This window comes from Mesoplodon mirus (assembly GCF_964341445.2).
Source record: "Mesoplodon mirus genome assembly, chromosome: 16".
Classification (NCBI taxonomy): Eukaryota; Metazoa; Chordata; class Mammalia; order Artiodactyla; family Ziphiidae; genus Mesoplodon; species Mesoplodon mirus.
Window position 1 is genome coordinate 32,477,124 of NC_138992.1, and position 144,179 is coordinate 32,621,302.

The 144,179-nt window shown below is 42.6% G+C and overlaps 1 protein-coding gene across 1 annotated transcript; it reads right to left on the minus strand.

Moving 5' to 3' along the window:
* Positions 1-12,157: 12,157 nt before the first annotated feature.
* On the minus strand, positions 12,158-49,485 carry ATP6V1C1 (ATPase H+ transporting V1 subunit C1). Its single transcript, XM_082601740.1, has 13 exons — positions 49,321-49,485; positions 34,885-35,055; positions 33,535-33,602; positions 28,342-28,427; positions 25,939-26,033; positions 24,303-24,394; positions 23,026-23,124; positions 21,064-21,132; positions 17,970-18,062; positions 17,789-17,882; positions 16,053-16,150; positions 14,721-14,847; positions 12,158-12,781 (listed from the first exon to the last, which is right to left on the minus strand). The coding sequence occupies exons 2-13, from the start codon at positions 35,014-35,016 to the stop codon at positions 12,686-12,688; spliced, it is 1,149 nt and encodes a 382-aa protein (XP_082457866.1). The 5' UTR covers positions 35,017-35,055; positions 49,321-49,485; the 3' UTR covers positions 12,158-12,685.
* Between the last annotated feature and the right edge of the window lie 94,694 nt (positions 49,486-144,179).

The following is a 144,179-nucleotide window of genomic DNA, read 5'->3' on the forward strand; positions in this document are numbered from 1 at the left end:
CTCCCCCCTCCCTCCTCCCCTCTGGCAACCACCTGTTTTCTGTATCTATGACTGTTTACATTTTGTTATGTTTTTTGATTCATTTTGTTATTTAGATTCCACATGTAAGTGAAATCATACAGAATTTATCTTTCTCTGACTTATTTCAGTTAGGTCCATCCACCTTATCACAAATAGCAACATTGCATTCTTTTTATGGCTGGGGTGAGGCCAACAACCTGTGGTCTAACAAGCCTCCATAATTGTGTGAGCCAATTCATTATAATAAATCTCTTCATAGAGTATCTATGTGAGTATCCTATTGGCTCTGTTTCTCTGGAGAATCCCCACTACTCCACTGCCTCACTGCATGATTTTACCATTCATCCGCCTTAGCTTCAGAGAGGATCTGAAATGGCTACTTATTATCATGAAGTTTCAGGCAAGTAAGCCTTTCAACTTGCAAACTGCAGTCCTTACAGGAGAATAAAGCAGGTTCATTGGAAAGGGGTACTGAAATGGAGAAAAAAGGAAGACAATAAAAAACAGAAGAATCGGGCTTCCCTGGTGGCGCAGTGGTTGAGAATCTGCCTGCTAATGCAGGGGATACGGGTTGGAGCCCTGGTCTGGGAGGATCCCACATGCCGCGGAGCAACTAGGCCCGTGAGCCACGACGACTGAGCCTGCGCATCTGGAGCTTGTGCTCCGCAACAAGAGAGGCCGTGATAGTGAGAGGCCTGCGCACCGCGATGAAGAGTGGCCCCCGCTTGCCACAACTAGAGAAAGCCCTTGCACAGAAACGAAGACCCAACACAGCAAAAAATAAATTAATTAATAAAGTCCTAAAAAAAAAAACCCAGAAGTATCACCAAGGTGAAACAATCAAAAGGGATCCAGAATGTTAAAAGATTGTGACCAAACAAAATAAGGCATGAAAGACAAGCAAAGGCATCAAAGAAGGGGAAAAAAAGGAAAAAAGGAGAAGTCTAATAAACGTTACTGTGCCCTTACAATTTCAATGTGGGATGTGAGGAGTTGTGGGGGACTGATTGAACAGGAGAGTTAACCTCCCCAGACAGGAGGAACTGAAGCTGTGTGCCTGAGCGTAAAGATAAGACATTTCCAAGTCACTTATTTCAGAAAAGAAATTCTGACGCGAGGGGCAAACAGCCCATTAAAATCTGTAAAGCTTTGTGGGAAACTTGACACCTCCTGTCAACCTGAGTACCTGCGTGGACAGGTCCCATTCCAGAACTAGCACCAGCACTTCTCGAGCGATCAAGTCACACACCCCAGTGGTCACACCTCTCCAAGGTCACAGTGCTGCTCCTGAAAGAGCGTTAGGAATTCGGTAACAGCTGAGCCAAATGAAGACCTTCACGGACTGAAGAGGCAGAGGCAACAGAGAAGTGAGAGTAGCAACGATCTATATGATAGATGTATCTAATAAATTAATGAGCGGTGATCATAGCTTCTTGTCTCCCAGCAAAAGGCCGTAACAGCTTGAAGCAAAAGGACAACCTTCCCCCGTCATGAATGTCGAAATGAGCCATACAGACATACTGGGGAAATGAGAAGAAAATCAGAGGGCCTCCCACCCCCCTCAAGACCCCTGTTGTCATCTATTGGCTATTGTCAAAGGGCTGCAGAGTGTGCTCCTTACGTATCAAATAGGATTTAAACTGCCAACTAATTTTATAAACAGGTGATGACTAGGATTTTGAAGAAATCAGGGCAGCTGTGAGAGACATTAGTCATAAAGTTTACAAATTACTAAATTCTGCCTGGACCTTCGTGGACTTTTGCAGGGGAGCGCCGAGTCTCTTTGCTGAGCACTCTTAAAGAGTGACGGGGTGGACAGCTTTGGGGTGCACAGTCTGGCATACTTGCTGGCATAGAATGTTCTCAATAAATGCACGCGCTGGATGAACCGAGGGCTGAAGATCTATGTTCCAAACACGACGTAAGAAATGGAGGTCACAAACACAAGAGTAAGAACACTGCTGGGAGATTCTTGAGAAATTTAAGTCACACCCCACAGCGGGTTCCCTCTGTTATTAGAACCAAATCTAAGTTCTCCACCATGGTCTGTAAGACCCTGCCTGGCTTACAATGGTGGACAGCCCCTCACTCGCTAAGCTCTTGGTCAGAAGCTGCACTGACCTTCTGCTACTCAAACCCTCTGCGCTAGTTCCCTGTAGGGGCCTTTGCACCTGCTGTTTCTTCAGCCTGGGATAGTCTTTCCCTAGTTCTTCGGGTGCCTGGCATCTTCTAGGGCAGGTCACCACCCCATCCAAAGCAGCTCTCCTCACCCCCTCCCAGCCCAGGTCACTATCACCTCACAAGGTCAGAGGTGAGAGATCATACTTGTTTATGATGGGTTTATTGCCTTTCCACCAGAGCAGGTCAGAGCAGGTCAGCTCCAGGCGGGGAGGGTCCTTCTTCTCATTCAACCTCTTTGCCCCAGCCATGTATTCACACCTAATAAACATTCCGCCCTCAAGGAACTTGTAATGGGTGCCCTCAGTGAATGGTTGCAGAGTGAATGAATGAACTAAGGATACTCTTATCCAGAGAAGTTGTCAGTGACTTATATACTAAACCAACAGAGAGTCAACAGATCAGTCAAGTCTCACACAGTCTATCTTCTCCTCAGAGACTGCTGGGAAGGAGTGCTGACTGTGGTCCTGACAACAGGTGATATTAGAGTTCCCTGAAACAGATGTGTGACAGCCCCAGAAATGGAGGGGGGGGGTCTGCTGCCTGCTGCAGCTAAGTGCAACTGGGATGATGAGTGGAACAAAGGAAAGCACAAAAGATAAAGACACTGACCTCAGAATAAATAGCAAGAGTACTGAGAGGAATAAAACCCTGAAGTGCAAAACTCCACATCTTTCATTAAGCGGAATTCAAAGTAAGTTTTTTAAACTACATTGATATAAACATTTGAGCAGACAATTCAAAGAATTTGTAGAAAATTTAAGAAATCCTGTCAGGTTTTTTAAATTGAGAAATAATACCTATATCAAAAAATGTACCCTTTTGAAATGTATAATTCAGTGGGGTTTGGTATATTCACCAAGCTGTGCAACCATCACCATTATCTAATCCAGAAAAGAAACCCGAACAAAGAAACCCTATACCCAATAGCAGACAGTCCCAAACCCCTCCCTAACCCTAAACCCTAACCCCTCCCTCTCCCTAGTCCTTGCCAACCATCAATCTTTCTGTACCTTTGGCTCTGCCTATTCCTGACATTTCATATGAATGGAATCATACAACATATGACCTTTTGTGTCTGCCTTCTTTCACTTAGCATAATGTTTTCAAGTTTCATCCATGTTATGGCTTTTTGTTCCTTTTTATGGCTGAGTAATATTCCATTGGGTGGATATACGACAATTTGTTTATCCACTCATCCATCATAAGTTGAGGGGCACTTGGGTTGTGTCCACTTTCTGGCTGTTATAAATAATGCTGCTATGGACCTTCGTGTACAGATTTTTGTGAGGATGTATGTTTTCAGTGCTCTGGGGATTGTACCTTGGAGTAGAATTGCCAGTCACATGATCCTGGTGGGTTTTTAATGGGGGAATTTGCTTCAAAATAGATGTAACAGGCTTCCCTGGTGGCGCAGTGGTTAAGAATCCGCCTGCCAATGCAGAGGACATGGGTTCGAGCCCTTATCTGGGAAGATCCCACGTGCCACAGAGCAACTAAGCCCATGTGTCACAACTACTGAGCCTGTGCTCTAGAGCTCACAAGGCACAACTACTGAGCCCGTGTGCCACAACTAGTGAGCCCGCGTGCCACAACTACTGAAGCCTGCACGCCTAGAGCCCATGCTCCGCAACAAGAGAAGCCACAATGAGAAGCCCACGCACTGCAACGAAGAGTAGGCCCCGTGCACCGCAACTAGAGAAAGCCCGCATGCAGCAACAAAGACCCAACACAGCCAAAAATAAATAAATAAAATAAATTTTAAAAAACATAAAAAAAGAGCAATGTACTTTAAAAATAAATAGATGTAGCTAAAGAGAAACTGGCTTCAATTCACATTAGAAGAAACAAAAAGGAAACAAACATCAAATATTATTTTTTTTAAAATAAAGGATAATACTGACAATAAAAAGAGCAGTTAACTTGTTGCCATGCGCCCTCCTCTGTGCCATGTATCTCGCTAGGAAATTGGTACATACCATGAGGTTTAATCCTCACACTAATCCTAGTGTTATAATTATCTCTCTTCTACAGATGAAGAAATGGGTTCAGACCCCAGGATGTCAGTCTCCCCAACATCACGCAAGAAGAGAGCACAGATCTGAACGTGGCAGGTGTGTCTGGCTCCGAGGGGCCAGCAGAGACAGCAGAACACTGGAACATTCCTCACCAGCAGCCGTGGTCTAAATTCCCCATCAAAGAGACTCCAGTCAAATTAAAAAACAAACACTAAATAATATTCTGCTTTTGGAAAACACGTAGAGGAGCTAAATTACAAAGAAGGAGAACATCCAATTTGCACAAAGGGACGTTATTCTGTGGGTATGTGAGCTCTTCAGATCTGTGAGCGGTGAGTGGACATTCCTCTGGCAGCGGTGCTCAGGTGGACTGAGGGTGAGCAGGGCTGGGGACAAGGCCAGTTAGGAGGCTGTCAAAGCAGGCTGGGGAAAGGGAGGGCTGGGAGTGGAGGAGGAAGAGGAACTTCGAGAATGCTGGAGTGCCTGGATGCAAAGGAGGGAGAGACAAGGAGCAGAGAGCAGAGGTGTGCGCACGAGGCTGGGGCAGGGAAGAGCTTGGCTCTGGGTGTCGCCGCTACCTCCTGCGGCCAGCGGTCCTGCCACTGGGCTCAAGAATGAGGCAAGCCAAGATCCTTGCCAACACATCACTGATGAAAACCACCCACGCACAGGGTGCCCTCCCGTTCGTACACAACTTGTCTCATTCCAAGGCTGCTCTGTAAAGTGCTAGACTTCTCGCTGGAGACCTGAACTGTTCACTATTTTATGAACCTCTTAAATTCCTAAAAGAGTCAACAGAGACAGAAAGTGTCATTCAAGAACATGTACTGATCGTCCCCTTGAAGTCTCCCTGCAGAGTGTGGCATGGCGACTGCCCTGCGCACAATGAACGCTAAGTGAGCACTGACAGAAGAAATTACTTTCCCATTAGAGCCGCACAGCTGTGTTTTCAATTCCGCTGATTCAATATTTCCCATCAGAAACAGCTTGTGGTGTTTCAATATTGCAACTGGTTTACCCTTGTGCACATAAAGGCACAAAGTATATGTAGTTGTCTTTTGTGATCAAAGAGAAAGCTGTCTGTGCAGCAATCTGAGGCCCATCAACAATGATTCAGAAAGCAATCCTTTCCCCTCCTGGGAAATTCAATCTGGCAATCAAAGTGAAAAGAAGCTAGGCTGGCTCTGCCAGTTAAGAAACAAGGAGAGCCAAAGGATATGCGGCATACTGGAAACTCAAGGGCAGAACAGTTCATGACTCCAATGTGTCCAACCGGACACGCGCTGTCCAGTGTGGTAACCACTAGCCACCTGTAGCTATCCACATTAATCAATGTTAAGTAAGATTAAAAATGCAACCCCTTACACCAGCCACATTTCAAGTGATCTATGGCCACATGTGGCAGAGGCTACACTGGGCGGCAGAGATACAGAATATCCATCACCATAGAAAAATCTCTCAGACAGTGCTGAGCCAGACCAGCCATGTGGTCAGATCTGAAAAAAACATGGCTCTATTCTGTACCCACTGACTGATATTATAGGTTGACTTTTCTGGACAGATATCCTTAAGTATGTTTTCAGACTTTGGATTTGACAGATCAGTAAAATACTTTTTCTCATTTGGGGTTGCCAAGTTAACATTTTGTCAAGTAAGGCTGCCACCAGATTACTAGCCTGTAAGGCCCATCACGGCACACATCATGCCTTTTTACTGCCCAGCATCATATCCCCTGTACCTAAAACAATGCCTGGTTCATAGTATGTGCTCAACAATTATTTGCTAGATAAGTGATTATACATGCACACACAGACAGACATACTTATTTTTTTCATTTTATTTTTGGTGAAAACTTTGTCACTGACTGGTACCAGTCACCTGAAAGGTGTTTGGGTTCTACAAACACACAACACACACACACACACACACACACACACACACACACGAGGCTGGATTAAGTTAATAAACACTTGTAACAAAATATTACGAATCACAATGGGCTTCTCTAAATTGTATATTTCATAACCAACCATGGGTGGAGTGAGGGGAAGAAACTGTTTGCTTTTCAAAGGCACCAGAGTGCCCTCTTGTGGTAAAAGAAAGTACCTGTGTGGTCACAATTTTTATTTTAAAAAACAAGTTACTGGGCATGCCACGGAGCAACTAAGCCCGTGCGCCACAACTAGTGAGCCTGCGCTCTAGAGCCCGTGAGCCACAACTAGTGAGCCCCCGTGCTCCGCAACAAGAGAAGCCACCACAATGAGAAGCCCCCGCACCGCAGGTAGAGAAAAGCCCGCGGAGCAACAAAGACCCAACACAGCCAAAAAAACAAAAAACAAAAACAAGTTACTGGGGCTTCCCTGGTGGCTCAGTGGTTGAGAGTCCGCCTGCCAATGCAGGGGACACGGGTTCGTTCCCTGGTCCAGGAAGATCCCACATGCCACGGAGTGGCTGGGCCTGTAAGCCATGGCTGCTGAGCCTGCGCGTCTGGAGCCTGTGCTCCGCAACGGGAGAGGCCACAACAGTGAGAGGCCCGCGTACCGCAAAAAGAAAAAAAAAAACACAAGTTACTTTACATTTCTAGTAACACATTAAAACCTGTATTGACCTGTAATTACTCTGAGAATCAGCCCAAGTATGTATGCCAATAGTTAACTGTAAAATCTGGCAAGTTGTGTTTGTGAAAAAGATAATTAAGAATGATTTATCACAGAACTATCCAACGGGGTCATCCACATACCTAGGAAATAGTGTCATAAGAACTGCTCTTTGGATTTTACATTCTGGAGTTTCTATTTATCCTCTGGTTTTAGAAAAACCCTACTTTCAAGTTCAAGGCAGTGTTGTACATACAGTTTATTCCTCTTTTGGTCTAACATCAACAATAGTCTTTGCTACATCCAACTTATTTTCCACTTTTATATTAATATCCTTTTTCTGTTGTTTCCTCATACAAACCATTCTTTAAAACTCTGTGTTGGACAAAGGATTAATCTCCAAAATATATAAACAGCTCATGCAGCTCAATATCAAAAAAAGAAACAACCCAATCAAAAAATGGGCAGAAGACCTAAATAGATATTTCTCCAAAGAAGACATACAGATTGCCAACAAACACATGAAAGAATGCTCAACATCACTAATCATTAGAGAAATGCAAATCAAAACTACAATGAGATATCATCTCACACCAGTCAGAATGGCCATCATCAAAAAATCTACAAACAATAAATGCTGGAGAGGGTGTGGAGAAAAGGGAACCCTCTTGCACTGTTGGTGGGAGTAAATTGATACAGCCACTACGGAGAACAGTACGGAAGTTCTTTAAAAAACTAAAAATAGAATTACCATTTGACCCAGCAATCCCACTACTGGGCATATACCCAGAGAAAACCATAATTCCAAAAGACACATGCATCCCAATGTTCATTGCAGCACTATTTACAATAGCCAGGTCATGGAAGCAACCTAAATGCCCATCGACAGATGAATGGATAAAGAAGATGTGGTACATATATACAATGGAATATTACTCAGCCATAAAAAGGAATGAAATTGGGTCATTTGTAGAGACATGGATGGACCTAGAGACTGTCATACAGAGTGAAGTAAGTCAGAAACAGAAAAACAAATACCATATATTAACACATATATGTGGAATCTAGAAAAACGGTATAGATGAACCGGTTTGCAAGGCAGAAATAGAGACACAGATGTAAGGAACAAACGTATGGACACCAAGGGAGGAAAGCGGGGGAGGGGTGGTGGTGGTGGGATGAACTGGGAGATTGGGATTGACGTGTATACACTAATATACATAAAACAGATAATAAAAACCTGAAGAAAAAAAACCAACTCTGTGTTATGGTTGTGCCTTTACACTTTATAGGCAGTGATAAATCACACCCAAAGTGGGTTTTCAATTAAAAGATAAAAATGTGACTTTGATCATTTTAGATGGCTTTTGCAAATTTCAACTTGATATTCTATGGCCTTGCAGGGGTAAAGGACACCTACATTGGTCAGTTCCAGCCAAGGCAGAACTTTCTGGTTCTACTGATCAATGATGTAGGATGCTTCTTTCGGTGACAGGGGAGGAAAAACTGACTTATCCATGGTGATCCTATTAAGTGTGGTCCGTGTGAAACAGAGAAGAATCACTATCTAAATAAGACCTCAAGATGCTCACAAATTCTAAGTCAGCAACCCCATATGGGGGCGGGAGGTAGGAAGAAGGATCTTTAAAAGGCAGTCTCAGATTGCAATTGGCTGACACTAGCATCTGAGCCTCCTGGGTGTTCTTATACAGTATTCCTCAGATGTACTCAAGAATGTAAACCACAGCTCTATACAGTTTAGCAATGAATTTGCATTTTTCTTAAATTCTGCAAGTAAAGAACTACTGTGGATATAATCAATTTCAATACTGAGCAACTGTCAGGAAATGTCCTGTTTGTGTTTGCTGACTGCCTTTTGCTTCAAGCAAACACAAACAGGACTTGTAAACTTTTTTCATCTTCCATTATTTTGACCATTCTTGGTATGAAGCGTGTTGTCCTATTTCTCCTCAGTTTCATTTTCTTCTCTAGCTAAACAATCCCAGGGGGTATTATCTACTGCTAATCACTTCCATGGTTTTATTCTGTTTCCTTTTTCTCTCACAGGTCATTGGGCTCGGATCTAAGAATATTCTAAGGATAATCCGCCAGTAAATAAAATAGTTCTGATGTGTCATATTCCTTTTAAAAAAAGCTAAAATTACATTCATATATTAATCTAAAGCTATTTATGCTAGAAAAATAAAGACCATAAATAAGTTTATATTACAGAAATGGGTAAACTTCAATTTAGAGACAAGAACTAAATTAGGAAAGTTTTCAACATGTTCCCATAATACTATTACAGACTTTCTAGGACAAACCATCTCTTACTGATGTTAACAGGAAACAATAACCACATTTTTTTCTAAAGGTCAGCAAGGTTTTCATTATAAGCTGTTTCATAATATTTGTGTATATGGTTTTTAACCTTGTGCATGTTACCTTAATTTCGTCTTTTTTTTTTAAGAGGCAGCCAAAAATGAAGGAGAATAAGTTCATATCTAGATCAATTTCTTTTATTTCCAACACTTGGGACTATTTAATTTTAATGTGAGAGCAAGGAAAAGTTTACATCTGCCGAGCGTTCGTTACATACAGAGTATTACTTTAAAGGTACTACTTGATATGTGCTCATTCAAAAAGCTGTATGGAGTGTGCTCTACCCAGAACACACAGTGCCTGTTTAAGAGCAACTCCAGCATGTAGGAAAATCTTCCAGGTTGAATAACGTAGTCTATAGAAACTAGCACAGAATACCTGGACACATCGTCACCGCTCACTAACAAAATGTTCTGGGCCAAACGCTGACACAATTCGGTATCTGATGACCCACACCCCATGCCTTTTCTACATCACTGTCTGTCTTGGACTAAGGTTAAGGAATGTGTTTGCCTCACTTGTTCAGCGCCTAGTAAAGATGGGAGGCACAACAGGAAGGAAAGAGCCCAGCAATCGGAAATCTCAGGTTCAAATTCTGACTCCAACTCAAAATTTGTGAGTTTTAATGAAGAAATCACTTAAACTTCTTTGACCCTAAGCCTCTCCTGGTACCACGGGGACTGCTGGTCCTCCCAGCACCAACACCACGGGGAAGGGAGGAGGTAATGGGTGTGAGAGCACCAGCAGAATGGTCTCTGTCAGACACTCGATAAATGTTTAATGACTCTCAGAGTTACCTGAGCTCCATCCTAGAGGAGAACCAGCAGACTCCTGAGCAAACAAAGCAAGGCAACAACAGGAGCAGGCCCTCCCAGAAATGACAGCTGCCATCAACACGGACTGCAGCTCAGAGACTCTCAAACTGCTTTAACGCTGCGCTACAGGCAGACTGTATTCCTTATCCCACCACACACACACACACACGCGCGCGCACACGCACGCACACACACATCACTACTTCTAACCTTCAGACTCCACAATGACTCATGCCTTGAAATTCCCAGGTTAAATACAAGTGGAAAAGGAGTTACTGGCCCTCTTCTAGGACTGTCCGCCCATGAATCAAGCTCTCCTCATGCACCACTCCAAGCACTGGATGGGCCGCTGGATACTCAACCCGACAGACTACGAGGTGGGCACTCTAGCTAACCCATTCTACCAAGGAGGGCGCGAGCGCTGAGACCACAGGGCTAACTGGTAGCAGAGCTGGGGTCTGGCTGCAGAGCTACTCACGCAGCTGCTCTGCGTCCCAGAGAGAAATGATAATCAAAGTCCCATAGTTCCAAACATATGCTGGAATTTTAAACCTGAGACAATCCCCACTTACTCCTATCACAATAATACTAAAGTCTAAGAAAAACCTTCAAGTCATCGTGTGGGCCTATCCATCTTTTAATCATCAAAACACATCCCCCCATGATAGAGATTATACCTGTTTTACAAACACTAAGACTCAAAGAACACTTGCAAAAGAAGACAGAACCAGAATTTGTTGACATCAAAACCAAAACTTTTCAGCTTCCTCTTATCCAAAGAAAAATTGAAAATAAAACTGCATTCCAATCACGTCTTGAACTGAGAATTCTGACGATAACTTGGCAGTTATGTCAAAACTTTATATATATATACCCTATGACCTACCAACCCTACTTCCAGGATCTTTCTTACAGAAATACTACTACGAATAAACAAAGACATGTATACAAGGATGCTTACCGCATCAGCGCTTGTAAGAGCAAAACCAAAAACAAGGTGAATATCTATCCAGTTAGCTACACTGTGACACAAATACATGATAGAAAACCACTGTAGCCAGTTAAAAGAATGAGGTAGCTCTAGACACACTGACAAGATACCCTGGCTATACTAGTAAGCAAAAAAAGCAAGTGACAGATATGTGTGATATGATCCTATTTTTATTTAAAAATAAACTGTGTGTGGATATATATGTCGTAGAGATACAGCAGAAGGCCTGAAAAACTATGTAACTTCCTTGCGAAGAAAAAACTTAGGGGGTAAGAGGGCTCGTCTCTCACGTTTTACTTCATATAAGTCTGGATTTGTTTGAAGTTAACAATTACTTTTGACATAACAGTATACAATTTTGAAATAAAACGGATTTGAGAGGCTAATTTTCTAGATGGAATACGGTAGTTTAGAAATGCCCTTAAAACGTAAATTTCTTTCTCCCATTTACAAGCCTGGGAGGGCACAGGAAAGGGAGCACTGAAACAAAATCCTCTTTTAAAAGTTCACTCAGGAATAAAGACACAGACCTACTTGAGAATGGACTTGAGGATATGGGGAGGGGGAAGGGTAAGCTGTGACAAAGCGAAAGAGAGGCATGGACATATATACACTACCAAACGTAAAATAGCTAGCTAGTGGGAAGCAGCAGCAGAGCACAGGGAGATCAGCTCGGTGACCGCCTGGAGGGGTGGGATGGGGAGGGTGGGAGGGAGGGAGACGCAGGAGGGAAGGGATGTGGGAACAGATGTATATGTATGACTGATTCACTTTGTTATAAAGCAGAAACTAATAAAATAAATAAATAAATAAATAAATAAATAAAATAAAAGTTCACTCAGGATGCTAATCTAAGTTTCATTTCAGAGATTTTGTAAGGTTAGCACTGCCTCTTTTCAGACTACATCAGAAATGACATCAATGTCAAGATGAAGGCAAAATTAACAATCTTAAAAAGGAAACATGTAAAATACTTAGACAAAACAAATGACTAAAACTGCAGAGTTCTACTACACTTTATTCAAAAATTGGCCCTACCTCCTAATTGAGAGACCTGAAAGTCTAGTGTCCAAATATAAGTACCCATCACGTGTTCAAAAATAATCTTCAAACTTGAACCGTAATCTTTGGAAGTTACACACACCACAATCCACCTTTGCACAGGTAATTTTATTCTCTCCTGTGGGTGTCAAGTGCTCACAGATTGTAATTTGAAACATTCAGAAAGCACATACCTGAATATTGTCACATTTCTTTACATCATGATTCAATAACTATTAAACAATTGTCTACTAAATACAGTGAACAAAATGGTATAACTGTTTACACCATTCCCTTGTACACAAGGCTTCTGTCACAACAGCAACAAATGGAATTAATGCATACCACAATATCGATGAAGTAAGACCTTCTTTTTAAATAAACTATTCTGTTTATAAATAAACTCTGATTTTTTTTTAGTACACATTTACAGACCTGATCAATAAAAAGAAACAAGACATATAGTTTCCTTTTAAAAACAAAATGTTGACAAATGGACCACTACAAGAGAACGCGAATAGGAAAGGGGGTGAGAAGCAAGCAAGGGGTAAGAGAGAGTTAAAAGTACAGCCATACTACAACCTATGTCTGTTAGCAAACACCGACACCGACATGAGGGCAGGGCTATCTGGGGGGCTCATTTTACTTGAATTCCAGCAAGTTGCAATCGATCTTGTAGTACACATAGGGGTAATATTCCTGTTGACTCAGGTTTAAGCCTGGAATATCCATAGGAGCCTATTGAAAAATCAGATGATTATTCAACTAAGTACTTAAAGAAATTAAACAAGAAAAAAAGTATTACCATTCATAGGCATACCTTGGAGATATTGCAGGTTCTGTTCCAGACCACCACAGTAAAGCGAGTGGTTTCCCAGTGCATATAAAAGTTATGTTTACACTATACTACAGTCTATTAAGTGTGCAACAGCATTACATCTTGAAAAACAATGTACATACACCTTAATTCAAAAATACTTTATTGCTAAAAAATGCAAATCATCATCTGACAATGCAGGGTTGCCACAAACCTTCAATTTGTAAATTGAAAAGTGCATTATCTGCAAAGTTCAATAAAGTGAAGCACAGCAAAACAAGGTATGCCTGTACCTTCTTAATGAACATCTACTCTGGGCTAAGTTTATACATTTTTTGCTAATTTAATCTGAGTTTGGCATTGCTAACTCCATTTTGCAAATGAGAAAACAATCTCTGAAAGACTGACTTGAGACCTCCCTGGTGGTCCAGTGGTAAAGAATCCACCTTACAATGCAGAGGATGCAGGTTCGATCCTTGGTCAGGGAACTAAGATCCCACATGCCACGGAGCAACTAAGCCCGTGTGTCACAACTACTGAGTGCAAGGGCCCTGGAGCCTTCGCGCCACAACTAGAGAAGAAAAAATGCGTGCGCCTCAACAAAAGATCCTGTATGCCTCAAGGAAGATCCCGCGTGCCACAACTAAGACCTGACGTGGCCAAAAATAAATTTTTTTTTTTTTTGCGGTATGTGGGCCTCTCACTGCTGCGGCCTCTCCCATTGCGGAGCACAGGCTCTGGACGCGCAGGCTCAGCGGCCATGGCTCACGGGCCCAGCCACTCCGAGGCATGTGGGATCTTCCCGGACCGGGGCACGAACCTGTGTCCCCTGCATCGGCAGGCGGACTCTCAACCACTGCGCCACCAGGGAAGCCCCAAAAATAAATTTTAAAAAATAAATAAATAATAAATAAATCTTTTAAAATAAATAAATAAATAAAGGCTGACCTGCCCTAGGAAACAGAGTGAGTAGTAAAGCCAGATTGAAGCACTCTCTGCCCTCAAAGCCTGTGTGTGTTTAACCATCACCCCACCATCCTTTCTTATGCATACTGTATAAAATTACTTCTTTAATCTCAGGCTTGGTGTACTGAGTTTAGGAGACACATGGCTTACAAAATGCTGGATAAAAATAAACCAAGTGTGATTTTTACAGATACCACTTATTACATATGCATGTTATAAGAATTTACTGGTAGGAAATTATGTATCAAACTGTTAGACTTCACATATTATCAACTCTACAAAATGCAGAGTCATTTCCCGCATTTTCTTCTATCAAAAAACCCTGATTTTTTTCATGGGTTCTAACTAATGCACATGTGAAATACTGCCATCCGAAACTAAAGAGAAAAAAAATCAGCAAGATATTTGAAATCAAAAAAGTCTATTACAGTTTTAAACAACAGCAACAACGAAAAGCACACATACTGTTTGCATCTTTCTGTTTAAAAAGAACACACAAACACATACCATTTTAGAGAAATGATAGTTCCCTTTAAAATGCTCATCTACTGACTCCACCACTTCTACCAAATAAAGTTGCAATAACTACTTATTTTCTTGCTCTCTGCAATTTATAACTTTTGTAAACAACTAGTATCACTGGTTGTTATTTCTGCAGCTATAAACATCGGATCCACAGCAAGATAACTGGCTTTTAGAAATACCAAGAAGCAACTAGTAAAATGGGGTAAACAAGGTAAATTATTTGCTAAGCTATCAGGTAAATTAATTACTAACAAACTGAGAATCTTAAAGCAACTTTCAAAAGGTTAAATAACCTCTTATCTTCTTCCAATAATTTTTTCTGAAATTCATCCAGTTCCTCTTCTACCAGGTTGTCTAATAAATACTTACATCAATAATAGCTGCTGCACTGCTATCTAGATGTTTATACAATTCATATAATACTTCTCTCAGTTTCTTCATTGTTTTCTTATTGGGCTGAAGGAGCATTGCTTGGAAGTTCACTGGCAAGCCATACCTTATACATAAGCAGAAATACAGGATGTAACACAAGCAAACATATGCAGAGATTTTCTTTTTAAAGCAAATACTCTCACATTCTTCTTTAATCACAGTTAATGGGGAAAGGGTACCTCACTTTAATGACCATGTTTACAAGTTCAACTAATATACACAGAAACTCAAACCTTCTCTGGTCCTCAATGACCATTAGAAATCTTTCTTTAGGATGAGAGCCAACTGTCTACTAGGAATTACTTTTAATTACTCTTCAATTTTTAAGGTAATCTATGAATACCCTCAGCAGACAGGGGTAATATGTAAACTTAGTACAGTGTCTCTAGGTATCTGCAGGGAATTGGCTCCAGGACCCCTGTGGATACCAAAATCCACGGATGCTCAAGTCCCTTAAATAAAATGGTGTAGTGTTGCATATAACCTACACATATCCTCCAGTATACTTTAAAATCATCTCTAGATTACTTATAATACAATGTAAATGCTATGTAATTAGTTGTAAGTAAAATGCAAATGCTACGTAAATCGTTGCTAGTGCTCAGTAAATTCAAGTTTTGCCTTTTGGAACTTTCTGGAGTTTCTTTTTCGAATATTTTCAATCTGCAGTTGGTTGAATCCATGGATTCGTAACCCAAGAACATGGAGGGCTTTCATGATAATAAACAACATGAGATTACTACCCACATCTACTATGAAAATTCAAAGAAATTTACAAATAGTGAGCACGACTGCAGATAAGCATTTTGAAATATTTCTAATATGAGCAACATGTACAGAGGATCACAAGATGATTGAGATTTTAAGTACCTCAAAATAAAAAAAATTTTAGGTTAACTGAAATGAGGACTTTAAATAAGGCAGCGTTAGGTATACCGCATACCAAACTGCATATAAAAATATTTGAATGATCTTCTTTTAAACAAACACTGGCTAATATTTCATAATCTACATTTAACTTAAGTACATAATAAGAAAAGAATCAGAGAGCACAGCAGCGTGATCTCTTCCTTCAAACCCGGTATTAAGGGACAAGACCAACATGCACGTAATAAGCAGTATGACACTGACAATCTCTCCCTCACGACTGGCCCTTTGGTTTCTCCAAATCAATTTCCTATTAGTAGACTGTATGTTTTAATAAAGAGGTCCAATGTAAAGGGATCTATAAATTCTTTAGTTCCAAGTTTCTCAATTAACTTCCTTTACCTCAAAACAGACTCAACAAAAACCCTCAACGCTTTTACATGAATCCACGCAATAAACGCCTCACTGAAATTCACTTTCAGCCACCGTACAAGTGGTCCCTAGAGAAAGAAAGAAAAAAAAAATCACCAAAAATTTGGTCCTGAAAATGGCAGTTAGAAATTAGATAAATCAAATATTTTTAAAGGAGCAACTATCCAGTAAGAATCTTTAGGAGCATTAAATCACATTATAATTCACTTTAAAAATGTTTCATTATTCTCATTATCTTGGATACTTTACCTTAAATTAGATGAAAAGATTAAGCCACTACTCTGTAACCTCAGTAGATACAAAAATCCATTGAATCTATTCACTACACAGAAAAAGGTATATATATATATATTTTTTTTTTTTTCTTTTTTTTGGCCGCACCACGTGGCTCGTGGGATCTTAGTTCCCTGACCAGGGATCGAACCCACGCCCCTTGCAGTAGAAGTGCAGAGTCCTAACCACTGGAGCACCAGGGAAATCCCAAAAAGGCCTATGTTTTAATGAAAGTTATTTAAAGTGACACAGAATATAGAAGTGTCCTTCTACAGGTTTGAAAACCAAAATATAAAAATCTAAATTTACTATCCAATACTCTTAAACATTTTATACATTTAAAATAGAATTCAATTACACACAACTTCTCAGGAATAACAAAAAATAGCTATGTAGTAAGTCATTTAATACCCCTAGGTGTTAGTTTTCTCATCTGTAAAATCAGGGGGTTGATCTAGATCCCTAAAACCTGTTCATCATGTTCTAAAATTTTAATGGTTCTATTAGGTAGTATATATTCTTTCTGAATTTAGTTATTCAATACTTCTAAATAAAAACACTTCTTTAAAGAAACAAATGACAAATAACTTATTACCACCTCTCCATACTTAAAAGACACACATGATCAGTTCAGCTAATAGTTATTTAGATAACATTACTAGGCTCATTTGGATGTAACAATCCATTTACGCAAAAAGGATAATACAACAAAGTGAAAGTCTTTGGTTAAAGTATCTGTTCTTTAAAAGGGATCTGGAACTCCCCAACAAGTTGGTTTTATTTGACATTACTTGGTTAGGGTTAGTTTTCTCCCAACTGAGATGCAATGGTTTATAAAGTACTTGGAAATAATTTTAAATGGAATATGCTTTTATTTCCTCTTGCATTACAAGAGAAATACATTTTCACTCATCATGTTTCCCCTTCCATACAAGCTTCAGTCTTCACAATAATCCTGCACTTGAGATGGCAAGAAAGTCAACACCATCTTTCACTCACAATTCCATCCCTGTTCTCCATTGTGCCTAGAACATACTAACTCACCAATGGTTTAAATACAAATTCCTCCAATAAAAGACTGCATGCAGCATTAAAAAAATCTGCCTCAAAAAATGAAATTTCTTACTGAAGAGAGAGAACTACTACTTAACTAAAATAACCCCTCACTATATGGGTATTAATCAAAACTCTGCATTTAAAATTAATTTCTGATATGGACTTAAGGGGGGTTAATTTTAAGATAATATATTTTAAGATAAGGATTCACAGATCTTAGCTTGCTTAGAGAAAACTTATTTTGATTATTTAGTAGAAAAAAAAGCTAGAATCAAAAGCAAAATCAGAAAAGTTTTGTTTTCCTTTAAATTAAAGAAAAGCAGTACCACTTTTTCTTCTGCTTAACACTGATAATACTAAGTATTAAAAACACATACAAATTGCTTTTTCTTGTCGGTAGAAAGCCTGTTCATTTCTTCTTTGTCTGCTTTCATCTCCTCTTCATTATACTGGAAGTCACGAACGATGAATCTAAATTGGGGGGCGGAAAAAACCAAAATTGTCCACACCATGTAGAGGTGATCTAACAAATTAAAAAATAAAAAATAATAATCTTACTTGTTTTCCCTGGCTTTGTGTCTGAAGTCATCAACTGCCTTCCTAAACAAGGTGACATTACACAGGTAACTGTCTTGGTCCTCTGAGAGAACACTAGAGAAAGAAAGACCAAGTCCATTTAAAGCTTTATACTTATTGCTCACATTCACATTGAGGGCAGAATTCAGAAACAGGAGGAAGAGGAGGAACAAACAGTGGGGTACGGCAGCCCTTCCCAAACCACTTCAGTGCTTTTCATCTGTACTGCCTCCACACTGAAGACACTCAGTGTGTATGATGTTTTTATTTACGGTGCCTTAACAGCCCCCTAGTGCATTTCTTCCTAACCAACAAAATTAAACATTAAATCAAGTAAAGCATCCAAACTCAAGAATCATGCTTTTCAATCTGTATCAGCACTAGGCCAGCCAGCCAAGGAAAAACTGTCCAGCACCTGGCTGGTTTCCAGAATCTCCTTACTTCCTTGCTAAACACCCTCTTCTCTTCTGGTGACTGAATTCTCTCTTCCTCTCTCCAGTCCAGCCCTGACCCATGAGTCCCGGCCCACCCCTTTTAACTTGTGCCCTCTCAAAACTATTATCCTGCGTTCTTGTTCCCAGTGCCCATGAGATCTAAAGCAAGGCAGCTACAAAGTGGACAGAACTCGATAAAAAACCTTTAATGATCCTCAGGTTTGCCAGAATTGACAGTAATGTGAACAGTAATGTGACAGTAATGTGAACTCTTTCTGAACAGTTTTTCCAACAGAAAGAAGCAGAACAGCAGCTCAGCCTCTCAGCTTCTTTGGCCTTTAACTCTGACTTGGCATTTATACACACCTCTGCACTTAACCACCCAATGATGGCAATATTTCACATGGTCCAACCTTTCAAGATTTATGTAGAATATTTTGCAAATAGCTAGGTTTTGTGTGTTTTTTAGGTGAAATTATTTCTTTCAGGTTTAAAGATGGTTTTTTTCAATCTATTCTTCTTCCTCAAAAGTCCACTTTCATCTTCACTGCTTCCAAGAGTAACCACTCAGGTATTGTGCCAAAAAGCAACAAGTGACAGTATTACTACTTATAATTCATTTTAAAATAAAGCACTTAGAACAATGACCAGCACATAGTAATCACTCAAAAATGTTAGTTACTATGATAAGTGAAGAATCCAACATCAAGTCATAGAGATCTTTCCTAAACAGAAGTACAAAATTCCAGACTAACCCACTACAACCTGTCTGCCCCACATGAACTAAGCATCCTCTTCAGGTGCTGGCTGAGCTACTGCATTGTTCTCAATGACTAAATTTAAATAACTTTTCAAGTCAATGATTCCAAAAGTCTTTAGACTGATAAATAGTTGAACAGATGTTTTCACTGAGTGAGGAAGGGCTGGGGACTCTCAAGGGGTCGGTGAGCACTCAGGGGTCATTCAGAAGACAGGTATTGCCTATACTGAACTGTTGGCATCTGAAATTTTTTTTCCTTTTAACTACTAAAGTGATTTTTCAAAAGATGTAAGTCTGAAGTAATATTTCTAAAGTCCTTCTTTCCAAATAAACCTGGGCCTACACACCACTCCCCTGGACTAGGCTCACACACCACAGGGTGGGAGGACATTCTGTGTGCACTGGGTCCTTGCTCTCCTCCTCTCCCTGCCCCCAAATGTAAAGACAACCTCTGTGACTTTTACAGTCTCCAGAGCACAAAGGTCTAAGAAGGTGTCATCTGTCAGGATAAACAGCTTCGGAGGAAAACCAGCATTAAGACACAACCTCAATCTTCAGTTTACCATCTGAAGGGCCAGTGTGAATGGGAAGTATTCCCCCCAAATGGGAAAAAAATTCACAATGAGCACAGGTTTGTGGTTTCATTCTCAAAAAATCAACATCTGTGAAACTACAATAATCATATTACCTTCTACTTTATTATCTTATCAAGCCTTAAAAGAACCTCATAATGTGTACAGGGAAGGTGCGATGCTCATTTTACAAAGAAAATGAGGCCCAGAGAAGTTAAAAGACTTACCGCAGGTCACATAGCAAGTTGGTAGCAGAACCAGCAATAGAACTCAGATCCCTGGGTCCAGGACTCTTTCCATTATACTAAGCTACCTCCCATATGACACAATGAAACTGGAAAAGAAAATATTTCATGGGCCTGGCCTTACTAACACCACTTCTTTACTACCTCCTAGACCTTTCTTTCACCATGCTGAGGGTATATATATATACACGCTGCGGGATATATATGTATACACAAAACAATTCTTTGGGGGTGCATATACACTGTACTTAATATTTTCTTGAAGAATATCTTGTGTAGAATGGCAGAATGCAGGAAAAAATGACATGCTATGTAGTGTCAAGAGTGCAGGACTTGGAGTTAAAAGACCTGAGTTTTAGCCCTAACTTTGCCACTGCACACTAATACAGCCATATATGCTTTAGGCAATGACTTAACTCTTCTGCGTTTTTATTTCTTCATCTATGAGAAAAAGTATAACTGCCAAAACTACTTCATGGAATTTCTGTACATATCAAATTAGACAGTGAATATTAATCCATAAGTTTAAAATTGCTTAATAAAAGTTTGTTTTTTTTTTAAAGGAAAGGACAGATTCAGTAGAATCTATGCTTACTGGAAAGTGATGGTAAATATTTGCAGATCAAAAGAGTACCCTAGTAGCCATTTTGGTACACTTCCTTTGCAAGATAAATGAGGAAATATAGACACATAGTAGGTATACAATAAATATTGAAGGAAGAATTTTGAGAGGGTAGCACATAGAAAAAGTACCACACCAGAGATCTGGGTTCTAGTTACAGCTCTGTCACTAATGAGATGTGTGACTCTGGGCAAACCACGTCACCTCTGTGGCCTCAAACTTCTACATCTATAAACATGAGTGGGTTGATCAGACTGTACAAAGACCCTTCCAGGTCTACAGTAGCTAGAGTTAATATAACTCACTTATTTTTAAAGTGAAAATGATGGCTCCAAAACTGTAAAATTTACCACAAAGGAAAGATAAAGATATTTCCTATTCCAACATCCAAACTACCAAAGGAATTCTATGAAAGAACAGGCTTTACAAAGACTACTACTTACTTGCTAGACCTTGGAACTACCATTTCAGCTAATGTTTCATACTGCTTAATCCAGTCATTGTGGTTTAACCTGCAGAAAAGATACAATTAAGTTACTGGAAGAGAAAAACAAGTCCTACCTTCCTGCCAAGCCCAGAAAGAGAAAAAATTATGAGACAAATAGGAAATCCAACTATAATAGGTATACCTCAAATCTATTTAACAACAACAAAAAAAAATCATGTTTTCTACAGAGAATGAATTTCAAATACACTGAGTGGTAAAGCAGGAAATACAGCTCACCATCTCTTATATCCAGTAACTATTGCAAAAGAGGCACATTCTAGAACTAAGTTTGGAAAGGAAGCAAAGCAAAATACAGATTCTAAATTACTTTCAAACTTCAGCGTTGATATACATTATTATCTCACTAAAAAAAGAAAAAAAGGAAAGAAAGAGAGAGAGAGAGAAGCCATGCTGAAATCACTAACATTTCTATTCAGTGGCCATTATGAAGAGCTGGGTAAAGCCACACTTACCAAAAGCACAGAGTACCAGGAAGTGCTGAGTAAACAAAGTGACACTAAACCAAGCTGCCACAGATCACCGTGCAACAACCTTTCTAGAGACCACTGGCTTTTGTGGGTGTGGCGAGAGATGATTATATATGCAGAAATAAAGAATTGTAGTATCTATAGCCAGGATAGTGAATAATCCATTATACAAGGTATCCTAGGTCCTATCCGAGGTTTCAAGTACAGTGCACAGAAAACTATGAAAACTTCTGGTCTTAAACACAAATTTTAAATAAAGGTTGCATGAGACAAATCTTTTATCTGGGCAAAGGTTATTTTCCTGCATAGTATAAAAACACAAAGACATAGAAATTTTTTAGAAATAGTGTTCTAGTATTCTGCAGTAAGGGGGAAAAAGCAGAAGTCAGGTAATACTGTAGACACTGAAATTCAATGGAGGTCCTTTCCCACCCCTTTCCAGGAGGCATCATTTTCTAATATTCCCAGTTTCCTAACCAGACAAAAATGGAGAGCACAGCAAAGAAAGATTTCATGAATAATGCTCTGAAGAGTCCCCAGATCTCCATCCCAGTTTGGATCCCCTGAAGATTCCCTGATAGTGAGATTTTAGTGTAAGTCAGAAGTGAAACCATTAACAGTGTCTCTTTCCCTCTCTCCCTCTCCCTTTCTCCCTCTCCCTCCCTCTCTCCCTCTCTCTCTCTCTCACACCCACACACACACACACACACACACACACAGTTCTCATCTTCCAAAGGTTTCATTTTACCAAGATTACCAAATATTAATTAAAACAGAAGGCCTAATCTAAAGGAGATTTCAAAGGACAGTCTAACCCAGCAAACTACGCCCATAACCTGTACACCTGTTTTTGTAAATAAAGTTCTGCTGACACACAGCCACGTCCATTCATGTACACACTGTGTGTGACCGCTTTCAGCTACAACCACAAAGTTGAAGTGGCAGAACTGAGTAGTTGTATCAGAGACCATATGCCTTGCAAAGGGTAAAATACTTACTACCTGGCCCTTTGCAGAAAAAATATGCCAAGCTTTTATCTAATCCATCCTTTGCTTCTTAGAGGGCTTAATTCATCCTAAACAATCATCAAATATTTTTCAGAAAAACAAACAGCTCCCTGTTTTGAAAAATCTAAGAACAATATTTCTTTTAAGTCCAATAATTTAGCATTATTTAATTTTTTAATGGGCCAGCTCTACTAAGCAAATTTTGATCTGGAATATCAATTTATAATTGACAGCTCTATTACCGGGTTATGAACTCAATTCTACTGCATGTGCCATATGAGTACATGTTGGTTGACAGAACAAATGACAAGGTGATACTCCCTTTACACTTGGGCTTATGGAAAACTTCAAATTACAATATCAGACGCTAATGTTTTTCTGGTATTTTAACAGGTAAAAACCTTCTGTAATAAAAAGACATACTTGGGAACCACGACCAGTAATGTGACGAGATACTCTGAGTCAAGAACAAAGTCATCCTTCTTCACAATTTCTGCTAGACTTCTAGTTAGCAAACTTCCTCTGAGGAATAAGAAAAAAATCATTAGGCTGATAATTATGTGCTTCCAGAACACAAGTAAAGAAACAGCAGGCTAATTATAGTCACATATACTATATATACATCTCAAGAGAGGGATTAGCCTGAGTTAACATTTTATTTTATAAGAAGTCAAAATTTAGCTGAATATTTCCCACACCCAAACCCGAAGAAATGTAAACATTTTATCAGAATTTGCCTCTAGCGTCTCTCTTTGTGTTTGCTTTAATTATTATAACTCAGCTCTTCTCTTGATTACATATATAGTATATTAACTGAGAAAGTATTATTCATTAGGTATCAATTAAAGTCTACCTCATCATAATTATGAAATCATATCATCTAAGCACAACCTTTGATTTCCCTCCCTCTCCCTGGGTATCAAGTTTGGCTAGTTAACCCAATAATCAACTCTTTTAACACAGTCTTCATTTGGTCTCCTAGTACATTTCACAGTGAAAATGACTTGCCCTGTTTGCACCTCTGACGGTATCCAGCCAACTTTCTCTCTGGGATATGACTGCGTAACTGGAAGAGTCAAGTGCTTAAAGCTACACCTGTAGTGGTCACATTACAGTGACATTCACCAAAACAAGAGCGGTCTACTTTAAGAGAACCTAATATGTAGAAGATCAGAACTTGGAAAACAGGAAGATTAAAGAATGAGTAGTACATTACAAAAGGATTCTTCTATAGAATTCTTTTAAGCAGCAGATCATTGCTATGTAATTAAACTATCGTTTGATTTAACACAATTAACTTTAGATAATTTTCAGTGAAAAACCAGATGGATAAAGGGATAAACCAGGACCCAACTCACAGGTATTATGTATGAAACGAGTATAATAAGTCAGCCTCACATCTGTTTTGACTAGCCTGAATTAGTGAGCTTTTCTCCATGAAGTGAAAAAAACACCATATTGATTATAGAAACAGCACAAAGTGGAACTTACTAACCCCTGACAATAGTTCATTCAGTGTATGATAGAGTGCGTCCCCAATTCTTTTTTTTTTGGCTGTGCCGTGAGGCACGCGGAATCTTAGTTCCCCGACCAGGATTGAACCTGCACCCCCTGCAGTGGAAGCACAGATTCTTAACTACTGGACCTCCAGGGAAGTCCCTCCCAATTTTTAATTATTTACATATACTTGACATGCTTACGCATTCTTTCGTTCCAAATTCTGAAGATTCCCTTTCAGGTTGTTATATGCGGATGCTCGAGATTTCAGGTCATTGTCAATCTGAGTCACTCCCTTTAAAGAGAAAAAGGGAAAATTTTCCTAAACCTGTCTCTACTAATACAATCAAAGTAGCTGTGCTTAAACTTTAAAAAACAAAACACCAGTAGTTCCTGATGTAAAAATACTCTATTATTTTAAAAGCATGGCTTTAAAGGTCATTAAAAAACAAACCTACTTCATTTTTAATAACTATGGTAATTGTCATATAATCTTTTCTATTAAAGATAATGTTTTAGTCTACATGTATTTTAATTATTGTTACTATATTACTTCTTAAACCATGTAAATGGAATCCAGGCCACTGGTTACAGAGATAACTAATTAAAAGGCTTTAAAATACAAGTTTCAAGGATTAATTTCCAAAGGAACTAAATCACATAGACTTTTGCTATTCACAACACCACTACTCTTCCACAAAATATTTTTGCGATAAAATTTAAATTATGTTTGAATTTATTTATAAATGTTACACAAGCTGATTTTTCAAAAAGATGATTAAAACTACTAACAACTTAGGGAGAAAACACAAAGCAGTAGATTTAACATTTGAGGAACTAATTTCAACTCAGCTCTACCATCACCAGCTGTGTGGCACTGGCGTAAACTACTTGACCTCTCTGAGCCTCTTTCCTCAACTATAATAGTATCAGGAAGAAGATGACTAAATCCTTGATAAGGATCAAAAGAAAACAAGGCTCATAGTAAGAGCACCACTTTATATTATCTGACTACTCATTTTCATTAAATTATATGATGACTTGAGTTAAAATCCTTGAGATGCTATTCATTTACATTTAACCATAGAGCACAACGTACAAATAAAGCCAGTGGGAGCCAAGGAAGTCTGTCCAGGTGATTTAAACCATACTTTTCGTCCTAGCCAGGTCACAGAAATGTTGTCAGACAATTAATAGGTCCTTGTCTACTGCCTCATTTTAGTTTCAGGTAAGACTTTTACATTTTTCTCTCAAGCTCAAGGACTTTGAAACATAAAAGGAGCTCTTAATTCAGTGAATTCATGGTGGGCTTTAACACCTGTGGGCTCCCTGAAACTGTACATAACATCATGTGGTACAAGAATACGGGCAATTTTTCTGGGTAGAGAATCAAAACTGAACATCAGAAGGGAAGGTGTCAGAGAACCCATAAAGTTTAATCTGAATCAGTACTGTACATAAACATACTTAAGTGACCATTATCATACATCTGAATGATTTATAAATCTCTAATCTATTCCAACTTCCTGTTCTATGTGATCTCAATTATGCTTCAAATTTATATAAATAACTATAAAATTTTAAAGTTACTTTTCTTATTCAAACATTCTTGATGCAACATTTAACTTAACTACCTAAATAAACTACACAATTTGGAAAATGTACACATGAAAGTGTTATCCTTTTTTGACACCTTTTTTTTTTAGTAAAATTGTGTAAGTCACATATAATTAAGCTGCCCTGTCAAAACCTAAATTAGTATTTAATAGCTAAATACTTATAAAATAAATAAAGCCACTATAAATCAATGTATCCTACCTGTATCATTTTTTATCTTACCTTGGCAATTATTTCAGAAATATTTTTCAGGGACTGCTTGATTGGATATTTAGCCATGTCCCATTGAAACCTTGTTATATAAGTAACCAAGTCAACTGAAATAAGGGAAGAAATTAATTACTGAGGAGAAACAATAGAATTTTTTATAGTTTGCTACAAAGTAATAGGTTTTAGTGCTGAAATTGGCATTAAGAAAATCAGTAAAGATGTCATCGTTTGTGAAGAGTCCTGGTTAAGTAAATGTGGAACTGTATTAAGTAACATGGATTAATCAAAATTTTTACCTTGTAATCTGACTGGATCTCTTCTCCTTACTCAAAATTTAATATATATTAAAATGTTCCTTTCTAATCTGATGACTTAATAAATGGAATATGTACATACCCATGATATGCCTCATATGTAGAAGAAACAGACACAAAAAGATTACGAATCTACTTCAGGAGATTCCCTGGTGGCACAGTGGTTAAGAATCCGCCTGCCAGTGCAGGGGACACGGGTTCGAGCCCTGGTCCAGGAAGATCCCACATGCCGCGGAGCCTGTGCTCTAGAGCCCACATGCCACAACTACTGAGCCCGCGTGCCTAGAGCCCGTGCTCTGCAACCAGAGAATCCACAGCAATGAGAAGCCCGTGCACCGCAATGAAGAGGAGCCCCCGCCTGCCGCAACTAGAGAAAGCCCGCGCACAGCAACAAAGACCCAACACAGCCAAAAATAAACAGAATAAAATAACTAAAAAAATAATATATTAAAAAAAAACCCTACTTCAAACTGTCTCAATAAGTAGAATTTGACAAAAGTATGTTCTTTCTTTGCAACTTACCCAAACAAACTGAAAATGAACTTGTCTGTTAAAACCTTGTGATGACTGTTTCTAGTAGTCTATATTTCAGTAATCTTCAAAACATGGACCTTTTCACTTTCAAATGACAAGAATAAGAAATGCAGGGCTTCCCTGGTGGCGCAGTGGTTGAGAGTCCGCCTGCCAATGCAGGGGACGCAGGTTCGTGCCCCGGTCCGGGAAGATCCCACATGCCGCGGAGCGGCTGGGCCCATGAGCCATGGCCGCTGAGCCTGCGCGTCCGGAGCCTGTGCTCCGCAACGGGAGAGGCCGCAGCGGTGAGAGGCCCGCGTACCACAAAAAAAAAAAAAAAAACTACAGTGACTGTTGAGAGTTTAGCCAAATCTCCATATTGCTGCCTCAGCATCCACCTCTGTGTGGCCAAGTGGCCTACAGGGGCCTCGAAGTTATACTAGACAACAGTCTGCAATCACAAGTAGATGTAAGCTCCTGACACGGTTTTCCTGACATGACCCTATGATAAGTGCTCTCCGCTGCTGCCCAGGGCCTCCCCTGCTAGTGTACCCTTTAGATAAGACCCCCCTCGCAGTTAACCGAAACCCTCCTTTTTGGTTTGAATCGACCAACCTGGACTTGGCTTGGGAACCCCAAAGCACTCCACCCACGGACCCTAATAAAGGCATGTGCCCCAGGTCCCTCCGCTCTCCCTCTGCCGGCACCGCCTTGACCTCCCTGCCTTGCCCCCCTCCTCCAGGACCTGTGAGTAATAAACTTCTCTATTTCTCTTTCCCTTGTGGTCTTTTGCTGAACCGTGGCTCACCAACCCATGACACCCCAGGGCTTTACTTAACAAACGTTAATTTAACCAAGTCACATCAGTGACCTTTATTTATCACAGTAGGCAATGTAGGACAGAAAGAAAGGAAAGGGTTGTTTCTTATTATAATGACATATCACTAAAGATCAGCCTAATTAAAAATGAAGCAACTGCTAAAATGATATTTCAGGAGAAAACAACAAATGCAAGTACAAATGACAATAGTGTGGTTGAAACCATCTTTATAAAGCCATTATTACATAGAGCAAACTCTACATAAATACTAGTTTCTAGCTATGGAGAGGTCGGTGGTAGACTATTCTATGGATACTAAAGAAATGTCACATTCAAATCTGAAGGGAGGAGGCATTACTCTGCAAGAAAATTAATAATTTTTATTGTAAGGCTTTAGCAGTTGGACGCTATTAAATACAAAAAGCTAGAGAAAACAAGTATTCAACTAGAACAATGCTGAGAGAGACCTAACTTGGAAACACAGTTGTTAATGGGAGTTGACAAATAGATTCTGGAAAGAACTAAGGTAAATCTTTATAATATTGCTTTTGGAAGGATCCGTACCATAAACTATATTATATATTATGTAGGATTGTCTTATGAGAGGCTGTGTTTCAGAGGAAAGAATGTAACTGGCAATATCACCAAATTCAGTAGTAATCATTCTATTTCATGGCTTTCTATTGCACTTAATATCCTTACCTATAAACCTTTTTTAAGTCATTCACTTTATAGAAATTAATTGCAAATCATGAAACATTAGCTTACCTCCATTGGCCAACAGATTCTCCTGAACTTTATCTTTACTATCCTCCAATACGTCAGCCATATACTGAGCCACTTTCTTAACCACCCTTGGGAGGAAAAAAAAAAAATCAACAATCACTTTCAGGAAAACAACCTAAATTCCATGCTATACAATGAACACATTACATAAAGACACGAATTTGACTCTATTTGTTCCAATTACACTATCTGTATAATACAGAACAAAAGGGTCCTAACTTCTAAAATAATGTTTTAAGGACAAAAAGCACCAAGATCTTACTATATACGTCAAACTCAACTGAGTAACTGTAGTTTTAAGGAGACCACATGCAATATGTTTACCAAGTCTGGAAAGAAAGTAGTGGAAAGCTAGCGAGAATAAGCTGAAAAACTGGGCAACAGATCTCACTGCACTGCAAAAACAAAGGGGGAAGCAGGAGCTTTCATTCACCAGTTATGTGCTTCCCCTTAGGACAAAAGGGATCCCAAAGGCAATAGAATACAAGCAATGTTAACAATGAAGAATGCGGTCCTACACTATTTATTCATTAACCATTTATTGAGCAACTACTATTTGAGAGAAACAATGCTAAAGGGGAAACCATGGTGTCAAAACTACTGAGGCACCTGCATATCACCTTGTCGATCCCTTCACTTTATAAATAAAGACATCCCCAGGTATAAAGAGAGTAAGTGACTTAGCCCCAAAACTCACAAAACCAGTTCCCAGCAGAGCTGTGACTAAAAACGTGGTGTCTTGACTCTGGAGTCTGGTGTTCTTTCCCCCATTCCTTGTCTGCCTCTGGGCCATGGGTGGGATACAAAAGTATACCAGACAAAAATCTAGCTTCCCATTTCTTAAAATCAAAATGCAGAGATACCAAAAAAACCGGATGATTAAATACAAAGCCATCTGTGGTGAGCGCCAGCTGAGATGACCAGGCTACAGACAGAAATGCATAAAGGAAAAAGACTTCACTTCCAGCTACTGTAATCAAAAAAGCATAACGGATCAGGAGCAGGGCAATGAAGGACAGGAATGGTTTTGAAAGGCTGATTAGGTGGGAAGAATGTATATTCTTGCCACAGGGCATCATATGAGTCAAGATCCAGAGAGATAAGAAAAGCAACGAATGATGAGGGGTCCAGACTGCCGGGAGTGTCGTGCTCAGGAGAAAGGAGGTTGTGCTAGGACGGCCGGCTGGGGCCAGACTGCAGGTAGATTGCCTCTGATGTCAGCCTTTAGGGAGAGGTGTAATAGTCAAAACAGGACTTTGGACAATTTCTCCAATGACTTTGTGCTCAACAGCCGGGAGTGTAAACTGGAAGACAAATTAAGAATCTCCTGCAACATGAACCAATAAGGGACAGAAAAAAGCAACAGAGGCCAAAATGTGAATGACAATCCTATGCGGAATGACCTCAAACCTAAGAAAGTGGAACAAATTCAGAAAAAAATGATGTAAGCCGTAAGTCTTCAACATGTTTAACTTGGGATTTGTCCATACACTTGGCTGTGTCTCCAAAATTCACCCATTCCTTCAAAGAAGACAAACCATTACTCCTATATAAGTTGACGAGCATCTTGTAAACAGAACCATATGCTATGAACATTCAAAAATGTGCAGTTCACAACATTGTAAATCAACTATACTTCAATTTTTTTAAAAAATGTGCATGTTTACCACAGAAATGGTTCAGAGTGTAGAACTGCCTGGTGTCAAATTTACCAACTTAACATCGCATAACTCAGACCTTGATAATCTCCCTATGCATCTCTACAGGAGTATCCATGACACATGGTCATCTTAAAAAAAAACTGCTCTAATGATTAGATTACTGAAAAAGTATAAACTATAATTTACTCTACCACAATGTTCAGAGTTTAAAAACTGGAACACTCAGTCATTAAGCTAGCATCTGTCAATTCTACCTAGGTCTAACAACCATATGATTTTTAAATTCCTCATATCTTTCAGGAAGACTGATGAAGCCAAGATTGAGTAACAGTGCAGAAAAGAATAGCTGACAAACTGCATAGGCAACTTGCAATGCTTCTGACCAAATGAACTGCATTTGCCCTAAATACTTACTTCCCTAAAAAATGTGCACAAACCTTAAAGTATACTCAGGACATCCCACTGATGATTTAAGGAAAGATCTAGAGAGCTACTGAGGTGATTAATAAGGATCCAAGTAAGTGTTAATAATTATATTCTCAGGAACCTCCCTTCTCACTGTCCTCTTCGTTGTCATGACCTAACATTGCAATGAGGCTGGTGGTACTGCAGAAAGGACAATCACCTCAGCAGGGGCAACCACGAAAAGTTTACTTAATTAAAAACCTATAATCAAGAAACCAAGAGACAAAAAACTGACTGTAAGAACTGAGACTATCATCAAAAATTATTTTCACATTTGCTCTACTGAATGCCTGGAATTATTAACCCTAAAAGCAGTTTGTTACTTTTGCTTTCATCCTCTCTTTTCCATTTTTATTGCCTAGTGTCTGCCCTTAGCTGACGTTTTCAATATCTCTTGCATAATCTACTGTAAAAGTGGCCCCCAACTGGCCTTTTGCCTCAGGAGTACATCTTTAGGTCTATTTATTTACTTACCACATGTTGTTATGTCAAAAGATCTCTCTGCAACACCTCAGCCTCTACTACCAGAGTACTGCATTATGGTGGTTCTATCAATTCAGAAAAGCATAACAGCATAAACAAGAAAAACCTTCTACACAGATTTTGAGAATAAGTTCCCCTCTATTCAGGTCTGTTCCCTTAAAGCTTTAATCAGATGTACATTTCTAAGATTCTCCAAAATTCTGGTTTTTTACAAATTATACCTATTTACCTAAGCCCTAAGTATTTAGAAAGCTCTGTATGTCAAGAGTCAAAGGGATTGTAGACTGAGTCTGTCAATTAATCAAAATTCAGAAAGTTATTAAGGATCCCATACCCATCATCTTCAGCTAAAATACACAGTAACTGAATTTCAAGTGACTAAACCTGTAGCCTAGAAAAATCTTTTAATGTAACTGAATTTTGAAGACAAAAGCATCACCAAATAAATCTTCAAATAAATGGCATAACAGCCCATGTTCATGAATCAAAGACTTAATATGTCAGGATGGCAATACTGCCCAAATTATCTACAGATTCTACACAATCCCCATCAAAATTCCAGCTGACTTTTAGCAGATATTTGACATGGTGTTCCTAAAATTCAAATGGAAATGAAAGGAACCAAACAGCCAAAATAATCTTGAAAAAGACAAAGTTAAATTGGAGAGCTCACATTTCCTAATTTCAAAACTTACTACAAAGCTGCAGTAAAGAGGGCAATGTGGTACTGGCATAAGGACAGGAATATGGAATACAAATGAGAGTCCAGAAATAAACCCTTACATTTACGTTCCATGAATTTTTGCAAGGGTGTCAGGACAGTTCAATGGAGAGAGAATAGTCTTTTCAACAAATGGACAACTGGATATCCACATGCAAAAGAATGAAGATGGACTTCTCCCTCACACCATATACAAAATTCACTCAAAATGGATCAAAGACCTAAATGTAAAAACTAAAACTATAAAACTCTTAAAGAAAATACAGACATAAAACTGTGTGACCTTGGATTAGGCAATGTCTTCTTCCATACAACCTCAAAAACACAAGCAACAACAAAAAAGAGATAAATTGGACATTAAAATTAAATGTTTTGTGCTTCAAAGGACACTATCTAGAAAGTGAAGACGACCAACAGAATGGGAGAAAATATTTGCAAGTCATATCTGATAAGACAGTTGTATCTAGAATATATAAAGAACTCTTACAAGTCAATAATCAAATGACCAATAAGCCAATTAAAAAACAGGCAAAGGATCCAAACAGACATTTCTCCAAAGAAGAAACACAAATGGCTAACAAACACATGAAAAGACGCTTAACACATTATTAGCTATCAGGGAAATGCAAATCAAAAACACAATGAAATTCTCTTTAATATCCACTAGGATGGCTATAATCAAAAAGATGGAGCTTCCCTGGTGGCGCAGTGGTTGAGAGTCCGCCTGCCGAGGCAGGGGACGTGGGTTCGTGCCCCGGTCCGGGAGGATCCCACATGCCGCAGAGCAGCTGGGCCCGTGAGCCACGGCCGCTGAGCCTGCGCGTCCGGAGCCTGTGCTCCACAACGGGAGAGGTCACAACAGTGAGAGGCCCGCATACCGCAAACAAAAACAAAAACAAAAACAAAACAAAACAAAAAAACCCAAAAAGATGGATAGTAACAAGTATTATCAACAATGTGGAGAAATTAGAACCTTCGTACACTGCTGGTGAGACTGTAAAATGGTACAACCGGAAAACAGTCTGGCAGTTCTTCAAAATGTTAAAAGTACAGTTACATTGACCTAGCAATTCCACTCCTAGGTACATACCCAAGAGAAATGAAAACACATGAGCTCACAAATACTTGTACACAAATATTCATAGGTAGCATTATTCATATGAGCCAAAAAATGGAAACAACCTTAATATCCATCAACTGATGGATTACCAAAATGCAGTATATCCACACAATGTAATATTATTTGGTAATAAAAAGAAATTAAATGTTGATACATGCTACAACACGGATGAACCTTGAAAACATTATACTAAGGAAAAGAAGCCAGTCACAAGAGACCACATATTGTATGATTCCTTTTATATGAAATGTCCACAAAAAGCAAATGTATAGTGTCAGAGAGTAGGTTAGTGGGCAGTGGGGGTGAGGGAGTAACTACTAATGGAAACAGGATGTTTATGATAGTGGCAGGGTACTATGTACTACATGTACTATATACATTTCTGCTAGGCAGAAGTACTAAAATTGATTGTAGTGATGGCTGCACAACTCTGTGAATATATGAAAAATCACTGAATTGTACACTTGAAGTAGGCGAACTGCCTAGCATGTAAATTATATCTCAAAAAAAATATTAAAAGGAGTCACCGTTTTCACACATCAAACAGGTGTATTTTATTGTACGTTAATTGTATCTTCATAAAGTTGATTTACAAAGAAAAAAAAAGTCATTGTTTTCTAAAAACATTCCAATAAGCAGAATACACATGTGATAATAAACCCAATGCCCAGGTAGCCTAATAGCGACTCTCATTTTGCTCTAGCCTATGCATATAAATACATTACCCTTCTACAAATGCATCCAGTTTAGCCAGTTCATCCGACAAACCAACCAAGACGTCCAGTGTGCCAACCTAGAAGGGAAAAACAACATTTCATTACTGAGATTTCATCCTGTTTTTTTTTTAAACAAGGTAATACAACATCTTGATTTGAAGGGCCTGCAAATCTTAAGTTCTCCATATTTTATTTCATAATATGCAAGTGTGGTTAAAAAATGTTTGCTAGACACTGCAAGGCTATTTATATGTACAAGATAATCCTCTAATTCATGGGCACAACCATCACTTAGATGTGAAGATTCCACAATAGCAGGCCTGTGCCTCTGCTGGTCCTGCCCAGTGGCAGTGGATCATTTGAAGTCATGGTTTACAAGAGCAGCTCTTGAACAGGGGTCCAGAGCTGTGCATCAGAGTGTCTGTAACTGAAATTGTGGGTTTTTTTAAAGGAAACTTTATGATTATTATTATTTTTGGCCATGCCACATGGCACACAGGATTTTGGTTCCCTGACCAGGGACTGAACCCGTGCCCCTGCAGTGAAAGCACACAGTCCTAACCACTGGACCACCAGGGAATTCCCTGTAATTGAATTTGTACTCAAAACTGTGTACGTGTAAATGAGCATGTTTTGGAAGAAATGTAAACAGTCTATATCAGTGTATCAAAGGAATCCGTAAGTCCCAAAATACTAAGAACCAGTGGCTTTAAGTATTTCTTAAATGAGTGTTGTATGTAACTGCCTCATTTGGTTAACCAGAAAAATATAATTAAGTATCATGATCTTTTCCATTCTTTACAAAAGTTCAGTCAACCAATTACTGGCAGCCTGCTTCACTTGGAGGCTGCTAGATTACTGATGTTTAATAAATGTTAAGTAGATAAACTAGATTAAATAACTAGGATAGATTTGCCAAGTATAATTAAAGAGGTGCAATGGTAAAACATTTGCAACATCAGTGAGTATTACATGAATTTAATAACAGAAAAATGGATTCACTGTGATATTTAAGAATACATAGTCCCAAGATTTTTCACTTCTAAAAATCATATTTAAGTAATACATCGAGTATTTTCATAAGATTTCTCATTAAAATTTAAATTATAATTTAGAAAAGCACAAAAGTTTAGGAAAAATGTTATTTTGTTTTGGTAGTTTCCTTCAAGAGATCTCAATTTCCTTATTATCTAAAATTTAAAGATGAGAAAGAACAAGATAAGTTTTAAATTATGCCAATCCCTAGAGATGAGAGAGTTTTCTTTTGAAGGAACCTGGATATCTCATTTCTACCAAAAGGTAAGCAGAGACAACTGTCCTCTCCTTCATGATGAACCATTTTGCACAGCACAGTTTTACCTTTAAGTCAGGAATGTTGAACTTTGAAGTAACTGCAAGATTGTTGTTCTTCGTAGTTGCCGCATGCAATTTCTCCCATGTTTGCTGACATGTTTTCTCCCCAGGAGCTGATATAAGCCAGAACTCAGTCATGTTGGTTACCAGATATTTCTTCCAAAATCAAGAGAGACTCTGAAATGTAAAACAAACCAAACCAGAAGTACATTTAATATCACTTGTTTCTAAATTATTTCAGAGTGATAAGCATAGCCTGTTGCAAAACTATCAATAATTCAACACTGGCATACAATCCTAAGCAAAGTCAAATCTACTTACCTAGATGTAAATCCATATAAATGGTAAATGGTGATTTATTTATGATACTAGGAAAAAGAAATGATAAAGACCTAATACATGAAGTACATAATTTTTTTAAATTACAAAACATCCTAAAATGGGAATTAGTCAAGAAGTGAGACTACCCAAAATATCAGCCACCAATAGTTTCATTCCACAAAAGAAGGTGGGAGAGTCACAAATTTATACATTTATCTTAAATTTTTTAAACATAAAGCCAAAATAGGAAGTAAAAAAACACGCATAACTCTTACCTTTGAAAAAGAATTGAATCAATGCATTTGAACAGTAGCCACCAAATAAATTTGCCACACCTGGCTTAGCAAATCCTACAAGGTCAGCCAAATTGGTGGTTAATTTTCATCCATATTCAAGCTAAGGGAATCTCCTCAATCCCTAGTGTATACTTAGTGGCCATCAAACGCTTACAAATTTGCAAATAAAAAAAAACTTGCCAATCAACCCTGTAAAACAGTCTCCTATTTAAAATATGACTTGGGGCGGGGAGGGATGCATAACACAACACTATTGGATCTGAATTAAGAGGCTGTGGATCTCCCTTTCCAGAGTTCCATTAAGACACAACCAACCCTCTTCCACAATCTTTCTCCCTCTCCCCTTTTCCCTCTCTCCCTGACACACACACACACGCGCGCGCGCATAAACACGCATGCCCACACATACACGCACGCGCACGTGCAGAGAAAAAGAAAGTCCAAAACCAAATCTACTCAGAATCTAAGTAGGTAAAGCACACAAACACAGAAGAACTCATAATATAATAGTGTCGTTATTTCTACTTTAATATGCTTTCATTAGAACCACCATAAACTTTCTACTACCACTGCTTGTTTAACCTTTCCTGAAATTTGGAGTCTTAGGTAGAAGATAACGATATTACAAAGTTGTCCTGATAATCAATCAAATAATGAATGTGAAAGAACTTTGCAAATTTAAATTTCCTTTAAAATGTAAAGTATTATAGTTAATCGCAATGGACTTTCATAATTTCAAAAGGCAACTGAAATTAAAGTAATCCTAACGGGCCTCCCTGGTGGCGCAGTGGTTAAGAATCCGCCTGCCAATGCAGGATACACGGGTGCGAGCCCTGGTCCGGGAAGATCTCACATGCCATGGAGCAACTAAGCCTGTGGGCCACAACTACTGAGCCTGCACTCTAGAGCCCACAAGCCACAGCTACTGAGCCCACGTGCCACAACTACTGAAGCCCGTGCTCCTAGAGCCCATGCTCCGCAACAAGAGAAGCCACTGCAATGAGAAGCCCGCACACCACAACGAAGAATAGCCCCCGCTCGTCACTAGAGAAAAGCCCGCGCGTAGCACTGAAGACCCGACGCAGCCAAAAATAAATAAATAAATAAATAATCTCTAAAAAAATGTTTAAAAATAAATAAAGTAATCCTACCAGGTCATTACACAATTGTAGGTGACCTGAACATATGTGCCATTCAATATTCTTATTTCTTTCTAACTTCCATTTCAAGAGCATCTACCACATACTAGGTACTGCTCTAAATGTTTTGTATGTTATTATTTCAGTTAATCTTCCTAACACCTCTACGAGATACGTATCATCCTCCCCACTTATAGATTTTTGTGTGTGTGTGGTACGCGGGCCTCTCACTGCTGTGGCCTCTCCCGTTGCGGAGCACAGGCTCCGGACGCGTAGGCTCAGCGGCAATGGCTCACGGGCCTAGCCACTCCGCGGCATGTGGGATCTTCCCAGACCGGGTCACAAACCCCTGTCCCCTGCATCAGCAGGCAGACTCTCAACCACTGCGCCACCAGGGAAGCCCTAGATTTTTTTAAAAATAAATTTATTTGTTTATTTATTTATTTTTGGCTGCATTGGGTCTTCCTTGCTGCACGCGGGCTTTCTCTAGTTGCAGCGAGCGGGCTTCTCACTGCGGTGGCTTCTCTTGTTGCAGAGCATGAGCTCTAGGTGTGTGGGCTTCAGTAGCTGTGGCACACGGTCTCAGTAGCTGTGGTGCACGGGCTTAGTTGCTCCGCGGCATGTGGGACCTTCCCAGACCAGGGCTCGAACCCGTGTCCCCTGTATTGGCAGGTGGATTCTTAACCAGTGCATCACCAGGGAAGTCTCCACTTACAGATTTAAAAACATACTCAGAAGGGTTAAACTGGTGAAAATACAGATGGTGGTATTAAATGAATCTGAAGAATTGTACTCTAAGATGATTTTTTCCAACATTCCTAAAAAGGCTGCGCTAAGAGCTGCACTCTCTCAAATGGCCAACAAACTAAACACAGGATTAATACTGATGGTAAGCCCAGACAAAGCACTCAGCCTGGCCAGAAAAACAGTATCTGATGACCTGCAGATCACCTCCTCTCCCTGCAAAATGGCAGGTGACAGAATCAATTGTTAAGGTCTTCCTTATGATACTGTTAAATTATCTAAACTGCAGCTTCTTCAAAGACTGTAACCATATGAGCTATTACAGTAGATGTCACTATCATACCACTCAAGAGTTCTAGAAAATCTTTTCCAGCCAGCAGGTTTCCAAAGGATTTCAAGAAATATAGAAAGAGGACCATATTTCCTCATTTATAAATACCTGCCTGACTCTACTGAGCTTTCATCAGGATCAAATGAAATAATGTCATGGTAATTCTAAACAAAACTAGAGTCCCATCCTGCCTCTAAAGGCTGTTCCCAGTGTCCCAACTAGGAAATATCTTGTTTACTTACTATCTTGTAAATGCCATTATTATGCATTTATCACACTATTCTGCTTCATTTTTTTCATAACATCTTTTCCTCTCCACCTGACTGGGGAATCCTGAAGGGCCAGAATCATACCTTCTTTTCTGATGCTCTAAAAACCCAGCATATACAATTCCTGCCAACAGCAGGGACTTTATGAATAAATAAGAGACTTTATGAATAGGCCCTTGCTTGTTTTATGAATAAATGAAATATAACAATGACTCTGAACCAATCAAAAAGTCTGATTAGAGAAAAAAAATAAGGGCCAAGAAAAATATTTAAATGTTTTTAAAGCTTTTAAAAAAATTTAGTCTTTCAGAAAACAAATCCTAACCTTAGAGTAGTATATAAATTAAAAATCAGTAAAGCTGCAGATTAGTAAGCCTTTGTGTTTCGTTATTTTACAGGTGAATATAGAAATATAAAAGAGAGGGATTGAGAAAGAACCTGTTGGTACTTTTGGCAAAGCCATGGCCTCAATTCTTCTATCCTCTAGTCAAAGCAAACTATATAAGAGGAATCTGATGGGAAAGACAATGACTTAAGTTATCTAAGGATAAATGTAAGAACTGCCTATGAGAAGAGCATCAATAAGTCTTCGGCAAAATCCCTGTTTTTTTGTCCATTGTTATCCTGTCACTTAAACAAGTCACATAAAAAAATTTCTCTTTGAAATTGAAGTACAATTTACGTTCAGTTCCAAAAAAACCCTATCTTTGCAGATGAACATATCTGGGGGGGGAGGTCAAAAAATGAAATCCCTGTTGCTAAACACATTTCCCTTTCTGAGCTACACAGACAGTCAAAACTGGTGTCCACTGGTTAACATCTCACCAAACGTCTGGACACCTCCACTTCCGCTGACTGCTTCAACTGACTTGTATTTTTTTTTTTTTTGCGCGGGCCTCTCACCGTCGCGGCCTCTCCCGTTGCGGAGCACAGGCTCTGGACGCGCAGGCTCAGTGGCCATGGCTCACGGGCCCAGCCTCTCCGCGGCATGTGGGATCTTCCCGGACCGGGGCACGAACCCGCGTCCCCTGCATTGGCAGGCGGATTCCCAACCACTGCGCCACCAGGGAAGCCCAACTGACTTGTTTTTATGCCTAATTATTTCCCTTTGTTTCATCTTGTATATTGGAAGTCAGGCAAAAATATAGGCAAATCATATGTTAAGCAAAAGAGAAAATGATTTAAAAGGCATTCCTCAAGACTCAGATCAAGGTTTAAGTCCCTCTGTTATATGTGTGTATACAGTTGCTCTCTTTTTTTTTTTTTTTGCGGTACGCGGGCCTCTCTCTGCTGTGGCCTCTCCCGTTGCGGAGCGCAGGCTCCGGATGCGCAGGCTCAGCGGCCATGGCTCACAGGCCCAGCCGCTCTGCAGCATGTGGGATCTTCCTGGACCGGGGCATGAACCCGTGTCCCCTGCATCGGCAGGTGGACTCTCAACCACTGCGCCACCAGGGAAGCCCTACAGTTGCTCTCTTGATGATCTTATTTATACTCAAGGCAATTCCAGTCTAGATCCTGAACACTATTCCAAATTGTGTCTCCAGCCTAGGCTCCTCTGCTGTATCTAGAGCTGTACCCAACAAGTCTCCACAGCTGACTACAAGACATCTCCATCTGGATGTCTCCAAAAAAACCCAACATTTCTAGTCAAACTCCTAATGGCTTCCCCCAAACCTGGTCCTACTCCAGTGTTCCCTGAGTTAGCATAGTTATTACCCCTGCAACATTAGACAACTATCAATAGAATTGTCAAATGTCATCAAGATAGCAGCCAATACTTATTGTGTACTTCCTATCTACCAGCACCAGTCAAAACACTTTACATGGATTAACTCATGTGGTATATCGCATGGATAGTAGTTACAAATGAAGAAACCAAGGCACAGAAAATGCCTCATACATTATATGAAATATCTATTACAATATGTATCATGTCATATATCATATGAGTGCATATATTACATGCTAAGGATGAATGTATTATATGCTCTCACAGCACCTTTTAAGTATTTCCCTGAGCAACATTTTTTATTGATGTCTTTCTACCAAATAAACTGTGCATTAGAGTAGGTGGAAACCATGATAGCTTTTGCTCACAACCGTACTCTCAGTACCTGGTACAGAGGCTGGTATGTAGAACCTCAAAAAGTATTTGTTGAATATTCTTGAATGAATAAGTAACTGTGAAGATTAAGTAAGATAATAAAGTTAAAACACCTGGCTTATAATTGGTTCGCTCCCTTCACTTCCTCCATATTTTTTTAAGTCAATTTCATTGAAATATAATTTATATACAATAAAATACACCTATTACAAGAGTACAGTTTGATGAGTTTTTGACAAACATACACACCTGTATAACCACCACCAAAATCAAGATTAAGAACATTTCTGTCTTCCCAAAGCCTTCCCTCACACCAAGGCCCAGTCAACCCCTACCCTACTGCTGGCCCTGGGCAGATGCCAATCTGCTTTCTGTCACGCTATAGATTCATTTGGCCCGATCTAGAATTTCATTGTAAATGGAAGTGCACACTACGTACTCTTTTGTATCTGGCTTCTTTTGCTCAGCATGTCTGTAATATTTGTCGATGGCCTGTGTATCAGTAGCAGTTCATTCTGTTTTATTGCTTAGTGTTCCATGACATGAATGTACAATGGTTTACTTATCCATTCACCTGTTGATAGACATTTGGATGGTTACTGGTTTGGGGCCATTAACAAAAAAGGTGCTATGAATATTCCTCTACAAAGCTTTTGTGAAAATACACATTCATTTCTCTTGGATAACCATCTAGAAGTGGAATTTCTGAGTTGAATGATTAGCATATATTTAACTTTGTAAGAAGCCACCGAACTGTTTTCCAAAGTAGATGTAATATTTTATATTCTCATTAGCAAGATACACAGTTCCAGTTGTTTCACATGCCCACCAACACTTAGTGCTGTCAGCCTTTTTATTTTCAGCCATTCCAGGGGGTTGCAGGGGAATCTCACATTTCCACAATGACTACAAAGTTCAGGATCTTTTCATGTTCTTATCAACCATTTGTATATCTTCTTTTGTGAAGTTTCTATTCAAATCTTTCGTGAAATTTCTATTCAAATCTTGTGCCCAATTTTTTAAAAAGCTGCATTGATCTGAGTTGTAGGAATTTTTTGTATGATCCTGATACAATTTGAGAGGGGTGTGTGTGTGTGTGTGTGTATTTCTTACGTATTTTCTCTTGTCTTGCCCTTTCTTAATGGTGTTTTTGAGTAGAAGTTTTCAATTCTAACGTCCAGTTTATTGACTTTTTCTTTTATAATATATGAGTTCTGACATAAGAAAAATCTGCCTACCCCAGAGTCACAAGGATTTATCCTGTTTGGAGTTCAGAGAGATTCTTGAATCTGTGTTTATAGTTTTCAACATTCATCCATTATTTTCTTCAAATTTCTTTCCTGCTTCTCTTTCCCCTTTTTTGAGACAAAAATGGCATATATATTAAACCACCTGATATTGTCCCACAGGTCACTGAGCTTCCATTCACTTTTTTAAATTGTTTTCCTCTCTGGGCTTCAGTTTGGATACTTTCTTGCTACATCTTCTAGCTGGCTGACTTTTTCTTTAAAGTAATCTATTTGTCTCATGAAGTGAATTTTTCGCTTTAGATGTATTTTTCACCTTTATAAGTTCCATCTTTTAAAACTTCTCTTTCCTCATTACGTTCATGTTTTCTGTTAAATCACTGAGCATATTTACAATTCACAACATTAAACTGTTGATCACTGGATTTTGTTTTCTTCCTTTTAAGAATGTTGTGCTTTGTTCTGACGGCTACCTTACTTGAGCTTTAGTATGCTTCATTTCAAGGCTTGTTTTTATACTTTGTCAGGCTAAGTCTAAAGCTTTACTCTAGGGCTAATGTAGCCTTTTTACTAAGATCTGACGGTCTGGGGATTCCATGGGATGCCCCAGGGATTCAATAAGGTCTTCATACGCCTTCCAGCCCCATGAGCTCTGGCAACTATCTAAAGCTCTCTAGTGATTCTTTGCCGGGCCTCCTACAGAGAGAGACTCCTTTACAGATGGTGGGTTTTCTGTCTAGCTCCCTCCTCCTGTCAGCCTATCCAACCCGCGAATTCTAGACAGATAAGCCTTCCCCAACTCCAAGTCTCCTCAACTCAGCAAGACCAACATGCTCTGCTTGGTCTCCTCTAAACCATGGTCCAGAGAGTGACTCCAGGCAGAAAGCCAGAGGGATTATAGAGTTCATGTGTTTCCTGTCTCTCGGTTCCTGTATTACCTCTGTTGTCCAATAACTGGAAGCAGTTTTTTCATGTATTTTATCCAATTTTCTAGCTGTTTATGGTGGGAAAGCAAGTATGGTACCAGTTATTCCACGGTGGCCAGAAGCTGAAGTCTCCTCTAGTTTTGCTGTATGTATTGTTCCTGAGTTTTTGGTTTTGCTAGGGATTCGACCACAACCTCCCAGCCCCTCAGCCCCATGCTTTAACATTTAATAGAAAACAGGATTAACAACAATGAACATGAGAAATATAACAAGTCTAGGCTGAAAGACTGTAATAATACTATGTGTGGGAAAAATGGAGCACTGCTTTGGCAGTAAAGTGGAGAAATGTTCATTTCCACTTAAAAAAAAAAAGGACAGATGTAGCTTGAATAGATGTCCCACACATATGTGTCATTATTTTGCAAATGTATAGCATGCTCTCATGACTGATAAAATATAAATTCACTTAAAAGCATTAATAAAGATATAATAACTTGCCATCATTAATATTTCCTCAATCTAAAATAATTATATATCACAGGATAACCCAAAAAAGTTCTGTAACTTTTTTAAAAAGGGACAATTTCTAGAAGGCAGTTTGTTAATGTTAATCAAAAGCCATAAAAACATTGACACAGCTTTAAGAAAGAAGACTATATATAGGTATAAACATTGAATTGTTTAAAAAAAACTATTAAAGATTATCTCTTGGGAGTGGATTATGAATGTTCATTTTCATTCTTTCTGTGTATTCCTGTTTCCTAATTTTTTATTAATGAATTACTACATGTAAATGCCAGAAAAACCACACACACTTCATTAAAAAAAAGGGGGGGCAATATCCTCACACTTGAAAACACTGAAAAGTTTAGAGACCGTTAAATGGCATGGCAACAAAGAACCCTGGATATAAATACAAAAGTTAAAGGCAAAGCTGGGTAGTAAAGCTGGTTAGTAGTAGTTGTGTCTGAAGCACGAGATCAATGTTAGTAAACAACCTTTTTATCTCACTGGGAATTTCAGTCAGGAAGAACCTAAATGCCAACTTCAGGAAGCGTAGTGTAACGGCCACAGCACTGCACTGAGAATATGAAGACTTGGAATCTAATCTCAATTCTGCATATCACTGTCTACATAAATTTCATTTGTAAAATGAAAGGACTGGATTACTATATCCAGGATCCTTTTTTGCTCCTATATTCCATGAATCTGTACTGGCTAAGACCCAGGACTCTTTTTTTTCTTTTTCTATTTTCTTGTTAAGTCCCTCAAGTAAATCAGATGATCGGACAGGTTTCAGAACCACTAGAGTAAAACAGGAATTTCCATGATTATATAGTGAGTTACATAGTAAATGTGACAAGAAATGGCAAATATTCCTTAATAAGACAGCTAAATGTCACACCATCATTATCAAGAATCACGCAGTACTGTTAGTTCTATAATACAGGAATGATTTTTGTTCTATGGAGTTCAGAAACCTTAAATACATGAACCCACTTTTTGCATGCTTTCTATGGCAGCTTACAAACTTAAAAAGTGAAAAGCAATATGATATATGAAATCAAGTACACAAGAATAAGAAATCTGGGTAAACTACTGCTTTGCTCAAGAAATACACAATTTTGGGCTTCCCTGGTGGCGCAGTGGTTGAGGGTCCCCCTGCCGATGCAGGGGACGCGGGTTCGTGCCCCGGTCCGGGAAGATCCCACGTGCCGCGGAGCGGCTGGACCCGTGCGCCATGGCCGCTGAGCCTGCGCGTCCAGAGCCTGTGCTCCGCAACGGGAGAGGCCACAACAGTGAGAGGCCCGCGTACAGCAAAAAAAGAAAGAAAAGAAAAAAGAAATACACAATTTTATTTCATTTATGAAGGACAGAACATAGAGGATTTTAATGCCCTTCGTACAAATAGGTGGTCTTGTGACCACAGTGTTAGAATCCGGATTCATTCCCAAAACATCTTGAAAAACTTTTCAAGCACTAAAAACATTGCTCTAGGTGATGGGAGGCTGAGTTACTCACAAAAACATATGCCCCTAGTCCTGCGTCTGCTCAGAAATAAAATTCAAATCTCCCATTCTTCACAGTCATCACTACTAATGTCCTTTGTCTGAGTTTTTCTGCTTTATCTTCACAATGTTCTGACCTCCCTTTATCCGTCTTTACCTCAGGCCTGCCTGTAGTCTCTTTCTTACTTGCCTCTGCTCAACAGTCCATTTTGCAGAAAGCAACCTCTCTCCTCCTATTTCAACCAACTCAAAATTCTCTTAACAAAAAGATTTCCCCAACCAAGTCCAACCATGCACCAAATCCATTCATATAATCCCAAACCATTTCTCCCTCAACCCGCATGTCCACTGAAATCCATGTAATAGACTGCATTAAAGCAGACATCTATTTTACGGTTTTTTCCACCCAAATATCTGTTTGACTGTAATTGCTTCCAAGTTAGGGTCATATCATTCATCAAATGTTTTAGGTGCTTAAATTCCCAGAACTGTGGTAAGCTCCCAGAACTGTGGTAAGAAGCAAAACAAAATGTACTCCCTGTCTTGAAGGAGTTTATACTTGTATGTGGGGGTGTGTGTATGTGTGTGTAGGTCTCTACGAGTAGGTAGGTCTGTGTGTGCAGGGAAAGGTAAGAGGAAAACAATGCAGATGACAAGATAAAAAAAAAATCAAGGCAGAATACACTGGAGGCACAAGAGAAACACTAGTCAAAATTTTTAAACACTTCTATCTTGTCTGACTGCGATAAGTATTTTTTTTTGTTTTTAAAGTAGTAACAACTCTTTTTCAAAATGGAAGGAAGGAAAAGAGAGAAGAAAGGAAATCCTGGGTCCAAAGCTCTGAGACTGTTTATTTCATTACTGTATCACCCACTTATGAGAATTTAAACGCGGTGGATTATTTTCCTACCGCAAGGATTTGAATGTAAAATAGAAAGAGTAAAGTAGTAACTATCACAACAACACAAAAGGTGGGGATAACAAACCCAAACAGCTACTAAGCATTTCTTTTGTAAATGAAGGTATGAGCCTGACCCAGGATAGGGGCAACCACAGAAAACAGTACAGCACCCCCTGTAAGTGCTCCAAAACTTAAATCCTTTTAATGCTTTCAAGGAACCAATATTTCAGTCTCTGAAATGCAACCACCTTTCACAGTAAATTAGATTTCTCAATAAAGGCTGAAGGTGATCTAAATGCAAAATAACTTCCTTTTTCAGTCCTTGAAAATACCAAGTTGTTTACTAAAATGACTAATTTCAACAAGCACAAGAAGGCATATCTCAGATATCAGTGAAATATCACATAGCCTTCCAATTGTGACACATCAACTTTTAACAGAATTGATCAGTGCAAAACACTTCCCACAATCCATTCATCTTAAAAAGTTGCTACATCCTTCCCCTAGAAATTTTTAACACCATACAAATAAAGAGTAAGAATAACTGTTTCCTCTCTGAATGTTAAAATTCTAGCCTTCAAAACAGAAGCATCTTAACTGGGATTGTGGGAGGGACTTGCTCACAATAAAACTTGTTTTAAAAGTTTCCAACAACAATGGGGGATTTTACCTTCCAAGAGAGACTTTCGTGATTCATACAGAAGGAAATTTTTAAATTATCAGGACACACACCTTCTTTAAATAAATCTTAACTTTTGTGTTGTTTTGTTTTCAACTGAAACAGTACCTATGAATGCTCTATAATCCTTTTAAGAATTACCTGAATTTCATGCCATAAATATACTGAAATATGAAAGACAACTTAATCTTTAATGTATTTTATAAACAACTGCCATCTTTTTATTTTACAGGTGGCTAGAAATAAATGTGTAAGAACCAAGCCTTACTTAGGCATAGATGCTGATCATAAAAACTGAAACCAGCTAGAAAGGTAACAACTCATAACACAATGTTAAAAATCTCTTGCAATTTCTGCTAAAGCAAGCTGAATCGATTGGCAAGGAGGGCACTGTACCCCCATTACTAAAGGAATCATCAGAACCTTCTGAGGGCCCAGAGACTTTCTCTCTGCCACAGGCAACTCAACACTGACCCAGGGAGCAAACAATTCCTTCCATGCCAGGCAACTCCCTGATGCTATACTCATGGTTCCCAAAACGTTACTTCCCTTCTCTTTCAGGCTGTTATTTTATAACAGTGACTGGACCACAGCACCATGTTTTCCACTAGAAGGTGCTGATATCTCTAAGACAATGTATTCTAGCCTGAAATTCAACAAGCCAAAGACCTAAAACAAGCTTGTCGCCCCCAATTCATCACTCAAGTAAGCTTGAGATCCTGTTTCCTGGTAATGACAACCACTTACTGAATATGTGCTATGCGATTAGCACTTCAATATGCTAAGCAATTTTGTAGTTGATTCCTTCAAAGAAGATGGTATCACCAATCCCACTTGCAGGTGAGAGAACAGTTAATGAAATTCCTTGCCCAAGGCCACAGAGCTAGTGACTACATACATTTTACTTGCTAGTTTATTAAAACACTGCTCTCAACCTCTATATCCCCAACATCTAGTAGAGGGCCTGTCACTAACAAGCACTCAGATATGTGTCCAATAAGTAAAGGATGGCACCACATGGGGTGTTTCACAACCAAATGATACCTCTCTCCACCAAGAGGAGTTTGGAAATGTCTGGGAGCATTTTAGGTTGTCCCAACGTGGGGGCCACTACCACCATTTAGCAGATGGGGACCAAACAAGGGACAGTCCTGTCCAAAATCCCAACAGCACCCACTGAGAAACACTAAACTATAGGCTGGTTCACAAAGAAAACCGTTCATGGTAAAGTCAACCCACATGTTAACCAGCTTAATTTATAAATAACTTCCTATTCATGGATAGTTTGCTTAAAATATCTTAAAAGATACATCAATCTCTTTCTATAAAACACCATTTTTGCATTTACCTGCATTTTATTTTCAAGTACAGAGCTAAGGCTCCATCTTCTATCCTGTGATGTAACCAAAGCACACCTCCTCCACTGCCCACGGGGCTCCTCTTGGAACTCAATAAATGTATAGCAGATTTGCTATACATTTGGAACAGGATTTTGCTTCATTATCAAGAATACAGTTTGAATTTTCTAGTTCCAAGGTTCACTCTTGTCAAAGGGAAATTTTAGACTGCCCTGCTTCACGGCCTGAGCTATCTTTCCAAGGCCACCATGCTAATGGTTTCTACTATGTCTTCAAAACATCAGTGAAATGTGAACCGAACATGAATTCGTTTATAACTAAAATGGTATAAAAGTCCACATCCAAAGGGTGAAAAAGGTTTACTCCAGCACATAGATCAGAATATGTACAAGAATAAAATTTAACTAGGAGGTATTTGGTCAAAACTGCAGCAACGCCTAAGCAGGCTCAAGTGCAAAAGGAAGACTGACCGCTTGGGGACTGGACCACAAGAAGATCCTTTGGCAAAGGTTTATTTTGGCATACCAGCTTTGCTCTTTAGCCAATGCAACTATTTCGCAAGCTGTGGAAATAATTACGGAATCAAATTTTTGAAGCCCAAACGTTTCTTTTTCGGTAGAAAAAACTAATGTAAATAAGGCTCTTAAGACTAATATGCCAAAAAATAAAAATGATCATTTCCTGCCCAGTTCTAAAAGCAGTATTACACTAACCACCTAGCTCTCAGCATTTACTTTAGTCAGATCCCGAGTACTGTTTCTTTAGATTTTATCTAGTCCCTGCAAGATACACCAAAAGAGTCTGAGACACAAACCCGAGGCTCCGTCTGCAGCACAATTTGAGACTTGCTTGTTGCCAAAGAACCGTGATTGACAAGCTGAGCACCTTTTGCCCACCTTGTTGCTCATTATCTCCTCCAGCTGAACTGTAAACTGAACCGCTTCAGCCAAGCTAACAGAAAAAGTTTGTAAAGCACTGACCACCGCTGCCAAATCCCTTTGAAGCTGTCCTACTCAAAAAAGTTCACCAAAAGTGCTTAATCAAAGATTACAGTGCACTACGAAAAACTCGCCCTTCTCTCTAGATGTGATTGTGGTTAAGTACTGTGCAGGTAATCGGCAATCAGAAGACGATGGAAGTTATGCTAGACTTAAACACATCACTTGATGTCCATTTCTAGGTCCAAGGGTCTAGATAGGTCCCTAACTATACAATGAATGGCATTTTCATCTACTTTCTCTCAAAGACCTGTGAGAACAAAATAAACATGAAAGGTCATTCCTGTGACTATTGTTCAGTAAAAGATGTTCCGGAGTAGCTGACAGCACCAGAGGATAAGTTTGGAAGGCCAAAGCAGATCTTTGCAAAGGAGTCTCCCCATCATCCCCCAAAGGATCCAGTCTCCCCCGTGTACTTCAGGACTGCTTTGGGGGTAGCTATAACTACCCTCAGTGAAAGGTGCAAACAGAATCTAACCAAACTTTCCCTCCCCTTACTCCTCTGTTTCTCAGGTGATTCAATTTGCCCGTGTGATTCTCCCCTCAAGCTCCTTTTCAGGGGGTTCTTGCCTACCCTTCCCCCATTCTAATAAAAAATGGTTTGAGTTCTCTGGATTCTCGTTCTTTCCCCTGCCCACAAGGACCCTGCGTCCTCTCTGAGGGGCTCCTAGACCCTTTAAACTGCCACCCCCATACTCGCAAGCGCGTACACCCAGTGGAGGCTCTCGCGGTCGCTGTGACCTCACACACACCACCCCGGATCCTCATCTGGGCCACTCAGTCACCTTTCACCCCCCTCAATCAAGGGGACGAGCATTCGCTGTGACCCTCACCCCAATCCAAGGAGAAGTGTCCCAGACCGGAATTTTTATTTCTGCCTCTGCCACTGAGTACCCCCTGGGGCCCTTTCTCTTTTTCCCTCCTTCCTCTTCCCTAGAGACAGAACCTAGGCCCAAGGCGGCGACGAACCCGCGCCGAGAAACCAGACACAGCCGCCCAACCAGCTCCAACGCCTCAGCCTCGGCCCCCGCGCCCGCCCCCATCCCTCCTCGGCGGCGACCGCAGCGCAAGCTTCGGCCTGGCCGGGGCTCCCCATCCGGTGTAGCCATCGCTCACTGACCCAGGGAAGTGTCAAACGAGGAAGTGGCGGCAGTAACAGGTACAGAGGTGTACAGGCTGGCAGACGTTAACGGCTCAGCGATCCATCCCTAACCGACCTAAGCTCCGGCCTCACGACTTCCTCGACCCCAGAGCCCACGAAGCAAGTCACGTGCCAGCCGGAGCAGTCAGCTGACCGCGGCGCGCGCCGCTCCGCCTACGCGCGCGCCACTGCGCAGCCGCCGCAGCCGAGCCCTCGGAAGAGAGGCGGGGCGGGGCGGGGCGGGCCGGGGAGGCTCCCGGGGGAACCAAGGAGACCCGGGAGTCGCGGCTGGCGGCCGCTGTTCCGCGATTGGGTAGGGTTTCTGCTTCTCTCTGTGTCTGGCCCGAGTCTCGTGCGCCACTTGTGAATTTCACCGCCACCATCCCTAAGGTTATCCCACTTCTTCAGGTTTCTGCAGTTTGGAATTTGTTTCCAGCCCCTACACGGGCTTCTCCACTCGGGGTTTTCTTCGGACAGCCCGGTTTTCTGAGTAATAGTTCACTTCGGCCGCTGATTCACCTTTTCCTTCCAGTCCACTTCAGGTTAATTCCGTAAATGTTCATGGAGCATTTACTGTGCGATAGTCACTGTGCGAATTTTCTTAGGATTATCTGCTGGCGTGAATCACTCCTTGCAGGAGAGAGACTGTTATCTAGTTCAGGGGTATGTGAGGCGTGTGATAAACATTATAAATAGTTGGCACCACATTAGACAGTGGGAAACCAAGGAGGGTTACACGGCAAAGGCATGGACAGGAGAAATCATGTCCTTTGGGGGGAAAAAAGGTAGCAAGCCGCTCTGTTGAGCCCTGCATATTTCATTGGCTGGGGAAGGTAGGTGGTATTATTCTAATTTAGAACATAGTTTTAGAAATGGTAAAGAACTTTGTGATTTTCTAATTCAGTACTTTTATATTTACAAATGGGGGAGGTGAAGAGCCAGAGGTCACAGAGCTGTTTAGCACAAGAGAATAGACGTATCTGGTTTTAAATCCTGGCTCCACTGCTGACCAGCTGTGTGACCTCAGGCCTGGAAACTTCAGCTTCTTCACCTGTAAAATGGTGGTAATAATACATCCCTTACAGGGGTGTTGTGAAGATTAAATGACGTGTACGTTTGGCATAGTGCCTGGCACATATGAAACACCCAGTAAATGGTTGCCATCATTACTATATATTATAGGACCCAGGTTTTCTGACCTATCTTACGCCTTTTCTGCTGTTGTGTCCCTGCAGAAATTCACCACAGAATTTCTTAGAGCCTTAGTAATACATTGGACAAAAAGTAACAACCAACCAACCTATCCCCAACCTGATGCTTTTCACCAGTTTTGGGTGATGTTCAGGCAATTCCAACAACCAGTTCTGTAACACAACTTTGGAAACTTGTCAGGAATTCCAAGGGCTTTATCTGGCATCACAAAAGGTGGGCCTAAAGGCAATGTTTTGTTAGGTCTGTACTGTCCAATACAACTTTCTTCAGTGGTGGAAATGGTACTCTGTGCTGTCCATATCGTATCCACTAGACTTACATGGCTCTTGAGCAGATGAAATGTGGCTAGTGTGACTGAAGGACTGAATTTTAAAATTTTTTTCACTTTAATTAATTAAAATTTAAAGACCTAGAGGAGGCTAGTGACAACTGCTTTGGGCAGTGCAATATTAGGGCCTGCATTTAAAAGCTTTGGTTTCTTTATGTTTGCATGTGGCCCTGAAGCAGAATTCTCATGTCCATTTCTTAATTTTTGAACTCGAGTACATCTACTTCTGATGTCCAGACACTTTCCAATGTTTTAAACACCATGTTATACTTGAGAGGCAGTATAATGTAGTGCTCGATAAATGTTAGCTCTAATTATCATTAGACTTAGCATATCTCATTTAAAAATCTAGCAAACATGTTTAGAATAAGCAGGGCATGATTGCTTTCTAATGGCTTCTAATAGTAAGGGAACGTATTTTACAAAGAGTGGGGAAGCTTGCTTTTTTTTTTTTTTTTTTTTTTTTTTTTTGCTGTACGCGGGCCTCTCACTGTTGTGGCCTCTCCCGTTGCGGAGCACAGGCTCCGGACGCGCAGGCTCAGTGGCCATGGCTCACGGGCCCAGCCGCTCCGCGGCATGTGGGATCTTCCCGGACCGGGGCACGAACCCGTGTCCCCTGCATCAGCAGGCGGACTCTCAATCATTGCGCCACCAGGGAAGCCCCGGAAGCTTGCTTTTTGACACAATGCATAGGAGCATCCTAGGTATCTAAGTATGTGTAATAGGCATGACACACCTTTTCCTCCATTTCCAAGTGTCTAAATATTTCCCATCTGGAAGCACCTTTTAAGGCTTAAAGCACTGAAAAAATGCGTAGAGAAGATTTTTTTTTCTCATAATTTTGTCAAGGGAAAAAGATAAATGTTTTAATGAAACAAAGTGGGGAAAGTATTTGAAACTACTAGCACAATAGGAATCAAAATAATTTTTCACCCCCCTATAATATTAAAAATATCTTGGAAGTTGGTACTGATATTCCTCTTAGAAAAGGAAATGTCCTCGTTGAGGAAAATACTTTGATAAACTAGCGGAGTGGAAGATAAACTGAGAGTTTGGGTAAATGGAGACAAAGAAACAAAAGACATAAGTAAACTAGTTTCCAATAGAGATTGGAAAGGAACAGAAATGGGGTGGGGGTGGTGTTGGAATGTGAGGAAGGCATAAGGTGTAGAGAGCAAAGAAGAAAGCAACACGATAAAGAACTTGAAAAAACACGACTGTTTAGAACCCCGTTTGAGATCCCTTCAATTGCTATGATGTAAACCCATTGCCATCTGCCCAGACGTTTAATGAACTCAGATGCTTTAATGAGCTATTTTTTTTTTGGTAAAAATTTGTGGTATCCAGGTGACATTATATAAAAATCTCAGACAAATTAATCAGAACAATACTAAGACCCCAACATGCAAATGAACAAAAAGCACAAAAAATTGAGAAAAAAAGAAATACCACTGGCTAAAACATATAGGGAAATGTAACTCTTACTAGTGCTCAAAAATATAAATAAGATAGCAAATATAAATATTTATCAAAGTAAGTAAATAATATATAAAAATAAATATGAATAAGAACCTGTATTAGCAAAGATAGAAATATGTACATAATAGCCAGTGCTGGTGATGGTGTGATGAGACAGTCTGCTAGTGGAAATGTAAACTGGTACAACTTTTATGGTCAGCAATTTGACAGTATGGATGAGAAGCCTTAAAAATGCTTATTCCATTTTGATCCATATTAGGATGGAAATAATGAAAAAGGTAGGAAAATATTGATGCAAAATATATTCATTACAATATAATGTCTGTTTTCATCATCAACAACATTAAAGATTTAGTTGAAGAACTAAGCCCCAATGAAGATGAAGCATTGAAAATGATTTGATGTATATATCTGGAATTTTTAGAGTATAATGTTCAGGGTTAATGAATAGGAGACACTAGGGAATTCCCTGGTGCTCCAGTGGTTAAGACTCCGTGCTTTCACTGCTGAGGGCCTGGGTTTAATCCCTGGTCAGGGAACTAAGATCCCAAAAGCCATGCGGCACAGCCAAAAAAAAATAAAAAAGAGTAGGATACAGTAGACCAGTGGGTCTCAGCTAGAGGACATTTGGTGATGTCTGGAGACATTTTTGCTTGTCACAACCTGTGGGGAGAGAGATGCTACTGGTATCTACTGAAATGAGGGTAGAAATCAAGGACGCTGCTAAACATCCTACAATGCACAGGACAGCTCCACAACAAGGAATTATCTGATCCAAAAAGTCAGTAGTGCTGAGGCTGAGAACCCTAGTACTAGACCCACAGGTTCTCAGAGTCCCAAATTCATTTTTTTTTTTTTTTTTTTATTTGCAGTACGCGGGCCTCTCACTGCTGTGGCCTCTCCCGTTGTGGAGCACAGGCTCCAGATGCGCAGGCCCAGTGGCCATGGCTCAGCCGCTCCACGGCATGTGGGATCTTCCAGGACTGGGGCACAAACCCGCGTCCCCTGCATTGGCAGGCGGACTCTCAACCACTGCGCCACCAGGGAAGCCCAAGTCCCAAATTCTTGACGAATAACATAATATATAATACTCTCAGTTTTTTATCTGTGAAACTGAGACAATATTAACCTCTGTTGTAAGAATTACATGGAATCATATATTAAGTTATGGTCACACTTTGAGATATCAGCTAGGCTCACTCACTAGCTAGGAGGTTGGCTCCTGTATGCCAGCCTCTCAGTGAATTCCTAGCTCGTCACAATCACAAATTTCTATGTATCATGTCCCTTGCTTGGGAAGAATAGAAAAAGAAAAATTTTTTTCAATACATGCCCAATATTTACAGAATCATGGCTTTTTAAAACATGTTTTCATTTATTTCTGTTATAACGATGAATACATATTAATTATTTAATAATTAGGTAGCATAGATAAGCAAAAAGATGAAAAACATCACCCATTATTCTATGACTCAAGATCACTAGGGTACATCCTTCGAGAATATTTCTATTCAGTTGCATGTACGTATGCCACCTGTGCCACAGGCTCAGGGCAGCAGGTGGAGAGGGTCTGTGTCTAACCTTCCCCAGAGCAGGAGTCAAGGACATCTGTCCTCCTGGTGCCCCAGTTACCTGCCGGTGGCCAGGCTCACCACTAATGCTTCCCCATCCATGAAGCCGTTCTGAGCCCCAGAATCACACAGGACAACAATAACAACAGCTGGACTTCAAAAGCACTTAGCTTTGTGCCCAACACTCTTCTGTGCTTTGCATATAATAACTCATTTAATCCTCACAACAACTCTTTGAGACATGTATTACTATTATCCCCATTTTACATATGAGAAAACTGGGGCACAGGGTGATTATAATTTGACCAGTTAGGAAGCAGCAGATCGGAGTTCTGAACCCAGGCTGTCTGGTTCCTGGGTCCATGCTCTTAACCTTGTAGCATAAAGCCTCTCTTTGCACTGTTTCTTAACCACACTCTTTTTATACTCTGAATTCTCATGGCACTTTTATGGCATTTAGCTAATTTCACTTACACTTTATCAACTTTACCAAGACTACCTTTTGCTCCGAGAGTCTTGAGTGTGCATTGTACATAGTAAGCGTTCAATAGGTGATAATGAAATAGATTTCACAACTAAAGGAAAGGCCAGATTTTCAAACATTTTATGTCAGAGGGGAAGGAAAGAGGTTATCTGAGTAATTAAACCTATCAGTTCCTTTCTTCTGTTCCCTGTATTCTTGGTCCCTGAATTAATAGAAATTATCATCTTTGTCATTATCTCCTTGGAAATGTTATGAAAACTTCTTGCGAGCAGGAAATGGTTACAGAAGTAGGAAGATAAAATATTTTTTAAAGTAGTTCTGCCCTGTCACCTTCATTTCAAGATTTTGCTCCCTTTACTACGACCTTCTAATTTTCTCAACCCAGATCTAAATGACACAGTGGGAAAGATTTTGAAGAACTACTGTTCTGTACTGAGAAGTAGTTGCCTATGGACTAAATCTATTTAATTTTCATCTTATTTACAAGTAATAGCACAGGAAGTTATTATTCAGTAGTTATAATGAACCAATCAGTTAAGGGTGAAAAAATGCAAAAAACATGCCCCCATGCAGTGGTTAAGAATCCGCCTGCCAATGCAGCGGACACGGGTTTGAGCCCTGGTCCAGAAAGATCCCACATGCTGTGGAGCAACTAAGCCTGTGCACCACAACTACTAAGCCTGTGCTCTAGAGCCCGTGAGCCACACTACTGAGCCCACGTGCCACAACTACTGAAGCCCGTGCTCCTAGAGCCCATGCTCCACAACAAGAGAAGCCACTGCAATGAGAAGCCCACACACCACAACGAAGAGTAGCCCCCACTAACCACAACTAGAGAAAGCCTGTGTGCAGCAACAAAGACCCAGTGCAGCCAAAAAAATAAATTAATTAAATAAATAAATTTATTTTAAAAAATGCCCCCAAAACTGATGTATTTAATAATTATAAAATTTTTATCATTATTCTATTTATTGTTATACCTAGTTCCTCAATTTACATCTTTAAAAATAGTTAATAATACATAGGGCAACTGATTTACTGAGGGGAGAGTATGTTTAAAAAATTATCAACAGAAATAATGAACACATTTTCAGGCCAGGCTAACTTGTCAGGTAAAATCTCAAACCCTTCCAGTTCCTGATAGTGCTGGTGACAAGGATGGAATATATCAGAGATATAGTTTTCTGGAAGAGAAAGCATGAGCACCTCATAAGTCAATTAATGGAATTTGCAAGAAGTCCATGGAAATTGATAGTAAGTCAAATTGTATGGTTCCTGGGAATCAGTTGTAGGCTAGATAGTATGGTCTGCTGAGCAATAAATGGTCCTCTGCTTTATTGGCTGTTGATGAGGAAAACTGGAGAGATGGTTGCAGTCCACGTAGTCTCAAAGACTCCAAACAGGGCCATGGTTACTACGCTACTAACTCTCTTCCCACCATTCTGGCAGTCAGCCTCAGGTCTGCCCCTTATAATGACTGGTACTGATACTTGTCCAGGGTAGGCAGAAGGTCCCACAGCCTGTCAAACAACAGTTATAGAGATCATAAGTATAGTTAATGACCACCTGGTTGAGCACACTGCTCACCAAGTCTCCCTTCAGTGGCCCATGGGCCAAAGTGGGGGCATCATAAGTCACTGTAAGTTTATAAAATGCCTTGTCTCTCATGCGTGACTCTTAGAGATGAAAGGTCTGGGTGAGAGGAGGAAATGATTGGGGAAAGGAGCTACTGGAAAAGGACGCACTGAATTTGGGACGATCGAAGGAGAACAACAACCCACCACCTGGGCAAGTAACACCTTAGACCTCAACATGCCATCCAGTGTCGGGGAGCAAGGACCTTAAGGACCTTTGCCCTTTGCAGTTGTCCCTGGAGCCTTCCTCATGAAGGAAAACATCTTAGTGTGATTCTCCTAAACTGTTGCAAGCACCGTGATTTAACTCACTGCTGGGTCTGCCATCCCCTGCCAGATGGCTCTGAGCACGGTTTGAGGTTTGATCCCCCTTCCCCTTAAGCTAACCAAGACGTCTATCTGAAATAACAAGGGAGGGCCCAGCTCCTGCGCCTCACACACCTGTCCATACCTCTGGATGTCTTCCCCACCCCCATTCCTACAGCCATTGCTCAGTCATTCCTTGGGGTGGAAAAATGCCACCCACTTGGTGACATGGACAAACAGGAGAGTTTAGTCTGACTGCGCTAGGCAGCTCCTCCATAAACAAGGACTAGACTTGATTATTCAAAGCAACCCGAGAACCCCAAGATTTAACAGCTGATGGAGAGGCCATGTTGGTGATACTGCCAACCTGTGTCCACTGAACAGTGTAGGTCTGACTTGAGTGGCACAGACAATTGTAAGTAACACTTTCTTTCCAGGGCTACCATGTGCATTCCCAATAATTCCCATGTATTCTTGCATGGAAGCCAAGCATTATCTTGACTTACTTATTCTCCCAAACATGGTGACTTGCACCTTATAGGTGATCATAAGAGACCTTCAAGTATTTAAGGAAATGCCACTAATAGATCACATAGCTCTTACATAACTGTGAGCCCCAAATGAAGCATCCTTTGATTACCTGGAAGAGCTTCCCAAAGAGATAACAGACTCATCATTTATGCACAATCTGTGGCTAGTTATTGCTCCAGTGGAAGCGATCTAACTAGAAAAAAGAGTACAAAATTTGTCCCTAACTTTAGCTAAAGTGATCAATAACATCACCTTGGCCCTGGAAGGCATTCAGGCCAGCCTCAAATTACTGGTCAGGGATATTATAGATGGTAGAATTGCTTTAAACTTCTTCCTCATGGGCCACAGCAGAGTCTATAGGATTGCTTATAGGATTGCTAATAAATCCTGCTGTGTCTGCATTAATGCCCTGGGCCAAGGGGAAAGATCAATAGAGAAACTTAAGGAGAGAGCCCCATGACTTTTCTTAAGTTAGACCCTGGTAGTTTATGGGGATTTATTCAATGGGTTGGTTCTAAGACCCTGGGCGGCATAGCTGAGGTCATTGCTGCAGGATGGCCTACTCCTGTTGCTAAATTCCTGATCATAGTAGCCTTAATAAGATGATGTATGAGACAAATTGAACAGATTGGATCCTAGCCTCTGTCAGTTAAATTAATCAGAGTAGCCAGTGGAGTGGCATATTTATGGGAAAATTCACCAGAAAAAACAGGTGGATATTGCTGAGAGACAGTGCTTCATGGGTTTCTTGCATTTCTGCTATTGTTCTGGATTCTTCTTCCAAGGATGTTTATATAACAAACAGTGCTGGAAGGTAGAAATACTACCTCCCTCTAGAGCGAAGGTCAAGTGAGCATTTTTTTTAAAACAAATGTTTATTTTAGAATAGTTTTAGATTTACTGAAAGGTTGTGTAGATAGCAGAGAATTCCCATAAGCCCTACATTCAGTTTCCACTATTATCATCATCTTATATTAGTATGGTACATTTGTCTAGGTAAGCTTTTATGCTGTTTAGTCTGAAAGATGTGGGTTCGCTAAACTCAGGATCCTCTCCTGTGATGCAACCCACTGTGTGTCCAGGCATCCAGCTTGGTCTGTCCACATCACTCAACACTGTGGGACTCAGAGGCAAGGGGAGCTGACGTAAATATGAGTATGCTCATGCTGCTTACTGTGTGGGGAGTAATAAAGACCCTTTTCTCTGACCCAAAAGATTTTTGTCTTATATCAACGTCCATTAAAATATGGCAGGCTACCTTTTTAGCTTGCAAGTGGGGTAAAATCCCAAACCCCTCACATTTTTGACAATCCCCCTCTCCCTCCACGAACTCAACTCCTTGAAGACATGGAACAAGTTCCTGTTTGATAAATATATATTGAACTGAACTAAAATGAGCTAATGATTTATTTTAACAATTGTGTAGGATAAATTTGAGGTCAGAGGTCAGGCTGGTATCTGCATAGAACTTGGTCAAATCAGTCAGTCTTTGCCTATTAACTGAAGGACAATGGAAGACACTCTACCGGCCCATGGGAGTAAAGCAATCCTAAGGGTAAAGGGGAGAGAAAGCGGACCGTTGGGAGAATTGGACAGGTAAGAGCTAAGGAATGAGAGAAGCATAGGCCAATTGATGAAACCTGGTGTCTAGAGAAGTCAGGAACCACCCTCAGGTATTGCTGTCATGGGGTCATGAGGGCACATGAGGAGGGCTGTAATGCTCAGTAAGCCACCTCAGTAGAGCACAGTGACAGGCAGCCCCAGCAGACGTCCAGTGAGGCCTATGAGCCTTTGGAAGGACCTTGATCTTTTTTTTCAAATTATTTATTTATTTTTATTGGAGTATAGTTGATTTACGATGTTGTGTTAGTTTCAGGTGTACAGCAAAGTGATTCAGTTATACATACTAATATATTTTTTTCAGATTCTTTTCCCTTATAGGTTATTATAAAATATTGAGGGCCTCCCTGGTGGCGCAGTGGTTGAGAGTCCGCCTGCCGATGCAGGGGATACGGGTTCGTGCCCCGGTCTGGGAGGATCCCATATGCCGCGGACCGGCTGGGCCCGTGAGCCATGGCCGCTGGGCCTGCGCATCCGGAGCCTGTGCTCCGCAACGGGAGAGGCCACAACAGTGAGAGGCCCGCATACCGCAAAAAAAAAAAAAAAAAAAAAAAATATTGAGTATAGTGCCCTGTGCTATACAGTAGGTCCTTGTTGGTTATCTATTTTATATATAGTAGCGTGTATATGTTAATCCTAAATTCCTAATTTATCGCCCCCCCACCCCATTCCCCTTTGGTAACCATAAGTTTGTTTTCTATGTCTGTCACTCTATTTCTCTTTTGTATATAAGTTCATTTGTATCCTTTTTTTTTTTTAAGATTCCACATATAAGTGGTATCATATGGTATTTGTCTTTCTCTGTCTGATTTACTTCATTTAGTATGATAATCTCTAGGTCCATCCAACCTAGAGATTTGTAACAATCTCTAGGTTGTTGCAAATGGCATTATTTCATTCTTTTTTATGGCTGAGTAATATTCCATTGTATAAATATATCACATCTTTGGGACTTCCCTGGTGGTCCAGTGGTGAAGAATCCACGCTCCCACTGCAGGGGGCACAGGTTCAATCCCTGATTGGGGAACTAAGATCCCGTATGCCTTGTAGCGTGGCCAAAAAAAAAGAAATCACATCTTCTTTATCCATTCATCTGTCAGTGGACATTTAGGTTGCTTCCATGTCTTGGCTCTTGGCCTGGAGTTCAGCAGTAGGATTTCAGTCCTGAACTGAATAGCTCCCAAAGGCATGAATGATATGGGACCTGGATTCCAAAATAGGAATCCTCAGACCGGGTGGGGATAGACCTTGAAAAGTACCATTAATATTATAATGTCAGTTTATTGGGGTGGGAGGCACAATGCTTTTAATACGAATTGACATCTGACAAAATATTCTTGGCATAACGGATCCTCTGGGGGCCATGAAAGTTCTGTCACTATCAGGAGAGAATGTGGGCTGGATAAAGGGAAGGAGCATTGTAAAGCACAATCTCAGGGGGACTGGATATTAGGCAGGGACTCGATGGGACGATTAAGTTGGACCAGGCTCTGCCACTTGCTTCTGTGTATGATTCTGGGTTTTCTCATCTATAAACCCCAATGGGCTTATTAGGAGGATTAACTGAGATAATGCATTTAAGCAAGTACCTAGCACTCAATGACTCCCCTACAATGGTCATTATCATTTATGAATAGAATTGGAACATAAGGAAGGGGATTGAGTCTCAAAAAGGCTGTAGCCAAGTTACTGGAACAGTAACCAGTTAGGCACAGGGTGGTGGTCATGAATCTCAGCATGGGGAGCTGGAGGGCCTCGCATCGTTCCCTACGCGTTGGTCTCATAGAAGAGAACAGAACCTTGAGACTCCAGAAAAAACCTGCCTCAGAAGCTGAACACAAGCAGTGTCTAAAGAAGCAAATGAATGACCATAACCTATTTTCTATACACACACACTTAAAACTTTTAAAACTTTCACTTTTAAAAGTTAAAGTATCAAAAAGAAAGGTTAAAGTATCACTAAACACCAGTTTGAACCAAAACAATCCCTGACATGAATAACACCCCCAAAGCATCAGTTTACTTACACGGCACCTAGCTGTAGCTAATACTGTATAAATGCGTATGAGGTGATCTTTCAGGTTCAAAAAAAATCCTATAAAATTAAATCCAGTTTATATAATACCACCAAATCCACCATGGCATACTAAAAAAAAAATTTTTTTTTCCTGGCTCTACTACCTGTATGATCCTGGAAAAAATATCAAATTCCTAACGTGTTAAATGAGATTAATTTTAGCACCTCATAAGTTTTGAGGTTTGAGATAATGAAAGGGAGAGTGCTTTGAAATCAGACTTGCTATATCATTTTTGTTATGGTTATGATCATTATATACATTTTCCAACTAGGTTTTACAAGTATCCAATCTAATGGTGTATCGATACTAGTGTTTTCATTGAGAAAATAAGATACATATATGCACACATACACACCCCAAGCAAAGGGAGTGATTACACCTCAGAAGTAAGAGGGTGAATTAATAGAGGGATATAAATACTAATGGGATATAAATGGAAATGACATTGGCAAGATGAAAGCAAGCATGAGTGAAGCTGCTGGGTGGAATTTAGATTCTCTCTTTACTTTAGACAGTTAAATAAGGGCTGTAGCAAACTAAGGGTTTTTTTTCAATAAACATACATTTTGCGATCAAGGAGGGAATAACAGTCTCTCCATACACCTGTAAGTTCGCTGGATACAATAAATTATAAAGAAATCTAGGGTGGAAAAATTGGTGTTAAGGAAGGAGAAACATGAGCCAATGTTTTCCATTCATTATTAAAAAGTAACCTGATAATTTTATGTGATTGTATTCTAAAATAAACAAATATCTTCAAGCTTGGAAACCCTGTTTAACTGTTAAGACATAATTCACCTTTTCTTCATCAGTCAGCCAGTTTAGGCCCAGAAGGGAAACTCTACACAAGTTCCCTTTGTACATATGGTTCTTTGATATGAACTATAGATCCTAGCAACCACTTTACAAATATCAGAAGGTAAACTGCTAGTTCTTTAATCTGATAATTCAGTAAATGATTTTTTTTTTTTTTTTTTTTGCGGTACACGGGCCTCTCACTGTTGTGGCCTCTCCCGTTGCGGAGCACAGGCTCCGGACGCGCAGGCTCAGCGGCCATGGCTCACGGGCTCAGCCGCTCCGCAGCATGTGGGATCTTCCCGGAACGGGGCACGAACCTGTGTCCCCTGCATCGGCAGGCAGACTCTCAACCACTGCACCACCAGGGAAGCCCTCAGTAAATGACTTTTAAAAAATTTTACCCACCTACCTCAACCACAGCCTAGAGCTACACTCCCTACCACCACCAGAGCTTGTCCTGGAGCCCCCTGAGGTTCTCGTGAAAAATGCAAATAACTGGGGCCCATGAAAAACACTCAATCTGAATTCTGGGAGTTGTGGCCTGAGTATCTGCACTTTAATAGAACCTCACTAAATTTGATCAGTCATTGCACTAGAACCTGCTAGCAGTCCTTCTTCTGAACCTCTGCGGCATGATGATGTTATTTATTTAGCATTTAGGGTATATTAGTATGTATTCATTTATCCAACAAATTTTTTAGGTTCCTAGTGTGTGCCCAACACCATACTAAGTAAACACTGCCTTTTAATCCCAGAGGCTGACAACATACCCTCCATTCAAGAGTTGCCCACCCAGCCTCCATTTCCTACTTCTTCCTTTCTAAGAGAATCCAGTTTTGTTTAGGGACCCATTCATATAGCCAAATATTTCAGAGGAAATTGTGAAAAATGGGTCTGATGCCTCTGAAGGCAATGCCATTTCACTCGCCAATGACTGCATCATGTATTTGCATGTGACCTAATTCTGGCCAGTGAGGCATGAGGAGAAGTCAGCTGGGGGCTTCTGTGAGGTTTCCTCACTCTTAGGAGAAAGTGACAGGAAAAGGTAGTCTCTCTTTTCCTCCAAATAGTTACATGTACTTCTGTTGTGATATCTAGAACTGCTACAGCCATTTGTTACTTCCCTGAAGAAGAAGCCTCCACTGGGGATGGGGATAGCAGGGAAAAGAAATGGAAAAAACCTGGGTCCTTAATAAATTTGTTGAGCCACTAATCAACCAGTTGCAATGTTCACTCTGCCTCAGGACTTCCAATGTATCGTTAACACCAGTTTGAGTCTGTGTTTCTGTACTCGCAGCCAAAACATCCTCACTGGCGCTCAGTAAATGTCAGTTCACGATGATGTTGACAGTGATGTGAAAAAACAAAATGGTAGACTTGCCGTATTCCTAGGTGGTGCCACCAGCCATGGCTGAGATTTATCTGTGAATAAAAATAAGGGTGCAAGTCCTACGATCTTTTTTGGGGGGCGGGGGCATGCAGGATCTTAGTTCCCTGAGCAGGGATTGAACCACGCCCTCTGCAGTGGAAGTGCAGTGCAGTGCAGTGGAAGGACAGTGGAAGTGGAACTACTGGACCACCAAGGAAGTTAAGACCTACAATCTTTTTTTTTTTTTCGGTACGCGGGCCTCTCACTGTCGTGGCCTCTCCCATTGCGGAGCACAGGCTCAGTGGCCATGGCTCACGGGCCCAGCCGCTCCACGGCATGTGGGATCCTCCTGGACCGGGGCACGAACCCATGTCCCCTGCATCGGCAGGCGGACTCTGAACCACTGCGCCACCAGGGAAGCCCAAGACCTACAATCTTTACTCCACAGAGCTACCCTCTTTCTCCTAAGCCCCAATGGTCTCCTTATGTGCCATCCGGAAGCAGGAAGGTCAGGAGAAGGTGAGTGACCCCCACAAATGTCTGGCGGCCGCCACTGTCCTTTCCCTTTTTGGACCACCCCGAATTTCCTGGCGTCAGTCTGTCTCCTCTCTTGGTTTACCTGACACTCGCTTATTATGTCAATTTTCTTCTTGCCTGACCAACCTGTCCTCCCTCTCCTTCGATGCCTCCCTCCCTCCTCTACCCGAAAGGATGAGTCTTTCCAAAGAACGAATTCTTCAAACTCTGTTTCTTCCCTTCAACTAGAGTTTAAGCCATTTACTCATCCCACATTTGCAATTGCTTAGTGGACAGTTTCACCTAGATGTTTCACTCTAATCAAAAGCAATGTGTTCAAAGTCAGACCTACCAATTCACATCTGAAAACCATTTTCTTTTTCTGGAAATGATACTATAATTTTATCAAGGTGAAGACCTTGAGATCCTCTTTGATTTTCTCCATCTTCCTTGTGATTTTCACCCAGTTCCAAGTCCTAACAAGTCCTCTTGCATAATTTCTCTCACACACACTGCCTTCCTTTCTGTTCTTACAGCCACTATCCTGGTTCCGACTCTGACTTTATCACTTTAACCTGGAACACTGCAATATCTCTAAAATACACTCCTATCTGTGATCTCTCCCTGCCCTGCCCCCAACACTTCCTACACATCCCCGAACAGATCCCTAGTCAGAAACCTTCACTGAGTTTCCACTGCCTTTAAATTCGTACCCAAACTCCCTAGCCTAGCAAGGCTCCAAAATTAAACTCAAAGTTATCCTTTCAGGCAGAGTTTCAAATATGCCTCTCTACAAATTCTTCAACTCAAAAAAGCTAGTTTACAGCTCATTACCCACATACCCCTTATAGCTGCCTTCCTTGAGCCTTGGGTTTGTTAGACAGCTCTTTCCCTCCTCCCTGTCTACATCTACCAAAACTAAACCCTTCTTCCAAGGCCCGATTAAGAGTCTGAATGTGTCCTGATCACCTCATATGGAAGTTATTCATAAAAGTAATAATGATGATTTAAAACAATAGCTACCATTCATTAGTGCTTACTCTATTCTGGCCACTGTAAAATCCCATTCTTGTAAAATGTGAAACTACCTAATGGAGTTGCCATAAGGAGCCAATGAGTCAATGTACATACGGGCCTGAGCCCAGACCCTGAGATGTGGAAGATGCCCAATAAGAATTGGCTGAATTGTCGCTAATTATGCCATTGAAATGCCACAGTGGGGTTTTGCTCCCAGTCAAAAGGCCATGTCTTGGTCACTCAAAAGAGAATGAGCTCCAAGGAAATGGCTAAGATGCAACACTGGGATCAGGGAAGGACAGACTCAGTTCTGGTTCCTCACAGTATCCCAGCACGCCTTTCTGAGCCTTAGGCAAACAAAAATGTCTTTGTTGCAAATTGCGTATATTGACTGGCGGTATGCTTGTTCTTTACATTTCTATTATGTGTGTGTGTGTTGCATATCCCTTCACTTCCTTGTTCTGGGCACCAAAATGCAGAACTCAGACAGCATTAGGAAAGAAAGAACTTTCCGATGCAACCAGAGGTACAAAATCATGTGGGACACTGAAGAGAGAAAGCTCTTTTCCGGTGAGCAGAAGCTCTTCATCTCCTTTAAAATAAACAACAAAATTTCCCCCTCATGGTGAATTTGTTCTTGCTGCTTCTCGAACCAAAACGCAATTTAAGAGACAGTTACTACAGAGGAATGTTAAATACGTGGCTTTCAGGCTAAATCTGTGACAATCCTTACATTCCATCGCTGGGAAATTAGCAATGTAAATCTCTCTTTGAAAGCTACTGTGGATTTACTCCTCAGCACTTCCCCCAAAAAGCCCCAGGTTGCAATCAATTACACTAAGGTTAGGACATAAGTATGATTTACATAAGTATCTGTTATCATTTACAAGAATCTGTTAACAAGTAAATATTTCACTGAGACGGTAAGTGTAGTTAGAACTCAGACCTACTTAAAATGGTTCTTCTAGTCCAAGGAAAGGCTAACCTGGTGCTTTGAAAAGTATGGCATCATACATTTATGAATGACACAGGATTTAAAATTCCTAGAGATGGAGTCATGTCCCCCTACCCTACCCCTCCACTCCCCTCCCTACCGCAGCAGGGGGCTGGATTATAACCCCCAGGAAAGGCAATCTCCGTTTCTCAGGGAATTCCAGTATAAATTAGTTTGGCAAGGACAGACGAGTTTTCCTGGAAAGTCACAGCATTTTCTTCTATCCCAGCATTTTTATATAGGCAAGACCCCCTACTAATGTTTTATCCCAGATCACCTGGGATGCTTGTTAAAAGTACAAATCCCCATGCGCAATCCAAGGCCTGGGAATCTGTATTTTTAACAAACACCCACGTTTTGGTTGACTCATCCCTCAATCCAAAATCACTTTGCAGCAAGAAGGCTGTTGTCATTTGTTTGTTTGTTTGTCGTGGTAACAGATCCTCTGGTTCTCTCTTTTTGAAGCCTGTCCTTCCAGGGTGCTGAAGACTGCCAACACCCAGCTCTGTCCTCTGCAGCAGATCTTTCTCTTCTCTTTTGCTCATCAATATTCACTTTTTCTGTTGTACCATTTCTTCACTGGGGGATGAAGCTCATCTGATGAGTGTTAAAGGAAAACTGTAACCATCACTCACATGAGCTTTTATCTGTGACTTTCAATACCTTAATTCCCTTTTTTTTTCTTCTTCCATGGACCCCTCTTCAGAATAGTGGTTTTAAATACATAAAATAAGGAAAGGAAATCAATCTCATTGAAATACCATTCTTAAAATAGGTTTTAGAATGTGAAATAGTAATACATGTTCTTCTTTATTAATACATTAGAAAACAAGATCTAGAGGCAGGTCTAGTAGTTTTCTTAATTTCAAAGTATGATGAGTATAAATGATGTTTTGAAATAGTCACAGCAACTGTAACGTTATATGAAAATATCTGTGATTTTTATTGGTGACAAAGTCTTAGGTAGTGCTAAGTTTTGTTCTGTACCTTCATAATTAAAATTTTGGTTAGATGAGAGTGAAAATAAAAACACAATGTTTTCCTCATGCCCCCACTGATCAGCCAGGTTTGGAAATACTTTTTTTCACTCTGTGGCCCCAGGCATCAGTGACAGACACTTCGGCAAGTCATTTGGCTGCGGCCTCACTGGATACCAAAGCACTGACCCGACACACTTCTCTAGTTGAATGCCAAGCCTGCAACACACATCCACATAAACAGAGGCACTTCATATCCTTGAGAGAGAGAGAGAGATTAGTACCCATGTTTTACAAAAGAGGAAACTTAGATACGAGAGGCTCCATACATAACATGTCCAAAATCAAACAACGAGTCCATAGTGGATCCAGGGTTTTAACTGCTGTTGTCTGATGCTCATCTGTAAACAGTAGGTGGTCAAAAAGGGTGATTGTAATAATAATAATAATAATAATAAATAATGATCATTATTATTATTATTACAGAGTTGGTCGTTTTACATTTGTATTCCCTGGAAGCAGATTCTGAGACAAGGAATATCCATAGGAAAATGATGCATTAGGGAGTGTTCCCAGGAAAAACCCTAGGAGAATTAGGAAGTGGGGCCGGAAAGAAATGAGGACCAAGTAAAGGAGTGACATGAAGCAGAGGTGATTTGGAGAGGGGCTGGGTCACATCTCACAGTTGTCTCATCAGAGGAAAGGGATGGGAACATTTATATCCCCATATCTGTCAGTCATTGATTAAGGGCTGCTCTTGGGGGTTGTAGAGGGGGAAAAATCACCAGGGATATCTGGCTGTCTCAGGAGCACAGGTAAAGTGGGTTATGGCAGAAAAGTTGTGGCCGGTGGTGGAAACCACTCCCAGAGCCACGCTGACAGCATCTGCCGGGGTGATCTTGAAAATGGAGCAGCCTCATAAAAGGAAACAACATACAGCTCTGATTTTGCTATGTTTTATTTCCATAGGGATACCCAGCATACCCTCAGCTTCCCCTCAGAACCATGTGCAACCTTAGAGGCAACACTGAAGATTCTAAGTAAACGATTGTTGGTTAACTGAAATCATTTTATTATTTCAGCACCATAGGAATTTAGGTGGTGGCTGGCCTCCAAACCCGCTCCCTGCTGGGTCTCTAACAGCAAGACTTCCTCTCATTTTCCATGTTTCTGTTATTCTTCTGGGGGGGGGGATACTTTTGTATATATGATTCAGCTCTTCAGAGGGAACCCATGACAGTCATGTGAGATGTGTTTAATTTTGTACAGTTTAACTGTATATTAGTAACAGGGTTTACTGGATGACTCTGCTTTTCCAACAAAACTGGAAAGGAAAAATCATTCCAGATTTGTTTTTCTAGGAGAATTTAAAATTGGGAGACATAAACGACTATTCTCTTTTTAAGTATCCATGCTATAATGAAGTAATAGCAAAGAGTGGGCTTTTTCCCCAAAATGTACGAATAAGTGACTCTTTTTTTTTTTCAGTCTCAGATGAGATTGATGCCGTTAGGCCTGTACTCTAGTCGTATGGTATTCTTCAATTAGTTTGCAGCTGGAACGAACTTTTGTCAATGCTGTTATTTGAGGCAGAGTTGGGTGTGAGGAACGTGACCCCGATGACATGGTTGACACAGAGGTGTGCTGCCCAGGTTCCCCTCAAGGAAGGATGTGCTGCCCAGCCATGGGACTGTGGTCCAGCAAACAACATCCAGCTGTCAGCTCCTTCAAGGTGGGCCTCAGCTGCCTCATCCCACGTCCTGCCCTTCCCAAGACAGCCTGAATCCAATGACTGCAGAAAGTAGGGATAGAAAGGCACAACCATTTTGGCCTAACAGGGGAAACCCTGACAAGCGGGACTGCTCCAGATTTTCCTGTTGGGTTGCCAAAGACTTTGCTGCGCCGACGTCATAGTTAACTTCTTCCTCAACGCAATCCTGCTTCCTCTCGCATCCTTTTATGGGAGTGGATCTCTAATAACATCTTGCACCGCGAACTTCCAGAGACTCTAACCTGCAGCAGTGGTTGCAGGACTGGTCTCAGAAAGCAGGCAATAAAGTGAGGGTTTGGAAGTGGATCACACAACATCTGGCTAGCCATGAGGATCCCACAGCTGGTAGCAAATAGAGTCCAGATGCCAGTAGCACAGTGGCCACTGAACAGTTAAATCTTCTATGGGGAGTGATCTGGGCGTGTGTACCAGTAAGAGCGAATACACTGGCAGGTGCAGTGTATCACGTATCTGCAACTCTGAAGGAAAAGTAGATGTAAGGATGACAAGATTGAGTAGCTATGGCTAAGTGCCACTGATGTGCTACAGACAGATAAGAAGCAGCTGGGGGGCGAAAGCCAAATATGAAACCAGGTGTGAAAGCCAGGAGGCTCATAAGATATACAAAGATGCTCCTTTGGCCCTGCAATAGCAGGACAAAAAAAGGTTTGGACTTGCCCAGCCAAGATACTGAACTTCATAAAAAATCAAGGCAGCTTTGTGTCAAGGTCAGGGCCTAGGTTAGAAAAATCTTTAATCCTCACAGATGGAATGAAGACATCTTGGTGGATGTCCCCAGGTGTTTCCACATCACAGGCTCTGAACTTCCTAAGCCATCAGCCACCCTCAGACTGGCATGCTGGGCACATGAATGGCGTGGCCATGGTGACAAGATGGACACTGCAGATACTTCCAACGGCACACGAGGGCAGTTCTCGCCTTGCACGGTAGAACAGGATGGTAAAAATGACCATGCACCCTGGGACCAGGTAAAGCAATCTTAGTAACCAGTGGGGAAAATTACAATTGCTCTGTGACTTTAAAAAAGTTTTGTCAAAATATTAAAAACAGTTTTACTATAGGGAAATGAAAAACAGTTGTGCGACTAATATTTGTTAGTACACTGCAACTTAAAATATTAGAAACACTGAAAATTAAAGTGGTTGATTTCTATCTAAGTACACTTGGCAAGCATAGTTTGGGCAGGGACTTCCCTGGTGGTGCAGTGGGTAAGATTCCACACTCCCATTGCAGGGGGCCCTGGTTCGATCCCTGGTCAGGGAACTAGATTCCACATGCATGCTGCAACTAAGAGTTCGCATGCCACAACTAAGGAGCCTGCGAGCCTTAGACCCTGTGCAACCAAATAAATAAATAAAAAGAATTGTTTGGACAGTGCTTATCTTCGTCTTGTTATGCTATTTTTCATATGGAGAGAGAATCTTTTCTATGCCTCTAAGGAGAACTGTATACCTTACTAAGTCTGGATCAGCTTCCAACATTTATCCTTTGTACTTTCAATGTCATGAAAAATTTCCAAGAGTTGCTTCAACGTGAGATTTTTGCCAGGTCCACCTCCTCTGGAACATCTTCATCTTTTTGCTACAACACTTTCTCAGTTACGTCGCTAAGTCTGCCTTCACTGAGTTCCTCTGCTGCCCATGTAGGGTCTCCCAAAGGGCGGCCATGTCCAAGTTCCCACAGTCAGCTGCTTTTTCTACTACTTTATTCCATTCAAATTTCACTTCCAGGTTGTTATCACTTTTTGGATTTTTTGCTACACTTTCATCTTTGTTGGCCAATTCCTCTTTCTAATATTCATTCTTATTCACTGTGACATGGGTTTATTCATAGAGAAAGAGGCAACACAACTAGATGCTTGGCTGTGTGTGAGCTGAACAAAGATGTGCCGTGACCAATCAACCGACTTTGAAAGAAGTGATGTGATTGGTTACTGATCATGACAGGGTCTTCTATTTACACAGTGACTTGTGAACTAAAGAACTGGCAGTGAGGTTCATACCCTATGCAGTTATGCATGGTTAATACAATGTTGTAGCTGAAATTTGAACCACACTGTTAGGGGACTGGTGTGATTTAACTAAATAATAGTAACTGAAGTTTGTGCATATTGGAACCGTGCAAAGCCAGGACTAAATGTTCTTTCAACACTTACCAAGACTGATCTAGCTACTGCTACTGTCCAATGTCCAATTTGTCTGCAACAGAGGTGATACCAGCCCCCGATGTGACACCGTTCCTCACTGAGACCAACCAGCCCTTGATGGCAAGTTTGCCCCTTCCATTTTGGAAGGGTGAGCAGTTTGCTCCCATGTGTTTTGGGTAGAAGCTTTCTTTTCCTGCCTGTAGAGCCTCATCCAGCACCACTCTCTGAGGACTTAGAGGATGTGACTCACCAGCACCAGATCCCATATAACATTGTGTCAGACCAGGGGGTCGACTGAACAGGAAAGGAGGTGTGGAAATGGACCATGACCGTGGATTCCACGGATCACACTGCCCAGAAACTGCCAGCCTTATGGGCTTGGAACCACCAGCTGAAGACAGGCCTGAAGTGCCAACTCAGAGACTTTTCTCTGTGAGGATGTGGCCTCCAGAGTACAGCGTGTGCATTGAAACTAAGTCTTTAGATGGCTTTGTGTCCCCAGTAGGAAGAACAAAGAAGTCCAGATGACTTCACTTACTATTATTGTCAATGACCACTTTTGTAGTTTTGTAGATTTGTAGGCTTAGAAGTCCTTGACCTCAAAGAGGACTCGCTTTTGCCAGGGGACCCAGCAGGAGTGCATCCAATTATAAGCCTCAGTGGCTGCCCAAGCACTTCAGGCTTCTTGTGTTCACGGACCAGCAGGCAAGAAGAGAAGTCCCCATTTTGGCAGAGGTAATTGACCCTGGTCATCAGGAGGGGATAAGGCTATTATTACACAATGGGCAGGAGAAATAGGTATAGAACTCAGGTGATCTCCTTGGGTATATCTTGGCATTCCTTTGCCCAATTACGACTGTAAATGGACAGGTACTAGAGCCTGGCCTGAGAAGGGGATAGTGACCAGGGCTCAGGCCCCTCAGTGACAAGAGTCTCGGTCAAGCCACCAGGTAAGACTCCAAGGCCAGAGGAGGTGGTAGCCAAAGGAGAGGAGGATCTAGAATAGATAGTGAAGGAGGGAAATTTATGTGGGTCAGTTGTAGGTGGAGACCAACGCCAGAGATGGGGGCAGAATTTGTCCCTCAAAAAGTATACCTTAAGAAGAGAGGCCACCAGAATCCTGGAGAAGCTACTTTCTCAATGCCCTTGGAGAATGAATCCAAGCAGCACAAGGGGTGGACTACAGCAGACATGACGATACACAGCCCAGGACCTCCCTTTGAGAAAGGATGGACATGCTGCCCAGCTGCAGGGAGGGGGTCAACGAATAGCCTCTAGTTGTCAGGGTCGGTACAGCTGCAGAGAGACTCTTCAACTGAGTTCACACCTTTCTCTGGTGACCTAGTAAGGCAGGTATATAAAGACCAGCCCTATCAACCTGACATGGAACACTGATGGGCAATACACACTTCAGGGCTCCCGACACGGTTGAAGGCTCTGTGGCACCACATCAGAGTTCAACTCCTTCTGCCTAGTCTGCTTCCTCCCTTATGTTTTGATACCTGATAAATATCTTATACCCCAAATTCCATCTCAGTGTCTATTTCTGGAGAACCCGACCTCCAACAATATGTGTCCACATCCTGAGACTTTGTTGAGCTAAACCTCTGTGTAGTCACCATATTTCAATTTTATTTTAGAAGTAATTTAAGAAATTTTCATCCTGTGACGGTGAAGATGTTATCATTGCAAGAAAGCTGATAGTCCTCTAAATATAAGAACTCCAGTAACCCAGATGGCAAACATCACTATACTAAGTTTTGAAAGATAATGCTGTATATTTGTACAATGTGTCACAATTTACAAAGCACTTTTATATTTATGGGGTTACTTGTTCCAAACAGCTATTCCATGCACTAGGAAGATACTTGAATTCTCTCGTTAGAGAAAAAAAGTTAAGATGGACTGCAAAATATCTAGGCATAAATCCCAGAGAAAATTTCCCACTTGTGCTCAAGGAGAAAATACAAAGTTATAAATACAAGACTTTTTTTTTTTTTTTTTGCGGTATGTGGGCCTCTCACTGCTGTGGCCTCTCCCTTTGCGGAGCACAGGCTCCGGATGTGCAGGCTCAGTGGCCATGGCTCACGGGCCTAGCCACTCCACGGCATGTGGGATCTTCCCGGACCGGGGCACAAACCTGTGTCCCCTGCATCGGCAGGCGGACTCTCAACCACTGCGCTACCAGGGAAGCCCAATACAAGACTTTTAATAGTGAAAAATTGCAATAGTGAAAAGTTGGAACAGCCTAATGCCCCTCAGTAGGGGATAAATAAAGTGTAGTATAATAATAGATTACAATAGCATACAGTTAGTTAAAACAGATGCAATATAAAGTTTATAAAATATACCAAATCTCAATATAAATCTCTAAACATAATATCGAGTCACTGAATAGAAAGTTTAGAATATATATACTGAGATATCACTTAGGTAATTTTTAAAATATTGAAATATAATTGACATACAATATTATGTTAGTTTCAGGCATACTAAATAATGATTTAACATTTGCATACATTATGAACTGATCACCACGATAAGTCTAGTAACCATCTGTCCCATACAAAGTTATTACAATATTATTGACCATATTCCTTATGCTGTAAATTATATCCCTGTGACTTATTATATAGCTGAAGATCTGTACCTCTTAAACTCTTCTACCAATTTCACCCACCCCCTGACTCCCCTCCCTCCCGGCAACCACTCTTTTGTTCTCTGTATCTGTGAGTCTGTTTTTTTTTGGTTTTTGGTTTTTGGTTTTTAAAGGCAGACTGCCAGGTGCAGCGCCTCATTTGGATGTGTCTGGAGTCTTGGAAGCTTGACTACCCTACGTTCTCCTACAAATGGACCTTGAGAGCTTGTTTGGAGGTTCTAGCAGGGGAGCACAGCTACTGGTGTACGCATGACCGAAGAACAGTCCTCCTCTATCGGGGAAGGTCGTCCTCTTTGACCGAGCGCGCAGCTTCGGGAGGGACGCACATGGAGCGGTGAGGGAGGAAGGGGACACCCGCCTAGCCAGCAAGATCACCCGAACCAATCCTGGTGATCAATGGGGTGACAGATGTCGCAGCCAGATCGCCCTCACATCCTATGAGTCTGTTTCAGTTTTGGGTTTTTTTGTTGTTGTTGTGTCTTGTTTTTTAGATTCCACGTATAAATGTAGTATTTATCTCTCTCTGCCTGACTTGTTTCGCTAACCATAATATTCTCTAGATTCATCAATGTTGTTGCAAATGGCAAGATTTCAATTTTTTTATGGCTGAGTAACTTTACATACTTCTTTACCCATTCATATACCTATAGACACTTAGGTTGCTTCTGTATCTTGGCTATCGTACATAGTGCTGCAATGGGGCTTCCCTAGTGGTGCAGTGGTTCAGAATCCACCTGCCAATTCAGGGGACATGGGTTCGAGCCCTGGTCCGGGAAGATCCCACATGCTGCAGAGCAACTAAGCTTGTGCACCACAACTACTGAAGCCTGTGGGCCTAGAGCCTGTGCTCCACAACAAGAGAAGCCACTGCAATGAGAAGCCCGCACAATGCAACAAAGACCCAACACAGCCAAAATAAATAAATACATTTATTAAAAAAAAATAATGCTGCAATGAACATTGGAGGGCATATATCTTTTTGAATTAATATTTTTGTTTTCTTCAGGTAAGTACCCAGAAGTGATATTGCTGGATCGTATAGTAGTAGTTCTATTTTAAATTTTTTGAGGGACCTCCATACTGTTTTCTATAGTAGCTGCGCCAATTTACGTTCCCACCAACAGTGCACAAGAACTCCCTTTTCTCTACATCCTCACCAGCATTTGTTATTTGTTGTCTTTTTTTTTTAATATTTACTTATTTATTAATTTATTTATTTTGGCTGTGCCGGGTCTTAGTTATGGCATGCAGGATCTGTACTCACAACATGAGAACTCTTAGTTGTGGCATGTGGGATCTAGTTCTCAATCAGGGATGGAACCTGGGCCCCCTGCATTGGGAGTTCGGAGTCCTACCCACCGGACCACCAAGGAAGTCCCTGTTGTCTTTTTGATGATAGCCATTCAGACAGGTATGACGTGATAGCACCCTGGATTCTGATTTGCACTTCCCTGATGATTAGTGATGTTGAGCATCTTTTCATGTGTCTGTGGCCATCTATATGTCTTCATGGGAAAAATGTCTATTCAGGACCTCTGTTCACCTTTTAAATGGGTTGTTTGTTTTGTTGATGTTGACTTGTATGAGGTTTTTTTTTTTTTTTTTTTTTTTTTTTGCTGTACGCGGGCCTCTCACTGTTGTGGCCTCTCCCGTTGCGGAGCACAGGCTCCGGACGCACAGGCTCAGCGGCCATGGCTCACGGGCCCAGCCGCTCCGCGGCATATGGGATCCTCCCAGACCGGGGCACGAACCCGTATCCCCTGCATCGGCAGGCGGACTCTCAACCACTGCGCCACCAGGGAGGCCCTTGTATGAGTTTTTATATATTTTGGATATTAATCCCTTATCAGATATATCATTTGCAAATATCTCTTCCATTCAGGAGGCTGCCTTTTCACTTTGTTGATAGTTTCCTCCACTGTGCAAAAGCTTTTTAGTTTGATGTAGTCCCATTTCTTTAGTTTTGCTTTTGTTTCCCTTGCCTGAAGAGACAGATCCAAAACAAATATTGCTGAGACAAATTGTCACAGAGCACACTGCCTATGTTTACTGTTAGGGATTTTGTGGTTTCAGGACTTATATTTAAGTCTTTAATCCATTTTGAGTTTACTTTTGTATATGGTGTGAGAAAGTAGTCCAGTTTGACTCTTTTGCATGTAGTCGTCCAGTTTTCCCAACACCATTTATTGAAAAGACTGTCTTTTCCCCATTGTATAGTCTTGCCTCCTTTGTCATAGATTAATTGACCATACAAGTGTGGGTTTATTTCTGGGCTCTCTATTCTGTTCCATTGATCTGTCTTTGTGCCAGTACCATACTATTTTGATTACTGTAGCTTTGGGATATAGTTTGAAATCAGGGAGTGAGATGTCTCCAGCTTGGTTCTTTCTCAAGATTGTTTTGGCTATTTGGGGTCTTTTGTGTTCCCATAAAAATTTTAGAATTATTTGTTCTAGTTCTGTAAAAATTGCCATTGGTATTTTGATAGGAATTGTATTGAATCTATAGATTGCCTTGGATAGTATGGTCATCTTAACAATATTAATTCTCTCAATCCATGAGCATGTATATATTTCCAACTGTTTCTGTCATCTTCAATTTCTTTCATCAATGTCTTGTAGTTTTCTAAGTACAGGTCATTTACCTCATTGGTTGGATTTGTTCCTAGGTATTTTATTCTTTTTGATGCAATTATAAATGGGATAATTTTCTTAATTTCTCTTTCTGATAGATTTCTATATATTAATTTTAGATCCCATAATTAAAATAATGTAAAAACAATACTAAATATTTATACTTATATCAAACTTTTAAAGCATTTTAAACAGACTGATTAGTTACACACTACAGTCCCTGCAACGATTTAGGTGAGAGTAAAGGCAGGGACGATCCCTTGCTCTGTAGAAATTTTTCTTGGATTTAAGATATTTTAAGACTGTATTGGGAGCTGGCAAAGAAAGATCCCATTGAATCATGGTCGGTAAGTATGCACAGCCTGATTTTTTAGCTTCCAGCTCTTTGCAGAGACCCGTGATCTTCATTTCCCTCTCTCCAGGGCTAACCCATTCTTCCCACGCTCAGATTTCTGATTCTGGAATACAACACGTGCTCTGTGCAAGGCTGGGGGAAAGGAATGCCCCTCACAGCCCTACCCTCCTAGCTCCTCTGCGCCTCCCCATCCTCGTCACCATGAGGTTTAGTCCTGAGGTTAAGCCCAGTGGCAGTGAGCACTGGGGCTCAGCCTGCCTCTCGGCACCTGGGGCAGGGATGCTCTGTCTGCCACCCCAGGACTGTATGAAGTGAACAGCTTAGTGGAAATCCACAGAATCTTTCTTATTGAACAGAATTTAGTCAGAAACGGAGGTGCACTGAAAACCAACCTGGTGAGGGAGGCTCGCGCACGTTCGTGGCTCTCCATAGCGCCCGACACCTGAGTTACTGCAGATATTCCTCCTTCCCTGTTCAGTGTGGGCAGAGTGCTGAGCTCAGGGAGGAGGAAGAAGGTACAAGAACCTCATCTTTTCCAGTCTGGGAAGGAAAGGAAAGACGGTCTCAGTGCCTCCTTGGGCATAAACTGCTGAGGCATGCTGCACTGTGGGAGTATCCAGAATCCATCCCAAACTCTCTAAGATTTGGCTTGATCTGATTTGTCATTCCCAAATTCCACTTAACAGTATGTATTTCTTGATAATTTTATTAATTTTTTCACCCCTATCCTAACCGGAGTGCTTTTGAATTTCTTCTCTTCTCATAGGTTGAAACTATCAAGGCATCTAAGATCATCCCAGCTGTTAGAGTTTGCAGCCCAGGGAACAAAGAGAACAAAGGAATATTATGTCAAAATATTTTACATATTGAATTTTTTAAGCAATTATTTGAAGATTTTGAGACACTAATGTATTCTTTACACCAACTTCAACCAAAGGGGTCACAGAGAGCAGAAAAGATTTTTTTATTATTGAGAATAAAGATCAACTCTATTTTACAAGACTGGGACATCTGAGAATTAAGTGAGACAGGGTTTGCAAAGCCCTTGGCAGATGGCCTGGCTCTCAGCAGGTGCTTAATAAACTCAGTTGCCATTCTGTTTTGTGTGGGCCATATTAACTCTTCAGTGCAGTTTAGAAAGATTCCCGCTCTCTTTAAAACAGTCCTTCTCACAGGTTATGTGCAAATAAATGACCTGGAGGTTTTGTTAAATTGCAGATTCAGACCCAGTGGGTCTGGGGAGAGGCATGACAGTTCAAATTTCCAACCAACTCCCAGGTGTTGCTGATGCTGCTGGAATGAGATCCACACTTGGGGTATCAGGGTTCTGCCTCATGGGTTGAAATTATCATTCCTACTCATTTCTACTCCTACAGTTGTATGTTGCTTTATCCCATGAACCTTCACCTGTTCACCCCCAATCACCTATTCAGATCCTACATAACTTTCAAAGTGTAGTTTAAGCTGCATTTTTTTAAATAATTTTTTTTAATTTATTTATTTTTATTTATTTATTATTTTTTTGGCTGTGTTGGGTCTTTGTTTCTGTGCAAGGGCTTTCTCTAGTTGTGGCAAGCGGGGGCCACTCTTCATCGCGGTACGCGGGCCTCTCACTGTTGTGGCCTCTCTTCTTGCGGAGCACAGGCTCCAGATGCGCAGGCTCAGTAGTTGTGGCTCACGGGCCCAGTTGGTCCGTGGCATGTGGGATCTTCCCAGACCAGGGCTCGAACCCGTGTCCCCTACATTAGCAGGCAGATTCTCAACCACTGCGCCACCAGGGAAGCCCCTGCATTTTTTAATTCAAACTTCTTCCCCAATTTTTGCATTGCTAAAGGATTAATGTCATCGGATACCCTGAATCAAATTTAGTTGAATCTTTTTTATTGATATTAATACCGGTGAGAGATTGATTAGTTCACCTAAAAAGTTGGTTAAAGTGGGAATAACATAATTTAAACATACCTACTTTAAAGGTTTAATAAAAACCTTTAAATGCACATTTGTTGACCAATTTTTTGATGTGAGGCCTAGTCCTTTTGTTCGAGTAGGTCTGCTTTGAGATGTGTTCTGCTTCTTCTTTCTTACACAAACCATCCCTATTCATATTGTTTAATTCATTTTTTCTGAAACTTTCACAGATTTCCTGGCCACCTAATCTGACCACATTTTTAAAAAAAATTTTTTGTATAAATTTATTTATTTTATTTATTTTTGGCTGTGTTGTGTCTTCGTTGCTGCACGTGGGCTTTCTCTAGTTGTGGTGAACGGTGGCTTCTCTTGTTGCAGAGCACGGGCTCTAGGTGCATGGGCTTCAGTAGCTGTGGCTCGTGGGCTCTAGAGCTCAGGCTCAGTAGTTGTGGCGCATGGGGTTAGTTGCTCCGCGGCATGTGGGATCTTCCCGGACCAGGGCTCGAACCCGTGTCCCTTCCATTGGCAGATGGATTCTTAACCACTGCGCCCCAGGGAAGCCCCTTGACCACATTTTAAAAATGACTTACCTTAGTTCATTTAACGTGTTTTCCACAGACACTGCAACTCTTTATTTTTGCCCTCAAATTTCATTGGTTTCATAATTTTTAAATTGAATTAGGTAGTTAGAAGAACAAGCACAAAGACAGGTCTGGAAACAAACACAACCAACTGTTGGTAAGTGTACAATTCACCTGTGGGAGAAGTTGAGGGATGGGGCCGGGGGCAAGCAGAATAATGGCCCCCGAAAGATGTTCGCGTCTTAGTCCAGAAACCTGTGAATGTTACCCTATATGGCAAAAAGGATTTTGCAGGTGTGATTAAGGTAAGGACTTTTATTTATTTTTCAAGTTTTAAAAAATTTTTACTTATTTATTTTTGGCTGCGTTGGGTCTTCGTTGCTGCATCTGGGCTTTCTCTAGTTGCGGCGAGCGGGGGCTACTCTTCGTTGCGGTGCGCAGGCTTCTCATTGCGGTGGCTTCTCTTGTTGTGGAGCACGGGCTCTAGGCGTGCAGGCTTCAGTAGTTGTGGCACTCGGGCTCAGTAGTTGTGGCTTGCAGGCTCTAGAGCCCAGGCTCAGTACTTGTGGTGCATGGGCTTAGTTGCTCCACGGCATGTGGAATCTTCCCAGACCAGCGCTCAAACCCGTGTCCCCTGCATTGGCAGGCGGATTCTTAACCACTGTGCCACCAGGGAAGCACCTTTAGGATTAACTTTAATCCTAAAATTTAAGGATTTTTAGGTGAGGGATTATCTGGATGAACTCAACATAATCACAAGTGTCCTTACAAGAGAGACAAGAGAATCAGAGTCAGTAGTATATGTGACTATGGAAGCAAGAGGTCAGCTTGACGTGAACAAGGAGCCATGAATCAAGGAATACAGACAGCTTCTAGAAGCTGAAAAAGGCAAGAGAACAGATTCTCCCCTCAGAGACTCCAGAAAGAACCAGCATGGCCAATACCTTGACCTTAGCCCAGTGAGACTGATTTTGGACTTCTGACATCCAGAGCTGTAAGATAATAAATGTGTTGTTTTAAGCCATACGTTTGTGGTAATTTATTGCATTGGCCATAGGGAACTAACACAGGGCGCAAGTGTACTGCTCTGAAGAGGTACTCAGAGTGCTGTGGGCAGAGTGGTACTGAGGGGATGTGTTGGCTTGTCTGGCAGGTGCAGTAAGTAAAGAGTAATCAAAAGCATTTCTACTGACATGAAAAGATGCTCAACATCACTAATTATTAGAGAAATGCAAATCAAAACTACAATGAGGTATCACCTCACACCAGTCAGAATGGCCATCATTAAAAAGTCTACAAATAACAAACGCTGGAGAGGGTGTGGAGAAAAGGGAAACTTCCTACACCGTTGGTAGGAATGTAAGTTGGTGCAGCCACTATGGAAAACAGTATGGAGGTTCCTCAAAAAACTAAAAAATAGAGTTGCAGTATGATCCAGCAATCCTACTCCTGGGCATATATCCAGACAAAACTGTAATTAAAAGAGAAACATTCGCCCCTATGTTCATAGCAGCACTATTCACAATATCCAAGACATGGAAACAACCTAAATGTCCGTCAACAGATGAGTGGATAAGGATGTGGTACATATATACAATGGAATATTACTCAACCATAAAAAAGAATGAAATAATGCCATTTGCAGCAACATGGATGGACCTAGAGATTATCATACTAAGTGAAGTAAGTCAGAAAGAGAAAGACAAATACCATATGATGTCATTTACATGTGGAATCTAAAATATGACACAAATGAACTTATCTATAAAACAGAAACAGACTCACAGACATATAGAATAGACTTGTGGTTGCTAAGGGGGGTTGGGGGAGGAATGGATTGGGAGTTTGGGATTAGCAGATGCAAACTAGTATATATAGAATGGATACACTACAAGGTCCTATTGTATAGCACAGGGAACTATACTCAATATCCTATGATAAACCCTAATGGAAAAGAATATAGAAAAGAATGTATATATATATATATATATATATATATATATATATATATATAACTGAATCTCTTTGCTGTATAGCAGAAGTTAACACAACATTGTATATCAACTATACTTCAATTTAAAAAACCACTTCTATTGTAATTAATTTGGAATTGTATTTTGTTCACTAAATCTTTCATATGTCTTACCAGATGAATGGTGAGTTTTTTGAGGGCATCAACATGTTCTTTTGCTGGCTTTGCATCTTGAGAGATAGCATTTTAAATCAGCAGCTAATCACTTTAGTTATTTATAATTTAAAAATTGTGTGGCATTTTTGTGGCTTAATGTTTAGACTAGTATACTTAAGATTTTTTTTCTTGTCAAAAATATTGTATCCTCAAAAAAAAAAATTGTATCCTCTACTGTGTTAAAAACCTGTAATCTAGGAGACAGGAGATGAAGAAAACATAGCAAAGGTTTTGGAGTCTTAGCCTGTTTTCTGCTATTGCCAACACTGTGGCCTTGGACCTGTTAAGGAACCTCATTTACCTTAGTTTTTTCTTACGTGAAATGGTGATTATAATACTTTCCACCTAACAGTCTTGTTGGGAGGAATGAATAAAGTACCAAAAAATGCTTGGTCCATAGATACACAACAGTGGTAGTGATTCTTACCACTGTATTGTTGCTAGAGATAATACTCTAGGAGTGTGTGAAGGAGTGAAAGGACACTGAGAGCAGCAGTGCAGATCAGCAGACCTTTTATATTCTAAAGCCAGAAGGACTCTCCAAGACCACCCAGAATAGGGGTTGACAAACTATGGCTCACAGGCCCAAACTGCCTGCTTCCTGTTTTCATAAGTAGAGTTTTATTAGAATACAGCCACGCCCATTCATTTATCTATCATCCATGGCTGCTTTTGCACTACAATCTGAGTCGAGTAGTTGTGACAGAGACTTCACGACCTGCAGAGTTTAAAATACTTACTTTCTGGCCTTTTACAGAAAAAGTTCAACAACCTTGATCTAGAACACCTCATTTACAGATAAGGGAAAAGGGCTAAATGACTTTGTCCCCAGTCACATTGCTAGCTAGAGACAGAATCAGGACTCAAATGTAGATGCCTTGACCCCCAGTTCAAAGCCTGAATGAGGGAGAGAAAATGACAGTTCTCTGAATCCAGCCCAGAATGGGGTCCTTCGGTGGAGTTTGGCTCTGATCTAGGCTTCTAGGGAAAAAACTGACAAGTGCCTCTCCAGACACTCCCAGGCTGGTTCACACCTCCACATCCTGATATGTGCAACTTATAGACCCACCCTGTGAGAAATGCTAACAGGAGTCCTTCACGTAGAAAGGAAAGGATACTAGACAGTAACCTGAAGTCATATGAAGAAATAAAGAGCACCAGTAAATATAACTACATAGGTAAATACAAAGCCAGTATTATCAAATTTTTCATTTGTAACTCATTTTCCCCCTATATGACTTAAGATACAAGTGCAAAAACAGTAAGCATAGATCTAGGTTAATGGGCACGTAATATATAAAGATTTAATTTGTGATGACAATAACAACATAAAAGGGGATGGAGTTGTACAGAAGCAGGGTTTTCGTATACTATTGAAGCCAAAGTGGTATTCATTCAAAATAGATTGTTATGTATACACACTTATAGCACAGGGAACTGTACTCAGTATTTTGTAATAACCTATAATGGAAAAGAATCTGAAAAAGAAAGATGAAGTCTCTTCCTGAGACAGAAGTCCTGGGATTCATTCTGATTGGACTGGTGATGGGTCCTGGGGGACTTGGGGCCCTGATGTCCAGTCCTGTTCTGGAGTCTGGGTCAGAGCCCCACCTGTAGGGTGGCCGCCCTAAAGGAAGGAGAGTGCTAATACCTGTAGAAGGGGGCCCTCCACCCCGTCCTCATGTAGGATGCCAGATGGTGAGAACACAACCAAGGTCCACACATTCTTCACTCAGATGTTCCCGAGGGGGGAGATTGGTCAAGAAGGGAGTCAGAGTCCACGATGTTAGACGTAGCTGCATCCTCAGGGAGCCTCTAGTAAAACCCCTTCATTGTGCAACTCAAGACACTGAATCCAGAAAAATGAATGACTCCCACAGGGTTACAACTTCTTTGTAGCACTGTGCCGGGGAAAGTCCAGGTATTCTGACCCCTTATGCAGATCGCTCCACTAAGTAACACTAGCAGAAGGGGTTAATTAGTAGAACTTTCTGAATACCTTAGGACAAAATCTTTCTCAGAAATGGACAAAGATCATAACTTATACTTTCTCTACCTCACCATATACCCAATAAGATGTTGAAATAGATATATGTGTGTGTACATATATATAGATTATATGTACATGTATGCGTATAGATATAGGTGTATATGTAATTGTATGATATAAATGGTGAGAGAGAGAGAGATTGATTGCATTTTAGACTCATGCCTGTGTAGAAACACTTTAAAAAGCTTTTGGTTTTTTTCTTTAAAACGTATAGAGTTACAGGATAATTATTGTTCAGCACCAGGGAGAAGGAATTGATTGTCTCAATGTCCCCCATAGTTTATGTCAGTTTTATTGATTTTTCTAAAGCTCATTTCCAAACATCTGAGTAAATATACGACATAACTATTCCTCTTAAGTCGCTACTGTTGTTGCTGGGTCGGGAAGCCAGTCCCTCACATCTGTCCCCCTTCCCACATGCATCAGTAAACTGCCAAATGAGCAGCAGCGTTGTGTGCTCTGCTGGAACATCTGGCGAGCCTGGCCGTTCGGCTGCAGTCACACATGTAGCTGGGTGCTGCGTTCCATCCAAGTCTAATCTCAGTGGAGCGCGTTTGACTCTATAGACTGGGACAGAGCAAAAGGCCCTGCACCAAGGACATGAACGTGGAAATCTCACACTTGAGACAGAGGGGTGTTTGTTCTTGTGATTGAAGAGACACCAAATGAATCTAATCCAATAATCAAACGCTGGTACTAGGCTCAATGTATGGCTTTTGTTTTCTTCCAGGATCATCCAACACGGTTGGGATCCAACAGACCCCACCAAAAATTAGCCTAGTTAAGACCCCCTTCTACAAGTTGGCTGCTCACTGTGGTCATGAGTCTTGACTACAGTTTTTAGGTGTGGTTCACATGATAGGTATCTAAAGGGGTTCTTTGACTTACAGCTTTGTAAATGTCTGTAATAAAATGAGCTTGGGACAGTCACTTTGGAAGACAGTTTGGCAGTTTCTAACAAACTAAACATACTCTTACCACACGATCCAGCAGTTGCACTCCTTGGTATTTACCCAAGAGTTGAAAAGTTATGTCCACAAAAAAACCTGCACACGGATGTTTACAGCAGCTCTATTCGTAACTGCCAAAACTTGGAAGCAATCAAGATGTCTTTCAGTAGGTGACTGGATAAATAAACTGTGGTCCATCCAGACAACAGAATATTATTTAGCACTAAAGAAATGAGCTATCAAACCACGAAAAAATACGGAGGAATATTAACTGCATATTACTAAGTGAAAGAAGCCAATCTGAAAAGGCTATATAGTGTGTGTTTCCAACTGTATGACATGATGAGAAAGGCAAAATTATGGAAACAGTAAAAAGATCAGTTGGCTGGTTGACTGGGGTTGCAGGAGTAGGTAGGAAGGGATGAATAGGTGAAGCACAGAGGATTTTTAGAGTGGCAAAAATATTCTGTGTGATACTATAATGACGGATACATGCCATTATACATTTGTACAACACCCAGAATGAACCTTAAGATAAACTATGGGCTTTGGGTGATTATGATGTGTCCATGTAGGTTCATCAATTGCAACAGATGTACCACTCTGGTGAGGGATGTTGATAATGGAGAAGATTGTGCACGTGTAGGGACAGGAGGTATATGGGAAATCTCTGTAGCTCCTCTCAATTTTTCTGTGAACCTAAACCTGCTCTCAAAAAAAAAAAAGTCTTAGTAATATAAATAAACAAACAAATAAATAAAATTAACTCTATCCAATAGCCACCAGTTAATTTAAGCTACTTAAATTTATTCATTCATTCTAAAAATACTTGCTGAGGGCTTCTTAGATTCTAGGCACTGAACTCCTGACTTAAGGGCAGGAAGCAACTCTACAAACAATATGCAGCACTTTGTGATATCAACTCATCCTTCCTCTGTAGTGAATCAGTAAAAACCCTTAGACATGCTCATCCAGAAGTCTCTCTGTGTGGTTCATCTCAGCTCCTTTTCTCCGGTTGTCCAGTAAACCTTTTCTGCCTCACTCCATTCAAGAGTTTGCACTGTTGGTGGTTGTTAATCCCATCTACAATGTCTCTCCATTTGTACATACACAAAGCAAATTCTCTAAGTTCAGCCATCTCTTTGTCAATAATATTCATGCACCTTGGCTATGGCAGGAATCCACATAATATTGGAATTTAAGAAATTCCTACATTTTCAGCATATAAGTTTTACAGTTTAGCCATGTGTCCTGTCACCCCCTTTGCCTGGAAATGCAGCTCTCATGGTCCATCAGAACTTCAGTAGAGTATTGAAGGGGGTTTCACAATCACTCATTCTGTGAAGGAGGTGAAAAGCCTCCAGGATGAGAACAAATTCCAGGTACTTTAATTACCTGGAAGAGTTTCCTCTATTGCTCAGAAGTTCTTGAACTCTATGATACTTCCTGTTCAACACCAGCTTCCTGTGAAGTTGGCATTCCTCTTGACTCCCCCAAATTGCCATGATCCTCTTCCATAGTAACCACTTGAAGTAGCTGCTCATATTAAATACTTTGTTTAGTGCACTAAACAGGAAGCAGGTGGTCCTAGGTGTGGATAATCACGAAGATGTCAATGTGTCTCATTGTGAGCTTCTCATGAGACTTTTCAGGACCTTATGCCAACCTCCCTGCTGCCTTGATCTGCTCATCTGGGCAGACTGCTCACATTCAGCCCGAGCCCACTTGCCATAGGTCTAGAATGGACCTTTTCTTTTCCTTTCTACATTCTTAAAATATTTATTTATTTATTTATTTTTGGTTGCATTGGATCTTCGTTGTTGTGTGTGGGCTTTCTCTAGTTACGGTGAGTGGGCTTCTCACTGCAGTGGCTTCTCTTGTTGCGGAGCACAGGCTCTAGGTGCGTGGGGGGCTCAGTAGTTGTGGCTCACAGGCTCTAGAGTGCAGGCTCAGTAGTTGTGATGCATGGGCTTAGTTGCTCCACGGCACATGGGATCTTCCCGGACCAGGGCTCGAACCCATGTCCCCTGCACTGGCAGGTGGATTCTTAACCACGGCACCACCAGGGAAGTCCTCCCTTCTACATTTTAAAGAAAACGTTTTATTTTCAAAAGTCACACTTAAGGTCAAGGGTATTATCTTGAAGATTGCATGAAGCTGACAGTTTTGGATGGCAGATTTGGGCAATCTGACCCAAGTGATTTTCAGTCCCTGCTCTAGTAAATTATCTGAAGGCTGCTTCTTCTGAAATTCACTCTTCATCATTACTAGGACTTGATCAGGTCACCTTGCCCAAATTGCCAGTTTATTTTAGAGAAGAAAACTGTTCAAACTCTTTATCCATTTGAAACCACTCTTCTCTGTTCTGGAGCCCCAGTCTCAAGATCACATAGGCCACCAAACTTAGTGTCCATTAGTGGAGGAATGGATGAGTAAAGTGGGTGGACTGCACACTGTGGAATTTTGTGCAGCAGATAAAAACAACAAATGTGATGAATGGACAACAACAAGCTTAGCTCTGTAAAACATAGCACTGGATGAGAAAAAAATTAGCAAGAAAAAATAAAATTTATAGCACATACACTCAAAGCAATATACTTTATTTTATAAGATAAAGGTATATTTAAGGAAATATATGAAACATGAAAGTGGGTACTTAGGGTGGGGAGTGGGGGTAGGGGATGAAGGGGAAAAATAAAACAAGAGAAGCTTTGCTGAAAATGTGATCATGAGGTAGCATGGACTGAGGAGTAAAATGAATTCTTCTGAGGCCTCAAAAGAGGCACAAATAAATACTAATTCAGAAACGTAATCCTGTAGATTAATGCTTCCCAACAAGGTTCTGTGGAACTTGAACATTCTGAAAGATGTTAATGGGTATTTCCCCAAAGCAGATTCTACAGTCAAGCACATCTGGGAAATTTAGGTTAAATGAAGCTAATCAGGTCTCTTCACTTTAAGTGTTCTCAGAGCATATAATAAATAGTCTAATGTAAGATGGTATATGCAGCATTTCCCAAACATCTTTGGTCTTGAACTGCTCTTTGCCAAATGCCATTTTGAAAAACATAGAGCTCTGAACATTGATGACAGTTACTTTCTTCTCTCAGGACATCCTTCATAATCCATCCCTACCTGTGTGCCAGGTCTCAGCTCTTCCATGAAGCCCCCTCTGCAGCCCACAATAATCTCTATTCTGATCTTATTGCTGCAAGTCTCTGGCCTTTGGACAAAGGCCAATAAGCAATAAGATCAGAATACTTTACTGTTGCTGCAAAATACTTATTACTACAGCAGTCAGATCAGAATACAGCAGGCAAACTTTACTGCTACTTCTGCACAGACTGCTTTCTTATGGACAGGTGTGACATTTTATTGTATCTACATCTAGATATTGGTTAAGTTGAATAAATTACATGAACGTTCCTTTCAGCCAATCATTTCACAGCATCTATTCAAATCGGGTTAATCTTTACAGTCTGCCTCTCTTACTGAGAGGTGAAGGTGGGTGAGTCATATTTACAAAGCATCCCAACAGTCATAGAAAAAAAGCTTTCTTCACAAAGTTTTGATGCTTTACAGGGAAGCACTCTGTCCTGAAAGATAAGAAGAATCTTTCAGGCAAAGAGTAGGAGATGATTATGACATATTGGTAAATGTGTAAAACCAGCACTCCGGGAAGGGGAAAAGCACTGATGTGAATGAAGCATTTGCTAATTTCCATGGTGTAAATTCTCCTGCTGCAGCAGAACTCAAGGTACCAACGTGATGTCACAGAACAGAGTTGGGACTAGATGTGCATGAGCTAGTAAGAGCCAGCTCCAGCCAGCACACCACTGGAGGTACCAGATGAAAGGAATAGCACATGCAAAGGCATGGAGGTCTGAAAATGTCTGGTGATTAGTTGGCTATTGTTGCGCGGGAGTGTGAGACAGTAAAATCGAGCAGGACCCTGTGAGGTCTTCCTGAGGACAGACCCTCCCCCCACCCCCCACCCACTCTTCCCCCTCTACCGCTTGTTTGTAGAAAAGCTTTAGCCTCCCAGGCCTTCCCTGAGTTCCAAAAAGAAAAATTTAATCAGAGAAGTAAAAAAATATACAGAAACAAAAGAAAACTGTCAAGCAAGACAAAATAATAATAGTTTAGCCATAAAATAGTCAAGACCCTTTAGTTCCTTTTCAAGGGCCGTAGATAACATCCTGAGCCATATCCTTGAGTTGTTCGGCAAATTCTAAAATCCCCACCAGGTGGAAGAAGTTAACTGCATGCTGACCACCAGTGCGAGATCCCAGACTGGTTGGAACCAGAAGGTTGATGATTGAGATTCCTGAAATATCACCCTGTTACTTCACCATCAACCAGAGAACTGTGCACGAGCTGATCACACACCCTGTGACCCTCTCCCTCACACTGTCTTTTAAAACCTTTCCCTGCAATCCACTGGGGAGTTCGGGTCTTTTGAACATGAGTTGCCTGTTTTCCTGCTTGGCCCTGCAATAAACACTGTACTTCCCTTCACCATGACCCCAGGGTCAGTAGATTGGCTTTGCTGCGCATCAGGTGAGTGGACCCAAGTTTGGTTCGGTAAAAATAAGGGCTGGAATATAGATGGAAATGGAGAAGCTTGCACAATCTAAACCAGGTAATTCCCAAAGAGAAGACAGGTGTAGCCTGTGTTAGGAAAAACAGATCATGAACGAAGAATTTGGAAAACAGTTTAGGAAGAGATTGCAAACAGCATTGAAAACTTTTGCAATTTTCTCTTTTATACAGTTGATAGTGATCTAAAGCATCCAGATTTTAGAAGAATAACTCTAGTGGCAGTATGGAGGAATTACTGTAGGACAGGGAGACTGGGAGTAAGGCAACTGGTTGACAAATTTTCAAAATAATCTTGAAAAGAGATCTAAACTGCCAATGCTTGGCATCTTTGCGCCACAGTGCAGCCATTTCAGTACTACTCATGTATATTCTACCTGAAGGGGTTCTTTAACTCAGGTCTCTGGAAAACAACAAAAGGAAATAAAATAATTTTTAAAACTACTAAATATAAACTATACAATATAGTGCATAGCTTAATCAAATGCAACTGTGTGTATATGTTTTTATATACTATGAATTCTTTTATGAATACCCTGTTCTTCCACAGCACGGAATACACTGTAGTTTATCTGCTTCTGCTTATCTTCTTCTGGCTAATTCTTACTGCCTCTTCCTGAGTATCACACTGGTCCCATGAAGCTCTCAGATTTGTTCTATATTTGCTTGATGTTCAATTATACAAGAGCTCGCCCCCTTTAACTACAGCAAAGTTTGTTTCTGCAGCTGCAGTACCCCTGCTGCTTGTTATGCTGAGCCAGGTTTCCTTGGCGTTAGTGCTGGGGCTGAACTCAACACCTACCCTGGCGATGTCACACCTTCTCAGGCCTCCTGGACTAAGCCACATGGCCCGGGAGCTGATGGCCCTGGGTCTATGTCAGCTGACTGGTTGGAAGGCTCCCTGATGAGTTCTATAGTTCCCTTGTCAATAGTGGTCCATGAGACGGTCACGTAACTGCAGCCTCTGTGCTTTTGCCACAGGCTATTATGATTGTTTTCTAGGCACAAATATTTACCCCCATGGGTGGTCCCGTGATCTACAAAGGGAGGTGTGAGTGTGACAATGTCTGCAGAATCTCATACCAACTCTCTGTCTCTCTCGAGCTCTTATTCTTTCCTGTTCCTCCTATATTTGGAATCAGAACGAAGCATTTGTTACCAGGGCTGGGACCACCATTGCCCAGCTCCTTTAACTCTTGTGCCACCAGCAGGTGGGGACAGCAGCAGCCGCAGGAGAGCACGGGAGGTGACGGAGGGGTGGGAAAGTCCGCTGCTGCTTCTCACACCTGCTCAACCAAATCCTTGGAGCCAAGAAGGCAATCTGCTCACTTCCTCCCCAACATGCTGGTATTAATGCCAACTCACGTCTCCGGCCACACTGGAATGTGCTGGTTAAGAGTGTGGGCCCTAGAGTCCCACTACCTGATTCAAACCTTGCTCTATCACCTGCCAACAGGATAACCTCAGTAGGATTGCCAGATTTAGCAAGAACAAACAAATGCAAACAGGACACCTAATTTAACTTGTCAGGTAAATGATGAATAACTTTCAGTATAGGTATGTCCCATGCAATATATATACTAACCTATTTTTTGTTATTTATCAAATTTAACTGTATTTTATCTGGCAACCCTAGACTTCAGGCAAGTTACTTAACTTCTCTGTGCTCAAATTCTCTTACCCGGAACTTGAGAATAATGGAACTGTCCACCAGAAAGCATTGTCTTGAGGATTAAATGAGATAACATATGTAAAATGTTAGGAACCTGCTTGTTGGCACACACTAATAAATGTTATGTGGCTGGGACTTCCCTGCTGGCGCAGTGGTTAAGAATCCACCTGCCAATACAGGGGACACGGCTTCAAGCCCTGGTCCAGGAAGATCCCGCATGCCGCGGAGCAACTAAGCCTGTGCGCCACAACTACTGAGCCTGCGTGCCACAACTACTGAAGCCTGCGTGCCTAGAGCCCATGTTCTGCAACCAGAGAAGCCACTGCAAGGAGAAGCCCGCACACCGCAACGAAGAGTAGCCCCTGGTTGCCGCGACTAGAGAAAGCCCGCCTGCAGCAGTGAAGACACAACACAGCCCCCAAAATAAATAAATATATTAAAAAAATGTTATGTGGTTATTAGTCAATATATTATGATGGAGTGCGTGGACTTAGGAGCCATATAGACCAAGTTCAAGGTGACCTTGGGCAAGTTATTTAACTTCTTTGTGCCTCAGTCTCATCATCTACAGAATGGGGATAATTATGGTTCTTACCTTACGCTGTTGAGAGGAGTAAATAAGACAATACATGGCAATCATTTAACACAATTCTTGGCTTACAGCAAATATAACAAATAGTAGTCTCTGTAATAAATAGTCATAAGAACACCCTCCCCCGTCAATCTGTGAGCCCTCTTTGCTGTGCAGTGTCTCCATCCTATTCCAGTGGGCACTGATTTCTCTTCTTCTGAATTTCTGTAGTCCTTGCTGATTTTACCCCAAACAGAACCCTCAACTATACCCTGCCTTGCACTGTTTGCTAACTCTTCCATTTATGGACGCCTTATTTCATTGGTCAGATCCTGGAAGCCTTTTCTTCCAGCCCCTCCCTTGGGTGCTGGGCACCATTTTTAGTACATATCTGTTTTTTTGTTTATTTTTGTTGTTTGTTTTTGTTTTTGCCGCACCACATGGCATGCAGGATCTTAATTCCCTGACCAGGGATCAACCCCGTGCCCCCTGCAGTGGAAGCTTGGAGTCTTAACCACTGGACCACCAGGGAAATCCCCAGTACATATCTGTTGACTGATTAACTTTTTAGTGCCATCGTCATGGATGTGAGGCCCAAGAGGAAGAGTCACATCTGCATTATCCAATGACCTACTTCCTAAAATCGACAGGCAGAGAGGGGAAGTCCCGTTTAAAATGTCAGTGCAGGGGCTTCCCTGGTGGTGCAGTGGTTGAGAGTTCGCCTGCCGATGCAGGGGACATGGGTTCGTGCCCCGGTCCGGGAAGATCCCATATGCCGTGGAGCGGCTGGGCCCGTGGGCCATGGCCGCTGAGCCTGCGTGTCCAGAGCCTGTGCTCCGCAATGGGAGAGGCCACAACAGTGAGAGGCCCGCGTACCGCAAAAATAAAATAAAATAAAATGTCAGCGCTCTTTCCCCGCCCATGGAACCCTGGAGAAGGATGCAAAGTTGCAAGGCTGCCATTGTCCTGAGCATGCTCAAGCAAGTGGCTGAGGTGCTTACCTTCTCTGAGTGTCTGTCTAGGTCTCTGGATCCTTCTCTCAAATCCTGCAGATGGGGCTTGAGACATGAAGATGTTCAGCATGTGGTTACTGAATAAATCAACCATTATGCATTGGAAACACAGCCCTAGACCTTAGCAAGGTACAAAGTCAGGAGTCTTCCGTACATCCCAAACAGGATAACAATAGTAAACCCTGTATACCAGTGATTCTCAACTTTGACTGAATATTATAATCACCTGGGGAGATTTAAAAGCTGCCAAGGTTCTGGCTTAGTTGATCTGGATGGTGTAGGGCTGGATGTCTGGAGTTTTAAAAGCTCCCCAAGTGATTCTAATGCGCAGCTGTGGCCAAGAAACTCTGCTTATATTGCTTTAAATGGAAACTAATGACCTGCCTGATACGTGATTTTTGCAAAGTACAGAATATTTCTAAATTGCCTACAGGTTGACACCTAAACACATACTTTTTTTTTGCTTCTGGACAGTAGATAAAACAACTCTAAAATGACTTGATGTTCTTCCAAATTACTGTGTAATTAGTTATCACTGAACGAAGTTCTTGTAAAGCTTTGCCAGTAGCCTATTCCTATATCCTGTTTGGCGAGCAAACTGGGAGCCAATTTTCCATGGTGGGGTAAACTCTGGTTTGTGGGAACTGATTACTAAAATCACCTGGTGGCCCATGAAGGCAGGAGCAGGGATCATGAAACTACAGACTGTTAGAGCTGGAGGGGACGTGGGAGCGGAGCTTTCCTAACTTCAATGTGCACAAAAATCACCTGGGGTCTTGTTAATGCCCAGATGCTGACTCGGTGGGTCTGGGGTGGGGACCTGGGATCTGCGGTGCTAAGAAGCCCCCAGCTGGTCCCAGGACCACATTTTGATAGCCAGACCTTGGAGTAAATCTGCCTCACAGAGCTTTAAAAATTTTCCAGTGCCTAAGTCCCACCCCAGATCTAGTGAATAGAGTCCTAGGGTTGGGGTGTGGGGCTGAGCATCAGCATTTTTTCAAAGTTCCCTAACTGATTCTTTCTTTCTTTCTTCTTTTTTATTTTTTTGATGTCCCTGAATTTTTTTTAAAGTGTTTTTTTAAATTGAAGAATAGTTGATTTACAATGTTGTGTTAGTTTCAGGAATACAGCAAAGTGATTCAGTTATACATATATATATATTTTTTCAGATGCTTTTACCTTATAGGTTATTACAATATATTGAGTATTTTTCCCTCCCCAACTGATTCTGATGTGCAGTTAAGGGGAGCAGGATACCTGACTCCAAAATATTCTACTTTGGCATGTGGATTATTTTGAGCTGAAGGGATTCAAGACCAAGCCGACTCAAGAAAAACTTTTATCTCTCCCTTAACTACCTAAAAGTATTCAAACAGGAGTCCTGGCTCAGAGAGAGCTATTACCAGAGATAACTTTTATCTAAATGACTGACCTAGCTGTATGGCAGGCAAACATCTAATTACCAAATATCTGCTCTTCTTATCATCCTGTGAATTCATCCTCCTCCCCTTTGAAGCCACAGGCCTCTATCCCATTCCTTAGCTCAAGATGGCATACAAACCTCAACTGTCCGACTTGTCTTTGGGTCTCACACTCTTATAGGGCTCCCCTACATATGTAATTACATTTGTTTTTCTCCTATTAACCTATCGTATGTCAATTTAATTAATATAGACCAGCCAAGAGAACCTAGAGGGGTAGAGGAAAATTTTTCCTCCCTACAGCAGCCAAGACTGAGAACCACCCATCCGGCAGCTGAGGAAACTGAGGTCCAGAGAGATGGAGCGAAAGAGGCAGCTGAAGGTCCCACCTTTTAAAACAGCACCCAGGATTCTGCCTATAAAAACCTTCTTCCTCAATTCTACAGAGACAAGAAGTAGATTAGTGGTTGCCAGGGGTGAGAGAGAGGAGAGAAATGAGGGGTGACTGCTAATGGACACAAGGTTTCTTTTGGGGGTGATAAAAATGTTATAAAGTTGTATAGTAGTGATGGTTGCACAACTCTGTAAATATACGAAATGCCACTGGGCGGTACACTCTAAAGCGTGAATTTTATGGTATGTGAATCATATCTCAATAAAGTTATATAAAATTTTTTTTAACTTCTGCTTCTCCTCAACCCATCGTTTTCCTTCATCTGATTAAAGAGATTCTAAGAGCAGTTGATGGGGGTGGGGGAAGGAGAGGGTGCACAGGTGTGTATAAATCAACTCCTAATTGGTAGCCAGCTAACCCAGGGGTGTTTCCAGCTGAGCTTCCTTATCCCTTAAAAGCCACCTTCCTTCCCATATTCCATTAACTGCCATAGTTTCATGGCATCCTGGGGTTTCCGTTCTGTACGGGCTTTCAGTACAGGGTGAAATTTGGGGTTAAGTCATCAATGGTTCAGTCACTGTTAGGTCACCTGCATCTCAAAGGTGACACCCTACACTTAGGGATAGAAGATTTTTCTCTTATGCAAATTGGGACTATAATAAAATAATTTCCTTGAGATGGCTTTTCTCTTCAGAGACAAGGAAATAGGAAGTGAAACTTTTTTCCATAGAACCCATCATTATCATTGTAATATATTTAAGGTTCATGCATATTTGTATTTCAGAAGATTAAGTAGATCTCAATAATAAATAGGTTTAAGGTGATAAATGCTCAGCAATCTGTAGGTAATTGGCAGGCAAAACTGTTTAAAAGGATATATCCACCAATTTAACAATAAAATATGGGAAGGAAATTCTGAAATTCCACATTCTTAGTCCTCATCATAGCAAAGAGTGGAGAAGCTAGAAAAAAAATGTCTTCATGGGATCTGATGATGTTTCCTTTCTCAATATTACCCAAAAAGGGGTTTCAAATGACTCAGGGTGATGGAGATTCCAGAGCATTCCATACCCCAAAGGACATTCTATTCCTCCTAGTTAATTCCTAAAGTTCAACCATAGCCAATCAGGGAAGCTGTTTTCCCAGTCACTGGACTCAGACTGTTAATCCACACACAATTTCAAGGCCATTAACCAGCAGAGGATTTCTTTATACACACTCCTCAAAAATTTTCTCCAAGGAATGGGAGGGTGAAAGGAGAAAGCTGTGATTATTCACAGCTTTTTTGTGTGATTATTCACAAAATAATCACATTGTGATTATTTTCTTCTCAGCGAAATGAGAAGCCTTAACGGATCGATGTGAAAGCAGGTATTCAAAACCATTTGTTTTCTGGGAAAGGGTCGAAACTCCTTTCAGCATGCAGGGTGGGTTTCCAGTCCGCTGAAGTTGCTTAAGAAGTCTGGGATATAAGCCACATTTGTTCTGTGGTATCTTTTTAACCTACTTTTAAGAGAAGGTAGGTTAGAAGGTACCTAAAAAACACATAGAAAGAAGGTTTTTCCCCCTTTCTTCCTGGGAGCTTATCAAAAACGCAGAATCTCAGGCCCCTCCATAGAACTGCTAAATCCAAACCTGCATTTTAACAAGCCCTCAGGAGATTCATGTCGCATTAAAGTTTGACAAGCACTAGTCTCGGTCAACTGTGGTTGAACTTGGCTGCACATTTTAACCACTTAAAAAGCTTCTAAAAGTCCCAGTCTTTAGAATATTTAATCAGAATCTCTCAGACAAGGCATCAGTACCTTCAGTGTTTTTTGTCTCCCAAATAATTCCAGTGTGCAGCCAAAGTAGAAACTAACGGTCTAGGTAAGGTGTCAGCAAACTTTTTCTGTAAAGAACCAGATGGTATATACTTTAGGCGTCATGGGCCATACCATCTCAATCACAGCTACCCAACTCTGCCATTGTGGCAAGAGAGTATCCAAAGACAATATATGAATGAATGAGTGTGGGTGTATTCCAATAAACCTGACAGTGGACACTGAAATTTGAATTTCCATCTAATTTCATGTGTCATGAAAAAAGTTACTTTTAAATTATTTCAACCATTTAAACACATAAAAACCATCCTAAGCCTGAAGGCCCTCTACCAAACATGGTGACTGGGTGAGATTTGACATTCCAGCCTTGGTTTGCCTATCCCTTAACTACGTCACTTTCTTACCAAAGGATGGAGGGGAAAACCCTGAAGATTCCCACTTTAATTTAGGCTGATGCATATGACTTAGTCAATGCCAGCCACCAAATACCAATTAGCATTTCTAATGCAGCAAGCTTGATTAGAGTGCTCCCAGGATGACTCTGGATGAATAAAGAAAACCCTAAATGGGAGTCCTCCCACTCAACTGCCACTTCCCGTGTAGCTTTGAAGATTTTGGTCAACACAACTCAGTATCAATCTAGACTCCTTGCCTGCAGGACACGTCACTGGTTGCTTCGAGGAGTTTCAAAGGAACTAGAGAAAGCGAAACTCCTGCCCTTGAAGATTTTGAAAGGTAATGGGTGACAAGACAAAGGAAACTGTAGGAAGCTGGACATATAATCAGTTACGCTTTGCTAACTATTTCTTGGTGGCATTTTCATTCTGAATAGGGAACCGGTTACGTGAGCATCTGGATCATGGTGCTCTACCAGATTAGCAATGCGCTTTAATTGGATATTTTCATGCCTGTTTTCTAAAGAAGTGACTCACAGAGTTACGCGGCAGTCGTGGGCGGGGCGGGGGGGAAGGGTCGTTTAATTTTCTCCTTTCCTTCAATCTTGGTGCTGTGGTTTTGAGGGTGTGTGCTGTACTATATGAATGATTTAAAGCTGATGTGTATCCGTTCCTTTTCCTATAAGATTTTGGACTTCCCTGGTGGCACAGTGGTTAAGAATGCACCTGCCAATGCAGGGGACACGGGTTTGAGCCCTGGTCTGGGAAGATCCCATGTGCCATGGAGGAACGAACCCCGTGCGCCACAGCTACTGAGCCTGTGCTCTAGAGCCCGTGAGCCACAACTACTGAAGCCCGCACGCCTAGAGCCCATGCTCTGCAACCAGAGAAGCCATGGCAAGGAGAAGCCTGCGCACCGCAACAAAGAGTAGCCCCCGCTCGCCGCAACTAGAGGAAGCGCGTGCGCAGCAATGAAGACCCAATGCAGCCAAAAATAAATACATAAATTTAAACAACAACAAAAAAAGAAGATTTAGATTTGCCAGGCACCGGCAAGCGCCATCCATCCACTGCCCCACCAAGAGGGGTGCTAAAATCACCAAGCCCCATTCTGTGGGCTGCCTTAGCAGTCAGTCTCTTTTAACATTTCCTTTTAACCCTTTTCTGATGACTTTAAGAAGGAAGTCTCAGTTAGGTACTAGCTGCCTTTAAGGCTTCTCTAACACTTGCTACTCTTCTTCTTCTTCATTTTAACATAAAACAGCCTTGGGGCTCAGGGGCTCAGCCAGTATCCAGCTGAAATTTAATGACATCATTTTATCTCTATTCTACTAATCTTTACAGTTAGCTGTAACTTGAGTCTCCATTTAGAGCAGTGACATATAGTTTTCAAAGTAAGTGTATTTTATATGGATAAAATACAAGCAAAATGAATTCATGGCATAGATGTATTTAAGTTTATAAAAATAAGCTGAATTAAATAAAAACACTATACCCCACCTTAAAAAAGAAATGATAATTATGTGACGAGATAGAGGTGTGAGCTAATGCAAAGGTGGTAATCATATTGCAATATATAAATGTATCAAATCATCGTGTACACCTTAAACTTACACAATATTATATGTCAATTGTATCTCAATTAAAAAAATTAAACCGTTATCTAAATATTCCGTATCCATGCACAGAAGGTACGTACATATCACAAATTGTGACATGGTATGAGAATGAAATATGGGGGAATGATCCTTGGGAAGAGGAAACAGGAAGCTACTGCAGCCCAAGGTCAAAGAGCTGAATGAACCTGGGGCACGGACAGCCTTTCTAGGGGGGTAATGGGAAGATGAAGATGAAGAAGGGGGGCCTGAGGGGTGACTGAGCAGGGCTGAGAGGTCGGCACTCATTGTCTTTTTTCTGATCCAATTGGAAGGCCACTGAAATTTAACTCTTTAATCAGCCACAAAAACTATTAAGCTTTTAGGAGCCTATTCTGGTAATTGCTATTTTAAAAGCGAGAAAAAAATAAAGTAGCAAAGAAAAATATTTTTTAGTTTTCTTTTCTAATCAGTAAGAGGAAGGCAGTATATGCTCAAGGAATAAAATATGTGTTTGAATGTGGAATTAAAAATAAAACTTGCGGGGCTTCCCTGATGGTGCTGTGGTTGAGAGTCCGCCTGCCGATGCAGGGTACACGGGTTCGTGCCCCGGTCCGGGAAGATCTCACATGCCACGGAGCGGCTAGGCCCGTGAGCCATGGCTGCTGGGCCTGCGCGTCCAGAGCCTGTGCTCTGCAACGGGAGAGGCCACAACAGTGAGAAGGCCCGCATACTGCAAAAAGAAATAAAAAACATAAATAAAAAATAAATAAAACTTGCAAAGTAGTTTAATAATCGATAGTTAAACACATATTAAGAGATTGACTAGTAACTAATATTTAAATAGCATTTGTCAGTTTACAAACAGCTTTTAACATACATTTCCTAAATTTATAATAGGTAGGTAGGGATCATTTTTAGTTTTCTTGTTTCTCTTTATTATATGTTAAACAATATGTGACCCAGAGAGATCGTGTTAATTTCCCAGTATCACACAGATAAAACTTTAGTTCAAGTATTCTGGTTCCAAATCCCACTTTTTTTTTTTTTTTTCCGGCTCTACCTGCAACTAAACATCCACTATTGAACTCAAAAGATTTAGAAGTGTTTTGAGAAGAGGAAGGTACATGTTTTTATCATTTTAACAATCAGTCAGCAAATGTTTCTTGAGGGGTTACTATGTTCCAACTGCTAGGAAGAATACATACAAAGGAGTGTGACACACTTTCATAAATACAAGAAAAGAGGGCACTTCCGGGGCCTCTGTGAATGGTCTTCAGGCTCTGCGTCCCAGGTCAAACAAGTGCAGTTTGACACCATCTGCTGCGGCCCTGGCACTTGGAGGGAAAAGGACATTCTCAAATGGGAATTGTGAAGGCTTTTAGAAAGCAATAGAGCAATTCTATTAGAATTTAAAATACATAGATCCTTTCAGCATGAGGGGAGATTTTAGGGTCTTGGTAATGTCCTATTTCTTGATCCAGGTGTTGGTTACATAGGGGATTCAGTTTGTAAAATTTCATCAAGCTGTGCAACTTATGTATGTAATATTTTAATGTATATTATTTCTGTATGTATATTTTAATAAAAGGTTAAACAATAAAGATACACCCTCTGATCCAGTAATCCTTTTCCAAGGAAGTTATTCCATAGAAACAGTATGTTTATTGCATCATTCATAGTGGAAAAAATCTGGAAACAACATGAATGCCCATCAATACACCAATTATGGTACATCCATGTGAGGAGCAGTATTCATTTATTAAAAAGAATGAATTGGGGCTTCCCTGGTGGCGCAGTGGTTGAGAGTCTGCCTGCCGATGCAGGGGACACGGGTTCGTGCCCCAGTCCGGGAAGATCCCACATGCCACGGAGCGGCTAGGCCCATGAGCCATGGCTGCTGAGCCTGCGCGTCCGGAGCCTGTGCTCCGCAACGGGAGAGGCCACAACAGTGAGAGGCCTGCGTATCGGGGAAAAAAAAAAAAGAATGAATTCTATTGACTTGGAAAGACTTTCATGTTGGTTGTTGCTGAGTGAGATCTAGAGAGGTGAATATAATTTCATTTAAAAAATATCATGAACATTTGCCAGTACAAATATGTAAATATATCTATATCAGATTTTATGAGCACTGAGAAATAAGTGATAACACAAAGCTGTTAACATTGATTTGTGGGGAAATAAGGAGGGGATAAACTTGATTCTTATATCCAAAATAAAGCAAGAGTCATAATGGAATTTTTTGAAAATAGATGTTATTTTTTAAAATGGTAGATTACAAAAAAATCTTTACTTTTTTTTTTTGGCCATGCCGTGGCATGCGGGATCTTAGCTCCCCGACCAGGGATCGAACCCGTGCTCACCCCCCAACAGTGGAAGTGCGGAGTCTTAACCACTGGACCACCAGGAGAGTCCCGAAAGGCACTTTTTTCCTTCATTGGAAAGTCACATTTGTGTTTAGGTAAAGGATCTACATAATTAGATTCATTACTGCTCCTGGAGTTTTTAGAATTACTCACTGCTATTTACATTTATATTTGAGAAAATCAGATCTTCTGTGATTATACGTGGTTTTCTCTCCCACGTCTCATGATCACATTCCTTGGGGCTAGTGGAAGAGGATTAATCCAAACCATGAGGCGCTCTTGAGACACTGCCAGCTCCTAGTGTTGGCCCTAGCACCAGGCCCTGATATACCCTTTTTATTTTTTAGGAGAATCCTCAATTTGTGAAAGAGCAGATGGGAAGCGGGACACCTCCTGCCACTACAGAAGCTGGAGGTTGGACATGTGACCCAAATCAGCCAATCAGATGCTTATTTCAGGACGACATCTCAAAGGACTGACACAATAGTGCAGGGACATTATTCAATATGGCAGCAGCAGGGTTGAGAGTCCATTGGGTGGTGAAAATAGGTTTTGGTATCTGCAGCAGCAACCCAGCACTTCAGGTTTTTCCTGTGGTGTGGCCTCGGCATGTTTTTCCTGCTGCTCGGCTCTCGTGGCTATTTCCTGAGCCTGATTCTCTAGCCCTCCAGTTGATTCTGTGAATACAATATTCTTCCAGTACATTCCAGTAAAGAAGTTATCGAGAGTCTGTTTCTGTAGTAGACACTGTGATGGGCTCTCTAATTTCCCTTTCAAGTCTGAAGGATTTATTTTGTCAGCTGTTGAGTCGGTTGCTGGCAGGTCGTGCTCGGCTGTCAGCCTGCCTCAGAACTGCCTCAGCTGAAGAGTCTCATAACCCAAGGTCACACCTCTTTCACTGGGGCAGTCTGAATCCAGAGATCGGTCAACATAGGGCAGAAAGACCTGGCCCCTCGTCCCAACTCAAGTGGGATTGCCAGATAAAATACACAATGCTCAGATAATTTCAGATCAACAATGAATACTTTTTTCAGTATAAGTAGGTTGCAAGTACTGTAGGAGCCACACTTATATTAAAAAAAATTCACTGTTTATCTGAAATTCAAGTTTAACTAGCCATCCTCTATTATTATATGCTAAATATGGCAACACTAAACTCAGGGCAAGTCTGAAGGACCATCCCAGCCTCAGAGCACTCTGTGGGGTTGGCTGAGGATTACACTGAGACTGCATTTCAGCCCAGCTCCTCCCCCTGCCGCCTCCTGCTTCCATCTCTTCTCTTCCTTAGGTGGTGATCCCAAGACCACTTCCTGATATAGCTGCTGCAAGATGATCTCTGTCTCAGTCTCCCCTCAGGCAACCCAAGCTGTCACAGTTTCTCTTCCTTGCAGTAGGGTGACCAACTGTCCTGGTTTGCCCAGGACTGAGGGAGGTCCTGAGATGAGTTGATCACCCTAGGTTTGGAATTCTAACAGATATAACTGTCAATAGCTTGGGTGACCAGAAAGTGTCACTGCTCCTTCCCCTTTGAGGTGCCAGTCTATGGGCCTGGGCTTTTGCCTTATTGTCTGAGCCCAGTGCTCCCATGCCCTGCCAGGACCAAACGTTTGTTCTGAATCCAAGCCTGTTCCACCGAGGCCCTGAGGTCCTGCATGAGATCATATCCTGTGCTGCTAGAACCCGAAGCTGTTACTTCCTGACTTGGGCAATTGTCTGGCAGCTAGGCTTTCCTTGTTCTAACTGCAGGATTGGTCCATCCATCCCCCGCCACACCACTATTACATGCCTCCGACTACACTTGAGATTTCTATTATTAATAGCTCAGATGTTCAGACTTCCCTGGTGGTGCACTGGTTAAGAATGTGCCTGCTAATGCAGGGGACAAGGGTTCGATCCCTGGTCCGGGAAGATCCCACATGCCACGGAGCAGCTAAGCCCATGGGCCACAACTACTGAGCCCGCACGCCTAGAGCCCATGGGCCACAACTACTGAGCCTGCATGCTGCAACTACTGAAGCCTGCACGTCTAGAGCCTGTGCTCCACAAGAGAAGCCACCACAATGAGGATCCCACACACCGCAAGGAAGAGAAGTCCCCGCTCACCACAACTAGAGAAAGCCTGTGCACAGCAAGGAAGACCCAACGCAGCCAGTAAATAAATAAATAAATCTTTAAAAAAAAAATAGCTCAGATGTTTTCTCCAGGGCTAGTCTCCCTCTTTCCAAAGCTGACTTTTTTCTCTCTTTTGATAGCCCATGTGTCTGAAGCCATATGCCTAAGCATCCCTCTCTATTGATCGGAAACCTAAGAGCAAGCTGAAAAAGCATATAGATTCATGTTGTTTCCAATAATATTAATTGAACATTCCCTATATGCCACACTGTACCAGGAACTTCATTCATTCATTCACTCATTTGAAAAATGTAATGATTACCAGCTATGTGGCAGGTACTATGCAAATGACATTAGGGATATAACAGTAAACAGGAAGATGAGGTATCTGCTCTGGGGCTTCCTTTCTAGCACGGGATGCAGTCAATAAGCAAGTGCAGCCAGTACTATCCCAGCCTTGCTCCCTGGGATCTCTTACAGTATTTCTGGGTGCCTCTGCCCTGGCTCCTGTGTGCATTTGCTGTGATGGTCACGCCTGCCACTCTCCAGCAGCCTGCTCTTGGGCAACTGAAGGGAGTTAAAAGTGATTGACCCCGCCCCTGGTCACCCTTAGCCAATGACTGATTGGAGCAGGAATACGAACATGCTGCTCATTTGCTTCCAGATGGGGTAAGCTCAGAGGCAGGATTTGCACTGCAGAACTCCCCTATAGGACCAGGTTGAGGCTGGGACTTCCCCTTATTTGAAATTTTTTTGGGACTTTACCTTATGGAATCTCACCTTTATTTGCCTGCTTCCCCATCCCCGTTCTGCTTCCCCCACACCCTTACTCATTTCCCCTGGGAGAATTTCCTTAATAAACCACTGCACTTGAATCCTCTTCTCAGGATCTATTCCAAGTGAGCCTGATCTAAGAAAGCAAGTAAGTCAATAAGTAATGATAAGCTGTGATCAGTCTATGAGGAAAGGAGTACTGTCATAGAGAAAAATGGAAGGACTTATTCTAGACAAGAAGACAGGACAGGCCACCCAAAGAGGGGACATTTCAGCCAAGAAGGAACCAGATACATGAAATACCAGGGAAAGTGTATTTCAGGCAGCGGGAAGGGCCAGAACAAAGTTCTTAAGGCGTGAAAGAACTTGGCACTGAGCACGTTCTAGGAATTGTCCAAAGACTAGTGGGGATGGATGGCAAGGAGCGATGGGGACAGGGCACAGGAAGGCAGAGGCCAACTCACATGCTGCCTTGTAGGCCATGATAAGGACTTTGGAGTTTACTGTAAGTGAGATGGATACTGCTGGAGAGTCTTCAGCTGCGGTGTGATACATCTGATTAACTTTTAACTTTTTTTTTTTTGCGGCTTGTGGGATCTTAGTCCCAACCAGGGATCGAACCTGTGCCCCCTACACTGGAAGCGTGGAGTCCTAACCACTGGACCGCCAGGGAATTAACCTGAATAACCTTTTAAAACAATTGCTCTGGCTATCTGGTATAGATGATGGGTGGAAGTAAGAAAAGCAGTTGGGAGACTATAGCAACAGTCCAGGACTCAAATGAGAGCTGGTGTCGACTGGGACTAAGGAGGAGGTAGAAGTGGAGACAGAAAGGGTGTATTTTGGAGGCAGAATTCTTTAAGATTTTTTTTTTTTTGACATGGACCAATTTTAAAGTCTTTATTGAATTTGGTACAATATTTCTTCTGTTTTATGTTTTCTGGCCTCAAGGCATGTGGGATCTTAGCTTCCCAACTAGGGATCGAACCCACATCCCCTGCATTGGAAGGCAAAGTCTTAACCACTGGACCACCAGGGAAGTCCTTTGGAAGCAGAATTGACAGGGCCTGTTGATGGGTATTAGCAAGAAGGATTAGTTAAGAACAACCCTCAGGTTTCTGTCTTAGTAATTGAGTGAATGGTGATGTCTTTCATTAAGATAAAGATCACTGGCGGGGGCTTCCCTGGTGGCGCAGTGGTTGAGAGTCCGCCTGCCGATGCAGGGGACACGGGTTCGTGCCCCGGTCTGGGAAGATCCCACATGCCGCGGAGCGGCTAGGCCGGTGAGCCATGGCCGCTGAGCCTGCGCGTCCGGAGCCTGTGCTCTGCAACGGGAGAGGCCACAACAGTGAGAGGCCCGCGTAACGCAAAAAAAAAAAAAAGATCACTGGGAAAGAATCAGGATGTGGGGACAGAGAATCCCACACATGATCTAATTCTCACAAAAGCCCTTTAACCAATGTGGAAACTGAGGCAGGGAGAAGTAGCTGTCTCCAGTTTACAGCTAGTGGAGGACTTGAAACCCTGATCTGAACACTGGCCGTGGCAACTCTGGGCTGTCACAGCAGGCCACCAGAGTCTTATTTGCATAAGAGGCCCTCTGTCCCCAGAGAGTAAGACTACAGGAGGGCTCATGCTAGATGCTGAGGTTAAGAGATGCAGGAGGGACTTCTCTGGTGGTCTAGTGGTTAAGATGCCGAGCTCCCAACACAGGGGGCCTGGATTCCATCCCTGGTCAGGGAACTAGATCCCACATGCTGCAACTGAAAATCACACACGTGGCAACAAAGGTCCCACGTGCCACAACTAAGACCCGGCACAGCCATATAAATAAATACATACATAAATAAATAAATATCTTTTAAAAATAAAAGAGATGGGGGAGATGAATCCACCCTAATGCCTCAAAAGACTGATCAGGGAGCTCACCTTGAAAGGTTTTTTAACTCCTATCAAAGGCTTGGCTGAAAGAGCATCAAATAAAATCACCTATTATTTGGGACAGAAAAGTGATGCCTCTTCCCAGTGTCAGGGGCAGCTATGGGGCTGGAGGGGTTGCAGGCAGGCCTGGCCGGGATTCCAGTGGACCCTTCCTCAGCCATCAGCTTTAGCACTACGAGGTCCCTCCTCACCCCCCCAGGATCAGCTACCTACTGCTTTCTGAAGGCAGCAAGCTCCTTCATGCCTCTGTCAAAGGGATCCCTGGTCCCTCTGTGGGGTGCTGGGAATGCGGTTCCTTCCCAACCCTATACCTGGTGGTAACACCTCCTTCACCTCTAGGATTTCGCTCTAAAATTAGCTTCCTTGTGAAGTTGTCTCCACTTCCCCAGGCTGTGTTAGTCACCTCTCTGTTCCCGCAGTGTCCTGTCGAGGCCTGTGCTATGGATTTAACTATCCACATTTTGCAGGCGGGGAAAATCTGAGCCTATATAGCAACTGAACAGAGGGGAAAGGGGTGGGGCTGGAGGTGGGCACTGGAAAATTCTGTATCACTTGAGCCACGTGGGGAAAGAGAGTTTCCAGATGACCCCACCAGGCCTGGCTGGGCGAGGATGGGGATCCAGGAATGAGGGCAGAGAAAGTGGAATTAGGGAAGGCCTGTTGGGGAGGCTGTGACATGGGTTATTTTATGCTCTTTCTATAAAACCTTTTCCCACAGCAGTCCACAAATTGAAATTATTCCTTGTTGTGTCTTTTCTCTGGAACTTCTAAGAGGACTGTGGACGTAAGCACTTCACTTTGTCTGCCTTACTCAGGAAGACCCTAAGTGTGGCTCTCCACCAAAGTGACCCCAATTCATCCTGCCTGCACACAGCACTGTGCAAAGTAAATTGAAGAGAACTATCCCCTGTTTTATATGTCATGAGCTCTTGCCAATATTTGCATTAATAGAATCTCCCATTTATGCAGCACCTTGCAATTCACAAGCTGCCAAATTGTTTCATTTCAATTTTCACAAGAAGTCAGGGTAATTCTGCTGTAAACTCATGTTACACGTGAGGAAATTGAGGCTCCCATAGTTCAGGTACCCCAACAGGAGGTCACAGAGCCAGGACTAGAACCCAGGTCCCACCAATTGTAAGTCCAGGACTTACCTAAAGAATGACTAACATGCTCCCTGAGGAAAGGTCTTGCTTCCACTCTTCCAAAAGCCTGAGAAAATTCTAACTGCTTGACCTTCAGAACTCAGGAAGACCTTTTGGACTGTGGTTTGTGTCCTGGCCAAAAAAAGCATTATTACAGGGCTTTGTGATGACAGGGGCAGTTTGCAGCATGCCCTAACCAAACCAGGAAGAGCTCCATCATAGGTTGATAAATAACCCTGCTTCCATAAAAGAGAGATGATTCCAGAGAAAATAAACACTCAGCAAATTGCTCCTTGTAGTAGGAATGTTCCAGTGTGTGGGTATAATAAGAAGCATTTCATAAGGAAGGAAGAGAATGCTGTTGGGGGATAGGAATAGGAGATATTGTGAAAAAGAACTGAGAAGAAATACCAAAGAGCAAAAACTGGGATTGAACCATTGGCAAAAAGAAAAGGATGTAGAATGTGGTCCAACACAAAGGCCTTGAAATGTCAAAGATAAACATTTATTTAACAATCTGAAAGTAAAAATGAAAGAAATGTGAGGTTCTGGATTGAATCAATATGTACTGAATCCCACAGGGTGATTGTGCCATGACAAGAGAGAAAATGACAAGACAGAAAAAAAGACCATTATAGTTATATTTATTGAGTTCTTTGTTATATGTCAGGTGCTGGCCTAAGGCTTTAAAGATTTAACCTCATTTTAAAAAGATATGATCCCATTTAAGGACACAATGACCCTTTAATTTTGCAATTGTACAGATGAGAAGCTAAGGCACAGACAATTTATCTACCTTACCCAAAATCACTTAGCTGGTTGATGCTGAAGGTAGGATATGAACGTGAGGCTCTTGAGCTGATGCTCTTAACTCTATGCCCTATCATTTGGTACAGGTGGCCTGCCTTGACAACTCAAGGTTTACAAGGTTAGTATTCAGATTAATCTTTAAATCCAATGAATTCTACAAAGTGATCCTAGCAAATGTGTGTAGGGAGAGGGGGTGGAGGGGGTGGAGAGAACTCTCTGGAGAAGGAAGTGATAAAACACAACTTAAACTAGGTTAAGCTAAAAGGGAGATTTTTGGCAGCCAGCTGAGATGGCTCCCAGAACGAAGGATGAATTTGACAACTAAGCTGTGGGGCTCAGGAAACAGAGAGTCTCTGAGATTTTAGGTCCTGGAATCAAGGATTTGAAAGGTCTCAGGACTCTTCACCTTTCACCCTGTTTCTCTCCTTGGGTTGATATCATTTCTCCCATTGCAGGAAGTTTCCTTTATGGGGTTGAGGTTGGCCTCTGGTAGCCCTGTGCTCCCAGCCTAGCAAGAAACTCCACAAGTGGAGAGGAAGAAGCCCTCTTCTTTAGCTCTTTTTTCCAAGGTAAAAAAAGTTCCCAGGGAAGAACCATGATTGGCCCAGCTTGGGTCATGCACTCAACCCTGGGCCAATCACTGTGGTCTAGGGGCAGGGTTCTATGATTGTCAGCTCCCACCCAGTAGGGTCAGATGGGGCTTTGGTGGAGCTTTTCCCAGAAGAAGGGAGCTGCTATTCTGGACAGTTAAAACAATAAATGTCCATGTGAAATTGGACTACTGCTAAGAAAATTACAAACATCAGAAGAGATGCAAAAACAGCCAAGATCAAACAATTTGATAGCAAGGATAAAATACTCAATAAACTTTGGAAACACTATATAATAAAAACAGGATTTAGGCATGACGAGCAGAGATTTATCTAACAAAGTAGAGGGTCTAAAAAGCAATTTAAGAGATGAATTAAGATGCCAGCTCTGAGGAATTCCCTGGTGGCACAGTGGTTAAGAATCTGCCTGCCAATGCAGGGGACACGGGTTTGAGCCATGGTCCAGGAAGATTCCACATGCTGCAGAGCAACTAAGCCTGCACGCCACAACTACTGAGCCTGCACGCCACAACTACTGAGCCCACAAACCACAACTACTGAGCCTGCGTGCCACAACTACTGAAGCCCGTGCGCCTAGACCCTGTGCTCCACAACAAGAGAAGCCACTGCAATGAGAAGCCTGCGCATCGCAATGAACAGTAGCCCCCGCTCACCGCAACTAGAGAAAGCCCGTGTGCAGCAACAAAGACCCAGCGCAGCCAAAAATAAAATGACTAAATAAATAAAAGCAATCATTTAAAAAAAAGGGAACAATTCTTTTTTTTAAAATTTATTTTATTTATTTATTTTTGGCTGTGTTGGGTCTTCGTTGCTGCACGCGGGCTTTCTCTAGCTGAGGTGAGCGGGGGCTACTCTTTGTTGCAGTGTGCGGGCTTCTCGTAGCAGTGGCTTCTCTTGTTGTGGAGCATGGGCTCTAGGCACGCAGGCTTCAGTAGTTGTGGCACACGGGCTCAGTAGTTGTGGCTCGTGGGTTCTAGAGCGCAGGCTCAGTAGTTGTGGCACATGGGCTTAGTTGTTCCGTGGCATGTGGGATCTTCCCGGACCAGGGCTCGAACCCGTGTCCCCTGCACTGGCAGGCAGATTCTTAACCACTGCGCCACCAGGGAAGCCCGGGAACAACTCTTTAAAAAAAAAAAAAAAAAAAAAGATGCCAGCTCTGAAACCTTTAAATATTTCTATTATTAAGGTAAATGCATTCTGGGAAAGTTGACTAATGCAGGGTCATGCTCCTAGTTTGTGCCCACTAAATTATTAATTCATTTTGATGACAGGTTTTATTAGAAATTATTGCCTGCAGCACTTACATATTTATAACATATTTTTAGCAGAATAATTTGCATATGTAAAGTTATGCATAACTGCAACCAATAACAGTTTATTACAGAGTCATTGGGCTTATATTTACTCATTCATGTATGCATTTATTCATTCATCTGCTAGTGACTAATTGAGTGGATACTTTATTTCAGGAACCCTGTTGGGCACACCTGGTTTCCGTCTTCAAGGTGCTTAGAGTACAGAGGAGGAGACAGAGCTGTAGGTAACTTGTGCCTGGATAGGTGTAGAGTGGACACTGGTGCACTGGCAGGTCCCCCCTTCAAGACTGAGACACTTTGCTCCCATGTATAGGGAGTGTGTTAATGTTCAAGGCTCATAGATGAGTCCACCCTTGGGAATTGCCCTTGACTGTTGGGAGCTGCTTCCTGCAAGGTTATGTCCTCTAAGGCTGGGGCAGTCCACATCCCATGACTGGGTAATGACTGGTCATTGAGAGGGTACAATGGCCAGCCTCCTTGCCGCCACTGGAGCTGGCACTGAAGGGTTGCCCCAGCCCTCAGGTCCTGGTGGAATCAGCTGAGGCCTCTGCTGCAACTGCATCACAGTGCAACTCCTTACTTTGCCCAGTCTTGCTTTGCTCACTTCCCTATAGGCATTGTTCCTGAGAACACTCTGTAAAAAACTCTACATGCAGGTCTCCATTTCTGATCTCTTTTACAGGGAATCCACCTAAGACAAGGTGTAACTTAGAAAACTCTAATCAGGAAAAGTCATGTTCACAAAGTTGCCAGAGCCTGCTTTCCAGTTAGAAGACACCGGTCACCTTGGAGCAAGTCTTTGCTTGGAGAAGAATCACCTGGATGGTTTCCCCACTTTGTGTAAATGTAGGAAAGAAGGTACCCTTTGCTCTGGAGAAAGAAAGTTATAGAATATTCTTTGTAGCATGAGAAAGCCTGGCCCTCTCAAGTGTCATGGTGTATAGGGCCGGTTTGCTGGGGAGAAAGGATATTTTGCATAGGAGACCAGGAACCTCCTGGGAAGGGAGGCATAGAGAATTGGACCCTCTCCCTTGTGAGGTTCAATGTTATTATAACTTCTCTGATAAATGGGATGGTCCCTACTGAGGTCCCCTGGTGAGAGAGGAGGAAAAGGCTTCAGCGAGGAACTTACCAGGAGCAAAGGGGGAGTCCCTGGGAAGCCCCTCATGTCCCAGCCAGCCTGGTGGGGAGGGTAGGCTTTGAGAGAAACAGCGAACGCAAGACTGTAAGTTAAAGAGCCAGAGAAACATTTCTAACTGAGGACAACACTGAAGGAATGAAGCCATCTTTTCTCAGAGGACTGCTTGGCCAATGAGGAATATTAACTTGCAAGACTATCATCTCACACACCATTTTACAAAACCAACTTTCACTATCAACCCTGTAGGGTAGTAACAGAATCAGCCACATGGAAAATAGGGGAGTACCAGGGCACTGATGAGGATTTCCTGTTGCCTTTCTCAAATGTGGGTGACTGGAGTTCCCAGTAACTGGCTAAGGGAGGCTGTGAGCAATTTAACACTCAGGAGAGACGTGATTGTATTGGTATTGTATTGTATTGTATTGATTGTATTGGTAATTTAATCTGGTGAAAGGGGTCGGTGCAGGGTACAAAAATTCCAAAACATTATGGGTTGTACTTTAAGGAGGAATGACTACTGTCAGGGAGGAAGCCTTCCCAGAGGTGAGCCAAGCGAGGTCTTGCAGGCTGAGTGAGAGTCCGAAGGTAGATGATGAGATGTGGACATTGGTCAGAAGAGCATCCGAGATTTCCCAGGACAAAAGCACCAAGGAGAGAAGGCACACTGTCTCCTGTAAACAACCTGCGTAGATCTGGAGCCCAAGAGGCACTGAAGGAGGAACTGCAGGTTGGGTGAGACAGTCAAAGGCCCTAGAAGCCAGGCTAGGACATTGAAACTTGCCCAGGTTACCAAATCTTGTCGAGAAGAGCTGGAATTCCTGATTTTTATCAGACAGACCCAGAGTTTTTTCAGTGGGCAATTATTCCAAATTAAAACAACAACAACAACCATTGTGGGAGCTAAAACAAAACATACTTAGAGGAGGCCACAGGCCTCTAGTTTGTAACTTCTGCTAAACTGAAGGGAGCTTTTAGACAGAAAAGTGGAGAGATCAGACTGGCATATTAAAAGTTCACTCTTGGCAGTATGATTAGAGAGAGTAAGAGACTAGACAGGAAGACTGGTTAACCCAACAACAAATATTTTGAGACTTCTGTGTATGGCGAGAGCTAGATCACAACAGTGGGTTGTGGACCTGAGCTTGGTGTGGGAGACAAATCTCAGCAGCAAGCACACCAACATGTAACTAGGCACAGTTACCAATGTGTGATTATTCCAGGGAAGAAAAGGGGAGGGCCTAAATCGTGGGGAAATATGGAAGAGAACACATTAAAGAGATATTTGGAAAGTTTGGTAACAATTTTAGAAAGGGAAAAGAGAGAAAGGGAGTTTCAAGGTCTTACCTGGGTGAGTGAGTAGATGCTATTTTAGAAAGAAGCATAAAAACGATCATGGGGAACTTTGCCACTACTGAGAGTTCTATAAACAGAGGAAGTATGGCTTAGACAGACGGGGCAAAAGAATGAGAGCTAAGACCTATATTTTAATTTTTATCCTGAGGCTTCCAAAATGTCATATGTGCTTCTTTCTGAAGATAATACCTGCCCTGCTTATCTCACAAAGCACTTGGATTAGTCAGGGTTCTCCAGAGAAACAAAACCAGTAAGAGTATAGAGGGAGAGAGGAGAGATTCATTGATTTAGTTAGTATAAGGAACTGGCTCATTCAATTATGGAGGCTGACCAGTCCTCAGATCTGCAGTCGGCAAGCTGAGGACCCAGGACAGCTGATGGTGTATTTCTAGTCCCAAAGCCAGCAAGTTCAAGGCCCAAGAAGAGGTGATGTTCAAGTCCAAATGCAGGGAAAAAACTGGCTTTCCATGTCCAAGGCAGTCAGGGAGAGGAGTTCCCTCTTAGCTGAGGGAGAGTCAGACTTTTTGTTCTATTCAGGCCTTCAAGTGTTAATTTCATCCAGAGACACCCCCATAGAAGCACCCAGAATAACGTTTGACTACATGTCTAGGCACCCTCTGACCTAGTCAACTTGACACATAAATTAACTGTCACAGAACCTTTGAGTATAAATGCAATAATTGAAAAGAAACTACCTTAGGTAGGTCAAGGGCCATACATATATAACGTAGTAAGTAGAGAAAAAATTCATTGTCTATAATGTATATGTTGCATATTCTCTGTTTGCCCCTCCTGCCCTATGCCTGGTAGGCTGGTCTCCGTCTACTGTAGTATCTGGACTCCCTGACCCTCTGGTTTCTGGTTGGGAGGTACAGCAATAGGTTGAGAGTAAGAGGAAAGAAAGACTGGGTGGGCAGGGCATTTATTTCCCCGTTCCCTCTTTGTCCCACTTGTGACTTAGCCCCCGCTGGCATCTCCTCTTCCTTTGACTGCAGCTTCCTCCCCTGCCCCATCAGGCCTAGGGGTGCTAACAGCTTCTCTCCGCTTGAATCTCTGGGTGCTTCTCCGTCCCTTATGGGGCTCTTACCCCTGCCAAAGAGCAAGCATCTAGGTGCTGTATTGATAATGTTAACATTAAATTCATATCTAAGTTCTCAGAGGAAATTCTTGTCAATTCTATTTCTAATCTCAAATCAATTTCTTGCCATCTTTTTTCATTTAACTTAATAATGATGTCTTTAACATGAACATGTGTTTGACTCTCAAGAAACTGTCATATGTACAGGGAAGAGTGAGCTGTCCACTGAAGGGAATGCATGATGCTTAGGGATGGAGGGAGAGCTGTTTCTGGATCCAGGTGATATTCAAAGACAGCAAAGCAACTGAGAACTGTACTCATTTGAATAATCAGAACTTCTTCAACTGCTGGGTCACTTCTTCCTTGGGGTAGGGGCTGAGTACAGGCCCTACCCCAAGGAAGGGCCTTCCCTTCCTTGATGGTGACATTCTTGGGCTGCTCCAGCCATAGCATGTGGTCAGGGTCTCAGCCGACTCCTTTAGGGCCTTGAGGACCACCTTGCGCATGCGCGCCTGATCCCGAGGACAGGCAGCTGCGTGCGGGAGGTGGCAGGAGGCGTGACAAGCCTGAGCTACCACGGCGCCCACTGGCCAGGAGAACTGAGCCTACGACAGATCGATAGATCCGTCTGTGACACCAAGTATGGCACCAGGAACTGCAGCTCTGCGCCGAAGGGTGCCGTCTTCTCGCCCTGTTTCTTGCCACCTTCACTGCCAGTGCCCTAGTTCAGGCCACCATCCTCTCCCCCCTGGGTGACTGCAGTGGCCTCCTAACTGGACTTGATGCTCCTGTGCTGGGTATTTCCCTTGGTCTTCGGGATACCCTTCTAAGCTCTTCTCTATGATATGGGGTTGGGATAATGCAAACGAAATCTCCCCACCTCCCAGCTAGCTGGCTTCCTGTTCGGTTCTGCAATGTGAGGCATTAAGAGGAGAAAGAAGAGTGGAGGGAAAGGAGAAGGAACTTCTTTCCTGTTCTTCACTCCCTGCTTTTCGGCGCTGCTCCAGTAGCAGCGTATAACTGGCCCCAGCTTCCAGAGACTTTGAGCGCTCCCAGCGCCCCCAGCTGCCAACAGTCAACAGCCAGGCCCCCTCCCTCAACCTGTGGAGCTGTTGCCCCGGCAGGGCGGGCAGGGAGGTCCCCTTGGTGGAAGCCCGATAGCCAGCACTCCCTCCTCAGAGGTCTGAGCAGGGCGAGCCTTCCTTCAGAGATCCAAGCACCAGCCCCCTGGGCCCCTCTGCCAAGCTCCTGGTACAGTAATAGCGCCTGTTCTCCAGCCTTAGGAAGCAGGAGTGTCTTGCAAGTATTAATCCCTGGGTTACTACCTTCTTCCTTTGTTTCTTTTCCTTTTCCTCCTTCAGCCTTCTAATGCCTGTGAAAGCAATTCTTTATAGTAAAGCCCCTCTATTTGAAGTAACTTGTTTGATTTCTGTTTCTGACTGGTCCCTGGCTGATACCCCTTCTAATCTATTTTCCACTTAGCAGCCAGTTATCTTTTGAAAATGTGCTTCAGATTGCATCACACCCCTGCTGTCCTAGTCAAGATGCTTGCTTTCAAACCACAGAAACCAGCACTGGTTGACTTTTAAACAGAAGAAGAATTTACTGAAAGTGACCGTGGAACTCAGAGCATCAAGAACAAGGTTTGGAGGAAGCCTTGCACAGTGAAGCTCCTGGAACGGTTTGTTGAGGACGTGGCCCCTGATTCCTTTTCACAGGACACTTAAGGGCATCCAGGTGCCAGTGGACATTGGTCACCATATGCTGGACTCTGCTGCCCTTGCACACTCATCCCCATGCACTCCTGACTGTACCATTGTCACCTTAATAATTTCTAATTGACCTTGCATCTTTGAGACATGCCCTCACGCTTCAGAGTCCCAGGTAGGAGCATCAGCTGGCCTTGTGTATGCCACAGGAGAGGAGAGAAAATACTTTCTCTTGCCTTCGACTTCTATAAGCCTTGGAACTAGGACCCTGCCTCCCATTAGTTTTGTGATTCCCCAAAATAAGAAGGGCTTTTGAATGCTGGCCAGCCAGTGACAAATGTCTGCCATACTGCCTAAAACCCTCCAATAGCTTCCCCTATCTCTTAGAGTAAAATCCCCAAATCTGGCTTTCACGCCATCAAACTTTCTGACCTCACTTCATGTCACTCTCCTTTGCTTCATGTTCCAGCCCCATGGAGTTTCTGTCTGTCCCTTGAACATGCCACACTCATTCCGACCCCAAGGAATCACTGTTCCCTCAGCCTGGAAGACCCTTCCCTGCTCTTCTCAAGGAACTTCCTTCTCACTTCCGAGTCTCAGCTCAAATATCTCTTCCTCAGTGAAACCCTCTTAAAAGAGCCTCCACCGCACACGTCTTTCCTTTGAAGCGCTTGCTTGTACCTGATATTTTCTTGTGTGTTTAATTATCTGCCTCCTCTCTCCTTGTCTGTCAATTGCTGCAGTATCCCAGCACCTGGGAGAGCATCTGGCTCAGAGCAGGTGCTGAATGTTTGTTGAATGGATGGATGGACGGATGGCCCAATTTTGTTTATGATAGAATTCTACCTGATTAAAAAAAAAGCAAAACAATTTTGTGATGGAAGAAACAGCAAATAGGATTACATGAAAACTTTTTAAAATAATTAGGGCTTCCCTGGTGGTGCAGTGGTTGAGAGTCTGCCTGCTAATGCAGGGGACGCGGGTTCGAGCCCTGGTCTGGGAGGATCCCACATGCCGCGGAGCAACTGGGCCCGTGAGCCACGACTACTGAGCCTGCGCGTCTGGAGCCTGTGCTCCTCAACAAGGGGCCGCGATAGTGAGAGGCCCGCGCACCGCGATGAAGAGTGGCCCCCACTTGCCACAAATAGAGAAAGCCCTCGCACAGAAACGAAGACGCAACACAGCAAAAATAAATAAATAAAATAATTAACTTTTTGACATTTCTTATGGAAGTTTTACTAAGGAGTTAGGGCTCTGAGGTGAGCTCTAAGTAGGCTGTTTTGATCTTCTGGAGAAGCTGTAGGTTTCCTTCTAATGGCTGCCAGCTGGGAGTCCTCCATTTTGTGAATTACAGCAGAAGGTAAAGGTTAGGTAAGGAAAACCACAAAGCACACCACATCTTACTGAGTATGAAAGAAGCCACATAGTATAATTGTTACTTATAGTCTTGGGTGTAAGATAGACCTGAGTTTTACTCTCACGTCTGATTCCTATCAGCTGTGTGTTTGCTGGCTCTGCCACTTCTAGCTGTGTGACCTTGGGCGAGTCACTGAACTTCTCTTTGCTTCAACCCTATATCATAGGGTTGTGGTGAGGATTGAAATGGGTCAATATATACAAACCACTTAGAAAAGTGTCTGGCATTTAGTTAGCTTTGATAAAGCATACTATAAGCATAAGCTGTTATTATAGTTAGAATCGTGTTTGTCTGTGATAAAAGAACTTTTAACAAGATAGAAGTATATTTATCTTTCATATAAGTCAGAGGTAGGCAGCCCAGGGTGGGTACAGCAGTTCTGCAGTCATCAGAGAACAAAGTTCCTTCTTTCTCCACCACCATCTAATACATGCCTTATATCATCAAAGTCCAAGATGGCTATTGAAGCTCCTCTCACCACATCTGCATTTCAGGTATCAGGAAGAAGGAATGGAGAAGGACCTTCTGGCAGAGTCAATACTCTTTGCAGAATCTTCCCAAAAGGCCCACATAGTACTTCCATTTGCATCTCATTGACCAGGATGTAGGCACATGATCACACCTAGCTGCAAGGGGCACTGGGAAGTGCCGCTTTTTCACTGGATGCATGACCACCCCAAATAAAGTTGGCATTGTGTTACTAAAGAAAGGGAAAATGGATATTGCACCTTGTGCAAATTATTTAACTTCTCCAAATTTTAGTTTTGTCATTTGTAAAATGGGAACAATGGTTCATACCTCATACAACTCTCTGGAAGTTTATATGAAATAAGCCTAAAAACTACTAACCCAGTGCCCAACGCATACTAAATAAAGATAAGCTGTTATAAGAAGGAAAAATATATATCTCTGAATACTTTTAAAAATAAGCTAGATAAAACCAAATGGCACAAAAAGAAGAAAAAAAATCCCTGCCAAAAAAGTACTGATTAACTTCAGAAAGAAACCTTCTCCACCTGCAGGTTTCTTCCACCTTTTCATGGCTTTGGCCCTCTTTATCTCAACTGATTCTCAGCTGACAAAGTTCCAGTTTTAAATATCGCATCACCCTGCTTTGCTACTAACAAAGGGCCACTGTGTCTCGGTGGGGACATCCCAAACTCACTCTCCTAAAGCTTTCTGGTTTCACCCACCATCCAACTTCTGTCCATCTACGTCCAGTATTCTAGACCAGTGGATTGTGAACCTGGCTGATCCTAAAAATCACTCACTTGCAGAGTTCTGTAAAAATAGACTCTCAGTCTCCACCCCAGCAATCAACCCAAAAAACTTCTATATCTGCCTCACCTGTGTCAAACTGACCTTGGGTTTTTTGGACTAAATGACTCAGCAACTTGAACATTTACATAATACAAGTGAATGTAGTTTGAAACATAAACATGGTTTGAATGCTACTAGGAGCCAGGCACTGTTCTAAGCACTTTGCATGGACTAACTCATGTAGGTACTATTATTCCCCTTTATACAATCAGGAAACAGTCACAGAGAGGATAAGCAACTTGCTCAAGGTCACACAGCTAATAAATGGGGGAACTGGGAGTGGGGATTCAAGCCCAGGCACTCTGGCTTCTGAGAGTCTGTGCACTTAACCTTTATCCTCCACCACCCTCCCATCTCCCAGGTTTGTATTAAACAGTCATGGCACTTCAATACATATTATTTAAAAATTCGAACAGACTTCCTCCTAGCATCTATCAGTAAATTGCAAGAAATTCTAATTCATGATCATTTACCCTCCCAAGCACGTGGGTCACAGATAAGCCTGATATAACAGTATTTCAAGGCAGCCATCAAAAATGGTGGTGACAGGGCTTCCCTGGTGGCACAGTGGTTAAGAATCTGCCTGCCAATGCAGGGGACACGGGTTCGAGCCCTGGTCCAGGAAGATCCCACATGCCGCGGAGCAGCTGAGCCTGTGCACCACAACTACTGAGTCTGCACTCTAGGGCCCGTGAGCCACAACTACTGAGCCTGTGAGCCACAACTACTGAGCCTGTGAGCCACAACTACTGAAGCCCGTGCACCTAGAGCCCGTGCTCTGCAACAAGAGAAACTACCACAATGAGAAACCCGCGCACCGCAATGAAGAGTAGCCCCTGCTCGCCGCAACTACAGAAAGCCCGTGCACAGCAACAAAGACCCAACACAGCCAAAAATAAATAAATATATATATTTTTTTAAATGGTGTTGACCAGTGGTTGAGAATCTGCCTGCCAATGCAGGGGACACGGGTTCGAGCCCTGGTCTGGGAAGATCCCACATGCTGCGGAGCAACTAAGCCCGGGCACCACAGCTACTGAGCCTGCGCGACTGGAGCCTGTGCTCCGCAACAAGAGAGGCCACCACAGTGAGAGGCCCGCGCACCGCAATGAAGAGTGGTCCCCGCTTGCCGCAACTAGAGAAAGCCCTCGCAAAGAAACAAAGACCCAACACAGCCAAAAATAAATAAATTAATTTAAAAAAAAAAAAGAAAAATCTTAAAAAAAGAAATATGGTGTTGACAATGTTCACTGCAGCTCTATTTACAATAGCTAGGACATTGAAGCAAGCTAAGTGTCCATTGACAGATGAATGGATAAAGAAGATGTGGCACATATATACAATGGAATATTACTCAGCCATAAAAAGAAACAAAATTGAGTTATTTGTAGTAAGGTGGATGGACCTAGCAGCTGTCATACAGAGTGAAGTAAGTCAGAAAGAGAAAAACAAATACCCACGCTAACACATATATATGGAATCTAAAAAAAAAAGTTCTGAAGAACCTAGGGGCAGGACAGGTATAAAGACGCAGATGTAGAGAATGGACTTGAGGATATGGGGCGGGGGAAGGGTAAGCTGGGACGAAGTGAGAGAGTGGCATGGACAATATACACTACCAAATGTAAAATAAATAGCTGGTGGGAAGCAGCCGCATAGCACAGGGAGATCAGCTCGGTGCTTTGTGTCCACCTAGAGGGGTGGGATAGGGAGGGTGGGAGGGAGACGCAAGAGGGAGGCGACATGGGGATATACGTATGCATACAGCTGATTCACTTTGTCATAGAGCAGAAACTAACACACCATTGTAAAGCAATTATACTCCAATAAAGATGTTTTTTTAACAAATGGTGTTGAAACTATATTTTTATGTGGTATATGTTCACTATGACCGATACTCTTTATGTGAAGAAATATATCCACACACACATATATACACATACACACTGCGTATGACTATAGAAAGTCTGGGAGAAAACACAGCCAGGTGTGACAGTTAATTCTGCGTGGTAACATCACTCTTTTTAATTTATCTGAAATAAGCATTTGAATTTTATTTAATAGAAAAATTGTGAAAATTTACGTATTTTGAAGCAAAAGCAATGGAAGACAATGACTATATCCCGTCTGTTTTCTCAGAGAGTCTTACGAGCTCTTCATTTTAACATTCCTCCTGTAAGACCCTTTAAAAGGAAATCTGATGGAAGTATGGGATTACAGGTGTGTTTGTATGGTGGCGGAGCTATTGGTTTCAGAGTCTAGCAGATACAGGTTTAAATCCCAGCTGTAAAGCTTCCTGGCGGAGACACAGATATAAGACAGGTCACCGATTGGTCCATCCTCACTCAGGCGTCTGTGTAAAGGTCCAGGGGCCGAGGCGTTTCGCAAAGCTGAGCACATATATACAGTGGGTGATATAAGGTAGCAGCTGTGCCGAGCAAGCGGCTGTCATCATCAGAACGTAACTCAGAATTGTTAAATGCCAATCACAAACCCAGCACCTTTTTTGGCTCATAATAAAGATTGTAAATAAATTACTACTTAGAGTTGAGCATCCACTCTTGTGAAGAGATCCGAAGAAAGGAAAAGGTCAGGCTGCCCTCGGGAATCCAGCCGAAGTTGGTTTAAGGTATTGTTCCTAGTTCAATGCATGTATGTTACGTGGGACAGGCAATCCCTCTAAGCCTTGGCCTACCAGCTTCTGAACCTTCTCTTTTCCAAAACACAGGTTTCTGTGTGGTCATACCCTGTTGTTCCTTTCTGCTGCCTCTGTGGTCGGCTGCTTCCATCTTACCCCTGGCCGTGCCCACCTCTTGTGCATCGCTGGAGGCCCCTAAGCCCTTCCCTCCTCACTCTGCTTCCATCCGGCTGCCTTCCCTCCAGCACTGCTGAACCTGCCGTCTCGGAGGTCAGGGTGACACCCTCATTGCCAAGTCCAGGGTTCAGCCTAATCTTTCTGGACCTTCTTGATTCATTGTCACTCTCGCCATGGGTCCAGGTACCTTCCTTTCAGTCTACAAACATGCCCCAATCTCCGGTAGCCTTAAAAAATAATAAGAAAATGGGGCTTCCCTGGTGGCGCAGTGGTTGAGAGTCTGCCTGCCGATGCAGGGGACACGGGTTTGTGCCCCGGTCCGAGAGGATCCCACATGCCGCGGAGCGGCTGGGCCTGTGAGCCATGGCCGCTGAGCCTGCACGTCCAGAGCCTGTGCTCCGCAACAGGAGAGGCCCCAACAATGAGAGGCCGGTGTACCGCAAAAAAAAAAAAAAAAAAAAAAAAAAAAAAAAAACCACACCATATTACTAAAAAACTTCCAGATACATGTTAACTTTTATTTTTTTAATATTTATTTATTTATTTATTTGGCTGCGCTGGGTCTTAGTTGTGGCATGTGGGATCTTTCAGTTGCGGCATGCGGGATCTAGTTCCCTGACCAGAGATCGAACCCTGGCCCCCTGCATTGGGAACATGGACGGAGTCTTAGCCACTGGACCATCAGGGAAGTCCCAACTATTTGCTTTTATGCTAGAAAAATGAGAAAGAAAACATGTGTTTTCAAAACCTTAGGAGAAATTCAGAACATTCTCTGCAGGCTGATATAGATTCCCACAGGCACTGTTTATTATCTACTTGTGGGCATCTCCTTTGCAAGCTGACTATTACACTTTCAAGCACAGAACCCAAAGAATGTCTGCATTTTTGGTATCTTTGTGATCATTGCTTTTGCCTCTGACATTAGTAATTATTAAGAGAGATTCACCATTCCTAGAACCAGTTATTGCCTAAAAAGTAAGAGGCACTGAGCAATAGTACGAATAATTAAGTTTTAAAGAATCAGAATCTTCTTCTTTCTTTTTAAATAGATAATGTATTCATATAGTTCAACATTCAAAAGATCAAAGAGTGTACTACAAAAATTTTTCTTCTGCTTTGTCCTTTAAGAGATCTTCTGGTTATACAAAAGAATACGTACACATATGCGTTTTTTCCTACTGCCTGCTTTTTGCTAGATCCCACTATACACCCTATCTTGCACCTAGCTTTTTTCACCTAACAATCTATTTTCACCTAACAATCAATACATAAAGAAAATTTTATTTGTTACTTTATTTGTTACATTATATAGATATACCACAATTTATTTAACCACTTCCCTACTCATGGACATATAGGCTGCTTCCAATATTTTGAAACTCAAACAGTGTTGTAAGGAATAACCTTACTTACATCATTTTGCACATGTGCCAGAATATCTGTAGCATAAATTCCTAGAAATGGATTAGCTGAGCCAAAGGGTATGTTCATTTGTGATTTTGTTAGCTATGGCCAATGTTCTTTCTAGGGAGGTTGTTGTAGCAATTCGCCCTCCCACCAGCTTCCTTGCGTCTCCACTAACAGTGTCAGCTGACTTTCTAGGCTTTGCCAATTTGGAAGGTGACGAATAACATCTCCATGGATTCACGCTTGCATCTTTCTTATCATGAGTATGGTTGCACTTTTCTTTTTCAAGTCCTTGGTGCTATTTATATGTTCCTCTCTCTCCGTATAAAATCATGAGAACAACGACAATGATGATAGCAAACACTTACGGAGTGGCTTACATCTCCCACGTATATCACAGACATCTCATTTATGCCTCTCAGCAGTTCTGTGCTGTAGGGACTGTTATGATCCCCAAATTACAAATGGGGAGACTGAGGCTTGGAGAGTGGAAGGGGCTGGCCCCAGAGTCTCAGAGCAGCAAGCAGCAGGGCCAGGGCTTGAACCCAGGCTTCTCTGACCACAAAGCCCCTGTTCTTTTTTTTTTTTTTTTTTGCAGTACGTGGGCCTCTCCCAGTTGTGGCCTCTCCCGTTGCGGAGCACAGGCTCTGGACGCGCAGGCTCAGCGGCCATGGCTCACGGACCCAGCCGCTCCGCGGCATGTGGGATCCTCCCAGACCGGGGCACGAACCCGCATCCCCTGCATTGGCAGGCGGACTCTCAACCACTGCGCCACCAGGGAAGCCCCAAAGCCCCTGTTCTTAAACACAAGGCAGCTTCACCTACTACCCAACAAACACAGCAAAAGTAGAGACCTTGGGGCGCTGACTCTCAGATTACCTCCCTGAGATTCCAAAGAAGTCGGAGATGAGGCACTGACTGGAGCTCCCGGAAATGCAGCCACGAGAGCTGAGTAAGTGGGCAACTGCGTGGATACTAGTTCACAAATAGCAACCTCAGGCCTACAAGTAAGGAAGAAGTAAAGTTCATCCAGTCAGCAAATACTTACTGAACATCTACTGTGTGCCGGGCAGTGTTCCAGGCATTCAGACACAGCAGCGAACAAAACAAACCAGGTCCCTGTTCTCATAAAACTTACGTCAGACAATAAATAAACAAGAAAAAAAAAAAAGGATAGTAATAAGTACTATTCGGCGAGTTAAAACCGTGTGATTTGGTAAAGAGGGGCTATCTTGGATTGGTCAATTGGCGAAGGTTTCTCTAAAGGAAGTGCCAGTTACACTGAGAAATAAATGGTATGGGGGAAGCAGCTATTGAAGTTCAGGGGAAGAGCATTTCAGACAGAGGAACAGCCAGTGCAAAGGTGACAGGTTGGGAGCAAGCTGGTGCATCTGCAGCCGGGAGAGCCTAGAGGCAGGGGGAGGGGAGGCTCTGGCAGAGGCGGGGGGGGGGGTGGTGGTGACAGGTGTGACCAGATCTCACCTCAGGGCTCTCTGGATCAGGAAAGAAAACTTGGCTTACACTGTGTCCAGTGGGAAGCTATGAGAGGTTTAAACTGGTGGGGGAAGGGGGGGCTGGGGAGAGGAGGGTGTGTATGTGTGTGACATAATCTGATTTAATTGTTTTTGAAAACAATCACTCTGGCTGCTAGGAGGAGAGCAGATTATGGTGCAGCGAGAGAGTAAGGACGGAGACCAGTTGGAGGCTATTGAGGCAGCTTGGACCAGAGATCACAAAGGCTTAGACCTCAGTAGTACTACTCAAACTTTTTTTTTTTTAATGGTTAAGATGGTACATTTATCTTATTTTAATTAATTTTGGGGGGCGCACCGTGCAGCTTGTGGGATCTTAGTTCCCAGACCAGGGATGGAACCTGGGGCCACGTCAGTGAAAGCACTGAGCCCTAACCACTGGACTGCCAAGGAAGTCCCAGTGCCACTCAAATTTTAGAGGGCATCAGAATTCTCTGGAGGGTCCCATCCTCAGAGTTTCTGATTCTGGAGAAGGCGCCAAGATTTTTGCATTTCTAACAAGCTCCCAGGTGACACTGGTGCTGCTGGTCTGCCAATGGCACATTGAGTAGCATTGGACTAGACTGGAGATGGAAGAAGTGGATAGATTTCAATATATTTTGGAGGCAGAGTCAACGGGATTTACTGATGGATTGATTGCACCTGGCGGGGACAAGTGAAAGAGAAGAATCAAGATGACTTGGGGTTTTGGTTAAGCAACGGAGGAAACAATTACAGGCATATACTGAGAGTAGAAAATAGAAGGAGGGGCCGATGGAAGGGGAGAAAAACAAGAATTCTGTTTTCGGCATGTGAAGTTTGAGAGGCCTGGGAGGCACCCTAACGTTCACCGGGTGGTGAGTTCTGGTGTTGGAGCGAAAGGTCAGGACTGGGGAGACCTCAGCATAAAGATGAAATTTAAAGTGATGGGACTGGATGAGATGGGCCAGGGAGAGATCGGACTTGGGGAAGAGAAGGAGCAGGGAACTTAGGTCTGGGCATCCAACACCTAGAGGTCAGGAAAAGCAGAGGGATCAGTGGGCAGGAGGACAACCCAGAGACTTAATGTCATTCACACCAGGGGCAGAAAGCCTTTCAGAAATGACGGAATGGTCAGCCATGGGGCTGGAAGCAAGGTGTGGTATGAGAGATCCAGAGAACAGAGGAGAGCACCCTCTGGGCAAAGAAAAGAAGAACCAGCAAAAGTGACTGAGGAACTTCAGAATCTGTAGCTCTTTGAATCCTCAGATGGATTCTTCGAGAGTTGTGATTAACAATCAACTCAAAGCAAAAGGCCCCATGCTTTTCTTTTTGGGAAAGCAGAGAAGTGAAGAAACGTCAGATATATTACAGCTGTCTCTCCAGCCAGCCTCCTGTCCTGGAGGGGTGGTGCCTTTGAGGAGGGAAAGAAACAGACTGAGTTCCGGGAACTGGTCCTGGAAAGGAGAATATAAGTAGGAAGATGTCTTGGGATTCAAATATGACCATAGATGGCTTCTCAAACAGACAGGCTGTACCATTCTGGAAACTTCTCTACTTCCACCTCAAAGAAACAAGCATCCCTTCTCCCATCCGAGAGCGGTTCTTCAGCCAGTGTTTGTGAGCCCTGGCTCCAGTGGCTGTCTCCTCCCTCGTCTGTATTTTGATGGCTTCCTCTAGCCTGGCTCCTTCCCCTCAGACTACAATAATGCCACTCCAACCTAAAAGAAATCTCTGTTCCTCCACCCTTCCTCCCCTGCGGCTCCTGCTTTCATTGCTTTTACCCCAAACTTCCTACACCAATGCTCATGCTTCCTCACTTTCTTTCTCATCTGCACTCACTGGAATTTGGCTTGGGTCCCTGCCACGGTCTCCAAAGCCATGGCCACGTCCTAGTCATCCAACCTAGGGCCTGCTCCCCCAGGCCCTTACTTCAGGCCATCTCCCTGCTGCATTCACACAATGGCCACACACTCCTTCTGGAAACTCTTGCATCCTCCTCTCACCAGCCCACACAATGCTCTCCCCTCCCTCAGTGTGGCCCCGGGGGGGGCACTACTCTGCATTCTGTAACTGGTGGTCTCATCTCCTTCTCTGCCCTCTCCCGGATGATCTCCTCCAGACCCTTCCAAGATCGCCTGGCTGTGATCTGATGACTGATGACAACTTACACTAGTATTTCCAGCTGCCCATGTGAGATTTTCTTCAGGCATGTCAAAGATGTCCAAAACAAAACCTAGATCCACAGTTTGCACTTAATAAATGGATATTAAGTACATGTTTACTGAATGAACTGTTTTCTCCTTGCCCACTCCTGACTCCTACTTGTTAAAGGGAAAACAATAAGCAACAAACCAAACACAGATATGTCTTCCCCTTCTGTCTGGACTAGTGGAATCACCTCACACCCTCCTCTCTCATACATCTAATGGCTCACATGATCTTGTTGATTCTATCTCCAAAATGTTTCTGGAATGATTCCTCTTTTCTCCTTTCCGTTCCTACTATGCTGCAATTATCCTCTTCCCAGCTGCCTAACACTAGCCTAACTCAGTGGTTCTCAAAGCTGGCTACACATTAGAATCACCTGGGAGATTTTGAAAATCCTCACGCCCAGCCTCCACCCCAGATTAATTCAATCAGAATGTCTGAAGGTGAAGCTGGAGCACTGGTATTTCTAAAAAGCTCTACAGGTAATCATAACATGCAGTCCGATAAGAGAACCACAGATAGTTTCCTTCGCCAGTATCCAGTATTTCCCTCCCCACCGCCACCCCCCAATCAGATCTGACCTTAACATTCTTCTGCTGTAAAACTTCAGATGACTTCCTATGTCTTACAGCAGGATTCTTAACTTGGAATCCAGTTTTAAAGGATCTGTAAACCCCATTAAATTATATGCAAAATCTCGTATGTATGGAGAAGACTCCTCCGTTCTCAAAGGAGTGTGATTCAAGAAAGGTAAAGGACCATTAGCTGGGTAGTAGTTAATAGTGATTCAACACTTACTGTGTGCCAGGCACTGTGCTAAGCACTTTACATATACCAGCTTGTTAACATTCAAAACTAACCCGTCAGTATGAGCATCACCCCCATTTTACAGATGATGGTTAAGTAACGTCCCCAAGTCAACAAACCCTTGGAGTCTGGACTTAACTTGCAACCGGAGCTACTCTTTACCACCTCCCTGGTTTGCAGGACCAACCCACACCCTTTAGTGGAGCAAACAAGGCCTCCTCTATCTGCCTAATTAGAGGCAGCCCTCGTCCCCCACCAGGCTCCAGCCGCCCACTCCTCTCCACTCCCTCGCCCACGCCTCTGTCCCCCTTCAGGCTGTAGCCACTCCCTGGAATGTCCTCTCTTCTTCCCTGCCATGTAGAATCCTAGTTACACTTCAGGGCACAGCACAAATGTCCCCTGCAATTCTCTGAAACCCTCTCTCCTCTCTGACACTTTCCTAGAAGACACTGATGATGGTGCTTTCAGCAGCGGATGATAGATAGTGGTGTTCACGCCTCACCCCTGCCAGGCAGTTCTTTGAGGGAAAGGACTGCTTCTTGTTCACCTGCAGCTCCCCCAACATCTTGCAGTGCCCTGGCCCACGGGAGGGGCTCAATGAACATTTGTTGAAAAATAACACAAGTTAAGTGTCCTTTCTACTTACTAGGGAGTACCCAGGTTCTAAATACAGGGAGTAGGCCTTTGTCTTGTGAGAATGACGTTGGGGAGGTTCTTATGTTGCCAGGATGTCCCCACAGATCTCATCGGGTTATTGTTAAGATTAGATGAAATAATTCTTTAGAAGCCTTTGCATTGTTAAACACACTATGAAAAAGAAGGCCTGATTATTAACTAATTCTCTGCTCACGTCCAGTGGCTAACGGACCATTATGAATGCCAGGAAATACAGATTTAACAGCCACCAGCTATATGCCTTAAAACAAATGTCTGTCATCGCATTGGCATCTCCTGCTCCGAAAAAAACAATTTCCTCATTGCTGTGGCATTCTGCACAGCTGAAAGAGCCACACCAGTAATGCCTGACTGCATTAATACTTACTATAAATTAGTTATATAAAACACGTCTCAAGTGTCTTGAGAGGTTCAAACAAAATTGCTTTTTACAGGGATGAGAGAAAAAGGCATCAGAAGTGTAGTTCTGCATATGTGGAGTATTATGAAGCTTCCTGATGTTGGTGGTATCCTACTGAGGGAACCCTAAAATAGAGCACTTGGGAATGAATGAGATAAAATTGGTCTTTTAATGAAAATTATCAAATTGTGTCAAATTCATGAGGTTTGATCCTAATTTTGAATGTTCTCATACTTTCTAAGCACTCTTAAAGGTTACCCTAGCTTGCCCCACTTGCTAATGAAAGACTGGGATATTTCATTTGTGGGGAGTGATTTCCAAGCCCAATCCTACAGGCTGGTGGCAGAGAAAATTGTTAAACTGTTGCTAGCATAATATACCAGGCATAATAAAGTGTGAGTCATTTGGCAACTCACCAAAAAAAGAAAGAAAGAAAGAAGAAAGAAAATCAAAAACTTTAAAGGCTACAAAGAAAGGATGAAAGGAGACCTCACCTGAGTCCCCATCAATGGACAACTATATCTAAAAACTTTATATTGTGTCTATAAGTCTGTGCTCACATGCATGTACTCAAAGTAGAATATTAAAAGAAAGCCTCAAATTGTAGGCAAGGATCACAAAGACCCTACCAATTCCTGACCTCATCCAATTCTTTTTAGACAAGAGTATGATGAATGTAATAGTTAAGAGTTCTGGCTTGGATGAACCGGTTTGCAGGGCAGAAATAGAGACACAGATGTAGAGAACAAACGTATGGACACCAAGGGGGGAAAGTGGGGGGAGGGGTGGTGGTGGTGAGATGAACTGGGAGATTGGGATTGACATGTATACACTGATGTGTATAAAATTGATGACTAATAAGGACCTGCTGTGTAAAAAAAATAATTAAATAAAATTCAAAAATTCAAAAAAATAAAATAAAAAAGATCATTATTACTGGAAAAAAAAGAGTTCTGGCTTGGAAGTCAAACTGTTGGGTTTCAGTCCCACTTTTTTTTTTAAAATAAATTTATTTATTTTATTTATTTATCTTTGGCTGTGTTGGGTCTTCGTTGCTACGCATGGGCTTTCTCTAGTTGTGGTGAGCAGGGGCTTCTCTTGTTGTGGAGCACGGGCTCTAGGCATGAGAGCTTCAGTAGTTGTGGCACGTGGGCTCAGTAGTTGTGGCTTGCAGGCTCTAGAGCACAGGCTCAGTAGTTGTGGTTCACAGGTTTAGTTGCTCTGTGGCATGTGGGATCTATCGCAGACCAGGGCTCGATCCCGTGTCGCCTGCATTGGCAGGCAGATTCTTAACCACTGCACCACCAGGGAAGCCCTCCACTTCTACTTCTGATGGCAGTAGAGATCTCTATTTGTCCTGTAGTATCCATTCTCCCTTTCTTCCCTGAATTTTTAATGGACATGTGGCCAAGGTGAAGACTACATTTCCTAGCGTCCTTTGCAATAAGGTATAGCCATGTGACCACATTCTGGCCAATGGACTGTGAACATAACTTCCAAGTCATCCCCTTAAAAGGGGCAGGTTTCCCCTCCATTTTCTTTCTTCCTCTGTTGAAATACAGAAGTGACATTGCTCCTTGCTCCATCTGTGACATGGAGGAATAGGGTACCCCCTCTGATAAGGCAGAGCAACATGAAAGAGGCCTGGTCCCCAACAAGGTTGAGCTACCTTATCAGCCCCAGCCAGATCAGGATGAGACTGACATGAGAGAGAATTAAACGTCTCTCTTGTCTAAGCCATTGTTACTTTGGGCCTTGTTAGTAGCAAAATTGATATCCTACTAGAGTAACTGTGATTAAAAAGCAAGTTACTTGGGGCTTCCCTGACGGCACAGTGGTTAGGAATCCACCTGCCAGTGCAGGAGACACGGGTTCGAGCCCTGGTCCAGGAAGATCCCACAAGCTGCGGAGAAACTAAGCCCGTGCGCCACAACTGCTAAGCCTGTCCTTTAGAGCCCTTGAGCCACAACTACTGAGCCTGTGCGCCACAACTACTGAAGCCCGTGCACCTAGAGCCCGTGCTCTGCAACAAACAAGGCCACCACAACAAGAGGACTGCACGCACCGCAGCGAAGAGCAGCCCCTGCTCCCTGCAACTAGAGGAGGCCCGCGGGCAGCAACAAAGACCCAATGCAGCCAATAAATAAATAAATAAATAAATAAATAAATAAATAAAATAAGTTTTTTTAAAAAGTTACTTAACCTCTATGGGCTTCAGTTTTCTCATCTGTAGAATATGGAAAATACAATGACAATAACAAAAACAATAATAAAAATACCTTCCTCATAGGGATAGGGCATGTCAATTGACTAGATGAGTTTCTGGCTCATGGTGAGAACTCATATAAGTGTTAGCTATTATTACTAAAGTAAAATTATCGAATGCCTATTATATGCACGGCATGATTGTAGCCTCTGGTAGTTGTAAGTTCATCCTCTATACAGCCTTCCTCTTCTCATTGGTATATGAATATCTTTGTTCAACTACTAAACACTATTATATTTGGTGTGTATCAATTGTATCCCCTGAGTATCGCATGGTGTATTTTTTTAAATAGCTATCCTGTGTAGATTTCACAGTATGACTTTCATTAGTTAAGATCCAGAAGAAGCTTAAAGTTAATCACGAAGGGTGGTATGTATAGACTCGAGGGAATTCAGTGATAGGCAGCTTTGAGATTCCATTAAAATCAGGATTTATGTTTATAATAGGAAGCTGAGAGTTCACACGGGTAAGCTCAATATATTCAGAGCTGATTTCCTCTCCCAGGCCCTCCCCAAACTCAATCCTCCTCCTTTATTATTACAATCCATTTTACCCACCAAAAAGAACTCAGCCCCAAGCACTGAAATCAGAAACCTATATGTGTCCCCAAGCCCTCGGGGCTGAGCTGCTTCTGGTGTGTGAAGTGACGCAATGCTCCTCCCAAAGGCACTCATGTCTGCAACCTGCAAAGAACTTTCTGGAAGGAAACAGTGAGACCTAGGGCCTCTCTTTACAATATAAAAGTTAATATAATATCCCTGCTGGACTTGGGCTGAGGTTGGCTGGCGGGAAAGAACAGAACTGTCCCCCAGGGGGCTCAGGGTCAGAGTGGGGTTCTGTTCTGGAGAGCTGACTCTGGGAACCGTACCAGAGCTGGTGCCCTGTGGTCCAGCCACTTGACCCCATGGGTGAGCCCAGGGAAAATGGCTAAGAGTGCGGGTCCTCTTGGCTGTGGAGTGGTCGCATCTAAGCATCACACAGGGCATCTCCCTCCTCAGCCTGAGACTGGGAGCCTCAGCGATGCCTCATTTTCTACTGTGTTCAGGGTCTGGCCTAGACTGCTGTGGCTGGCTGGCATTCGTGCCTCAGTTACTGCAATAGGTCCAGGGATGGATGGAGCCTCCTGAGGAGATGAGGCCTCCCCACTAGATGACTTCCTGCTTGGGGCCCTTATACCTTTAGCCACTGCAGAGGAGAAGGGCTTATCAGTAGACATAATGGTAACCAGGACTGACTCCTTAAGACCCAATGAGCTCCCCTGGGGTTGTTTTGTAAACGTATTCTATGAAGGACCCTCCAAAAGGAAAGGAAATAAAAGGAGGAAGGGAAGAATGTATCGTCATATTTGCTTGAATGCACATTTTTAAATATCTCTGGAAGGACACATAAGAAACTAGAAACAGTGGTTACCCTTTGCAGGTCCGGGTGGGAATTGAGCAGATGGGGGAGAAGTGAGAGGAACGCTCTTCACTGTCTTCCTATCCTGTCTTGAATTTTGAAGCATCTGTGAAACTGAAGTCAAAAAATAAAATAGAATAAATTAAAATCATAGTAAAGTAAAACGATGTCTTCAGATAATATAGGGAGGCTGAGCAAGGATGCCTAGAGAAGAGAAAGGAGCGGGGAAGCAGCTACAGACCCCATTCCCCTTGCAAGTCTGGGGTTCCCACAGCTTTGTCACAAGAAGGGGGCGTGGGAGGACCGGCTGTCTTTCAGCTCTGCAGAGCCGAAAAGAGATGTGACCTCATTTTGGACCTCGAGCTAGTAAAATAGCTACAGTTATTACCTTGTCTCTGCTGCCTCTGAAATGGCCCTTGCGTCTGGGCTTTCTTCGCCTCTCACCTTGGTTTCTCGGACAACCTTCCAGCTGGCTTCCTTGTGCCAAGCTTCTAATCCCTCAAATCCATCCACCAATCTTTAAATTTTTTTACAGAAATGAAAACCTGATTGTGCCCCTCCAGGAGCCCTCCGTGGTTAACGTCCTCCCGCAGTTGCCCATGGGGCACATGATAACACCTAAATTCCTTCGATATTCTTGCAGGATCTTGCCACTCTCCCACTCACCCTGCTCTACCCACACCTGGCTGCTTGTGAATTTCTGGATGGCTCATCATGTCATGCTTTATGGCTTTCCATATGCCGTCCCTTCCCCCTGAAGTCCCTCTTTGTGTTTTGTCGCCCTGGAAAACTCCATTCTTCCGTCAGGATTCGGTTGAAATGTCATCTTGTCTCTGTGACCCATGATGGCCCCTCTTGCCCCCAGGCCTGACCCCGGTCACCCCAGAACACATTGAACACATGACTATTAACATTTACTTTAATCTATTTGTATTATTTCCACATTTTTATCAGACTCTCAGCCTCCTGAGAGCAGGAGTTATGCCTTATTCTTCTTTGTATTTCCAGTAGATGGAAGAAACTGGGGTTATAAATGGATGACAGTTTTGTTCTGAATTAAATCCTCAGGATGGGCCACAGAGGACAACTGTTAAGGTACCCTGAGGTTAGGCTTGCCTTCCAGAACTCTGTGACGTTGGCTCTGTCCCTGTCTAAATGATGAAGCTTAAACACTGAAATTGGCTCTATCCCTGACTAAACAATGATTGGAGTTTAAACTCTAACCAAATAAATCCTTAGCTCACTTTTTTTTTTAATGCTTAAGTATTGAAGGAGATGTGGCCTTATATCAAGGAACAAAGTGGTTTTATGTACTGTGTGAATGCTCTGAAAGTCAGGACATGTCTCATTCCTTAGTAACAGCACAGTGATACTGTAGCAACAGGTAGGGTCCAATAGCAACCGTGTGTGGACAGATTCACATTGGAGGAGCTCCAAGGAGTAGACTAGTGGTGTTTTCAGTTCCAGTTTGGAGAGCCAAGTGTGGTTCTCACATGGTACTCCTCTCTGTAGGGTAGTTATAGTGGCTGTCAATGGAATTATAAACTGCTTAGATGAAACCCCACAGAACTTTTTATATACTTTTTTTGGTGATTTTAAAAAAATGGTACTGAAATATACATTAAAAAATTTATCATTTTAACCATTTAAAAGGTATAGTTCAGGGGCTTCCCTGGTGGCGCAGTGGTTGAGAGTCCGCCTGCCGATGCAGGAGACACGGGTTCGTGCCCCGATCCGGGAAGATCCCACATGCCGCAGAGCGGCTGGGCCTGTGAGCCATGGCCGCTGAGCCTGCGCGTCTGGAACCTGTGCTCCGCAACGGGAGAGGCCACAACAGTGAGAGGCCCGCGAAAGGCAAAAAAAAAAAAAAGGTATAGTTCAATGGCGTTAAGTACATTTGCAATGTTGTGTAACCACTATCCACTTCCAGAACTTGTCCATCACCCCAAACAGAAACTCTTTCCTCATTGAGCTTTCCATTCATCTCCCCCTCCAGCTCCCAACAACCTTCATTCTACTTTCTCTCTCTATGAATTGGCCGATGCTAGGTACCTCATACAGGTAGAATCATATAATATTTGTCCTTTTGTGTTTGACTTATTTCACTTAGCATAATGTTTCCAATGTTCATCCATGTTTTAGCACGTGTCAGAACTTCATTCCTTTTTATGGCTGAATAATATTCCATCATATGGGTATACCACAATTCATCCATTCATGCATTGATACACATTGTTTCCACGTTTTAGCTATTGTGAATAATGCTGCTATGAAAATGGTGTACAAGTATTTGAGTCCTTGCTGTCAGTTCTTTGGGGTATATACCTAGAAGTGCAATTGCTGTACAGTATGGTAATTCTATGTTTACCTTTTTGAGGAGCTGCCAAACTATTTTCCACAGCAGCTGCACCAGTTTACATTCCCACAAACAATGCACAAGGGTTCTTTCTTTCTTTTTTCTTTTTTTTTTTTTTTTGCGGTACGCGGGCCTCTCACTGTTGTGGTCTCTCCCATTGTGGAGCACAGTCTCCGGACACGCAGGCCCAGTGGCCATGGCTCACGGGCCCAGCCGCTGCACGGCATGTGGGATCTTCCCAGACCGGGGCACGAACCCGTGTCCCCCGCATTGGCAGGCGGACTGTCAACCACTGCGCCACCAGGGAAGCCCAAGGGTTCTTTCTTTATATCTTTGCCAAGGCTTGTTATTTTCCTTTTTTTTTTTTTTTGGTTATACCCATCCTAATGGGTTTGGTAGTTTTGATTTGCATTTCCCTAACGATGAGGGATGCTGAGCATCTTTTCACGTGCTCATTGGCTCCTTGCATATCTTCTTTGAAGAAATATCTATTCAAATCCTTTGCTCATTTTTTTAATTGGGTGTTTATTTTTTTCTTGTTGAGTTGTAGGAGTCCCTTATACATTCTGGATATTAATCCCTTTCAGATATATGATTTGCAAATATCTTTGCAAAATTTTAAGATTTCATCCAAAAGAAAGTAGTAATGTTATACTTAGCAGCCATCAAAGTGGTGATGCCCAGGCTTTCCAATGCTAAAATGAAAGCTCTGTTACCAGCCGGGCAATACATTTCCCTCCTGTCAGCACCTCAGAAGTGGGGGCAAGCAACCAACAGCAACAGGTGGCAAGAATGAGGGCTCAGCAAGGTCCGGGTGGAAGGGGAAGGATGCCCAGAGCTGCAGTCTTGTTTTAGAGACTCAGAGGGTCAAGGGAACAACCTGGGTTCTCCCTCCCTGTGCCCCTGCTGCCATGGATGTTGACTGGGAAGTCTCTCTTCTGACTCCTTCTAGAGCCTAGTCAGAAACATCCCTTACTGAATTTGCCACCTGGAGGCACCCCCCTCCCCTGCCTCACCTCCTGACCTTGTTCCGCAGTCAGGAGTCATGCAGTTATTTTAGGCCAAGCTTTCTTTTCACTTTGTTTCTGGGGCCTCATTCATCCAAGGCGGACAATGGAGCTGGTAGTGAGACAGCTGAAAGTCCCTGTCTCCCCCAAATAGAGTTGCAGTTAAGAACAAGGGCTCTTGGGTTTCCCTGGTGGTGCAGTGGTTGAGAGTCCGCCTGCTGATGCAGGGGACACAGGTTCGTGCCCCGGTCCAGGAAGATCCCATATGCTGCGGAGCAGCTGGGCCCATGAGCCATGGCCGCTGAGCCTGCATGTCTGGAGCCTGTGCTCCGCAACGGGAGAGGCCACAGCAGTGAGAGGCCCGTGTACAGCAAAAAAAAAAAAAAAACAAGGGCTCAGATGTCAGGTGTAGTATCATTTTTTTTTTTTTTGGCTGCACTGTGTGGATTGCAGAATCTTGGTTCCCCGACCAGGGATTGAACCCCAGGCCATGGCAGTGAAAGCGCCAAGTTGTAACCACTGAACTGCCAGGGAATTCCTAGTAGCGCCATGTTTGAGCTCAGTTTTTGAAGAAACCGGCTGCGTTTGAATCCTGGATCCTCTGTTTATGAGCCCTGTGATCTTGGGAAATCACATCTCTGTGCCTCATTTTTTTCATCTGCCAAAGGGGGATAATAATAGGATCTACATCAGAGGGCCAAGGTGAGGATTAAATGACAAAGTTTCTGGAATGTGCTTAGACCAGGGATGGCACGTTGTGAGGGCTTAATAAGCATTAGTTATTATTATCTTCACTCCCTCCAAGGTTCCTCTTAAGCTCTGGAATTGGCACTTTCCTGTGAGTGACCCTAAATGTTGTTCCTCCTGTGAATTTCTGCTCTGCACCTGTCCAGGATGTCTGACTGCATGTTCTACGAATAGGTGATGATGCTGCCAAAGGGGTCTGGGACTCACCCCCGGTGACATTAGAAACTGAGTCACAGTGCCCAGGTACAAAGCGAGAGAAGAGGGTGTCCCAGGGAAGGTGAATCACTCAGCGCCACCCTCTGCAGAACATCCACAACACTCTGTGACATATTCCTTGACCACCGACAATAACATCGTCCTCACCTGGGAACTTGACATAATTTCAGTGTTCTAGCCCAGAGCCAGTTACAGCAGCAGCAACCCAGCCACGAATAGGTCTGGCATGCCCGGGAATAGATGCTTGAATGCATACCCTGACTCAGTCACTATGTATCACTATGGCAGAGCAGCTAAGAGTGTGGGTACTGGGCTCAGGCGGCCTAGATTCTTACCTGGGCTCTGCTATTCATCAGCTGTGTAACGTGGGCAAGTAGCTTAACCTCTCTGGACCCCAAGTATTATTATCTGTAAAATGGAGATTAGTGTACTAACCACCTCACGTTCTTTTATGAGGATAAAAAGAGTCAATACATGTACCGGACTTAGAACAGTGTCTGGTGTATGGTAAGCACTCTCTTAAAAATGTATGTGATGCTCTGAATTCATGAACCACTAAACGCACAGTAATGGAAGAAAAATGGAACTATCAAAGAGAGACAGATGGAGAGGGTGACCCCAGATCCACCAAGCAGAATGTCTGGCCGTGCGGTGAGGGAGAAGATAGCGTGGTGCCACGCCTTGGTGCTGGCACTCAGTGGAGAGGTTGGCCCTCACTGTTACACGGAGACACCTGAACAGCCGGGCACGGGGAGGACGCCGAGGTTAGGAAGGATAGAGAAGCCCCACAGGGGCTCTTTAGGGGTTACGTATTGGGAGGTACCCCGGATGGGGCATTCATTCCATTCAAAACATCTTGGAAGGGGCTTCCCTGGTGGCGCAGTGGTTGAGAGTCCGCCTGCTGATGCAGGGGACACAGGTTCGTGCCCCGGTCCGGCAGGATCCCACGTGCCACGGAGCGGCTGGGCCCGTGAGCCATGGCCGCTGAGCCTGCATGTCCGGAGCCTGTGCTCCGTAACGGGAGAGGCCACAACAGTGAGAGGCCCGCGTACCGCAAAAAAACAAAACAAAACAAAACAGAACATCTTGGAAGAAGACCAGTTTATATCTGCATATGACTTAAGCAACATCAACTTCATTGTTTCCACCAGCCTTTAGCTGGGAGATGACATTAACACAAGTTCAGAAACTCTTCCCTGGCTCTCCACACCTCTGCCACTTCCAAACTGGGTTAGCCTAAGGCAGTGGCCAAGGGTGCTGCGTTTTATGCTCCTCAACGGGCGGGGGGTCTGCCCTTCTGCCTCCACTTAGTGTCCCAGGAACACCTCCGCTTGGCCCCGTGCTTTCCAGCTACTGGGCTGCCACTTCTCAGGTCTCGGACCCCTTCTGCTTTTGACACTTTGGCAATGACTGCCTTCCTGGTTCAACTGGCATCTCCTGGCACCCACCCTTGTTAAATCTATCAGCCTGAAGCAGCAGTGCACCCTGATGCTGCAAAGCTCAGGGCTCGAGAATCAGGTGAGAGTTCAAAGTTGCTTTCAGTTCCTACTGGCCATGTGAGTTCCTACTGGCCACGTGGCAAACGACTCCATCTCTCAGAGCCTTAGTTTCCCCATCAGCAAGATGGGAATCACCGGTACCTTCCAGCACTGTGGTGAGGGTTACAGGAAATAAAGAAGTGTTCAGTGCATACCTGGCAGTGAGTGCTGGATAAATGCGAGCTCTTCTCAGCAGGCGTTGGATGGCACATCTAGGCCCTGCAGCTGCTGCTCTTTTGAATCCCCACTCCTCCTCCTTCCTTTCAGGCCGGGCACCAGGTTTTAGGATTAGGGTAATTATGAAGGTGTTGACATCTGGGTGGGGCACAGGTACATTTGGAATTACAAATCAGTTTGTGACAGACTACTTCAGCAGTGCAGATTGTGGGGAGCCATTGGCCCCAGGCAACTAATTGCTGCTGTCTTGTGAAGTAATTTGAGTTGGGGCCCCAAACACTGGGCTCCGTTTCTGGCAGCGGGAAGTGCGCTGACCTGGGCAAGAACTCTAAAGGAACCCACCCACAGGAAGGGGCAGATCCGGTCCCCTTCTGTTCTCCACGTTCCAGCTGGATTACTTGTGAGGGCTGGGGACAACTGAGCCAGAAGCCGGAGGTACTGGGATTTGGTTTTTGGCACCAGGGGAACCAGACCTTAACTGACTGTTGTACCCACTCTTGCAGGGCAAAACAGAACAAAATCCACCACCACCAACCCAGGTGTCTTTGGCCCACGCTGAGCACGGCTACTCTGACGAGGGGTGCTGGTATTTGGTGACCTTTGACAGCACTGGACTGAGCTCTACTTGTCTTCCAGGCAGAAACAAAATAGAGCTTGGGTCCTCTAGCTCAAAGGAAAACAGTCTCTATCTCTTTGAGGTCAACCTCCTCCCTTTTTGCCTAGCACAAAAGGGTCAAAGGTGCCCATGCTTATCGCTCAGCCAAATCCAGCTTTTTGCCGAAAGCAAGCTTTCAGAACTGGCCACTCTCCACTTGTTACAAGTGAACCAGATCATTCTTCCTGGAGTCCCCTTGGAGCCCAAGAGTCCCCAGAGGTCCTTCCCACCAGGAAGCATCAAGTTCTGGCCTCCCAGTTTCATGAAAGTTGGTGTAACGTGGACATGTGCACTACATCACACTTCCTGTGTCAAATCCAAACTGGAGCTTTCTGTTGCATGGGAGGAGGCAGAGGAAAAGGAAAGTTCCCTGTGGCATTTCTAAGCGGGGCTGTGATTATATACACAGGTGTATTATATCCTCTAAAAACAGAACTTGTGACTTTTTTTTTTTTTTGCTTCCGGTTAACCTTCCCTGAAAAATCTCCTAAGTGCCCTTGATATTGGTTTCCCCTCTTTCCCTTTCCCTCATCTTTCCTTAGTGCCTTCTCCTTTGCTCCCCTCTACAGACATTTTTGGAGGCTGGCAAATCATCCCTATCAGGCAATTGCAGAGATTGGATATGGAAGTGAAGATGGTTGGACATACAAACATTGCCACAGCTTCCAATTTTGCACAGTATTTTCTATCAGCCAATGCCTCTCTATGGGAACAGCAAGAGAAATCTGAGCCACTGGCTTATGACTCTTTTCATGTCTTTAATCCTCAAGCCCACCAGCTCTCTGCAGGTCTCTTGGGGCAATCTAGGAAGCAGCCCATTTGACCCAGGCCTCTCTGCTCTGTTCCTCCCACAGTGGTCCAGCAGGACCTGGAGTGACCTAGCGTGCTGACATCAGGACTGGAGCAGTTACAACACTATGGATAAGCATGAGTGTACAAGGGCCCTGGGCTGGCAGGTCCCTAAGGACCAGGCAGCACACAGCTGAGCCCAGGAGAACTGGAAAGGAACAAAAAAAGGAATCCAGAATCTCCCCATCCACAAGTCCTTAGGCATGTGAAATAAAATTAATATTTTAAGGCAAGACAAGAAAACTCTAAACATAAAAATTCTTCTCTGGGGAATTTCCTGTCGGTCCAGTGGATAGGACTCTGCGAGTCCACTGCAGGGGCCATGGGTTCAATCCCTGGTGGGGGAACTGCGATCCCGCATGCCACGTGGTGAGGCAAAAAAAAAAAAAATTCATCTCTGCCCTTTGGCCTCCCCTCTCCCCTCACTGTGCATTGTGTATCTGCATTATACTTCAACCAGACCTCCCCCATGAGCAGCGATACCTGCTCAGCCATAAAGAGCAACAAGAAGACAACTCCTTAAAAGATAACATTCTTTCTTGATCTTATAAGGGGTCACATGACCCACCACGATGACGCTTAGATCTGGATTATGTAAACTGTCAATGATACGTCATTTATGTACAGCCCTCTGTCTCAAAAAACTTATATAACTGTGCCTTGACTTCTAACCGGTGGAACAGTTCTCAGAGCTTTCTGATGTGCTCTTCCCGTGTTATAATCCTCAAATTTGGCTCCAGTCAAGTTTTCCGTTTCTTTCTTAGATCAACTGATTAATTTCTCATCGACAGGTACCTTCTTTAAGAGGTGGGTGAGTAGAAACTTCTCTCCATAGAGGGGCTGGGCTGCATCTGAGGGGCTCCCTGCCTTGAGGGGAGACTCAAGAATCCCCTTGGCATGCAGGGAAGCAAGACCTAGAATTTCCCTGGGGCTTTTCCTGAGTCACTCATTCTGCCTCAGCTTTGGCACTGGAGGGGAGGCACCAGAATGGTGTGAAACCCCTCTCTCGCCTCCACGTATCTGCCCCTACCCAAGAAGGAGAAAGCTTTCCTCCTCTTACCTATGGGAACCTTGGACATAAGTGGTTTTAATTTATCTGTTTTCTTTTTCTGTGAGTGCTGGGAGCCACAAAAAACAAAACAAAGCCAGGAGGTTTGTTGTTATTACTATGGAGAATTTTTTTTTTTTTTTTTTTTTTACAGTTAAACAAAGGCGGAGAAGAACCTCTCTAAACTTTTTGCTCAGAGGACTAAACTTGAACTTCCATCCTTGAAGGATTCTTGGAATACTGTTCAGGTAAGCACAGAATCCCCACTCACCCCACAGGGTTTTTAAACTTTGCTGCCCAGCCCCTCCACGCATGCCAAATAGATACTGTGTCCCAATCCAAGAAGCTGAAAGGCTCATGAAGCTTAATCAAAAAATTATCTGAGGGCATCCCTGGTGGCGCAGTGGTTGAGAGTCCACCTGCCGATGCAGGGGACACGGGTTCGTACCCTGGTCCGGGAAGATCCCACATGCCGTGGAGCGGCTGGGCCCGTGAGCCATGGCCGCTGAGCCTGCACGTCCGGAGCCTGTGCTCCGCAACAGGAGAGGCCACAACAGTGAGAGGCCCGCGTACCGCAAAAAAAAAAAAAAATTATCTGAGAAGAAATAGAAAGAGTAGCAAGGCCTCAGAGGGCTATGATAGATCACAGCAACAGCAGCTCACACTGTTTTGCATGCAGGCACTGTGCCCATGCTGCTACCCGGGTTATCCCACTTGACTATCACCACACTCTAGGAAGGAAGCATTCTGTTCAGCCCATTTTACAATTCTGGAGAATCAGAGGCAGGGTAAGAAAGCGGCCCAACGCTCTGTTTCTAGAGTCACACAGCCAGGTTCAAATCCTGACTCCATCAGTACCTGGCAGTATGACCTTGGGCAAACTACCTAAATATCCCTTGCCTCGGTCTCCTCATCTGCAGAAGGGGGATAATAATAGTACCCAGAGTTGTTTCGAAGAGTAAGTGAGGGGGGCTTCCCTGGCGGCACAGTGGTTAAGAATCTGCCTGCCAATGCAAGGGACACAGGTTCAAGCCCTGGTCTGGGAAGATTCCCACATGCTGCAGAGCAACTAAGCCTGTGCACCACAACTACTGAGCCTGCACACCACAACTACTGAGCCCGTGTGCCACAACTACTGAGCCTGCACTCTAGAGCCTGCGAGCCACAACTACTGAAGCCTGAGTACCTAGAGCCCGTGCTCCACAACAAGAGAAGCCCCTGCAATGAGAAGTCCACACACCACAACGAAGAGTAGCCCCCGCTCACCGCAACTAGAGAAAACCCGCGTGCAGCAACAAAGAACCAAAGCAGCCAAAACTAAATAAATAAATTTTATTTAAAAAAAAAAAAAGAAGAGTAAGTGAGGTAAGAGACACAAAGTGCTTAGGGCAGTGTTTGCACATAGTAAATAATGTTTTATCATTGCGACCTTGTTCGTTCAGCTGGCAGGCCAGAATTAGACCCAAGTTATGGCCACCAAGGCCTCTGGCTCCTGATTGTGCAGGTAGATTCTAGGAAGCAAGAAGCCAGGGCCCGCTGACAAAGCCCCAGGCCATAGCCTGACTTGTCCAGCTTCAGGCACCTCCTGCTCAGGCAGGTCCAGGTGTCCCCTTTCATGCGAAGGCGGAGCCGCAGCTCAGACACATCTGATGTCAGCAGTGAACCTCAACACACAGGCAAAACCTGCGAGTGCCCATCTTTCCCCTCAGTGGCCAGCTTGTGACGCAAAATCCTGCTCCAAGAACTGATTTTGGGAGGCCTTCGCTGTACCTTTCACCCTGGTGTCCTGCCAAGCCCTGTGCTTGAGGCGGCCTCATTCTCCAGCTCTGGCCTCTCAGGCACCACTCTTTTCCATGAACAATTCAATGAGTTCTTTCTTCAGCCCAGCCATGCGTCAGCGAGGCCCGACACGGGCTTGGCTCACCACCTCCAATCAGTGGGATTGCTGGACTCCAATCACCAGTAAGGGTGGCCCCCTCCCTGCTGGGGCTGCTCTTTCCCGGGTGTTCCCTTGGCTGGTACCCTCACCCTGGTAACTATTCTTGAGGGATTTCTGTGATTGTTATTAAAGCAATCGTTCCTCCCCCTCCTCCATCCCCCCACCCCACTGTCAGGTTGGGCTTCCCTGATCTCAGGGAAATAGACCTAGAATTCAAGCTCATGTTGCTGCTTTATGGAGAGGCTCAAGGGACACCAAGGAAAACCCAGCCTTTCATGGTGGTTGTGAGGCCTGGAGATATTTATGCAAACTGTTTAGCACATGCCCAGCAAATTATAGACTTTCATTAAGTAACCTAGATGCTATTGTTATTATTTGCTGTGCAATCAACCTAAAAGCAGTCCCACTAAAACGGAGCAGGAAGACTGCAACTGCACCTCCCAGAGTGTTGCCCTCTTACTGTGATGGACTTTTCCTTCTCTAGGCTGCCTCTGACGTTCAATGCCAGTTGGGTTCCCCTACAGGAACTTCTTGTCATGGGAGGGGAAACACACAGGTGATTTGTTCCACAACTTGCTTAGGGTCATCCTTTCTTAGAAAATAAGGCAAATAAATTGAATGGGTGAGAGGAAGCACTACGTGTTTGGGAAGCGTCTATAGCATTGTTGGCTGCAGAAAGTAGGGGTGAGGTAGAGAGGGAGCAAAGCAAATATGAAAAATGGGAAGGGTGTTCCAAGGGCACCTTCATCTGCTTTGCAGCACTGTGTAGGACCAAGATGACAGCTCCATTCCCTCTTTCATCCTCGGAAAGTCCTGTGAGGTGGGATATTATTACCCCATTTTCACTTGAGAACACTGAGGGGAGTGGTCAGATAACTTACCTGAGGTTCAACAGCTGTTAAGAAGCAGCATTGAGCACTGAGATTCACCCCAGGTCAGCCTGAGCCAGAGCTTACGTGCATCCTTCCCAGATTGCTGTCTTCTGCATAGTGGTCCTGGGGTAGGGAAAGCAAGAAAGATCTGGAGTGAAGTAGCCTGATTTCCATTTCCTGACCCAAGCTACAAGAGGTGGGACAGCACTGCACTCACCCCCAGCACAGGGCCTGGCTACAGTAGGCTCCCAGCAAACACTGAGCGGGGCAAACAGTGAGAACCGAGTTCAGGTGAACTCTTGCCAGGCCATGGAAGAAGGGCAGACAAACACCCACACTAGGAGTGCCATGTACATCTTCTCTAAATGCTCTTTATTTGCTTCTCCCACAAGGATCTTGAATCAGGAGCCCGGAGAAAAATGCAATTATATAGTTTGTTTGGGAACCATTACTTTTCACTTATTTATTTTAAATAGACAAAATAACAGTGCCCATGAGATGCCTATAAAAACAGCATTGACCTAAATAATGTAGATGTAATTTACAATGATTTCTCTTTCATTCTAAGGTTCTTAGAATTAATACTTAAATTTGGGGGCTGGAAAGGATCTTGGCATTTTTCTGATCAAAAAACCCCATTTCTCAGATGGGAAAGTTGACACAATATCATGCAGCTTGTCTAAGGCCAGGCTCCATGGAGCAACAGAGCTGGTTAGAAGGCCAGGGCACTTCCTACAGGTCACAAGTTTTTAAATTGTGGAAAAGAAGCCGCCAGCAGGTAGTAAAATTAATTTTATAAATTACAACCAACTTTTATTTTTATTTTTTAAGATACTTTTTAATAGCTTTCATTTTTTAGAGCAGTTTTAGGTTAACACAAAAATTGCACAGAAGGGACATTTTTAATTGATCAACTGATATTGATACACGATTATTAACTAAAGTCCATTGTCTATGTTAGGGTTCACTGTTCGTGATATTCTATGGGTTTTGACAGATGCATAATGTCATGTGTCCATCATTACCATATCATACAGAACAGTCTTGCTGCCCTAGAAATGTCCTGTGCTCCGCCTATTCATCTCTCCCCCACTCCTCCTGGACCTGTAATTCAACTTTTTATACACAAGATAGAATAGAATAAAAAGATCATAGTGCATACCTCATGGTATGGATATTAGTTCATGAAACTTTTAGATATTTGTAAATACATGTGTATTTGGGTTAAAATGTAAAATATATTTCTTACTATGGATTGAAGAGAAAAAATGTTTGAGAAACACTGCTCTAAGCTATCTTTTACTTAAAATTCTAGGGAATAAATCCAGAAAATGAATACACAGATGGAACATTTCTTATATGAAACCAAAGCAAGAAAAACACATAACCAAGAGACATTACCAAAATAAACAAGCATAAAAAATGCTCTGAAGAGTGAGTACAAAGAGGTCAGAAAATTACTGTTTTTCCCCAAATCAGTTTTGATTTTAGTTTTCACTGGGACTGCAAATCTTTCAGATGTGAAGACTTTAACGTTCTCAGGATATAAGCTACAGTTAAGTGTGTAGGGGGGATGGGGTAGGAGCAAGGGTTGCCTCCTTGCAAACGGATTCTGTTCAAGGTTTCCAAAACCGTGAGGTCCGGATGGTCATCGACAAAGAAACATCTCTTTCCCGGAGGGTTTTTGAGGTTTGTTTGCCTCTACAGCTTCACATGTCTTCCTTTTCCATCAGAAAGATCACAGAACAGGGATGCCGTGGTATGTAACTTCATGTCATATCAGATGTCTGAAGATTTCTAAAAAATTTGAATTTATGCTTGAGTTAGATTCCTCTATTTTTAAAAATCTCCTTTCCATGTATATCGATGCTTCATCTGTCCAGGAGACATGTGGAATCGAGATATACCAAGGTGTCTAAGAGAAAATCCTGATTTCAAACTCAGAATCGCATTGGCTCACTATGTGGCCTGCAGGTAGACTAGGGTTTCAGTCCCAGGTTCTACTAGTGATCCCTGCGGGAGCTTGAAAAGGACTTCTCTCCTAGGGTTCTTTTTTTTAAAATTTTTATATATATATTTATTTATTTATTTGGCTGCGCCGGGTCTTAGTTGTGGCATGCAGGATTTTTTTAGTTGTGGCATGAGGGATCTAGTTCCCTGACCAGGGATTGAACCCAGGCCCCCTGCCTTGGGAGCACAGAGTCTTAACCACTGGACCACCAGGGAAATCCCAGGATTCTTTTTTAAGAGTGACATATAAAAATTCCATGTTAAATGATGCTAAGATTATATTAAGAGTTTCTCCTTGTATGAGTAATGTGCTGGGCTAAGTCCTTTGCATGTGCTTCTAATCCGATCAAGAATCCTATGACACAGAAATTATTGTACTCATTTAACAGTTGAATAAATTTTTTTTTTTTAATTTTTTTATTGCGGTATGCGGGCCTCTCACTGTTGTGGCCTCTCCTATTGCGGAGCACAGGCTCCGGACGCGCAGGCTCAGCAGCCATGGCTCACGGGCCCAGCTGCTCCGCGGCAGGTGGGATCTTCCCGGACCGGGGCACGAACCCGTGTCCCCTGCATCGGCAGGCGGACTCTCAACCACTGTGCCACCAGGGAAGCCCAACAGTTGAATAAGTTTAATCTCAGAAAGCTTAAGGACATGCCCAACACCACCCAGAAAGATAGTGGTTAAGGTAGATTGGAACCCATGCCTGAAAGAGCCCAGGCCTACTCTTCTGTGTGCCCCAGGGCCTAACACAGTGCTCCGTCCGTAGAACATGCTCAGTGGATGTTTCTTGAAGGGAAGGCTGGTGGATAAGCACAAGCTCAGAGAAGGTTTGGGGGTGGGATAAGTAAGACACTAGTACCAGTACTGCAGTAATAACATAGTCTGCAAGACAGCAACATAATATACTACCACCACGTGTATATCCGTCATTCATTGAACACCGATGTGTGACAGGCACTATGCTAAAGGCTTGACGTGCATTCTACTGTGTACAGAGTGTACATGCAGGAATCAACATAGCATATGGTGTCAATGTTACATGATTACATAGGACTATAATGGGAGCTATCGGCATTATAGCAAAAGAGCTGAAAGTTAGGATCTCTTCCAACACACACACTTGGTGCTTCTCTTGGAGCTGTATTGAACAGGTCCAACTGAGGGTCAGCTCTTTCAGCAGTGAACCAACCCCAAACCTGGTT

Coding starts and splice junctions, on each gene's coding strand:
- ATP6V1C1 (XM_082601740.1), bottom strand. CDS start 35,016: ATGACTGAGTTCTGGCTTATATCAGCTCCTGGGGAGAAAACATGTCAG. Junction 28,428..33,534: donor CTGGATGCATTTGTAGAAGG/GTAATGTATTTA, acceptor TTTCCTCCCAAG/GGTGGTTAAGAAAGTGGCTC. Junction 23,125..24,302: donor AATTTGGAACGAAAGAATGC/GTAAGCATGTCA, acceptor CTTATTCCTCAG/AGGAAGTTTGCTAACTAGAA.